The following is a 141,384-nucleotide window of genomic DNA, read 5'->3' as shown; positions in this document are numbered from 1 at the left end:
AGGATATCATATTATATAGGCAGGAAGGATTCATATGCGACGGCTTCGGTCATGATTAGGGACGCTTCAAAAGGGAGCCGGGCCGAAACATCGGTCCAAGGACCGGTCGGTCAGTGGCGGAAGATCCCGTCTTTTGACACCAATCAAGGCGAGAGAGCAGAAGAGACCATGGAGATCTATCAATCTATTTCATCCATCTAATCCAAAGTCCGGGCAGGAAAAGGAGTTAGGCTACTGTGTAGCTAATCATCCCTCCCTGCCCCTGGGCACGGCTTCGTGAGCTGTTACTGCGTCTATTTCCCAGGTCAAAGGGAGAGCTCGGATAAAAGAGAAAGTGAAAGCTGATGGAGCCCATCATTCTAACAACCAAGCCCCTCCCCTGCCCGACAGGATCAGCTGTCCCCTTGGCCCTTGCCACTGCTCATACTTGGGCCTCGAACCATGAATCAGCTGCCACGTGGTTGTGGGACCGAACATGGATGTGCTGGCAAGCTTACACGATGGATGAAAACAATTTATTATAATTTAAGCCAGCACGGCCATGTTTGTTCAACTCCTTATTTGTCTAACTGAAAAATCCAGCAAATAAAAACGTTTGATCCGAATTTTGCTAAGTGGAAAATCCATTTGATCGATCATCCATCGTATAATACATATTTTTTTTGTATAGATAAAAGTAAAGTACGTAAGTTGTGGCAATCCCTTATGAATATGTACGGTGCTACAGCATATTATTGAGCCCTTTTGCTGTTAAATATTCATGAGGAACCGTATATCAATACCATGTGGATCCGTAACTTACAAGCGTATGATTATACTTAACATAAATATAATGGGAGCCCATGAACCCACTTTAACCTTTTATAATATCATAACTGCTGTTTTTTAAAAGACGATCTGAACTGCTAGATTGATGCACTGTATTCTGTGTTATGGGTGGAGCAGCTGATCCACACAAGGAGATCGTCGTCAAAAAGTTTGTCCCGACAGCGCCCAGAGCCGGGCCTAGAGATTGGAGTCCTGCGTTCGATGTGAGAGAGTGTGCGTGATAGCGAGAGCGATCGGTTTTGGCGACCACCGCTTTTCGAAAGATGCCCCCCCCTCTCTCTCTCTCTCTCTCTCTCTCTCTCTCTCTCTCTCTGCCTATAAAATCCAACCCTAGCGAACAACGAGCGAGCGTCGTCCCCGAAAAAGAGAAAATTAAAACGAGGAAAAAAATAGATACCAAAATAATAGCCATTCAAAAAAATTATCCCATCCATCTCCCTGTCCCTCCTTGATAACTGAGTTCTCTTGACCGGGGTACAACGCTTTAAAGTGACCGCCACACACCCAAACACCCCATGCACCAATCACAGAATGCCACGTCATCATACGACATGATCCACATCAGTGTTGCTTACGTGGAGATTTCGGGTTGGTGGAAGCCTGCATGTGTTGGTGTGCGGCCCGGGCGTGCGTTCTAAGATTTGTTCCACCTTGGACGGCTGCTACGTGCCACGTCACCACGACACAGGATCTCATCGGTGTTTGTGGTCGTGGCCCAGGGCAGTGTGTTCGTTAGCTTTACGTGTAGCGGACTGTCGGACGGTGTGGATGCGACCCATCTGATGTGGTCCCTCTCCTGCGTCCCCCACACCCGAACGCTTTTCCCTTGTATCGGTGACCATCAACGGCTTTTTAAAATCGGTCCTCCCATCGACGAAATCGAGATTGACCGGATTCTCGGCCTTTGGGGAAGATTTCGGTGATGTCTCCATGAAAAAGCTACCAACTTAATATTTGTCAATGCATTAGCTCTATCATTTCCCGGGGAAACAACTCCTGTCGACGATGTCCTGGGTTTGCAAAATACGGATCACTTTATATTCACCAAGCAACCCAGGACTGCATATATATATATATATATATATATATATATATATATATATGGCGAAAGATTCATGCACAAATTTTGTTGCCCAGTGATAAATAATATGCATTGATGAATCGACAATTTTAAAAGCAACAAAAATACACGGGCGCAATATTTGATGCATCCAATTAGTGAAGTTTCAGTTGCATCTATGGTGCCAAAAAATGTTTGATCTTCTTCTATGACGTTAAGAGTTAGATTGCATTTTGCATAAATTTTAAAGGATTCCAAACTATTTCATTCATTCACCTGCACATATTCAAAAGTGAGTTGCACGATGTAACATTGGATTCATACAAAAAAAAGGTGAATCATTGTTTCGCGCGAAAGATGCAACCCTTGACCCAATTAGTGATGGTTTCAAAGCATTCCTAAACGATGCCTCATTATGGAATACCATATAGGCTTGAGAGTGTCATACAAGGCCCCCACATGCAGCACCTCGCTTTCTCTTCTGAGATGAGAAGTGGGTATCCAACAATTAGGGTCTTGTCTTACTCTTGCTATAAGAAAAGCAACATTTGAGCTATCATGATAATTACTCGAAGATGTTATTTTTGCAGTTCCAAGGTTTCTGAATGGAAATGAATTGGGGTGATTGGAGGTTTTGGGTTTTAATTTTTGGATGATGGATCCCAGGTAGTTGGACTTGGGGTAGGGTTTTTGAACTGGACATGGACATCTAACGACAAATATGTTCATTCTGGTCCAAATTGTTCCTACTATTCAATTATGCTAGATGGCAGTGATATCAAGATGTGCTATTGTATGCCAATTACAACTCATAAGGTGACAATGCTGTAGGAGTAGTGGCTAAATTATCTTACTCCTCAAATGCGTTTGGATTTTGAATTTACATAAATTTAGCTTTCAAATTGTTATCCCTATTGTCGTTGTTGCTCTAGTATTGCAACTATTGTTACAATTGTTGTTGTTGCTGTTGTTATTCCTGTTGTAAAGAAAGCTCGGAAGTTTTCTTTAAACCAACTAGTTTGAGTTGCCCAACCTGTTTTATACCAACAACCATTTAAGCATCTACAAAACTAACAGCTTAAATGATCTATAATCAATGGGCTATAAAACATACATTTTTGTAGCACTTAACACGGGACCAAGGTTCAAAGGTATACATTTTTTACCTTATTAGTCCAAGTGTTTACATAATATATCTATGAAAATCATATCCCAAGAATATCGTAGCATGACATACCAACATGTTCTGTTGGGTAGCAACTTATGAGACTTTAAAGGGCAAAGGAGGGTACCAATTGGTTGAGTTGGTGCATCTTCTAACCATTTGATTAAAAAAAAGAAAGAAAATATTTTCATGGCTTGTGGAGAATATGATGATTGTAACCCTATGCTAATCATTTAAGTATCAACATTGTTCTCCAAGAGAGTAGATCAGTAGTAGAAGTAATCTGCCTCTGATGTCTAAAAACATTTCCATGAAATGTGTATGCTTGTCATTTTCATTTTTGAAAGCAAGATTCTGCAAATGCTATATGCGATTGGATAAAATTTTATAGTTATACATAGGGTCCAGTCAACCAAAAATCACTTCAGATATTAGTCTTAAACTAAACCCCTGGCCGGATCATTAAAAACTGAGTCAAGTGCAACTTAAGTTGGATCAGAGGGTATACCTGACCATCCAGAGTACCAATGTCATGATGATTCTGAGTGCGAATTAGGCTTTTAGCTTTTAGACTAACCCATTAGCAGGGATGTGAATGCGCCAGTTCTAGACAGAGAACATCCAAAATTTTGGAGAAATTGACTCACACCCAATCCAAAACAGAGCCTGTGGGTCACTCTGTTAACAAAAGCAAAAAAGTACAGCCATCAGGAATAATGCAGGTCCAAGTAAAATTGGATTAGTTTTACTTAAGCATATTATTAAGGAACTATTATTTGTTAGACTTGGGTTTATGCATCAAATCGTGCACCAAAAATTACACCGCAACCAGAGACCTCCGAGATGGAATGTGAAGAGACCTCAAAACCAACAGGACCAAAGTCCAGCAATATCACCATTAGAAAAGGCAACCTGAAGCAACCCAGGAAGAATATCTGCTATTAGCACAAGGAGAAAAGGAAACAAACTATCACCCTGCCTTCACCCTCCTCTAACTTCAATCCATCTGCCAGGCTTACCATTTAGAGCATAGCTCTCTTAGACTGATACAAAAGTTCCCTGAACCGACCAATTCGTTTCTGGGCAACTCCGCTAGCCTCCAAAACACTAGACAAAAAATCCCAATTCATGTAATCATAAGATTTTTTTAAATCCAACTTCAACAAAACACCTTCCACACTGCAATGGAACACCAATAAACTAGTTTTAAAGCCGCACAAATCATCCAAAATATTTCTTCCATCCACAAAAGCAGGTTGAGAAGAATCAATCAAATTATCCAATAACAACTTGTAACCTATTGGCCAAGATCATGGATACAATTTTATACACAGTTGATGTGACCAATTGATCGAAAATGTTTAATTTCAGAAGTCAACTCAACTTCAGAAACCAAAGTAATCAAAAAATAATCAATAGGACCTGAGTTAACAACACCTTTATGAAAATCATCTATAAGCAATTTTAAATGATCCTTCACAAAACGCCAAGCCTTTTGAAAGACAAAATTAGAAACCATCAGGCCCAGAAGCGTTGCCATTTCCTAGACCCAAAGACAACCTCCTGAATTTTATCCATACTGAAATCCTTGGACTGAGAACCACGGAGAGAATTGCAACCAATAGAACAACTAACTTCCTTTGTACCACCAAATATGCCATTCTTATGTTTGTTCTCTTATTTGTGGGAGGTTTCTCTCCATTCTGGGAGTTTGAACATCCTCTCTTTTCTTCCCTAATAAATTCAAGTGGATTCCCCCCCGCCCCATTTGATCTTTTAAAATTCATCAAGGGAGCAATTTGACATGAAGGAGCACACCCATTGCCATATGTCATCTTTGCAAAGCCATGCTTACTTATAAATTCAAAAAAATATGACTCGATTAAAGCAAGTAGATGATTATTGGTGGTGCGCCTACATGTCATTATAGCTTCTGTTCTTTTGAGGGATCTTGACTTCAAGGCCCTACAAAGTTAGAGAATGGATAAGCTGGAAAAAAGAAACTAAATGATCATAACGATGAGCTAGAAGCTTTAGTGATGTGCCAAATGCCATCTTGAGCAACATTTTCAAAGGCTGATATCTCATTCATCTTGGTCAGGACGGAAGGCTAGAGAATTCAAAAAAATGTAAGATATTGCAACTTATGTACATGGACCGAAATATTGATATATTGAGTGATATTAGAAACAGGAATAATCAATTACGTTGTCTTAGGTCTTGATTTTAGTGTTCAGCAATTAGCATACCCACACAGGGTAGTAATGAAATGCGACTAAGAAAATCATGGCTAATTAGCTGCTATTTTAGGCCTTGATTTTAATAATAATAACTAAAAAAAGACCTATTTAAAATTTGGAAGAAAATCAGAAAATCTCATCTAATATATCAATATAGTGCATTCCAATATTTTGAGAAATATCAGTTTGCATAACATGTGTCATGCAAACACAAACAATACTTGTACAGCTAACATCCATCAAAATAAAAACCAAATTTGTACGGGGCATGGCACTACAAATTATAATGCTGAAACTCCATAATTTACATTTGAAGTTTCAGATGATATCTTATTATTACCAATAACAAGTCCTAATACTGCCCACAAAAAAATAAGGCAGTATAATTCCACTTTGTCTACTTGTTAGAAGTAGAATGCATCATAATAGCCTTTTTGTAGTGCCATAACCATGCAATAAAACTCTACATCAGAGTGACAACAACAGCAGCAGCAGCAGTAGTACATTTCCATACTTGAAGTGGTAGATCTTGGTTTCAACAAGAAGACTTGAATCTTTGGACAAAGAAAGCAATCAGTATATGTCACAAATTTCATAACCTTCAAGTGCACCATGTTCTACAAATTTTTTTACTGGAGAAGGAATTTAACTATTCTAATAATTATTTGACTTTCTTTATTAAACTCCTTTCAAACTAGCGAGCAGCCTAATTTATGTCCGATCCATTGCTTTTTAGACTTTTGAGATTTTTTGCTTTTTCTTCAAAAAAAAAATCAAGTGCCTAAATCATTAAGCAGTCCACCTAAGCAGTCACAGATCATACTGGCTAGAACGACCTGGCCGCCTTGATAACCTATGGTCCATCTTTGAGCTCATACCTTTCCCAAAAGTCTACAGGTTTAAATAAAATGCAGGTTTGCTCCAGGTCTAAGTGAGTCCTAATAGAGAGGAAAAGAACCTCTAATAATTCAATATTTACTCAAAATTGAATTTACATAGCCTCTACTTCTCCTTATAAAGTTAAAGACACCATATGACATTACTAGATATGACACCTCAGTCCTCAATTGACTACGACACTTGCTGACTCCTTCCCTGTACTGTATAGTGAAAAACACCAGAAGACTTTCCTAAAATAGCAAAATTCTAACTCTAGGGAACCTCACTTAACAAGCGACCAGGCTATTTTCAAATTGCAATCCTGATGAATTTAGAACTTTCCTAATCCAACCTAGACCCAAGTTTGAACCCTAAATTATATACGAAGATCACAAGAAAGTAGAAATCCAGACCTTCCTAAAAAAGATTCATATTACCATACATGGTATGTAATATACAGTACATACTCATGCTTTGTTTTATATATGCTTAAGCCTATATTAAACACAGTTATGCCTGTTTTTATCACTTGTGCCTATCACACACTGTACCTTTCCTCTTCACATAGTCAAGGGATTAAAACATAAATTGGCATCAAACAAGGGACCAGAAAGTAAATATTTCGTCCACAGGTTGATCACTAAGTGACGGTTGAAACAAGGGATATAAAGCAATTTCTGGATGCTAAACATGACATCAAATTAACTGAAAAAAAAGAACCTAAGCCTACCTTGAAAACCAAATTACATCAAATCAAGGATTCAAGTGTCGTCAATGGTATGCTGATTAGTGGCTGGCAAAGTGTGTTGTGTCATGCATGCCAAAAGAGCAAATATAATATAATATAATATAACAAAGAAATTGACACTGTACTGAGTGGTATAAAGACATACAGACCTGTCCTCAAAAGGTATCATGGCACATGTGTGCTTGGTGTCAGGAACATGTTGACACGGCACGGCATGACACGATTGGCACTTGAATGATTGAATCCTTGCATCAAATATCTTCTAGATATCCACAACATTAACTACATTTTATTACAATTCTCATGTAAGTTTTTTTAAAACAAAGAAAAAAAAAAGATGTGTAAAGTATAATTACCTGAAGATAAATCTATTAGAGTATTTCGCATTATAGCTCAACACCGCATTATTGATTGTAGTTAAAAACAAACACCACATTATTAGTTGTAGTTAAAAGCAAGACAATCTACTCCATAGTTCATAGAACTATTATTGATCCAACTCAAATTCACAAAGTCCTAATGAAAAGGCAACTCCTCTAATGACAACAATGATATAAATAGCCTTAAGTACTCAATGATGCATTAACCTTATTTCAGCAAACATTCATTGATTCTCCTCACAGAACTTGACTAAATAAACATATACATTTGGGCCTAATTGGCTGCGGTACCTAACTCATTAAGGTCTTCAGGTTATTTACAGGTTGAGACAGAGCTGGGTCAAAAGGTGAAAGATCCAAGTTTGATCCCAAATATTAGTGGAGTCTAAATCGAGACCTGGCCCAACCAATGATTTTATATGGGCGGTTTGGATTGGCTCTTGCTAGATTGTAATCTAACTAGGATTTTGCGGAGACTCAATCCATTTGTAGCCTAGAAAAAAAAAGGAGACAGTTAGCTCAAAAGTGAAGCATGTACTGTGCTCATTTGGTCCATCAAAGAATGAAATCCAAATGGACACTAAGTAAATTCCATCTATATCTCATAACTATATTCCTGGAATTTCTTAAATATGAGTTGCCATTAATCTAGTGGATTAAAAAATAGAAAAAATGGATATAAGAAAATGTCCTTTTTTAAGGCTTATAGCATCAATGAATGAAATCCAAGTGGACCCTAAGCAAATTCCATCCATATCTCTTAACAGTAGTCTAATAGGTAAAAAAAGAATTTAAGAAGTTACATTTCTTTGGTTTATAGAATTCAAGAATTCTTTCATGTGAGGTTGAATTTTCTTATATGAAGAATCAAGGATAATCCTGCAGGTATCGTTTCTATATTGTTGTCTATATGCATCAGATACCTGTATCCAAGGCGAATAATCTTAGAGACACAGGATATAGTTAGTAGTTGGCTGCACATATATAAAATCAAAAAATGTAGGCATAATATTGAAAAATGCAGATAGAATACTAAATTTAGTGATATCACAATTGGATATTGTAAACTAAAGCTAGAAAGTTCTTTTACAAAGCAATCTTGCAGAGATTGTTGATGCAAACTGATAGAGCTAACTGCCTCCCAGACTCTTATTTCTGGACAACATTCCAATAATTATGATTAAAGTGAAAAAAGTTCACTATAATAGATATACAGGCAACATCAATATTACCCCTCTTACAGCATTTGCTGCTTCAATATGGTGCTTTATCATTTTACTAGCAACTAACAAGAATACTGTTCAGAATTCAATTGTTTTAGTGGCGGTTGGTCAAGTTCATACTGTTAAGTTCAGATAAAGAATAATTAAAAACTACAAAGCATATAGTATTGATAAAATATCATTACTATAATTGACAAGCAAAAACCAAAATAGATCTACATTTTGCAGACAGTATTTGCAAATCTAACCAATGATCAGGGATCTTGAAATGCATACCGTAGATTTATGGTGCAGCAACCATGGTATTTCTTTATCCCTTGTATACCCTCATAATCATGCATCACGTAATGCTCCAACCCCCTCCATCCCTTTTTAACTTCTTGGAGTACCATCCTTGCTATTTGACCAACAAGATTCAGCCAAAGTTTTTAAAAAATGCCCATGGGGTGCAAGAAGCAAGGGTAGTGAATATGCAGTATGAAACAGCATATATGGGTGCATATGCAGTTAGGATTTTAGAAAATATTGTAAAAATAAATTACTTTGATAACAATATTATAAGATTATTCCATAATTATTCTAGCATGACTTGTTAACCTAAAAACTGACAACAGCCCCCTATGCAATATGCTCAAATTTCTTTTCTTTTTTTTTTGATGTAAAACAATATGCTCAACTTTCGAGTATGCTAATGCTGCAACTTACAATCCACTATGTGGCCTAGCCAGATATACATTGGTCCGAGGTGGTGCAGTCACTAGAGCACAGCCACATAGTGGGTGTGCATGGCCATGTGAACTGTATTATAAAACATAACCGTAACCACAGCAGCTTCTTTTTAATTGCAGGAAAATATGAAGATTTTGAAGTTGCTCTATGCTCAGATAGGAGCATCACCCTTAATCAAATTTTGTGCCATCAGAGAATCTTGACTGCTTTAAATTCATTGCTGTCTTGTTACATCCAGCTTTAATAGCTCCACATTGATATGAACTCCCATCAAGCTTATCAGTTAACTATATTGTTCCAGTAATTTCAGATGCAGAAGTAATCTGGAACAGATATCTATCCTTTCATAAATCAATTTGCAACTCTAATCCTATGGTATGGAAAGAGAAAATCAGTCTCAAATTGGATGATAAAAGTCTGCACTGCTTGAGTCAAGGCATTATTGACGGTCAATTGTTTTGCTTGGGCACCAGGATGAGGAAGGTTCTAGACAGAAGCAAAATAATCATATTGAATGATTTATTGATTGTACATATGTATGTATGTGTTTTTCTTGTGCCTGCATGCGCGAGGTTATTGAAACATGATAACTCAGAACATTCACATATAATCTCTATTTCAAATTTTTATCACTAACATATCTCACATTTCAGTTTAAAATCATTTTATGCTAATTTAGTGAGTTTCCACTCATATGGGACGGGGGTTGGGGGAAGCTAATGATCTTTTGAGGGTTTTTACTAGCAAAAACACAAGATTTCATGCACAACTTGAATGGTGCAAAGAAACTGTAATTGGAACTGCACTTGTAGTAGGCAAACAGAAGACCTAACATACTTAAGAATACTTGGATCTATGGATGTGTGACCTTAAATTGATATGCATATTTTGTTTCCAAACCAACTTTAAAAGAAAGAAAATGGAATACATAGTCTGCAGAATGCCTCTCATTCCAGCTCATTCTGTTGTAAAACTTATTTTCAGTGATTAGTTATTGTAAACTATCATTTTCTGTAGCAAGTCTCCAAAACCACTTGGTGAGAATTTATCTAACAGTGAACCCCTCAAAATATGACTCCTAAAATGAAAAGCTTCTTGTAAATGATAAGATAGACCAGTGATTGATTGTTCCGAAGGGATTTACTTTATAAAGCTTTAGTTATATGAAACAAAATTATAAGAATTTTGAATACATTGAGGTTATACCAGGTAGGTATATAAGAAATCAACATAAAAAGGGTTTAAAAGCGATCCATCCACCGAATCTGCCCATTTTATCACAAAGGCCTGAGCCTGCAAATGCGCAACAACAGTAACTAAAAATATGACTATTCTCCAATTACATATTACTTAATTTTGCGGTCCAAGACATTCCTAGAAATCAAGGTAATGCATACCGTATGAACTTTCAATGATAATGCTAATAAATAAATTTTCCGAAGTACTGACAATAAATGCAAAACACGTACACTAGTGCTAACATGTAAACATATTTACAGGCATCCTTATGAAGTTTATAACATGGATTTTGAGCTTGCTTAAATCATAATTATGTCATGTTAGTTTACAATAATCAATACAGATATTCAGGATGGATTGTGTTCAAACTTCTAATAAACAGCTGAAAATAATGTCTGTTTTTATGAAAATTATATATGTATATAAAGCAGTTAATCGTCCATGTCAGGAAATACAAAGTAGCATTTTTGAGCATGGCAGAAATGGATACCTTACTCTCTACAACTTCAAAGGTCAATGAGGCAGTTCCCTGTATCACTAGAATCTACAAATAGGAAATCCAATTTAAAATTATCATAAACTCTTTAAAGCCAAATTTCTAATCCATACAAGCTGCTACACCTTGTGCACTCATCTTTGCATTGGTTTGATTTTTCTGTCATGCAACCTCCATCTGGTTCACCACCTAAAGCACGGCTACACTTATCATCCAAACAACAAATCATGATTCCTTCCACTTTTCGAGATCATTCAAACTAATCATCATATTCACAAGAAATATAATGGGACCTAATGAAAACAAGAGAAAACAACGAACTCAAATTAGCAAATAGCCAAACAATCTATTTTCTAAATAAGCAGAAAAATCAAGGTTTGTTCTTTGTGAACTATAATTTTCTAGAGATATAATAACTATCAACATATAGGCTGAAGCAAAAATATATGCAAAAATTTTAAAAATAGAAAATTAGAAAATCATCCTGCCAAACTACACATCAATAAGGTTTTATCCACATGATGTCAGTGTTTGATCTATAATCCACTTTTACCAGCAACAGGAAGCCTCTGGGGCAAAAAACCAAAGACACTTTTAGCATCAGTACTAGATGACAAGCATTGAGATAAACAAAATGAGGAGACTGATCTAGTGTTTTATAACTTGCTCTTCTCCAAATAAACTATCTGATTAATCATTAAGAAATGCATTATTTTTGACATAGTGATGCAGATTCACATTCCCCCTTTTTTTGCTTCCCCGAATATCATGGTAAACTCAACTCACTAAATATTCGAAGAGGAAGTCCTATTTGATATTACCACAAGCTCTTTCCCAGTCAAGGTTCAATTCATAAAAAAATGTTATGGATTTTACACCAATATCTGATCAAATTAATACAAGCTAGGTATGAGTACCGATACTCTCATTCAGCCAGGAATCAACAAAGACCTTATGATACAAATTCATTCTTTTGAATTGACTATGACTACAGTATTCAAAGCACAACTGCAGTCCCTTGGGTATTCAAGCAACACCCTCCACCTTTATCAACATCAATCTCTTTAAGATATTGCAAGTCGACCAACATTATAAAGATACACAAGTACCAATTTTATTGGATGGCATGTGCAGGATCTAGTAGTGTCTTAAGATAGTCAACGAAGAAAAAACCAATGGCATTCAAACAAAGGCCTCAAGGAAAACCTTGAGACGAACGGAAGAAAGCCATTTTGCAAAATTGACAACACGGTAGGCGTTCAGTTCGCTTTGTAAATAATGACAGGATTCTTGCTGCCCCAGAAAGTTCTTTCTTCAGGTAATCTGATGGTCAATTTCAGCAAATTATCTTAGAACATTAGCTCCTAGCAAAACAATCAGACAAACTCAAGAAAATGCAACAGAAAGATTTATTTAAGAATATATTAAAACAGCATCTTGTGAAGAAAAGAAACTTATCACATGTTAATAAAAGGAACCGACATTTACTATATCCAAGTTTTAAGCATTGTACCTCAAAGACAAAATATTATGTAAAAAGAACTCCAGCATGTATAATATTGAAGGGAAAAATGCATAAAAATCTTCAACTGGAACAGAGATAATTAAAGCAAACATCATAAAATAAATATTAGATTTCGTACAAAATTAGATGGCACTGAAATTATTACTGAAGCCTTAAACATGAGCATGTTGAAATGAAAGTTCATTAGAGAAGAACAAGAAAAGGTGGAAAAAGCAGTATGCGGAAGCAGGAAGCGAGTCATAATGTCAATACTCAGTTCCAATGGCATTTTACCTTAGCACACATGAGGGCACTATGCCTGAAAGCTTTCACACTATTAAAGTACAAGAATAGCAATCCGATAATCCAATAATTTAAAGTGCTTTTACAGATACACTAAGACAGCCAATCTTATGAGTCCCATAATTAAATAGCAGATGGAATAATAGATGAACAAAACCTAAGAGAAGAATAGCCCAATCATGTCCCTTACCAGACCAAACCCCCCCCCCCCCCCCCCCCCCCCCCAATCAGCCTAATTTTCGATGCAGCCACCATTATTTCTGAGGCTGTAAAGAAGGAATTCCATCAACTAAGTGCACAGGGTATCTATCGATGCAGTCCTCCCATGGACTGTTGGGAGAAGGTTTCACGTTGCGAAGAGCCTGCCACACTGCACTGTTGCACTTGAAGCCGCTCCCGAACGCGATCTGCCATACCCGGTGGCCCCTCCGAATCCGCCCCTTGGCCTCGGTGTAGGCGAGTTCATACCAAATGGAGCTGGAGGATGTGTTGCCAAACCGGTGCAGGGTCATCCGAGAGGGTTCCACATGGACAGGCAGGAGCTGCAGGTTCTTCTCGAGCTCATCGATCACAGCGCGGCCCCCGGCGTGGATGCAGAAGTGGTCGAACGCGAGCTTGAAATCCGGGATGTAGGGCTTGATCTTGGCATTGAAGAGCTTCTTGGCGACGAGGGTTGCAAAGAAGAGGAGCTGCTCGCTGATGGGGAGCACCAGGGGGCCGAGCGTGGTGATGTTGGTCTTGAGCGCCCCTCCAGCAATGGCCATGAGATCCTTGGAGAGCGAGACGCCGACCTTGCCGTCGTCATCCTGCTCTTGGTAGACGCACTGGAAGGCCTTGTCGTCGGCGCCGCGGTGGGTGCGCACGACGTGGACGAGCCTGTACTTGGAGCGGCGGCGGTCGGTGGAGCGGTTGGAGAGGAGCACCGCGGCGCCGCCGACACGGAATAGGCAGTTGGGGATGAGCATGGACTTGCGGTTGCCGCAATACCAGTTCTGGGTGATGTTCTCGGCGCTGACGACGACGGCGTAGGTGTTGCGGCGGACCTGGAGGAGGTCGCGGGCGAGGTCGACAGCGATGACGCCGGCGCTGCAGCCCATGCCGCCGAGGTTGAAGCTCTTGATGTTGCTGCGGAGCTTGTAGTGGTTGACGATCATGGCGGAGAGGGAAGGGGTGGGGTTGAAGAGGCTGCAGTTGACGACGAGGATGCTGATGTCCCTGGGCTTGATGCCGGTGTTGCGGAAGAGGGCATCGAGGGAGCTGAACATGATCTGCTGGGCCTCCTCGCGGGCGTAGGCCATGGAGGGGCAGGGCGGCAAGAAGTGCAGGGCCTCGGGGAGATGAGTCTCCTCGCCGAGGCCGGAGCGCTCGAGGACCTTGCGCTGGAACTCGAGGGCGTCGTCGTTGAATCCGCCGCAGAGGCGGGAGCGCTCCATGAACCTGCGGTAGGGGACCTGGAGGCGGTCCGGCGGGCGGTAGCAGGCGTAGTCGACGAGGTACACCGGGCGGGGCCGCGTCATGATGTAGAGGGTGCTACCGAAGACGAGGAAGGTGGAGCACACCACGACGCTCACCAGGTTGTACTGGAGGTGGACCCACAGCTGCCGGATATCGGCGCGCCCCGCCTCCACAAGGATCATCGCCATCAATGGAATCAAAAGCAAGGTCAGCAGGTGGGTGATCAGATAATGATACCCTAATTTCACATACTTCAGATTTACGCTCTGGAGGAAGTCCGGCAGCCGCCGGCTCGGGCTTTGCCCGTCGGCCGGATGCTGGATCGGGGCGCTACCCGCTCCTCCGTCGCCCATCCTGGACCCCTCCTGGAAGTTGAATCTATAAGAGACTCCGGAAAGGGGATGATGAACAGATAGATAGATTGATCGAAAGGGGGCAGGATCCCGTTTGCTATCTATCTGCGTCTACGGTTTGTCTATTTTTGATGCTTCCAGGCTGGTCTTTTGCACGTATCTTCACCCTCGACCCCCTGTTTCGGTGGCTGGTTGGCTTCTGTTTATATAGGCATAAGAAATAAAAGAATATCCGCAAAAAAAAAGTCCGACCCGTGCAGGCGACCAGAATAATATATGGTTGGGAGAAATCGAGTAGGAGACGGATTGGACTGGCGAGTGGAATAATACCACGCGATGCAGGCGCTGGTGTTGCTATCGACGGTTTTAAGAAGCGACGGAACAGAGAGATCCTCAGAGAGGAGGCGAGTGATGGCGGCACGAGCAAACGACGGCGTCCGCGCTGTCCCCCTCGCGCGCGGATGAAAAAGTCTCCCCCGCTGGGCCCGCCGACGCTGTGGTGGGTGAGGGATGCCGTCGAGAAGAGAGAGAGCGTGTGTGCGAGAAAAAAATCGAAAGCGAGATGGGGAAAGACCAAACACTAATAAACAAGGCTTAAATATTTTAAAAATTTTAAATTTTAAAAAAATTTATTTTTATCCAAAACTTTGTTTCGTTGCAATCAGACCCTCGAACTTTCAAATTGTTGCAATTTCTGTCCTTCCGTCTGATGGCTGTGATGGAAGTTGACCCGTGCGATCATTGATACATAGAGGAAGCTGATATTGCAAGAAAACCACATAGTTGTTGATGTAGACTGAAGTACATCCTGCTTTCCTTTCTTTCCTTCCATTTCCTTTCTAATTTCTCTCCTACGTGATGTGGCAATATGCAAATACAAATGCATATGGCATTTAAACTTGGTATAAGATCATCTGTAATACATGGCATGACCTCTTGAATGCTATGAATGGCAAATGGTTTTGTGAAGCTTCGCTATATAGGTTTTCTGTGAGCTGCATGCCAGTTGTGGAACTCTGTTGCATTAGCATTACCATATAGGTTTTATGAATTAAATGGACCATGAATTCAAAGCTGAAGCTGAAGAGAGTTCAGATCTATGAAACTGAGCTTTTAAAACAGGACTGAAGAGAGTTTCACAGCTGTGAAACTGAGGTCGGAAACATAGAATGAAGAGAGTTTTAGAGCTGTGAAGCTAAGCTCTAAAACATGGACTGAAGAGAGTTTAAGAGCCATGAAGCTAAGCTCTGAGGCATGGACTGAAGACATTTTAAAGGTAAGTGAAATTGATAAGTTTCACTCCTTAAGTTGGAGCTCCGAGACATTCTAACTGAGCTTAACTTCAGAGCTCGGAAACTTTAAGACTAAGCTCAATTTCAGAGCTCTGAAACTTTGATAGCTTATTTTTTAGGAGCACTAAACCTTCGAAACTGAGATTTTGACCAAAATGTAAGTGAAAAGTTTTAGCTGAAACTTTGCGTCTGAGCTCAATTTCAGAGTTCTCCTGTATATCATTAGTTTCATCCTATTGCAGTCACCTGTATATCATTCAAGTTATAAAACATTCTTATAAAACAAATTGAACTTAAAACATTTTTAAGTACGGCCAACTGTATAGCATAGCTATGAGACATTGAACTTATTGGGTCTAACATTAGGATTGGAATATGGAATTGGATTGAATCGGAGTCACTCATGACCCAGTCTGATCCGACCCTTTTGCAGCCCTAACCGACAGCCCAATAATTCTAAGATTGTTTCAAAATTTAGTCCTCCTGGAACCATCCAACATACTGACCCTACAGGTTAGTCCCCCTAACACTACTTTCTTGAGCGCCTGGCTGAGAAGAAGTAGACTGACTAGATCCACTAATGATAATGTCCCTTCTAGCATCTAAATGTGCTATGAGTGATCCCCTTACAGAAAGGTCGGGATAAAAATGAAAACCCCCAAAAAAGTTTGAGAGTTTTAAAGTAATTAAACCAATAAATAAAAGGTGCGCGAGCTCCAAATGGGCCAGAATACCTGGGACGCCCACGATTGCTAGCATAATTAATCCGTCCAATTTTAGGGGAAAAATACTAAAAAATAACATCCCAACAAAATACCTGTCATCTAATATTGTGGTGGACTTTGACCGGATCAAACCTCTTGATTTTGTACTTCGTGATGGATGGACCCGTATGCGACACTGAATCTGATTTTCAGTGAAAACAAAAGCGACAGCCCTTGGATGGAGTCAAAGTCCCCGACACCTGGAGAGAGTCAGATCACAGCGGGGCTCCAAATTCTCCCACCCACCGCTTTGAACCGATTTTTTTTTTTCTTACAAGCTAGTACATATAATTTTTTTAAAAAAATTAAAATACAATATACCTCGAAGCGCATTAGATAACTCTCTTTTTCTAATCTAAACATGTCTCTAAAATGGTTGGAATACTTTTCAACAGCGTGAAGAAGAAAGAGAAGCAGATTAACATCATCCCTTTAACAACTGGACATATAAAACGAGTTACAAAGTTTAAACAATAGATTTTAGGTGTGATGGCCAGTCAAAGTACAGTGGCTTAGAGCAGGAGAATCTTATCCGGCTTCGCCAGAATCACTCTTTAATTGCACAGGACATTGACTTCTCCCGTTGCTAACACAACTGCTGACGAATAACTTGTGCCGCACGATCAAAAGTCACTTCAATCAAGAAAAAAAAAATCCTTCAGCGCAGCCGGCAAGGTCTAGTTCAAAAGGCTAATTAAAATGTTTGCCAGAAAGACTTCAGGCATTATCTCTTCAATGAAATAAGAACATCGAATACCTGCTATACGTTTTCTACTTGGTGATATTCTAAAAATCACAGCTATACTTACCAAATTGGATTGACAAATTCATTCCCATATTTTTCTCGTGGCTACTTTTCTATTCCTTTTTTTTCTCGTGGGGTGAAAGGTTAAACATGGAAGAAAGGCATGACCAACTTAGTTTTCTTTTTTTTCAACTCGTGTCTCTGTAATCACTGAATGGCCCTCGAATCTCATGCATACTTGTACAAGAGGGCAAACTAGTATATGAATGTGTGGCATAGGACCCAATGCCAAATTTAATAATGCTACGTTATCGCTTTAGCTTGTTAGTTTCGGCTTAGCCTCGCACACGCTTTGTCTGAGTTCAGGAACATAGTTGCATACAATTCAACTGATGTAGTTTCTCTACCTTATGTTGCGTAATCATGTTGCTTTGTATCTTTGTAATTAACTTGTATACTTCAAGAAAAGCTGGGGGAAGCACTTCGCCTCCTCCATTTACCCTCAAAAGAGTTTGGTGGAGGTAGCATTGACATCATTCCTTGACCTTACATATGAAAGCCATTTTAAACCAAAGCATCCAATAGCCTAAGGTCACCTAAGTTGTATGATATATATGTCACCTGAATTCAGATAGACAAGTCTAAGGGAGCATTGTTAACCAGATTTTGATCACCAAACTGCAAATCTCTCTCAATAAAATGAGTAACCGTGACCAACAAGGCTGATCGAAGCCACACGGAATCCACCTCTGAAGTTCCTCTGTTCCTTATCAGAAAATAGATCCGCTATCAACACATGTTTTTTAATTCAGAGAGAAAATCTTATGCCTCAACTGGTTGTCATAATTGATGTTAACCCTCCACCAATCAGCCTGATAGACCGATTGAAGATTGACTTCGTCAGCACCCACCAGATCCGGGTCTATGCTCCAAGATATGCCTTCTCCTAACAGCCAATTAAATGTCCAAAAACACATACTCTACTTCCTCTGTTTTCCTTCTTCTTCTTCTTCTTTTTCCTTTTGTTGTTATCAACATATGAAAATATATTTTCAAACCAACATAGTGGGATTTTGCATGCCCAGCTAACTTATTCATAGGATGTCCTGTTCACCAGGGGAAAGCTGATTTCAAGTTTACAGTACAGTTTAGATGGGACAGACTGAAGAAAAATGCTGGAGGTATTGTTGGGTAATTCAGTTTGATTTCAATTACATGTACCATAAATTCTTAGGTACCACATAAAATAAATTGTTATGTAACCTTTTAAAAATTAGCTACTGTTTTCTATAGCAATAAAAAACATGCCTCATTTTGTGGAACCGTACTTTGGATTCAACATGGAAACTTATGCCCCTAATGCAAAACACACGGAAACTTGGGCTATAAGAAATCAACATGATTGTGGCGGTAAACTTTGACTACTCTAAACAATGGATAGAGTGGATAAGGCTTCAAAATTTACATAGCCATTACTTGTTTGACTGATGAAACATTAATATCTCACCGTAGTTACTGATAGGGTTGTTTGGCTCCGAAATTAGTACTGGAACTGTTTCTGCCCTATCGAGAAGTGAGGGTGATGCGCTGATCGAGCAGAGGTAATCTGTGGTGAAGTTATGTTCACTACTTCAGTTTGAGATACATGTATAGCTTGTTTGACTTCAGTTCAGGATTGTAGTCCAGGCTTCTCAAGTGAAGGCAAGGGGCTTAATAGAGGTAGGTTGACATCAATCTTTAGATTGAAGATTTCTAGTACCAAATTTTGTTCCAGCTGATCTAAGGTTCTTGAAATAAGAGGAAAGATGATATGCTTGGATAAGGTGATGATAATGATAGCGGTGCATGTAAGAGATTCCGATAAAAATTCCAATTCTAAATTTTCAGTCATGCTGCACCTATTCACTTCAATTGGCAACTCTCTGCATGATACTGCGAGTTCTTTAACCTGCACCTTGCCTGTGAAAGCCATTCTAAATCAAGACATCAAGTAGCTTTAGCTTATCTATGTTGGTTCAAGATATCATACCAGAAGCAAATAAGAGAAGGCTAAAAGAACATTGTTAAGCAGAAATCAGGCACCTAATCATACATCCGTCTCAATAAAATAAATAAACATAACTAGCAAGCCAACCAAGCTACATTGTATCGAGCTCAAAAATTTTTCTCCATCTCTTCTCATAAGAAACAAGGGTCCACTAGCAGCATAAATTTTTTCTTCAGATTCAGTTCATATTTTAAGCATCTTATGTTACGACAGCTTGCCACCTTGATGTCGGCCCTCCACCTAAATCCAACTTGACATCCTCATTGAAAGAGTGACTACATCAAGATACTTCATATATGGGTCTGTGGACAAGGAAATGTTCCCTGCAATTGGACTAGGAAGGTTATATGGTCTTAGCATGCCGACCAAACTTATACTCCCTTTTATTTTTTATTTTTTTTAAAAAATTGTGAACCAAACTGGTGCCCAGCTACCCTATTTTATGATTTGTCTTCATGGTGGAACACATAATTTGAATGTTCAAGTTTATGATTCAGTTGACAAGAGGAGGGCTGAAGTTGGAGGGCTTGTAGGGTCCACTGGACTTACAATTCAAGGTCTGAGATCCCAAAAATCACCAGTTAAATGAAGTAGGGGTGTTCTCATAAATGGATGCAGCTAAAGTCTCCAAAACTAACTCAATAACTATATAGATATCCTCTCCAGGATACCATTTAGAGGATATATCTCATCCAAATCTGGGATACACAAATATCCTCTGAATCCTTTGCAGGATACAGTCCAATGCTATGTTACCATTGATGCAGCAAAAAAGTAGCAGCTATCATTCATTCTGCTCCATAATTTTGCTCAATCAGACAGTAGTTCATTCTGCCTCAATTTTGTAACTTGTGCCAATGACTCTCATGAAAGAACAAAAGCAAAGAACTCCCTAATTGCAGCATGAGCAGAAGTGCCGAGTCTATATACTTGCATATACAAAGTAAGTTTAGTGTTAATCAATACTAATAACTGAAGACAAGCTGAAGTTTACGATGAGAAATGGTAATTTGATGAAATCTAGTGAAGAGAACGATGTGAATATGGGAACAACACCCATTTGGCTCTGATATTGGCATCCATGCTGACTTTAGGTAATAATGAAGCAAGGTAATAAATTGCAAGTTCCAATTCATAAATTTTGCTTGCAAGAGCAGCATTATGGATTTACTAATTCAAGGACATGAAAAATTAAAGAAAAAACAAAAATGGTCATATGTTAGATGATTGATACTGTTATACTGACATCACATAAGCAATGTAGCAAAAGAAATTTTGCCTTATCTGATAGTATTCACATCAGAGTTATTTTATGTACGCATGTGCATAAACACATACATATGCATGTATTTATGACATGGCTCATACTGATTTTAATAACTACTTAAGTAATAAAGATTATATATACATTCTTTGAACCATTATTAAATAATAGCATTAACTTATCAGAGTAATCTAAGCTATGATCCTACTATTCATGAGTTCAAGCCTAAGCAAGTAGAGAAGCAGCAAGAAATAATCTCATTATCATTGAATGGCAAGGCAATATGCTTAAACTCCTAAATTATTCTAAAAACGTTCGATCATAAAGATAACAGAGATGGAACCCAACCAAAAATGAACTGACAAAAAGGCAACAACAACATCTATCCTGCCCTTTAGGAAAGTATTCCAGGAAAACTTTAGTATGAATTGAATATAAATTGCTGAGTCCATATGCTAAACCACAAAATTAAAGAAAGTTATGTAGTGGTATATCTATAACAGAGACAGGTAAAGAAAGGAAGTCCTCAACTTTAAGTTATAAGTTAAATCCAAAAAGAAATCTTCACAAACTTTATCAAGCTTCACTCTATCAAAGACACTTATCAGTGGTGGGTTAATTACATGTACCCACAGATTCTTGGGTTTATGATGTAATCAATTAAAAAACCTTAGTTATTGATTTTTTGTAGCATTATTGCTCTGATGGTTCATCATCCAGCATGGTAATATAAGAAAAGAAGGAATTTTTGTGATCTGAAAGCAGACTATATGGGCCTGTTTCTTGACAATTCTATGTGTAATATTAAGTGCGCGTCCTGTGTACTCGAGCCACAAACCAATTTGCATCCGAATATCATTCTTGGCTAAAATTTTAAATCATATTGCTTTTGTTGCTCCAATTTAGCAAACATTGCCTAGTGCAAGCAACAGCAAGCACCATTCAGACAGAAAAATCTTCCATTGTTTGCACCAAGATTCATGGAGCAATCCTGCACAATCACAAGTTGAGTCAAGTCTGAGGGAAATCTAATATGAGAAAGAATATATTAGGAGATACTCCCTTGCTTAATTATATATAGTAAGGTCAAATGGCAGAAGTTTTATTCATACTTATATATAGTTTAAGATATATTTCCTTGCCCACTGGACTTCAAAAACACTAAGAATAAACTTCTCCCAATTCATTCAGCATTCTCTCCAATCCCTTCCACATGGGCAATGAAGAGAGGAAGGAAAGAGATTAATTTCCAAGTAAAATCAATGGTTTCCATGAGTTATTTAAAATCAAGCAGAAAATTCACTCTTAATCTTAAAAAAAAAAATTGACCACGATTTTACACCTCCAAATGCTACAAAATTTTCTACATTCCACCTACTGATAAAATCCTAACTGAATTCGGCTCCGAGGGTATCTAAGAGAGCATCAAATTGTTAATCTCGAAGGGAAGTTAAAAAAAAAGAAGAAGAAGAAATACAAGCGAATGCCCTATATCATGATGGAAATTTAAGAAAACTTTTAGACGAAGAATAGATTTACCTGCGTTCATCACCGAATAACGATTGATTTAACGAAATATTTCAACTAGATCTTCGATCCGTAACACATCACAGAGAACGTTCACCCAGAACACAAGTAGAAAAAGGCCTTGCACCGATTTGGGCCGGAACGGGCGGGTCGTTTCTTCCTATCAATGAGAATGAGGACGAACCCGAGCCCGCAAACGAGTAAATTTTGGGCTCGGATGACCTCCTTCGCAACAATTAAACAACCCTATGGCCATTGCCGGTGTCACGGGCGTAACAAAAAATTGGAGTCCTAATCTATTGGCATGGCATCTTTTTGCGATACATTATCTGTTCCAATGGGTCTTTATCTGCTGCAATTTCGATCTTGATCTTTCACTATTGTTCACAGTGCCAGATTATGAAGGCCTCTTTCATTATGTTTTGTGAGACATTCATGGCACCACCAGATGGGTTGGGTCGGGTCGGGTCGGGTTGCCTTGCCTGATGGGTTCTTGATTTTCACATGGTGCAACTTGGGTCCGGTCAACCAAAACCTGGTTCGGATTCAACCCGTTGTTCGTGTCGGGAGTGTCAGGTTAGGCTTATAAGTGGAATTGGATTTGGATTGGTGAATATGGTTTAAAAGTCAGGGTAGATTTTGATTGAAGGCTCGAGCAATGTTATCAAAACTAAACCCGAATTCCACCATACTCTACACTCCATTCACATTTTAAATATGCCAGATTATTATACTTCTTTTGTATTATTATAATTCAGTATTCTTGTTTATGTAATTTTTAATTTTGTTGGAATATTCCACGTCTTACAATTTTCTCTCCTTCACATACAATCTATACCGAGTCCATGTCGATTGAGAAATTCACAAGGTGTAACTTTCATTGAATTCTTATACTTCCCACACTAACTTCCGATTTTTTTTTTTTTCCTTTCCCTTGGATTTCTTTTTTTCTTAATTTTGTTAATCTACTTCCTGGCAATCTAAAGTTGGGTTATGACAGATAACTACGAGATGGGTTAGGACGTGTGGTTCAGGTTGAGTTAAAGCAAGATGGATTGGGTTGGCAAGTTAAAATGGGCCACGTCATGCCAAGTTAAGAGAAAATGGAGCAGGATGGATGGGTGAGGTCAGCCTGGTGGAGTTGAGTCCTCAAAGCGCCTGCATACGAGAGTTATAAAGGTTTCAGTAATGCCGTTGCTTCATTGCAGCGGATCCCATCCAACAGCCGTTATTTGCTCCATCTCCATGTGATTTAGTTATAATAGCATTACAATCAACGAAAAAAACAAGAAAAATACAAATGAGAAATTAGGGTTATAACATGCATTATAATCATTTGTAATTATACACTTTTATACCTGTTATAATGATCATTGTCTTTTTCTCATTATTATATATACCACGTAGCAAAGAGAGTCCATGAATGTTAGGATGATGGTTATAATGTTATACCAATGGTTGTTATGTTATACCTTGCGAGAGCACAATAAAGTTAGTTCAATTGCATGGTTGTTATTGTGAGGATTCCGTGTCAGCATATGTTTAGTCCCACATCATTTATTCGCCGGAGAAATTTTGAATACTTATACATGACTAAAAAACTCAAAAAATACCTTTCAGTTAGTCTTATTAGGTGAGGTTCTGAGTTGTTATAAATAGTATCAGAGCAGACCCATCTTATGACCTATGTGGACTAAGAAACACTGCAGCATAGATCGTGGTGTTTGCAATTAAATTTAAATGAACTTAGACCCTCATTTCGATGAAGATGTCAGAACTTAAATGGGAAGAGCATGTGAGGACCCATGGAGACGTTTATTTAGTCCCACATCGATTATTCATTGGAAAAATTATAGGTACTTATATAGGACTAAGGAGCAATGTGCGTCAAAAGACTTGAAGAGTTATTAGAGGTATTCCCATATTAAGATTGTCGGTGAGTGAATTTGACAAATTATATCAAATCTTTAATGACATAGTTATCTTAGCCTCAAGAGATCGATATCTTCAGTTTGTAGAATCATTAAAATCTATCAATTGTTATTTTGTGAACATTGTTTTAGTCTAAACTTTTTTTTTCATATATCAGAAACCATTGAATCAAGAACTCTGCTTCAACCAGTTGCAGCTATAAAACAAATTGCCGCAGACTAGACTTCAAAACAGAGCATACGTAAGCACGTCCAAGTTCATGGACCTATACGGCTGTTGTTGGACTCACATAGCTGCCATGGACCCATGGTTGTCGAAACAGAGCTGACTTGTAACTTCAATCTTCTTTTAAGGCTTGCCTCAATCAAAGCTGCAGCAAGATTGAAAGTGTTGTACAATGATTTGATATCAAAGAGATATAGATGATCACAGAGTTCTCACACTCTCTCTCCATTTAAACCCTGACGAATAATAAATCCATCCTGTAATGTCTTCTAATCCATATAAGCTATGAACAAAATCCGCTCTGATATTATTTATAACAATCCAGTTCTCATCTAAAAATGCTAGCTAAAAGGAATTTTTTGAATTTCTTAATTCTGTATAAATATCCAAGATCTTTCCGATGAATACTGATGTAGGACTAAATATATGCCTGCATGAATTCTCACATAATATTATTATTAATTATATACAAAAAATCGACTTATTTTTTATATTTTATAAAAAAAATAATTACTACACTCCTTTTACATAGCTCTATCCCATGTTAAAAGAAACCATAACCATACAGCAGCCTACAAAATGTAGAAAAGCAATTGATTTTAGGCTTTTATGTAGAGAATTGAACTTTACATAAAAATTGATATTAAATATATCTCTATAGCTTTCTAAGAGAACAAATGCTTATTATAGCAATATTTAATAAAAATTTAAAATGTGAATCAACGAGGTGAGAAATTTGTCCCTTGGCTATCAAAGTATAAAGATTATCTCTCTTTTTTTTTAAGAAAAAAAAATGTTTTGCACCTCTTCCACTTTCCCGCTTCTCTTGTTTAGTTACATAATATGGACTTATGGAGTGGTGAATCAACTGCAAATTCATTTTTCGTTTTTTTCACAGCAATCGATACTAGTAGTTGGATCGGCCAGATGCTCCCAAGAGAAGAAATGGTAAATATGTATGTGATCCTTCTGTTATAAGTGAGTAGATCCATTGAATATAATCATACAGAAGAAGAACGCTAATATATAGAGGAAGAAAACCTTCTGAATGCCATAAGGTTCCAAACTTAAAAAAGGACACAATTACATAGGCAAGCCAAACACTTCAATTTGTGGCCTGTACACAAGCAGTCTGCATGCAGGTGATTCGGATCACTTCTCTTCCAGCTTTTTTTTTTTTTTTTGACTTTTTTGATTAAAAGGAGACTAATGGGCAAGGAGCCACATTAGCCACCAAAATTTATAGAGAGAGCTACGTACAGACCTCAAAGGCTACAGCCAGATGGGAAGAGAATACAGAGAATATACAAAATAGGAGTAGATTAAAACAAATTGTGCCATCGAGCAAATTATTAAGCAAGCGTAACACACGTTCACAAGCAATGGCTGATGGATCGATAGAAGTGAAGATTACATGGGACCTACGTGACATGGGATAGCCAAAATGCATGCACCTGAATTCACGTGCAGGCAGTGCTCCAAGCAATACGAACGATAAATATTTCAGCAGGCGAAGGAAAAGACCCCACTCTATGAAGGGTCACCCGAGATCTAAGGCCTTTTTCTGCTATTCTGGCAGCCCGTGATTGCTAGAGACCGCAGGCCGCTGAAAAAAATGAGAACAGAGTGGGGACAGCCCCTTTGGCCCCCAGAATTCCGAGACACCTTGGAGCAAAGCCTTGGACATCACCAAAGGCTGAAGAGTTTCCAACTGAAGGATCACATGACCAGCAGCAGCCACAGACAATGATAAAATAGTGCAAGCTCCCAATAGGGCAGAGACAAGACACCCTGTTTCCTGGTGAAACATGTGTATATGTTATTCCTAGGAGGTTTTTCTAGAATGATCCGTGACTCTTCTGCTATTATTTTTTTTTTTTATGTTTTCTGGCATGAGACAGTAAATTAAGTTGGATTCATCTTTTTTTTACTCCTAACTAGTAGCAATGTTAAGGGAAGAGAATAGGTTAATTTAGTAGAATAAGGGGACCAGTCTGCTCATTAACTACTACTTACTTTTGGACAATGTCTTGTGGAGGTGCTTTAAAACTCCACGTGTGTTGACATAGTAATTTTCGCATTAAGTTTCGTGATCATTAGTTAATTGTAATGTCAACTTCTGATACATATTTTTCTGTATGAAATGGTAAGTAGCGCAGCTCCACTTTTCATTATTTGCAAACCACCCTGCTTAAAGAATGATGATTTAATGCTTTTTTTTTCCTGTTTCCATTGACCTGTGATTCTACATAGACCCCAATGAATTTTCTTTTCTTTCTTTTTGTTTGGTTTGATTTATTGCAACCCATTGGACCACAGCCATCCATATCGCCTGCCATGCGCATCGCATTTGTCCAACTCTAATGCTGAATATTTGTTGCATGCACAATATTCAAATTTAAGACATCCTCTAAGCAGCATAACACATTTACCATTCATAAGGTCTCAACCAAATTTTCGTATAATTCAGTTCTATCTCACATTTTACTAAGTGCAATATATACCTGATTGGGCAGGAACTCATTCGAAGAAACATGGATAACAAATCCAGAAAGATGCAAAGAATTTTAATTCAAGAACATATTCGATTGGAATTTTGTCCCAGTCGATACCTACAATATTGATCTCTTAGGAAAAGTCCAAGTAGATAGTAAAATATAATGTGGACTTGGTTCGCCAACTTGAATATTTCACATAAATCTGAAACCATAAACCAACTACAGGATCCACCTGGACACACACACACACACAAGGGGAGGAGGAAAATTTATGATAACCAACATTATAACTAAAGGTCCTCAAAAATATTGAAATTTGATATAGAAGTTGGTGGCCTTACGTGCCAGGCATGTCACTTTCTTTTTTGATGAGAAAAAAAAAGGGTAAAGTTATAGATATGTCACAGTTAAGCCAATTATTTTCTAGAAAGCCTAAGGCAGCAGGCAACCACTGCTACTCTCCTCATGCTAGACTTTTGTTCTCTCTTTGTTTCACCTAGAAAAGAAGTTTGAAAAATATGCCAAAGAAAATGATAAAGTATCAAAACAATTTCGTAACCAAGAATTTAATTTGAGATTGTATTCGTATATAAAAATGTAATTAGGAAACTTGTTTAGGTTATTGGTAGATAAATAACATGCTTCTGCAGTGCTTAAGTATGATTTGTTGAGTAGGCAGCAGCCAAGTATGTCTCACCATGAGTAATCCAAGAAATATGCAAATGTCCTAGCTACCTTTAGAAGTTCTGATCTCTTCAATGATGGATTCACAAGGACATCCCATTTAAAATATTCAACTAGAGCAAAAACCACCTAAATATTCGGTTGCCTAAAAGCAGGTCCTTAACTTATCTCTTGTTATATCACCTAATCCAAGATCAAACTCCACTCTTTCCCTCGCTCTGTTTTCATCTCGCAGCAAGGAAAAGAAGCGTCTTGAACGGAGAGTAGGCATTATATTTAGATGCAACAAATCTTAATTATTTTCATGCATGGAGTTCACGAGGGCCGCAGGGTTCACGAGCTCTGCAGCACTAAAAGACGGCTCCGAGGCCTTTCTTTTAAAACGTTCAATATCATGTGCATTGATGGAGGTCAGCACCTACCAAAAATCCCACGACCTCCATTTAAGGATTATGGGATCGTGGTATCGTGCAAGGAACCAGAGATTTCCTTGCTTGCATATAAAATTTTCATGGTTAATGTATCCATTGGAGAAACCCCTCCATCTTTGTTTGATATATTGATGATTTTTAATAAACAAGTAGAAGAATGATCGATTTTTTAGAGCTTGCATATGATTCTCATACTTATAATGTTTCTTTTGAGAATGATCATGTAGTGGGGAACTTCTGTAGGCGAACATATAAAAAGTGAAAAACTTATAATGCAGTTGAAGCTCTAATAATATTTGATGAATTTCGTTGTAGAACAGTGCACTCTGGTATCACGTCGGTTTGAGTTTCTGGCATCCATTTTAATGGTTTCAAGAAGAACATATGATACGGTCATGCACTTGGATGTTTGCCTTTTTTTTTTTTTTTTGTAAGTTAAAGCTTTTGGGGAATATTCTTCGTTTGGCTTAAATGTCTCTAATCCTTGTCATTCTCCTCCATCCATCTAATGCCGGCTTGTCACGACTAGTACAAGTCACACTCACAATGATTTTAGCTAGATTATGCATATTAATATATAGATATAGTGAAACTATATATATAAAAAAACGGTCATGCGTTCATTTCCAGCTATGATCCAAAACTTGTAATTAACCTGGATATGTGTGATGGAGCAGAGCTTTGTTTTTTTAGCCATTCTTCCATTTAGAGTTGTGAGAGCATATCGGCTATTTTCAAATATAAACATACGCAGCATGGATGATTGCGAACCAAATTACTTGAACAAGAATTACCAGTGATCTAAGCTCAGTATAGCGACCGATCCCATTTGGATCACGACATGCCATCTAAACTCATGCGCCAGAGCCGTTGGAGCCCACATAATATATTATTAATAAAAATCAATTTTACGAGGCCATAAGCAAATGTTAGAGTAATTATAATCAAAAAAATATTAGATTAAATTTTTAAACTAAAAAGGTAATGAATTAGAACAAATGATGAAATACAATATTCTTCAAGTTTAGAGTTTGAGGGGAAAAAAAACAAAACCGCTTCCCGCTTAATCTATGGGTGTCCAAAACCAGGCCGGGTTGGGTCCAACCCCACCCGCCCACATCCCACTTGTGCCTGCAAACCAGGAATCTGGCGTGATGCGGCAAAGCAGAGGACGTAAACATGATACGGCTAATGCCAAGGGCTTGGGCGTAAATTTGAGATCATATGCACATGGTCTTATCATGATCGGAATGGATGGCTGCCTTAATAATTGAGATAGGCTCGAAGCTTTTTATTCCTTTTTCTCCCCAAATTGGGCCCCACCTGGGGATCCAGTTGGTACGGTGGATTTAGTTGACGTGAGATCGGATCCGATATTATTAGAATTAACTTTTGCAAATTGGCTATAATTTTGGCTTTGATGACGTATCCAGGCACAATGCATGACATCAGCCGCACGGTCCGTCGGCAGCTCGATCGTGGTATCTCTACATGCCCGCACACGCATATGCATGTATTAGTATTTTCTCTTTTTTTCAAAAAAAATCATATTATCATGATGCATGTATGGTTAGAGGTATTTAAGGGCAAATTTAATTATACCTGTTGTGGGAATAAAGAATCCAAACTTAATTCCACGTCGATTAGATTACGGAGAGGTCTGTTCCTTAAATAGAGGAGAGTTACCCCTTTCTCTTCATAGGTGCCTTTTGCGGGACAAAACCGTGCATTGGGAAGAGACTATGAAATCCCAATAATACCTCTGAGGAAAATTTGAGCCCGGTGGGGACTGAGCTCTGGAGTTCGGGGGATACCCTCCGACCTCATCAATACCTATACCCAAACCTCTAGAATATATTTATTTTATTCAAATTCAAACATAAATTTGATTAGAATCTTGAATTCAAATTCAAACATAAATTTGATTAGAATTTTGAATTAGTGCCTACTATCTCCTCCTCCCCCCCCCCCCCCCCCCCCCCCAAAAAAAAAAAAGAAAAAAAAACCTAGTAGATTAGATTTCGGGTAGAAATTAGGTGCCTAACAGGTTGTTTTGCTATGCTTTTGCCTTTTTGTTTTTCCTTATTATTGCTACATCCAAAATATTACCTCATAAATTATGAAACATGGAAAAATCGGTATAAAAAATATAAGAAAATTATCTGAAAAGGGACATCTATTGAACTATCATTTTGTTATCGATATATATCTATGGAATCGAAAGACATGAAGAGTAAAAAAAAATATTATAATAATATACCTCAATATATATTTAAAAAATACAATAAATGATGTGGATAAAATTTATGGAGAAACATTATTATAGTTTCACTACTCCCTGCTTGTTTTTTTCTATGAATAAAAAAAAGATAGACACATAGACATATATGTATGCATTTATATACCTATGGGTGTAAGTATTAAATATATATATATTTCGTATATACGCATATAATCGGTTTGGGTTTTAGGTTTTGGAGTATGGATCTAGTTAAGCCAAATTGACCCAATAAGACTTCAGATTTAATTTTGGAACCCAAATCCAATAATCTAAATGGAAAAAAGGAACACATTTTCTCAATTCACTTAATTTGAATTTCTTAAGACAATAAGAAAAATAAAAAAATCGAAAAAAAGTTCTAGACCCCTTTTTTCATTAATTGAAGAATAAAACTAATTACAATTCCTTTATTTATACTAGTAAGTGAGTCTTTATAAAATTTAAGTTGAATTCCTTTTCTAATTGAAATATGTTAGCACTTTTTTAAAATAGTTGCGGCTAATGAAAATAATCACGAAAAGATTAAAATCCTCCTGAAATCAAATCTTGACTTCTATCAACTTTTTTTAGTCGCTTCACAATTTTTTCTAGAATTTGAGTTTTGCTTAATCAAATTCCTTTTCAAAAGAAAGACTTTAGTATGATCAATCCACTTGGAGTCCCAAACATTTCATACGGTCCCAATTGCTGCATGCTTCAAAACACTTTATCAGTAGACTGTAGTATTGCATATCTCAAAAAGTTATGCAATTTTAAAAAAGGAGATATTCAATCGGTTATACGTAAAAATTATGGTCTCTAAAAATTATAGTCTTGCTCCCAAATCCAGTCCAAACTTATCCGAAGTATTTAAAGATGGCTTATAGCAGTTCAAACCTATGGGTTTATTTTTCATGCTCAAACCTTATTTTTTGGGTTGGTTTTGGGTTGAATTAGTGGGTTATCGACCTCCATTGATACACCTATTTTCATACTGTAGTTGTATGTTCTACATATTTGATATATTTGCCATGTTTATATTTAATACTAGGCATATTTTGTCATGCATATATTGCACTGCAAATGCATCACACGTATCAATAATGCAAGCTCTTAGAGTTTGGCTGTTACGTAACATAAAAAAATGACACTAAATGATTGGAGACGAGGCGAGACTGATAATGTTGCACGAACAATGATCTAGCTATCTAATGGAGACCAAGCATAAGTATTTCAAATAATTAAGTACTAATACAAAATTGGGCAGCTGAGAACAAAATTATAGACAGGTAAAAAAAGTTGAGCATGCTCAATAGACCTCATAAGAATGCTATTTGATTTTCTTTGTGATGGTCATAAAAGAAGGAAGATTTGTAATAATTCATGCGGAGGTTGTGTAACTACATTAGAATTTGACAGAAATTGCTCGATGATATACTAATGATCAGTATAGGACAACATCAAAATGACTTCTAAATACAAATGGAAATGTCAGAAGATTTGTTGGTTATCATGAAAAATCTTTTTTTTTTCTTTCCTAAAACGGGCATTTCATACATCACAGATACGAATACACTCAATGGAATCAGAAAACAAAAGATTTCGAAGTGCTTCAAGCATCTCACCCTCCCCAGTCCATAGGGTACTTTCTGAGTGGCTCGCAACATATGCCGCCACCCAGTCGGCCGCCCTATTAGCTTCACGATATACATGCATAGCCTGAACTATAACACCCTCTCACACCATCGTCCAACTATTACAGAGCAGGAGATGAACTCCTCCATCACTACTTGGGCCTTGTCGGACCCATCTGATCATCGTAGCCGAGTCACCCTCTAGCAGTACTGAAGTCGCTTGAAGCACTTGTTGTGCGTAACACATGTCTGTACTTTTTTATTAGTACAACATTTTTTGCTTCATACTTTTCCAGAAGATTTTTTTCTTTCATTTCTTCTTCATTTGATTACGCTCCGCCCTTACATAGATACCATCTCTTAGACTCCGATTTATCTATACTTGACCTTAGCGAAAAGGCGAAGAAAGTGATCATTTTTGATACTTCCTACCAAAGCCTTTAATCCAACCCCTCACCTCTCTTTCACTAGTGATGGAGGATAAATCAAGATCCAACTTCAATTAATTTAACCCCTTCTCAGCACTCTAAATGGAATAAAAGTTAGCTTGACACTACTGAGAGCCTTCTCATTCCCCTTCACCAATATGTTTTTTTGTCTTATTTATTGAAGAATTGGTTTCTGAGCTTTAGCTGTACGGTGGTTAGCGGAATGAAGACAAGAGTACAGTTGGGCCCCTTTTCCCGGCCGCTTTACGTTTCTCCGCCCCTCCTTTTGGCGGTTGCCGGGGAGAAGACAGAGTACAGTGCTCGCGCCCGTGACCGTTGCATGTGATCAGGAGATGTTACCATCAGCGCCCTCTAAGAACACCCATGGCCCCTAGACCCACTCACATGTGCCCCTTTGGCTTTCCCAACAAAAAAACTATAAGAAAAAAGAAATGTTAAAAAAAAAAATTGGCATTGTGTAGAGAAGTGTATGCAAATTAATCTAATAATTTTACACTAGGAAATAAATGAATAGCACTATGACATCAATTGCCCAACAAATGCCTACAACTTAAACACCTAACTTCATGCCAAATGATTATAATAATTAGAGTAAGAATGTAAAAGTATGTCGGATACGACCATCTACAAATTGGCCTCGTGTCAGCTCTAATGGATGCGAGTACTTATTGAATTTTTAAGAAGAGATTAGTAGTTAACAACTACACTTGTCGCAGACATGTGTCGGCTGCTGAAGCGGACATATGGATAGTTGGCAGTAATTCATGGAGAAACAATAAGGTGTTACCTAGTTGCATCTCTTAGCCTCATTGTAAGAGTATGTGTAATATTCCACCAAGGTTGAAGCAACATTTTCTTTTTTCTTGGTGCATTTTATGGTTCCATGCTATTTTGTATACTATTTTTTTTTTTTTTTGGTACAACAGCTGATCATCTGGCTCTAGGATAGGTAAAAATTGGATTATTTTGAGTTATTGCTTTGAGTAGGTGATATTATCTTAGAGGATGTAGAACTCCTGCACAAGTGAGGTAGCAAAGGAAATAAGGAATGGGACATTTGAATTCGTTGGCAATTGTATCTTTTCATGAAAAAATTGGCAATTGCCTTTCCTTTTTATTTATTGATGAAAAATTCGTTGGTCTCATTGTTGCTCGTGGGCTGTGGGTCAAGAGATGCTGAGGCCGTGGTTATTTAAACCTACCCTTCCCTCCTTTCTCTTCTCACCACCCACTCCGTCGCCTCTCTGTTTCTTCTCTCTCTCTCTCTCTCTCTCTCTCTCTCTCTCTCTCTCTCTCAAACACACACACACACACAAAAAAAAAAAACATAGGTATAAACGTAAAGATGAGCGGCATTAGTCTAAAAGGCATTGGAGTGCTCCTTCTTCTTGTCCTTCTTGTTTTGTACTCCACTTTCGATGTCTGTGATGGGAGGAGAGGCAGGCATTGGAGGCAAAAGAAGGCTCCATATTCCTCCTTGGCAAAAAAGAAAGGAAAGGGAAAGACAAGTGGAAGTTACCACCATGGTGGCAGAGGCCAGTCAAGCCCGAAACCGAGCCCGAAGAACAGCCCGAGCAAAGGATATCCGACAGCCCCCAAAGCAGCGACGTTTGATGTGCTTGATTTTGGAGCGAAGGGTGATGGTGTCACCGATGACACTAAGGTGGCTGACATTAACCTCTCTGAGTTTTTCTTTGGAATTAATTGAAATCTTAGGACATTCCTGGTTTTTGCAGCGACCAGTAGCAGGGGATAAGGCCATAACAATGCCAATAACCAACCACATTGTTCTGTTTGCCCGGCAATTTAAAAAAATTCTAGTCAGCTTTTCTTTGGCTTTATAGTTCTCTTAGAATACAGTCAATGGGTGAAAAATATAGAAATAAGGATAGAATTCTGTCTCTTCGGGTAGCGGCCATGGGCATTTGCAGCTCCTGATGTTTAAGGTTTGGTGTTTTCTTTTTTCTCCTTTTCGCTACTGTGTGTGTGTTTAATAGGTAAGAACGAAAAAGGTATTTGCTAAATGAGCAGGGCTTTATATAGATGAACATTTTCATAATATATTAATGTTTCTTATTTTTTTTAAAAAAAATACAAATATCTCCTCGTTGCAACTGCAACCCTGTGGCTAAAAATAATGTGGAAAAATATATAGATTCTGCAGCTGTTGTAGATTAAGAAGAATAAAAGGTTGATGTTTATTCTTGATGGGATGGGACTTTTTGCTTCTTTGTCTGTTTGCAAAAAGAAGGCAGTGGTCGCATTATTTCATATCCCCTGATCTACTCCTACCGCTTGTTGATAACCTAAATTGTGAAATAAAGGGTTGATATTTAATTTTGATGGGGTTAAGTCTTGTTTGCATGTTTACTGAGAAATGGGTCTTTGACAAGGATGTGCTCTTTGCCCTATTATTTTCTATTGTAAAGCAGAATTGAAATGGCTTAGAAGCATTTGTATATCATGAAATGGATATCTTAATCTGCCCTATACAAGGAATACTGGATTCTGGTCATGCATCACAAATCTGATCTCATGGAATGCAGGCATTCGAGGCTGCTTGGGCTGCTGCTTGTAAAGTGGAGGCTTCAACCATGGTTGTTCCAGCAAAATTCCAATTCGTCGTTAGGCCAATCTCATTCTCAGGACCTTACTGTCAACCCAATATTGTATTTCAGGTACCAAAATGCTGCTATAAATCAGTTGTAAAAATTAGTGTGCCTTTAAAGAACATTCGGTTGCCAGGGTCCCTCGTCTGCGACGCATTGTGCTCACAGGGGTGAGATTGAGTGGGATCCTGGTCTAACATCTGGACCCAGGTCTGGATTATATTCCAGATCTCGGACAAAAAGATTGGTCTGGGTCCAAGTGACCCACTTAAATTCGGTTTTTGGCTGACACCGAGTCAGTTTCTACTCCCTATGGAGTTGTTGCCCGGTATTTCAGGCGACAAATATATCAGAAAAAGCTTAATGACTAAGCCCAACATATGAAATTTTTAATAATAGAGTTAGAATATGGGATGGAGTTTAAACTCAGGACCTTTGCTCTCATACCATGTTAAAATCGTTTGCCCTAAAAGCTTAAGCTGATATGATGAGGTAAATTTATTTATATATTTTATATTTTTTAATATTGTCTATAAACGAGTATAATGCAAAAGAAGACACAAAAAACCAATAACGACAAGGTGGTCTCTCTTGCAGTTGGACGGAAGGATCGTTGCCCCAACAAGCTCCAAAGCTTGGGGTTCAGGCCTGCTGCAGTGGCTCCAGTTCACCAAGCTCAAAGGCATAACCATCAGAGGCAGTGGCATTATAGAAGGCCAAGGAAGCGTCTGGTGGACAAACTCCGAATCCGATGTTGACCCGGTAAGCATCGCGTTCCGTCTCTCAAGACAATTTGGCTGCAGGGTCTCAATATATTCATGTATTGCTCCATAGTGTCAGAACCCCACAGAACACCCAGGTTGACTTATACAATGACTGTCGTTCGCCATGTTGACAAAAACTGATGGATGATAAAAGGCAAAGTAACCGTCACATGACCAAATCACTGTTGACCATGGCTGGTCCCTTGATACTCGGCAAAATGCAGCACCATAAAAGTTCAAATATAATTAAATTCAGAAAGAAAATAATATGGTTCAAAATTCAGTCTTAAAAAGTATGTACGGTAGAATTTCAGTTATATACATATTTGGATGTATCGGATATGGTTTTAAATTCGACGGTCAAAAATTCACAACACACACTTGCGTACGTATATACATATATAATTCAAAAATGTGCGCATATGTGTACATACTGATCATAATAATATTTAATACTATAAAGATATAAAAAATATATTTAATTTTTATTTTATTAGTAATTCATGATTTGAAGTCACTCCCCCAATGTCCATCCCACTTTATAAGTGAAGAAACATATAAATATTTTATCCATGTATTTTACCAAGTAATACATAGGGGGTGGTATACAAAACAATTTTTTTCTGAATATTCGGCTGATTCAAAAATAATACATGCATAATTCATGTATCGACATACTGTTGACTGAATTAAAAAAAAAGGACTGCTAATTAAATAAAAAATTAATTTTTCAACTGTCACAAAAAGTTGAATTTAAATATTTTTCTATTGAGTAAACAAAGCAAATGGCGAATAACGGCCACTATTCTCACCACATCAGTTATAATGGAACAACTGTCAAATAACAGCCGAAATTCTGATACTGGTTGTTGATATTTATAATTAAGCATCCTTTCTCAAAAACCATTGCAATGATCATTATAACAGCCATTAAATTACCCCATCTCCCATTTTAAGCAACCATATCTGCTAGCAGACTACTGTGTTAAATTATATCAGAATAGGCTTCCCCAGTTCCAATTTCACTTGATGTCCCAGACTCATTTCTCAGTCTGATAACTGTGATGTAAAGAATCATACTTTGCTCATGATGGAATCTAACATGAAAATACTTACCTGCATCTATTTGTAACAGATTAATGCTAAGCTCAGTGCAAAAATGCCAGAGATCAAACCAACAGTAAGGATTCTTGCGTGGCTTTCTAAACAATAAGCAATGCTTCCATTCAGACTGAATAACATTGTAATCTGTTTTTTTTTTTTCTCCTTTTTATTGCAGGCTCTGAGGTTTTATGGGAGTTACGATGTGACAGTCACAGGCATAACTATACAGAATAGCCCACAATGCCACCTTAAATTTGACAACTGCGAAGCAGTTCAGGTCTTCAACATGACCATTTCTTCCCCTGGTAACAGCCTCAACACGGACGGAATTCATCTCCAGAACTCCAAAGATGTATCCATCCATCACAATGATTTGGGCTGTGGTAATTCCATTACCCTGGTAGAAAATTCTCACTATTTCAGAGTTCTAAAGATCATGCAGGCAATTGTTAGCCACCATTATACAATACTGGGAGCAAACCCTTATCGCTCACTTGTAACAAGAAAATAGATGAATAGGAGCCTACAGTAGACTGAACAGGTCCCTTAGTGCTCAAGCGAGGGAGGGGTGAAATAGAAAAAGAAAAAAAACCAAGAGCTACCCATTCCACATCTGTCTTGTAAGGTCCAGTTTTGCAATCTTCATCCCTCCCTGCTTTCCTTATAAAATAGGGGTTCTGAAGATCCTTTAAGCTGTCCTGCATCATCTCATTTGGTAGCTGTGCTTCATGCACTGATAAACAAGACTTGAGAGGTTTCCTTACCAAGCAGAGATGGGATCTTCAAAACTCCCTTGAAATTGGAATGGGGCATAAGACTTCATGAACAGACTGTTTCTGTTCTTCATCTACAGCAAGAAAAGGAAACAATAAGAGGGGGAAAAATCAAGACTCAGACATTTAACACAAGGCAACAGAATTACCTTTCCTCGTATATTTCTGATGTATAACAGAGCACATACTGAAGTGGTCAACAAGTCTAGAATCCCATATGTTTGCTGACACTGGATTTTTGGCTTGTGTTATGCAGGCGATGACTGCATCTCCATCCAAACAGGATGCTCAAATGTAAACATACACAATGTGAACTGTGGACCAGGCCATGGGATTAGCATAGGCGGACTTGGGAAGGACAACACCAAAGCATGTGTCTCAAATATAACAGTAAGGGATGTGAACATACACAGCACAATGACTGGTGTCAGAGTCAAGACCTGGCAGGTGAAAAACCTCTCACCTCCATCTCAGATTTCATCCAATTAATGACCTTAACAATTCCCTCTATAGACTATACGGTACTCGTGCAACAAGACTAATTCCCTCCTGCCAAGATTTTGTAATGACATAGCATCAAGAATGCCATTAAGAATTTTCCGTTCTACCAGAGATCTGTAAAACATAGATATCCTTCAATTCTTTAAGCTACTTGGATATGTTAAAGACTAAACTGCTTTCACAACATTCTAAATGCAGGGTGGCGCAGGCTCTGTTCAAAGCATAAGATTCTCAAATATAAAAGTCTCGGAGGTCCAAACACCTATTGTCATCGACCAATTTTACTGTGACAGAAGGTCTTGCAAGAACCAGACATCAGCAGTAGTACTGTCAAGCATTGCATATGAGAACATTAAAGGAACATTCACAGTGCAACCAGTGCATTTTGCATGTAGTGACAGTATGCCTTGTTCAGGCATCAGCCTAACAGAGGTAGAGCTCAAACCACTGCAGGAACATTACCACATGTATGAACCTTTCTGCTGGCAGGCCTATGGGGAACTGTACACCCCAACTGTTCCTCCAATTGTTTGTCTGCAAGCTGGAAAACCAACAAGCAACCGGATCCAGTTCGATCACGATTCATGCTGAGTTTGCTGACAATGCCCCAGTCAAGCAATATTGGTGGATACATGCATGCGGTCGTGATTCTTCCGACCCCTTTGCACCACTGATCAGAGTATACATAAATAAATAAATAAATCTATATATATATATATATGTATGTATGTATGTATGTATAAGTTATAAAATTAGCGGCATTACAGTTATTACGACAAGTTCACATTAATTTCCCATTCAAGGTGTACACTACTATTGCTGAGCCTTAGGATCACATAATAATGCATGGTCATAAAGCCTGCTATGGTGGATACCACTTTCCCATATCCGGGGAATATAGACATCACTTATGCCAGATTTGTAATGGCTCAATATTTGGGAAGTAAAAGAGCAGCTATGCTGATTCTCCGCTTGTACAAAAATAAACTACATGAGCATCATGGCTATCTGAAAGCATTGGATACACTCACATCTTGATTCTTCAGAAATAGCTTTCTAACAGTAAAACTTTTCACGCAAAAGAAGAGACGACAATCTCAAACAGAAGCAGAAGTTGTCCAAAAGACTAACTCAAGGCCTTAAAAAAAGCTGTTGCTTCAGTAAAAAGATATGTGATATAGCAAATGACTGCTGACAGAAATTAACTGAATAAATGGGATGCCTCAATTGCCATAATTCAGGAAGTTAAGCTCACCTCTCATGCAGATGTGATGTTAAATAAAAGCTTCAATGTTAAAGGATCAAAAAATTAAAATATCACTGTTATAATATTAATAATTTTTGCAAATAGATAAGATATACCAAAGTATGAATGAGCTGCCTTGTTAGCAAACAAATGAACCATAACCAAGCCTTATGACATAGAAGACTAATAGCCAAAGTCTGCAATCTAGGTACCGGGTACCGTATCGGTACCTTATCGTTTCAGTACGGTACGGTATACCTCTGTGCCGAAATAGCTCTCTAAATATTTTTTCAATTTTTATCTTAGTACACCTCGGTACGAATCGGTACGCACCTTGGTACATGTTGTATACCTCGAAATAGGGCGGTACACCTCGGTACATATGGTATAGGGTTTGTACCGACTTAAAGGTGTGTTTCATATCAATTTTCTGCTGGTACGATACACCCCATACCGGACGGTATGAGGCGGTATGGAAGACCATGCTGATGGCTTTGCTAAGTTAGAGCCTTAGGTTTGTAACTTTAGATATGTAACTAGATATTGAAAGGGCTTTTTAAAAAAAAAAGGGTAAATCATGGTTTCTAGCAGTTCGCTTATCACACACTATCAGGTTTTCTTTAAAAAAACCTAAAAAACCTAAAAAACCTAAAGCTCTAAATTTTTTTATGGGGGGTTTGGAATATGAACATATTCTGTATGAGTTAAGGAATCTACAACTATTTTTCCTATCAGGTTTTGTGTTTTGGAAAAGAAAAGCATCACTTAGTAAAGAGGTTGCGCGATTCACAGATCTAACAAATAAATCAAAAATGTGAAATTTGCTATCTGCTCCAGACTAGTTCATGGATTATCAAATTTTTGGATAACAGTTCTTCCGAGTAAAAAATAATCATCACCAAATTTTCAAAATTTACCATGCCTGGTGTATGATCCATTTTAGGAGGCTTTGTTTATTCTCAGCATGATCTGCTGAACCGGCCCGAACCGGCCGGTTCAACACGTACTATACCAGTACCGGCCCCAAACCGGTATGGTTCACCTGTGAAAAACGGTTTCGGCCCTATAGGGACCGGAATTGGCCAATTTTCGCTGTGTACCGGTGCGAACCAGGCTGGATCGCATCGGCCCAAGCGCGGCTTCCCCGCGCGCGGGGAAGAACACCAGTGTGGGCGCAAGGCTACGTGCCCGCGCGGTTCCCCGCACAGGGAACGGCGCCCGCGCGCTGCCCCACACGAGATATTTAATGCCATAGAGTGGCATTTGTGGCATTTAACGTGGCGGTGCACGCGTTCGCACGCGTTTAGCGAAAAAAGGTACTGGTACAGTACCAGTTTAAGCCGGTACGAACCGAAACCGTACCCGTACCGGTGCCCACCGATACGGTCGGTACGACGGATTTTGATTCTTAGTTTATATTTTCTTTTTCTCAAAATGCACCCTGCATAGGGCTTTAGCCATCTTTGACTCTATAACCTAAGTAGTATTATGTGGTTGCATAAGATATCTAATCCACTTCACAGCTCTCCTTCATTCCTACATCATCAAGAATCACAGTATTTGAATTAATAAAATTGTCAATAGCCTCAGACTGTCTGCATTCCAGCATCATATCTAGAAATACACAATATGTAAAATTGAAAAAATTCACTCGTATTTATAAAGTTCAGAAAAGTTGAAAGTTCCATCTTTTTGTCCAGATTTTTTTTTTAAGAAAAGAAACTTTTCTCTGATTGCAATTATGAACAATGTAAATGCAAGGCTTCAAAAAATGGTAGGATGCTCAAACACAGAATGTCATCATATGCGTTCTTGACAAAATTATGCTCTGCAGGGGCAACATACTAGAGCAAGCAAGAACCTTGTGAATTTAGAGTCATTGGCTCTTGGCACATGTAGTCATCATGATATGACCTATTCCGCTAGGTGAACTCCAACATAACTTCTGCTAAACATGTTTAGCATCCTGTAGGTGCAAAAATTAGAGCAAATTAATATTACAGAAGTCAGTACAGGTGGACATGACTAGATAATTAAATATGCGATATCTGAGTCAGCAGAAAGCACCTGCAGGTAAATCATGTTCTAGCAAAACCAGCAACCTCCTTTCTTCTTTCATATTGATCAATGCTTTCGGGGCTTGGCAGTCCAGTTCTGCTTTCATACTTCATTTCTAGAGCCTATAGTCAATGCAATGAAGTTTATAAACTGAAAGAAACCAACCAGCCAAAAAAAGAGCATGATTATCAATGTAAGCCAACAATTCACAGTTGAAACTACAAATATTGTTTCTATGTATCAGCGTGCTGCATACATTCTACATGCAAATATAGTTTGTTTTTTTTTTTTGCACATAAATCCCTCATAATACAGCTTCCAGTTTGCATAGACACCTTTAGATGTACAAAAACCGCACCTGTTGTCAGGTTCTGTCCTTATCTGGGTGACCTGATAACCTGACTTAGGAATAGATATCCAAAGTCCAAATCTTTCTAATTCACTCTTCAGGAGCCCTGATCCATTCTACAGACTCCACCCATTGTTTGAGCTCAATCTCTCAAAAACCCAAAATATCTTTCAACATAATTTCTTGGAATCAAACACCAGAATATTTCCAATTCATTCATATGTTGCACAATCGGAGTTCAATCATAATAAAATGCTTTCTAGGATTCAGACTCAAATTAAGAAAAACAATGAGCAAATATAGATCATGCATGGCCCATAGGTCAATATCAGCCAAAATTATAAAACCATCATTGGTGTTGCCGTGTTGGACTAGTTGAAACATTTTGATTTTGGTTTCAATGCTATAAAAACAACACTGCCTTTGGATTAGTTCTGGCCTAAATTGAAACCTTTTGGTTTCAGTTTCACCATACAGAAACTTAAAACCATATCAACAATTGCCTCTTTGATTGAGGCAAGTTTCGTGCAGTTATCCTCCATCCGATCAAGTTCTCTGTTGCAAATGTTTGGCATTTGTCTTGAAGAGGCAAAACCTGCACCTGAAGATCTCAAACTATGTATGTGGCACCTTTAAGAAAAAACCAAGTCTCACTCTTCTACTCAATGTATATCAGACATGTTCTTTCTCCTAAAAAAGGTGTTCATAGTCTCCAACTCATCAACTCTTGTTCCAAATAGCTTCTTTTTTTTTGCTGTAAATTTCTTTATGTCATATTTCTTAAAAATGTGAACTCCACTAGTCTGCATAAGAGGGCATCCTTTAAGTGCCTGGAAGCTTTCGTTAAATGCGATATCCCAAATCCAATGATCATGCTGGAAGAAAATTTGGTCCTTGCGGCTATTTTGGGATGAAACCTTTTTTGCCATCATCTGTACACCTCATGCACCAGTAATATAATTAAAATGGGAAAATCATTATGTCGTACAGCTAAAATTATTCTTCCCCTTACATTCTGTTCTCTATCACACTGCAGGTCCAGCCACCCATCTCTCATCTTCAACTCCCCATAACCATTTAGACTAAAGACCCAACTTTCTTTTATGGGCATCCCAAATATAGTATTCTAGGTCTTTGTTGATGCATATCTTTTCTCAAATAGCAAAGTGAAATTTTTCTATCCATAGAGGTATCTTCTGAGAAATGCCTTGCTGTAGAATCCCGAACTACATGACTCTGAAGTTTAAAGTATGTAGATAAGATGGTCTTTTCTTCCCACCGACTAATCTTAAGGTTCCAGGGCAACATCTTTCTTGCGCAAATTTGTCAATGACAGGAATTGACACTGATTCATAGAGATGTTATCAGATTGAGGGTTAATTGTAAAAGTTCTCAAAATCTAATGGATCATAATTGATTCACAGAATTCCATGCACAAATTAAGAATATCTACTTGTGAAACTATGAAAATTCATTATCATAAAACCAGAATATATTTCGGATACGTAAAAGTCAGCTGGTTAACTGCTCTTCGTTATGCATGCTTAAATTAATGTTAAAATAAACAGGAAAATAATTCTTAAGTTTGCCCACATGGTTATACACATTAAAATTATCTAGCATGGTGGACCTCTAAAAAAGAACTTATTGATTATCCAAACAACCACCTTGGTGAAGCAGCAAGTCAATAAGAGGAAATTCATGGTATTGCATGGCAAGATTTCCCACAGTGCCATACAAAATCTCGATGAGATCCACAATATTTCAATTACTGCCATTGTAATTTTCAAAGCTATGCTTTTTCTAAGACCAACTTTGAGATATAAGATTGCCCCAAAATGCCAAAGAATGGGAGAGGACACAGGATTTAATTGACATCCACTCAAAAAGAAAAGAAAATTAACAACAACAGCTCACATGCAGCTATAACAGTCATTATTCTTCTAACCTTCAGATCTGAACGAATGCTTTCAAGAACATCTTCAGTCATCCGATCAAAAAACAGAGTTCCCTGCAAATCACAACCTAGCTATCAATCTTTGTAACCAGTTGCTGGGCAAAGTGCGAAATAAAGAGATATTTGAATACACGATAGTGACAAGGTCTCCAGAGTGGAAAGAATATTAAACATTAGGAAAACTTATACAGCTTCAAGAAGATAGAAATCATCTTCCTATATATGATTAGAAATGGTATGACGGTGATGAGATTAAAAAAATAAAGGTGATGCTGTTATACTTAAATGCCCCATGAATGCTGCATGAAGACACTCAAGTAAGAAAATTAGTAACATATGCCAATAACTAGATGCTGTTGGTTCAAACATACCACCAAATCTAAGAAACTTTGCATGCTTAGATATGGCAATGTTGACAACCTCAATTTGAGTAATGATATTTGGTTTCTATTGTATTTTGCTATTATTCTCAGCAAAGAAGGTTTCAATCAGAGTTAGTTTTAATGCCAGACCAATGAAACCTAGCTTTGTTGGGAAGGAAACAGAAAAGAAAAAAGAGCGAATAAGTGGGAGAAGGTACTGAAGTTGTTAAAGGATTAAAGTTTTGTGAAGGAAAGGTATAACGTAATGAGGTGGTTGGTGCACTACGGTTTTGACGGAAATAGATGATTTAGAGGAATGCCGTAGGTTGCTTAAGCAAATTTTGAGTAACTAACTGTAGAAAAGATAGAATTTGGATCGATGTTCTAAAAAGCAGTTCTTTATGCAGGCTGCTGTAGCACTTTGGCAAAAGATGGGAAGCAACACAATTTTCCATTAAAAGAACTGCGTTCAACCAAAATTCATGACATAGAATGCTATGGAAAGTAGAAATATATCAGAAAATTAAAGATAAAGAAAATAAAAGGACAGAAATGGGAAAAAAGTAGTTCCTTCATACACTGGTCAACCCAGCTTACACACCTTTTGAGTTAAAGTGGAACTCTTTGAGAAAAGAGGTAAAAAATTGAAATCTCAGCATGAACTTGTAAATCCAATTTTTAGAACTCCTGTCATATGGCCGGAAACCTTCTGTTTTTCAGAACATGAAATATCTATATATATTTAAGAAAAGAAGGAACGCTATATGGCTGGTTCCTCCCAACTTTTTCGTAGTTTATTATATATTATCATCATGTCCTTTTAATACCAAAGATTATATATTCTCTTAAAAAAGCTTAGGGAAAACTTAATGTTGATGGGGCTTTATGAGCTTTGCGAAGCCAACCAGATCCAAATAGCTGGAGAAAGCCCTAAGCTTGAACTTCATGGTTTTGGACTATGTGAAATGTTCAAGTTATCTCATTATTCTGAGATTTTTCTATTCATTCACCGGATTGCATTAGAGTCGTTCAATTCAGATGCTAGAATATGATTCTTACTACTATAATTGACAAATCATATACTTTGATTCCTTGAGATATTTTGTAAGATAATATACCAAAATGACTGAAAAAGACTCTCTTTAAATACATTATAGTCTTTGACCAAGTTTTGTTAGCTTAAAGAATAACTAAATTTTTTATTTCGGAACTAACAAGTAAATGCATTCTCAGGCAATGATTGAAGCCGTGCTATAAATAAGACATCAGTTAGGTCCTTTTTTTATATTTATTTTCCTCCCTGCTCCATATTTACATGATCCAACCAAAAGTAAAGAGAGAATGTGACAGCATAGAATAGACGAAAACCTGCAAATGATCAAATTCATGCTGGAAAACTCGTGCAGGAAGACCAGACAAGTTTACTTTAAACCTCCCACCCGTTATATCTCGAGCACCAACCTTGACAGATGCAGGTCTCTGCAGGGAAAGAACAAAAAATATATTAGAAGATCAAGTTATTTTAACAGGCAGTATCCATACCTAAGTGTGTAATGCCAAACTTTTATTTTGGTCACACATCGTAAACCTCTCAAATCAAAAATTCAAGATGCTAGTTACCCAATAGTAGTATTAACTGCTGATGCATTAGTGTTGTATAAACAAACAAATAGTTTACACAATTGGATTGGTTTGGATAAAGAAGGGGTATGCTGGTACAATTGAGGGTCCACATTCAACCAGTGTTTTGAACCCAGTGACTTGGTGTAAACCGTTCTGGGGTTAAGGTCATAACTCATAAGCCACCAATTTGAATGCTGATCAACCATACAACCTAGTCCTTCCATAATCCCCATCCCATTAGCGATTCAAGCCATCCACCTCCCTCTCTCTAAACCTATGATCCCACATTCTCATACAATTGCCCCCTTATCTCAACCCCGTCTAGCCTAACCACATCCTTTGGTTCCTACTCCTTAATGTTTCTTTGACTTTACTGCCACACCACCATTCCAAAATTAATGTTTGACCATTTATTTGCTTCATAATCAAAATCCTAGAGGCATGAACTCTTTTCAATTGATTCCTATGTGTCATAATAAGAAAAGGGGTGGGGGTAGAGTCAGAGTTGCAAAGGAGGCATGATTTCCATCTTTAACATGACTGCACCTTAATGGTGAGATTTTAAGGTACCACCAACGGGCAAAAGATAAGGGTGGTCAGAGAGTGGGCACCTCTCGTGGCCATCAAAACTATCTCCAATGGCAGTTTGATCCTTTTCTCACGTTGATGGCATGCTCCTCTCTCAAAACTATCTTCAATGGCAGTTTGATCTTTTTCTCACATCGATGGCATGCTCCTCTCTTCCAATAGCAACATCCTCTTCTCTGGTAACATATTCCTATTCTACCTCGATGGTGGAACCATCCTCACCCAACGATCATGATAAAGATCAAGGGGGAAGCGGAAGTAGTGGCACCTATGATAGAAAAGAAAAGGAAGAGGACTAAAGTATGTTAGTGGAGACGTGCATTTTGTTGCCTCTATCATTCTAGTCTTTAAAACTAATTTAACCAAATCAATTGAATTGTCCGACCCATGAAGTTCAAGCAATTTAAACCACTTAGGTCAACAATCCAAACCATACCGACCAGTAGATGTACCATACCATTATAGTAGCAAAACATACCTGATACACCACCTTATACCCAGTGCCAAATACCAAGGGATATACAATACCGAGTACCGACACTTGACATGGGGTGTACCAATTGGGTATTAATACAAATACTGAACCGATACTTAGAACCTTGGCGGGTTTTATTGTGACTCAACTAATAAGTGTTTGTGTGTGACAAGTCAACCTGATCAACCTGCTTGGATTTTAAAACATTGTTCCCAACTTATAAATCTATTTTACAAGACAAGATGGAAAAGGAGATGTCAACATTAATGATATCCCTACCCAACTCCTTAAGGATTATAGAGGAGAACAAGTAGGAAAACACTTCTCAAGCACTTTTCAAGATTAGAAGCTGAGGTCTCTAGAATCTATCAAGAGAGGTTGATTAAGCAATCATAAAACAAGTTTAAGGTCTTTAGGCTGAATAAAAACCATGTGGTATTTTTCAAGTCCTTTAAAAATTAGGGCTTGACAAATTGTTTGTTGACAAAGAGCATAAAAGCACTCAATACAATGGTAGAAATCCATCACAGATTGGAGGATCTCTTATTGAATTCTCCAAAGTTTCCATTGGGATGACCAGTTCTTTAAAATCAATAATCATTAATGCATTATTTATTTGTGGCATTTAGCCAGATATATGCATCAAAAAAGGACCAGCACCTTATAGTATGGAGCCCATGAAAGGTGCATGTACAAAATTATAGAACCACTCTATATAAGATACACTTAAATATAGGATCAGAGTAATCAACATGGGCAGAACATTGACATGTACATATTATAATGTACATACAAAATTGTCAGCAATTACAAGAACTCTGATAAAATTTAGATATGCTCTCTAAGGAATTGACCACCTCATATGTTGTATCAATAAAGCCACAACTAAAGCCTATGCAAGTGTCTAACTAATCATTTACTTCCACTAAGTTTTTGGAGTAGATAAAGTTATAGTTGTAGCACTTAAATGAGATCCTTTATTATTACTGTTGTTGTTGTTGTTGTCATTATTATTTGGATAAGATCCTTATTAGTTAAATTTAATATAAGTAATTCAAAAACTAAAGCATTCCAAGATATAATCCATTTGGGCAGCATTTAGTTTGGGCACAAAACAGGCATAAAGATTGGAATAAGCTTTATGCCTACCAAACAGCTTTTAGCAAAATTGGTATAAGCAAGAAACAATTATGCTGGTCAAACTTGTTTATGCCAAGCATAACTATTTCAAGGAAAGATTGTCATAAGCTATCCCTGGCATAAAGCCATAATTTATGCCTGCCTCCACATTTTAATGGATAAAAACATGCTCAACCAAAAATTATTCCAGAAATTCTAGCTAAACAAGAATAGGAAAACTTGTGGCACAACTATTCCAATAGGCATAACTATTCTTGTTCCATCTCTTTAGCCATAGGGATTGCAATAAAACTACTCATGATTCAATATTTGAACAGCTATGTAAAGTTGCAATTGATGCACAATACAAGCAGGAAAGCCAATAGGTCAACTCTCACCTCTACATCTGCATAGATTTCTGGAAACGATAAGCAACCCTCATTGTAAAGTATAGTCCTTTTTGAGGTTTTGTAAACTACCGGGTTCACAAGAACGATTTGCTCTCCTTCACCACGTTCACCAGCAGGATTAAATACCATGAGTTGAACACTAATTCCAACTTGGGGTGCTGAGAGTCCAATGCCATCAGTTCTGTGGAGAAAGAAGAGATATTTCTCAAAAGTAATTTATTATCAAACAATCATAATAGGCATACTCAGAACAAAACTAATCTGGCAAAATTATCCAGTTCTGTAAAAACATATTCCCAATAAACATATTTACAAAATACTTTTAGGATTTTTTTTTTTCAATTATCAAGGAGAACTCATAACATAAATCACAGGAGTGCCTACAAAGGACATGATTAAGACATTTCGTATATCAAATTAAACAGAAAACAAAATTCACAGCATGGATATCAAGGGTGCACATTTTCCCTACAGCCAATAATCTAGTTTTTAAAAATAAACAAACAAAAAAATGCTGAGTAAAACTGGTTTAATATGCATAGATTTGGCAGTGCTTATAGTGCAACTTTATAAAACTTGCTTATCTAATATTGTTTTTGTTGACGAAGAAATTTAAAATACGGTCACCAAACTGACAAAACTACTAAACTTTGCTTGTTGTTGAAGTTTGTAGTCAGATGTAACTAACAAAAACTTCAAACAGTTTATATGGTAGTCCTAATCATATGCTCTACATGCATTCGAACTGGAATGGGAGATGTGTATATTGTCAACACAACATATATAAATCCCAACAAGGCATGTTTTTTCGAAGCATAAGATGCCTTGAAAGCTTTAAAGAAATATCACACCAATCTTATAAAGAAACTTTGCTCATCTGGAAACATGGTATATTTCTTTAGCAACAATGTCTATCACTATTCAACATAAAAGAAAGAGAGATAAAAAGAGAAAAAAAAGAAAAGAAAAGTAACAGAAGTAAACCCAAGTCGAAATCAAGAGCATATACCACAAGTTGATGATTTTCCTAATACTGATGTGTTAGGCTTCAGAAGGTTCACATTCACTCCTATATGCCTAATTGTGCTACATGCAAGTGCATGATAATCCCATTGTGGTGCACCTTGAATGCGAATTTGACGCACCAACCAGTTAAATACAGATAAACACAAAGGGACATACGCAAACAAAAAGGTTTTTCCAACTTCTTGGTCAACGTTTTGGATCCTGCTTTGCCATTGGCTGCTATCCAAGGCCAAGGCTTCTAAACTGGAAAGTGTTTTTAAATTCCTCTCACCATTTTCATCAAGGCCTTGCAGGTCTTGACTCTCTCCTCCTTTTGTTCTAATTTCTATCCAAGACTTGAAACTAAATGGCCGCCCTCTCAGAGTTGTTTTTGACCAGAATTGCATATCCAGACCATCTCAAACTATTTTTTCACAAAGCGTGTTACATTAGCAAGCTTCTTATGTCATCATTGCGACCCTTATGAGTCCAGAAAATGTTTCAGTGAGAAATAACCCAAAATGAGGGCAAGTATGAAATGTTCAGGCGCATATACCAATTCTCTCTATATGCCTCTTTACACTGATTTTAAAAATACAGGATTTTGCATCATAGTCAAAGCATTGCTTCGGGCATTTAAAAGTGGTTGTGTCTTCGAAATTAGGGGAACATCAAAGCAATGCAACTATGTTTAACTACTCATTGTCGGGTTCAACATCACAATTGTCACTAGAGTTTCCCAACAAGCAACATATTGACATATCCAATGTTTCATACTTGATGCTTCAAGCTAGGCCCTAGTTTGCGTATACTTAGCTGCTTATTTTGGTCGGTTGTCTCAGTAATGATTGTCATCTAAACATGCAGCAAGGGTGCCAAGTCTTAAGGTGTATTGAGGTGCCTAGCGCTTCTATCTCTAAAATGCCGATCAAGAGAACACTTCATGCAAAGACATACACACACATACACAAATTTTTCACACATGCACACACCCCGACCAGCAAAAATGCTGACCATACGATGGACAGCATTAAAAAATGTATTTTTTTCACCAAGTGTATTTTTAGGGGAATGATTCTAAACAATTCCACCTGTGCATCCTTAATAACAACACTCCCAAAACTTTGTGCGAACCTTGAGAGACTTTGACAGTCGATACTTTAAGTTGATGTGAGTAGGACACCCCATTTTTGAACTGCCAAGGCTGTTGCATTGTGTCATGTCCAAGTATCCAAATGTGTTAAGAGTCTGAAATTTCTTGAACTGAGGTTTCCGAGTAACAAAAATATCAAGACTACAATGAGCCCAATAACGATGATAGCTAGTTGAGAGAACTTGTGCTGGTAAAAGTTATCTGAGGCTCTAAGTTACAAGCTGGATCTGAAACCCAAATCCTAGTGTCCCTTTTAGCTTATTGTGAAATTCGCTTGCCAAGTTCCTTTCAAAGTTTTAATGATTTAGGAGCGACCCCATATGGGCAGAATTTCCATCTGACAGAACAAATTAGCCCAGTTGTATGCTTCCGGATTGATCTTAACTCTTAAGTCACTCTTAACATCTTATCCAGGGCCAGTTTGGATAAACTGTTTTACCAGTCTATCTGAATGAATTCCAACCCTGATAGAAAGCTTCCTCCATTCTTCCTACATATGCATGAAGGCCTTCACAAATTCCCTTCGACAAGCATTGAGCTCATCTTTGCCCGTTCGTTGTTTACAAATATACTGCTTCAAACAACTCCTCGATGCTTCTTCTCTTACTATGTTTCAGCAGGAATAAAACCAGAAATATAAAATCTGAACTTCCTATGTTTCACAACCACTTCCAACTTTCCGTTTCGCTCTAAAGTCTGAACAACATCCACTGCTGCCAGCAATTAGCCAATGCAAGACATGGAAAACAACACCAACATGCTCAGCATCTACCTAAGTTCTAGTCTTACATATTAACCAAAGATTTTACAAAATTACTTGGGCTTGTAAAGCATGAGTCTAACAAACATAAAAAACAAGAAGAAAATAGCTCACTTGTACATAAGATCAAACATCTCTTCGACCAGCTTCTTCAAGTTCTCATCAAATGTATTGATGCGCTTATTCGTCGCTCTCAGGATGGGGTCAGGATACTCCACGATCTTTAACGGCGACTCAAAGCACAGATCAGCAGCTGGAATCCAAAAATCGTACACAATTATGAAATACAGCATCAGACCAACATAAAAAAATTGACGCACCAGAAAGGGGGACGATTTCAATCAGAAATCCAGAAGGAAAAAATCTTGATGGCCCAAGGAAGAATCAGATATCAATAGTTCTTTGGCATATGATCCATATAGTCATATTTAGCCCCAGAAAAAAGGGGATACAGCTTACTGGATGCGAAGTCGTCTTCTTGGAAGGAGAAACCGCGCCGAGCCTGGGCCGACACCTCCACGAGCGGAGAACTCCGAGCTACGGGTCTAGAGGAGAAGCGGCGGAAGCTAAGCGATTTCCCGGCGGTGGTGGGAAAGCTCGAGCGGCCGTGGAGGAGGGGGAGGACGGCGGAGAGAGAGATAGCGGGCAAGGCCCGGAGCCGCGCCGCCATTCGTTATTTGTTATTCTTTGTTTGTGTGCCCTGGTTTCTCTTCATTTTCCCTTCACCCGCGGCTTGCGAAAGAGGGAGAAAGAACGGTGGCACCAGGGCGGTTCATCCCGGGTCCTGAGGCGCACGCGAACCATCAGGTCTAATTGGGTGGTGTTTCTATTTTTTTCCTTTTTTCTCTAATAAACAAGTGATCTAGCCATTTAGGCAGTTTAATCCATCTAAAAAAACTTTGAGTGGTGGGGAATCCTAATGCATTACGTTGCTGAATGTCTTATGGAATCCTATTAGGAGAGAGATGTTGACTTCATTCAAAAAGATCTCTACTCAAATCTTATTAGTTTTAAATCAAATATAAATTCCTACGGTGATAATTTGAGTTGTTGGGCATGATCTTCTATTTCTAAATTATTTACAAACAAAAAAAATCATGTGATTTGTAAACCTCTAGCTTAAACATCAAGTAGTCAAAAAGTAAGCATTATCTATTTTTTTTTGACCAGTTGATGCATAAACTAAGAGTCTCCAAAATATATAATTTTTAGTTATAAATAATTTAAAGATAATGGATCGCATCTAATTATTTAGATTGTTAGAACCTCTATTATTTAATCTAAACCCAATCATATTTGAATGGAGATGGCCAAGACAAGTACTCTCTCTTTCTCTGTATCTTTTTCTCTTTTTTTTATATGGAGGATATAGTTTAACATCAATTTATTGGTTTGCTTCTTGTATTAAACTATATCTTGACATACACTATCGATGCAAAATTGAACATGCACCTTCTTGAATCTCATAAATATAAGATGTGACTTTCAAATTAAATTACAATAAATACATGCTCCGTATCTAGCTAATAAATAGAATCTTTTTGACTTTAAAATAGAGAAAGAGCTTTCTCTAGTGTGCATTGCACATTTAGCATTTAAGTTTGTATTTATATATTGATTAAATGCTTTCAATTGTTAAATCGCAACTATATGGTAGGTTATTGGATTGAAGCCTTGATCTGACCTACTTAATGATTAACAAAATGCTCATGCTGATTCTTCCTACCATAAGTCTCATCATTTTGCCCCTTCCTCCTCCCTCAAAGCTGCTAGTTACTTGTAGGAATTGTTGCTAGGGCCACTCATCACAAAAGTAGTGCCTTCAACCATATGAACCTGTCCCGTGGTGGATGGATCAAATTGGCAAGAAACAAACTACTTGTGAAGAGAAAAAAAAAAAAAAAAAGATGGTTATACAACTTAAGGTGCAACAACTGCTAGGAAGCTGTTAATAAAGGAGGAGAGGAGGGAGAGATGTTGAAAAGAAAAAAATCCTCTTTTATTACATTAGGAGACAACCATAGCCCATCCTTTATAAGAGGAAGGTAGCTATCGTATACAACTTATGTACAGTTACAACGGCTACCGTGTCAGGACATATACAATCATGTCACTAGCTAAGTTAATATTGCATTTATATTTTAGAGGACTGCAAGAGAAAAATATATCTTTGTGGAGGGCTTAAGGGAATATATTTTGAGGGGATGAAGAAGAGGGTGGAGGGTTCTAGGGAGGCAATGGGATGGTGATTAAAAGCGTGCAAGCTACGGATGCCCACTTGCCGAGACACATCGTACAGCCACCACTATCAAATGATTTGGGGCCGGAAGCAATCAAAATAACGGAGTTCCAAGAGCCTCTCCGTAGCCGGTAGCCCCAGTTTTTTACCCTCAAGTGGGACCCTCGGAATTTTCCGAGCCCGTGATTCTATCTTCCCGTAGCCTTATCCAAAAGGCACAGCTGACTCTATAGAACTGCCATGGCCTCTCCATCCTTCCGTCCAGCCAAAGCACCAGATTTAGCCCAGCTCTCCGGAGCTCCTCTCATGGCGGACACCCCAGGGAAGGTGTTCAAAACTCTAGAGAGAAGAATAGCAACCCTCACCAGCCAGCTCAGCCCTCCCCCTTCCTGCCCCCCTCTGATAAGTCCCTCTATAGCTTCAGCGGATGATAGCTACCATCGCATCCATGGGGAAGTCCCAATGAAGGAGGCCTCCTGGGGAGCAGTGTGCGATGAAACAGGGAAGGAATTTACCGACATTATCTACGAGAAAGCCGTCGGAGAGGGGATCGCCAAGGTAACATAGTGGATTGATACTAATTGGTGGCTTCTATGATTCGGGTTTTGACCATTTCGTGTAGAAATATATCTGGACTCACCTTAGTGTTGTGGTTTCAGTTAATTATTGGTAAAAAAAATCCCTTCTTTAGCTAAAGTTGCTGTTTTTAATACATGTTTGTAGTTTTGATAATCTCACGTAACAATGCATCTGAATCACGTTAATGTTGTGGTTTTCAGACAACAATTGGTTAAAAAAACGCTATCTTTAACTAAAGTTGCAATTTTCAATTTATTAATGTTGTTTTGCCCCATTCTGTCTTACCTTTCCATCATAGTCTAGTAATTCTGAGGTGAACTTTTGACCTGCCGGACAAGGATGACTCCATGAGGTAGTTCAAGAGATGTACTGTTGGTGATGTTAATTTTATGTAATAATCCCATTCTAGCCTGTTGTGTAGGTTGAGAGTTGGCAGTTGTTCCTGGAAGTGTCATGGCGAAGAGCTTAACATCACCATTATGCAGTGAGGATGCTTTGCATTCTATGCAGAAGATGCATGACATTGTATTTGGTCTCTGTTAGCATTAAGAACTTGGAAGATAAACAATAAAATGGGAAGTTAATTAGCATAAGTTAGAGGATTCGAGAGAGTTTTTACGAAGAGTTTAAGTTATAGAGTCTTGAAGGATTAAGATAACCCTGTTTCTCAATTGAACGTTTGTCGGAAGAAGTTGCTCAAAAATCAAATAAGGTGCTATTTACTGATTCCTAAAATAATTTTTATTCAGAGTCGCAAGCAATTTAAACCCATTGGATGCTGATGTAAGAATGTCTGCATGGTACACATGTACAATATTTATGAACAAAATGCATCTTTGCACTCAAATTGAGAATTAAATAATGCATGTAATAAACTACATGTTGAACACGTATGAATTCAACTACCCTTTTATTTTTTTTAAACACCAGATATTTCCTACAATTTGCTTGCCCAATTAGATAATATGTACTTGTATATATACATAAATTTTTATGTTACATATACACAGTCACGTATATGAATTCATGCATTGGCAGTTTTGTGATATTTTTGTCCAAGATCACAGACCTGAATGTTCGATTTAGTTAATTCTCTTTTACTTCTGCAGATCACAATTAATCGTCCAGAGAGAAGGAATGCTTTTAGGCCGCATACTATTAAAGAGCTTATTCGTGCATTCAATGATGCTAGGGATGATAGCGCTGTGGGAGTCATCATTTTAACAGGGAAGGTATATCGCACTGTATTTTTATGAGCGTATATATTTTTAATCCAGACATTGCTTCATTATAGCAGTATTCTTTATCTTGATTGCTTGCTATTTGTCACATAAAAATTTCCAGTGGTTATAAAATCCTCGTGATAGTATCTATAACCTTCAGTATTTACATATACCTTTATTAAATAAAGATAATTGACTAAGCTGTTAATTTTCCAAACAAGGATGAGAAACCTCAAAGTAGTTAGTGAGCTGTTGATACTTGTTTCTCCTAGTGATTCTTCACTGTCTATCTTTCTGTATGAAGACTTATGAATGAGAATACCACAACAGTTATGGCTCTTGACAAATTTAGAATATTATGTGCAAACATGGTTCCCTATTGTACTATTTCAATGTAAATATTTTAAAATTTAAACGGTTTGCTTTTAATAGGGAACCAAGGCCTTTTGTAGTGGTGGTGACCAGGCACTAAGAAGCTCTGATGGATATGCTGATTTTGAAAGTTTTGGTCGTCTTAATGTTTTGGATCTCCAGGTACATCTTCATAACTTTAATTTCCCATGCTTTACCGTAATTATGGTGAAACTCAAAATATGGTGCCAGGCACATGTATATAAAGACATAGGAGTGATTTGAACTTTCAATGTGCAAAAATCATGATCATTACTTCATGCATGAACACATAATGTATGTCACATTGTGCTATTGTACTTTCTTTGCGGACCTCATGAAGTTATGACATGGTCATTGTCCTAGAGTTGAATTGTAGTCAAAATTGTTACTCACCGAGCATGTAATATGACAAATTCTTGTATAGGGCTTATACATACTTATTTTGTGTAAAAGTGAACTTACGGTATGGTTGAATAAGAAGGTGGCATGGTTTGCCATACCAACCTATAATGTCTTGTACCAGGGATATCATATCATACTGATAAGGTACTGATATAGTATCTAGGTACAATACAGCACAAGTGCTGAATTGGCCTATATTGGGTGGAAACAACCGGTTCTGCTTGGTTTCCTATTGTACCAACCCATACTGCCTGGTTTCAGGTGGTATCATGGTTGTGCATGAACTAAGGGTCTCTTAACCCAATGCCGATATGGGGACTAGCATGGTAGCTGATACAAATACAGCGAACCTTGGAAAGCGGTGATTGATTATGCACTGTGGATCCTGGATATCTTGTAGGTAGCACGAGACTAATCTTTAATAATTTTGTATACTAGCTATCATGAGATTGCCACATAACTTAACGAATATATTTTCCATAAGAATAGTGCAAATTCAAGTTTTCATAATGGCAATCAAGTTTCAAGCATCATCAGTATATTTTGATTTTTTTTTTCTTTTTTATTTTAAGCTTATCTGTCATTTTCTTGTCCAGGTCCAAATTCGTCGTCTCCCTAAACCAGTTATTGCTATGGTATACTTTCTACTTGCTGTTTGCTTGTTCACTGTTTAATTCATTTTGTTTGGACATTAACCTGCTTTCCTATTTTAAATTAGGTAGCGGGTTATGCTGTTGGTGGTGGACATGTATTACACATGGTTTGTGATCTAACAATTGCAGCTGATAATGCAGTTTTTGGACAGACTGGTGCAAAGGTGCTTATTTTATTGACAGGACAACCAGCTGGCTCTCATTATTCTTTTGTTCAGTTTGTAAGGTTTACTGTGAATTTCTTTCTCCTAGTTTTCTCACTCATCAATTTCTCTGTTGATGAGTGACATACAAAAATACACTTTAGGCATTCTGGGTTAGTGATTTTACTTCAGCTGCCAAAGTCATCATAGCTTTACAATTTTCTTCTTTCCCTGCCATGAGTGTTGCAGGTGGGAAGTTTCGATGCAGGCTATGGGTCTTCCATCATGTCCCGCTTGGTAAGCTAACCATGCGAGGTAGGTATTTGTCATAATGTATACCCCCTTAGGAGAACTTAGAGCTCGTTTAGTTCACGGAAAAAGAAGGAAGGAAAGTGTGGTCAACGAAAAAGTAAAGAGATGCCTTTTATTTGGCTGGAGTTTTCAAAGGAAAAAGACTGAAAAGTTGTATTTCCGTGAAAATATGATTTCCACGTTTCATGGAAAAGTTACTTTTCCGTGAGCCGGAAATCGAAATATTTTTATTTTTTTTCAAAAAAGCCCTTCAAAGATCCTTATTTGATCCAAAGCATTAAAGACCTAATTTTTATTAAGGGTATAATAGGAATTATATATAACTTTCCTAGAAAAGTGGATGGTCAACCAAACATAAGCACTCTGAAAATCTGTCACTTTTCCATAGTCAACCAAATATGCCAAAAGTACTTTTTCAGGCATCCTCTTCCCAGGAATCTGCTTCCGAGGAATCATATTCCTATGAGGCAAAATGCTTTCCGCGAACCAAACGAGCTATTTTAGAGAATACCTTCTCCTGGTTTTTTGCCAGTTCCTTAAAGGAGCATTTATTTTACATCATTGAACACATATTTTCAATGTTAGTTTTGCTTATTATAAATGTGTTTAGAATGATAATAGTATCCTTTGAAGGGTAACTGTATCTAATCTGATTGCCTGCATTTTCTACTGCATTATTTCATGGCTAAACAGGTTGGGCCCAAGAAAGCACGTGAGATGTGGTTCCTTTCACGATTCTACAATGCTTATGAAGCAGAGAAAATGGGACTTGTGAATGTTGTGGTTCCAGTAAGTTTGACATATGACAAATTTGATAATAAATTGTTAGTTTTCTGTCGCCATTTTTAAAAAACTGGAAAACATGAAGTTCCTGAGAGCTAAACGCATGCAGCTGACTAACCTCCCCACTTATCTGTTTTCTCTTAAATTTGTTCTATAATATTCACAAGCCTTATTAATTTGGACTTAGTTTTGTTAATTCATCACCAGTGTTTCTCTTTAATTTGTTCTAGAATATGGTTTGTAATTATAATTGTCAAGCCTTATTAAGGACTTAGTTTTGTTAATTCTTCACCAGTGGCTCCTCACCAGGGAGATAAAACTGTTGTCACTTCAAAATTGTCAAATCCTCTTGCAACTTTAATCCATGATCTCTTATGTTTTCCTCTTTCCTGATTATTCCTCATGATTCTAAGCCAACCCTTAGATGGTCCAGTTTAGCCTCTGTCAAACATGCTCACTGCATTAGTTCATTTTCCATGTCTGTCCTGTGGGGGCATGACTTCTAGGCTTCCCCTGATGGTATGCATCTGGAGTATTTTCCTTCTTATATTTACCACAAATTCACTTCAGCATCTTAATTTTGCTAACATTTATCTTGTGATTTTAATAACTTCACATAAATTCAGTACTCCTGAAATACATGGTCTGTTTCTCGTTTTTTCTCTACAGCTGATAGACTGAAAAGATTTAATAAGCAAACTGCTATCACATGGTAAACTATATTAAGAGAAGTAATCCAGTGTTCCACAGAAGTATGTGGATTAAAATTGATGAAAAACAGCTTTAAGGGCTGATTTGCTATCATATCATCCACTATCTTCTAAATAATAAACTAGTATACCCACACCACGAAGTATCTGATTCCAAATTGAGACAAAGTGGCTGTCAAACAAAAATTCATTGATTTTATCAGTTGGAAGTGGGTATCTCATGTCATAAACAAGAATCGAGGCATGGAAACGGCCTTTTAACCTGGCAAACATGGTTTGGTATTTTCAGAAGTGCAGAGGTACCATGTAAATCATGTATCATTCTTCATATTGGCTAAAGGGAGCTTTTTTTTTGCATGTGTTTTGATGGTAGGCTAAAGGGAGCTAAATTGTGTTGAGGGAAGTTCAACTTAACAAATTCATGTTTTATCTACAGCTTGAGAAATTAGAAATGGAAACCCTGAACTGGTGCCGGGAAATCTTAAGGAACAGCCCAACAGCAATTCGGGTGCTGAAATCCGCTCTTAATGCAGTAGATGATGGCCATGCTGGTCTCCAGGTATCGTATGTTACCTACAGACACAATGCTCAACTGTGGATGCAACAAAATTTTAAAAATTTCATTTATGATGTGTTTTCTTGATGCATTCCACCAGCCACCTCTGAGAAAATGAAATGATCTACATTTTTTAACTCCTAGCAATCTGAGGACATGGCTCTTGTTCTTGCTCGAGTGATCATATTTGAAAATTTTACTTGTTTCTCTGTCCATGCAGTTTTAACTATCAGAAAATAATGGCCACGCCCAACCGAATAACTTGTCATTTTGCAGGACTTCTCGGCAAATGTTAAAATTTCGAATCAAATGGACAGTTTCATGTGTCTGATTTATGTGAAACATTAGATGCATCTTTGATAGTAATGTTAAATTCTTCAACAGTTGATTAGCATCATTCTTGTGCAGGAGCTGGGTGGCAGCGCAACACTCATTTTTTATGGCACGGAAGAGGCAAATGAAGGAAAGACAGCTTACATGCAGCGACGGCGCCCAGACTTCTCAAAGTTTCCTAGGAGACCTTAATGCAACTCCATATCATGCATTATTTTTCGATGTATCAATATTGTCTTCCATTGTCAATAATAATATGCTTCTGAAAATTGTAATTGATGTTGAATTGACTATAATTCGATCACTTTGAGCTCTTCATGATCATCCATTGTAAAATAAATCTCATCTCTCACAAGAGCAACAATGAAGAGTATTGCTGTCTCAGAGCCTATATGAACAATTCATACATAGAGTCTGCCCAATTTTGTGAAAGTGGAAAAATATATTTTCATTTTGAGATGCTACTGGACATGTGTGCTGCATGTACACAACTATTATCAAAGCTGTGTGGGTTGATGCATAAGAGATGTATTGCTTCTCTACTGATTAAAAATTACATAAGCACACTTCTTTTTTTTAATGTGAACCAGTTTTTTAATTAGTCTTTAATATAGGCACTTTTTGGTTGTGGAGGAAAAGAAAAGATAAATTAGTAAAAAAGAAAGAGGAAAGATCAATGGATCAAAGTAACAAAATTATGAAGGAAATTATTAAAAATAATTAAGTTAAGCTTAAGTTATTTTGAACCGCTTGGATTTTTGTATTTTCTCTTAAAATCATAATTTACTAGAGAAAACTTTGATCCTTTGCTTTATCTTTGATTTTCATTAATATTTTTAATAATATTTTTTTTTGTTTTGTTGAGGATAAATTTTTCTTTAATCAAATCAAAATCCAAAAGAAATTGCGCATGCCAAGGAGAAGCATCCACGTGGTACAGCATTATTTTATATTTACAAATCCGCTAATGATAGAAATTAGTTCTCCTCGATTAAAAGAGATCAAAACAGTTCAAAAAAAGGATTTTTTACATGAATACCCTCCTAAATATCGAATTTTGTGTGAATACCCTTCCAAAATTGATATTTACATGTATACTATTGTAAAACACTTGTTTTGCCATTCTACCCTTTTTTATTTTTATTTTTGCATATGCACATATGCTATTTAACAACGTTAAAAAATTAATAGTTTCAAATTAAAATGATTAAAATACTTTTAAATAGATATGCAAATAGATCGCGATCCTGATAGTAGGAGAAGAGGACAGGAACAAATGAACAATAGCGTAATTTTAAAATTTTATTTTATTTTTAATTAATATAAATATAATTTTTTTTAATATAGTTAGAATAACTGTTATATTATGAATATTTATAAAATATATGAAAATATTCATGTAAATATTACTTTTGGAAGCAAATATTTACAAATCCAGTGATGGTGGAAATTAATTCTCCTTGGTTACGAAGAGATCAAAACCGTGCAAGAAAATTAACCTTCACACTTCCCAACGAACCGCCTCAATCGTCTCAGAATCAGATCAGCTGAAAGGCATAAAATCGCCGTAAGCGAAACCGCCGTTGACACGTCATCAATGAACAAGAAACTCTAACAAAAGACATCAAATTTAGTTACGTGTTCGTTGACAATTCCCCAACTGTAGATCCTGTGTTACATTCCACCCAGCGGATCACTCACAGATCCCTTGGCACCGCCTTTAATTCCCCTTCGCTTATTTCGTTCGGTACTTCCACTCTGTCTTGATTCCAGCCTTTATTATATTCTTCTCGCTCTCTCCAATAGTTTCGGAAAGAAGAAAACGAGGGAGATTAGGAAAGAGGAAGGGAATCGCTATGCTTAGGGTCGGAGCGAAGAGGTTGCTAGGGTTAGGGCATCGGGGCCCGGCCCCTCCGGCAGCCGCTGGCGGCGCCGCGGCGCGGTGGTACCACGAGAGGGTGGTGGACCACTACAACAACCCCCGGAACGTCGGGTCCTTCGACAAGAACGACCCGACGGTGGGGACGGGGCTGGTGGGCGCGCCAGCCTGCGGCGACGTGATGAAGCTCCAGATCAAGGTGGACAAGGAGACCGGCAAGATCGCGGACGCCTGCTTTAAGACCTTCGGCTGCGGCTCCGCCATCGCCTCCTCCTCCGTTGGTCGGTTCCTTGTTGTTCAGAATTATTTTTTGATTGGTTGATCGTTTCCTGGTGCGAGGGCTTTAATTTTTTCTCTGATTAATGGACTTTCTTTTCCTGCAAAGTTGTTTTTTCCCTAATCAATCCTAAAGTAGAATTTGATTGACTGGAAGTTTTGTGTGATCTTGCCATTGCTATTGATACATATTTAGGCAGAGCAAGCAGAGCAAGGGATGCCTCAAGACGGGTAAACCAATTCTATGGCCAAAGATCTGTATGGAAACCTTGTTTTGAGATTCCCCGTAAGAACCTGAGAAGTAAGAAACTAGCGGTTAGAGAGCCACGTTCCTCTCTCGGAGTTGAGTTACTCCATTCCTCTCTGTATTTGAGCGCATCTCCTTTTTTGAGTTACTCCATTCCTCTCTGTATTTGAGCGATTTATCAGGCCTAAGGAGAGCCTGATAAATCGGGTTCCCAATGGCAAATACACGAACCTTGTCACTGCCCTTTAACTTAACACCGAACCTACCCATCTCGGGACGCGTTTTCATAGAATCCCACCACACTTGTTGTGCGGGAATGACGAAACTATTAATTAGCCACCCAAGACCGATACCCCTTTCTGGTTTAGGAAGAATAGGATCGTCGTATTTATGCTGTTCAGCAGTAGTACTATTGAAATTACTGTTTATTTATGACTGTATCCTGTTGTATTTCAATAGTGTAGGTTTTGATATCAGAAAATAAGTTTGAATTTGATCCTTTTCTGATTACTGATATGCGAACAATCTAAGAAATGATCTGCTGAGTTTCAGATATCTGTTGAAGAAGAACAATAAAAGTCATAATAAACAGAATTTTTAGGATTTATAGTGCGTATTTCCAACATTGTAGTTTTGCAAGCTAAAACAACAGCAAAATAACTTGCCTAGCTAGATATTCTAATCAAACTATTACAGTACTTACAAGTTCCTATTCACTAATGCTGCCTTCTGCTTGATTGTGGATTATGATGTTATGTTGTCAGACTAGGTTTGATGCAATGTAATTAGCAATCTGTATGGAATCTTGGTCCTCTTTAAGCCTTTCAGCATATTGTTTGTGCTGGCTGCACCGGTCATTTGGTCATTTGCATTATGTTAAATTATTCTGTAAGATCACACGTGGCATTATTTATTATTAGTTTAAAACCTCACTGAAACATTTCTTTTTGGAAATCCTTGCAACATTATGTTATGTAGAGTTTTATTTCTGATGTAGGAAGCTTACGTTTAACCATGTTACTTCTGGTAATCTTCATTAGATAAATTAGTGTTACTGTATCTGATTTTACTTTGTTGCAGCTACTGAATGGGTGAAAGGGAAACAAATGGAGGAAGTTCTATCCATCAAGAACACGTAAGTAATTGTTTTCATTCTATGTTGTTTTCTTATGTTGTATATTTTTTTTCACTTGCTTTTCATTCCCTGTTCTTTTATGCACTATATGCTTTTGTTGATTTTATGGTGTGGGTTTCCTGTTGCATTGTGTGGCTTGAATCTTTTTTTATTTTTGTTTATGCTTGGAATGGATTCCTGTGCTCGTGGAAGTTTAAATCTTAACTATAGAGATGCTAGCTAGTATAGTGGGTTGGAGCAGTAAATATTTACCTTTTCAGTTAGAAAACTTGTTGTGATGATCAAATTTTTATCCTAATGGAATGTTGGATATCATTCATATATAAAGACATAGAACTTACAGCACCTATCTTGGTCTGTTTCTGTGTTGGTAGAGTATTCAGATGGGTCAAGATGGACAGGAATAGGTTGAAGTGACCACTAAGAACAAGAATGTACAGGAAAAACAAAAAAATTGTGTCCCAAGATGCCAGGCCATCAGAAGTGTCGGTATGCAACCATCTTGTCCATCCTGAGTTGCTAACTAGGATTGTCGGGATGTCTTGGTCTATAAGAGAATTGATATTTTGGGGGTGTTTTGGATATTGTTCTCTTTTCGGAATCGTATGGTACTAATGGGACGGGTTGGTGCCATCAAGACATAAGTACATGCCTAGAATTCAAACTCATCAGGATTCACTCATTATACAATAGCGCATCTCACAAAGTTACGCATGATCAAAATTTGAATTTGTTGTTATAGGAGCACTTTGTTGGTGCTTATTGCTAGTAATTTATTGCATACATTTTCTTGTGGAGGGGAGAGAGTATGACAAGGGGTGTCTTTCCTCCCACTGCTACAACATATATAATTAGATTGCAGACAGCTATTCTCTACATAAATTGTGCATATTTATTCACTCCACCACCTTCCCCTCCCCCCTGCACGCCCCATATCTCATCTTGTTGTTGCAATAGCAATACTGTTTCAGTGAGAAACTTATTGGGACTGTTGATCCTATATGACAAGCTGCTAAAGTGCTAATGAAATGAAGAACTGCATATACTTAGTATTTTGAAATGCTCATGACCATGGTCTCGACACTTTACGAGTCCTTATTTGTATCATTACATGTTATCTTGATGGACAACATCACATGGTGTTAGGTTTTATACTTCAGCCATTACTTTTGCCTCCACTGTTGGAGCAAAAATTTAAAACAATCGGTATCTTATTTCACAATGCTGTAGAACATCTTAGAATGTTGGAGTTGGAGCATGAGATAGACGCCACTGTTTTGTTGCAGTATAAATTAAAGAAGAAATATTTGTTTTCCCGACGAACACAACTAATTTCTTTTTGAGGAAAAAGCTGGACCAAAAAAAAAAGCGAAGTTTCATAAGCCTTATTTACTGCTATGTCTAGATCCTTATTAGTCACCTTAAATGATTGCTTATGTTTTTATGGTACAAGATCATTGGAAAGGAAGAAATGTTATTTGTGAGCAAGTCTTAAATGTCTTTTGGACCTTAGTACTATGCCTTTTTGTTATTGTGAAGATGGTCTTTCACATGATATGTAGTGGCCGTTCATGTCATTTTTTGACCAATGTTTTATCTCATAAGCTTCCTGGGAAGCAAGGTAGCATCAATCCTAGGATATCATGTTAGATGCTATAATAGCTGAATTAAGGCACAAGATTTGCTTAATAATTTCTTTATGTATTCTTTTCCAATTCTGTATCTGCTTGTGTTAAATAATTAGAACTTTATACCTTGTTCATCTGAAGCCTCTTGATTGGAATCATGATATCAATAACTACTTATTTTTGAAGATATTTTGAGACATGGAAGTAGGAGCACATACAACACCTAAGAGACTACTAAGGCATATAGTATTTGGAATCTTCTATTTTTGTGTGCAGAAGTACATTATAAATCAGTATGAGGAACTCTGTTGGACATGATTGTTTGATGCAAAATTAGTAAGTAGTATTTTTTTTGTATCAGCTGTTCTCAATTTGTCAAACCATGTAATAGTTAATGAAAGATGATAAGAGAGAAAGCAGAGACAGAGGACAAGAATGGAAGAGTAGCTTTGAATTTGGACAAGAGTCATTTTGGGGGGCTTTGTTATTAGATCATGTGTGGAAGGTTTAATTGTTCGCCTTGTGTATAAAACACAACTCTTGAAGGCTGACTGACTTGAAAATTCCTCATTGATTACCCTTCTTATTTCATTGAACATTTTTATAGTCTCCCATGTCAATGCTGACCACCCTTAGTCCACCCACTTCTTCTTGTCAGTAAGCATCTTGTGGGGTTAGGCAACATGAACTCCATACTCTAGTCAGTGGAGATGACTTGGTTGACAGGAGATTAGAATCAAGAAAGCACTGGTATCATACATGAGAAGCTTGATTTGTCCAAGTTCAAGATCTGTAGTGGATCTGGAGTCATTTTTGGATCCTACCTCCAGCTCTGAATTTGAAATTGAGATCAATGTTCACCTTTGGGTTTTGGATCCAGTGTAATTTGTGATGGTCTTTGCACGTTCATGAAATAAGTATGGTGCATAGCTTATTTGCCAGTGACTTGGGTGATTGATAGCCTCATCCTCTGGCATACATCCTGCGTGTGGGAGAGCTGGTAGAGCCTGATTGCTCGTAGGACGGGGTGGAGGAGCACTAGGATAGTTGTGGTTAATTGGTTATCTTCAGTCTTGATGAGAGAGGATGAGGTTGAAAGAGTGAGTGAGCAGGGAGAATGGAAGAGACTATAGGTGGTTTTGGTTTGATGGGGACCAGATATCTGTCAAGGCCAGCATCAAAGAGGAGGGAGAGAATAGGGAGGCTTGGTGAGCTTAAGGGCTCGTTTGGTTCGCAGGAAAAGGAGGGGGGAAAGTGTAGTCAACGGGAAAGTAATGAAATGCCTCTTGTTTGGTTGGAGTTTTCAAAGGAGAGAGATGGGAAAGTTACTTTCCCATGGGAATATGATTCCCACATTTCATGGGAAAGTCTTTCCCATGAGAAACATGGGAAAGTTACTTTCCCATGAGGTGGGAATTACTCCTTTTTTATTTTTTTCCAAAAAGACCCTTCAGCATTAAAGAAGCATTAAAGAGGCATTAAAGATCTAATTTTTATTAAGGGCATAATAGGAATTATACATAACTTTCCCAGGAAAGTGGATGGTCAACCAAACATAAGCACTTTGGAAATTTGTCACTTTTCCATGGTTAACCAAACATGCCAAAAGTACTTTCCTAGGTATCCTCTTCCTAGGAATCTAATTCCCAGGAATCATATTCCTAGAAGGGAAAATACTTCCCGCGAACCAAACGAGCCCTAAGAGTGAGGCCTCTGAATGGGAAGAGAATGGAAGGTGAAAGAATGAGAATGGATGAATTTCCATGGGAGCTTCTTGGATTAGTTGGTGTACATGTGGGAATCAATAAAGCAGTCTCTGTGTATATATTTTTTTCCATTTTAATACATTGTGCTGCATTGGTCTTTTGTGCTGAACCTCTTACCTTGGCTAGGAAGTGGGAGGGGTCATGTACTCACGCATTGGCCCATGTCAAGCTCCACGAAGTCACAAATATGAGGAGGTGGGGCACGTTGCATTGCTGAGAGATTTTAGTGGGAGCACCAGGTCAGTTAACAAGTAGCGGTCAAAAGGGATTTCTCAGAGTCAGCAGGAGCACGTACCCCCACTGGCCCCCACTTTGCGCCGCTGGTGCATGTTCCTGACTTTAGCAATTAGGGGCATCAATAGACACATATACTGACACCCAATGGATATAATTGGATCCATTACGTGGTACATGTACATGGAATCACCGGAGGATTGTATTATCACATAGTTTAAAATATGTTGTACTATGGTCTTCAAGGAAAATTCTTCTCTAAACAATGCATTTAGGACTCTGGGAGTTTAGATCACTTAGCTGCTAGGGTATCTGGACTGGCTAAATTTGCAGTTTAGATGCTTTTTTTGACTCACTCCTCCAAACAAATTACCTCAATGGGCAACTAGGGTCACTTGAGCTGGTGATCTGCTATTCACATTCCCAAAACAATGTAAAGCACCAAAGGAGGGGAGAAAATCACTACTGTGATGTTGTATCCTCCATCCTCTTTCAACATTTCATCTGCTGCTCTAATTTTGGAAATCTACAGTCCATCATAAAGAACGATAAAATTAAACCAGCTGTTTCCCACTAGAAGCTTAAGCTAAGATGCAACTATCATATACTTATAGCAAATTGAAATCATATTATTGTCTAGTTGTTTGGTATAAAGCTAGGAATGAATTACTTTGAGACTGAGTGTTGTGGCTTGTATTTTTAAAGTGCCCATCTGTCAAATGACTATGGCGTATGTATTGTGGGCTGGTGTCAAACATTATGGTAGGTGGCAAGGCATTCAATAATTTCAGCTTATTTAGAAGAAGATTTTGTTTGAGATGATGTGGACCATTACGAAGCAGAAAGTTCTTTTTTCTTGGCTAACGTTTGCACCTTCTCTTACATATACCTCTCTCTTGTATTGCAGTGAAATTGCGAAACATCTTTCGCTTCCCCCAGTGAAGCTCCACTGCAGTATGCTTGCTGAAGATGCTATCAAGGCTGCCATAAAGGATTATGAAGCAAAGAAAGGCAAGATAGTGCAACAAAATGCTGAGCCTGTACCAGTCGAAAAGGCAGCTGATGTTTAAAGTGAGTATGATGTTTATGATTCTGCTGTATTAGTCATCTTAACAGCTGGTCCTTCCGGCTGTGTTATAGTAAGAATGACCGCTGATGGTCTTGGATTCTGCATGTGCATCTGTACTGTTATCACAACGACTATTAAGAATGTGAAATAACTATTTGGCTAATTACGGTGTCATTTCGGGTTACATCTTTTTGATGGCGATGATTTTGAGTTTCAGCAGGTTTGGGCAAATGTCTATGGTTTGCTGGGGAACTATTGTGTTATTTTGGGATTTCACTGGACCTGTTTGGAATAGAGATGGAGGATTGTGCCAGCTAAGCTTGTATATGTTGTCCAACTAGTCAGCATCTGGGATTGCCCATATGCCTTCATTACAATATGTGACTCCTGCTTTCATTTCGTGTGGCGCAGATTTATGAGGGGGGCGGAAAACCTGAGCTCTTGTTTTAAGGGTAAGGTCCTGTTCCATCACGCGCACAAACCATGTACTCTTCTCTATTGCTGGCCCTGCATCTGATACATGTGGAGACAAAAAGTTTCCTGTATAAATCTAGACTCTACTTGTGCGCACGCAAGCTTAAGCAAAGATTTTTCTATGGAAGATTGAAACCCGGGTCCTAGTGATCCGAAACGATGCTGTCCAAAGCTTCAGAAGAAATGCCAGCCAAACGACGTTTCAGGCGAGACAGCTACTCCGCCTCGTTTTGCCCGTGGCATTCGTTCTTTAGCGCTGGCTGGAGGACAAGGGCAGTAATCTCGTCGCACCCGTGTGCTGTGAATGGTGGTGAGATTTCGATCTTCGAGCGTCCATACTCTTGGGCTGGGTCCCAAAGTAAAGCAGACCAAACAAGGAGCGTGTGGTCCGACGTCGACCACATTTTGGCCCACCAATAGTTGGAGCATTTTTGCTTTGATGGGAAGGCATCACGATCTTTCGTAGGGGAATTTTAGATTTTTTTTTTTTGATTTTTTCAATACCTACTACTCTTTCGAGCTGGGCCATGGTGCATCTTTCATATTATTCAGAATGTGCTCACGTACGTGGTGTGGTGCTCAGTTAGACGATCGATCAACATGCAAACATGCAATTACAAAACTCGTTAGGATAAAGGCTTGAACAATTTGATTCTATTGAAGGACCAAGGAAAAGAACTTATGGTGGGCCATCTGCGGTTCTGACCGTGCAATAATTGTGGGGTTGCCATTTATCTCACCGCTTGATGTTTCCACGATTTGGAGTATGACTTAGCATCAGAAATTCTACTTTTATTATATTTTTTCTGTTCCCTCCGCCCCGCTTTCCTTCTCATAATGCATTGCATGCCAGGCTCATGCTCACGATCTAAATGCGCAAACGTCCTTGTTGACAATTTGAGCTATAAGGAGGACTCTGAGGCAATCGGAGATTGTATATTTCTCCATCCCATCATTCATCTCATAATTATAAGTTCTTTTATTCTTTTCCATCTTGATCAAAATTAATGCCTTTATTGAAGTTGGATGTCACTGGCTATTGATTAGAGAGAGAAAACAGAATTTGTATTCTCCTACTAGTAGAGATATCTAACTTATATTCTGGTAGTAAACAAATATCTGATTCAAGTTCAACACATCTTTGGCAAAGGGAACTAATTTGCAGATTGGCTATATCTCTCTATCTATCTATCTATTTATTTGTTCATGATCGGTCAATCTATATCTATTCAAAAAAAAGGTTAATTTAACTTTTGTATATCAATCACCTCTAATTATATTGAAATAGGAACTATCGTATGTCCTAATTCAGAGTTAAGTAGTATAATTAATTTCCTTGGAGGATAGAATTGGATTCTAACTGAAAATAAAATATATATCTAGGAATGAGTAGGGGTGGCAATCAGGTCGGGTCAGGCATAAACAGGTCGGGTCAAATACAGGTCGGGTCAGAAAACTATAAATCTGAACCCGACCTGTTTATTAAACGGGTCAGGAATTGCAAACCTGAACCTGACCTGTTTATTAAACAGGTAACCCGACCCGACCCGTTTAACCTGTTTAATAAACAGGTAACCTGTTTACCCAACCCGACCCGACCTGTTTAACCTGTTTGCCCAACCTGACCCGTTTAACCTGTTTAGACCTGTTTAATCTGTCCAACCCAACCTGTTTAACCTGCCCAACCCGACCTGTTTAGACCTGTTTAGACCCGTTTAACCTGTTTAGACCTGTTTAACCCGTTTAACCCGTTTAACCTGTTTAACCCGTTTAACCTGTTTAGACCTGTTTAACCTGTCCAATAGTTAAACGGGTTAAACGGTTTAAACGGGTCAGACATCTAAAACCCGTATCCGACCCAATTAATAAACAGGTTAAACGGGTCGACCTGTTTACGATCCGAATCTGTTTAGGCCAAACCCAAACCTGTTTATGGCGGGTCGAACACGGGTCGGATTGGCGGGTCGGGTCATATTTTGCCACCCCTAGGAATGAGGTCATTGTCCTTTCTAGCCTGCTTATGTTAACACTGAAACGAAAAGATGCACTATGAATCTTGTAAGGGAAATGCCTTGTAATAATTACATAAAAACAATTGAAAAAACATAGACTAGTTGATTAGATGATGATGAGGATGATGATAGTTATTTGAAATTTCCTTCTCAATTTATATTTTTGCAAACATCTCTAAAACTATTGCCAGATTTTCTTTTTCTTCTTTTTCCCTTGACTAAGCATAAACGTATATTGCATGTGAAAAGGCCTTTAGACCTTGGTTTGGTCAACCCAGAGGGCCAACAACCGGAAGCCATGACCGTATAAAATATCACGTGAGATTTTTATGGGCCAGAGTGCTTCTCAACCTCTAACATCTTTTGTTTTTCTTTCTTATATGATTTGCATAGATTTCTAGTTTTTTTTAATGAAGCTTAATCCCAATAAAAAATCAAGCTTACCCATACTTATCACGTTTTGCATTCGTAACAACTTAGAATCTCATCTAAAAAAAAAAAATAGCTAGACATTATTATTTAAATTTCTTAGCTCTATATAAGTTTTCAAGATCCTCCAAGTATATAGATGATATTAGGCTAAACACACATTCGCACGGATCCTTATATTTTTTTCAATTTAAATCTTGATATCATCGTCATGCTAGGAGTTCAAATCCATTTGAATATAATTACAAATATTACGATTGACCTATGATTAGCCCCAATAGACTTGTGTCGCAGCGTCCCCTAATCCACATAGGTCATAAGCCGAAATACTTCGATACTATTTGTAACAATGCAGAACCTCCCCTAAAAGCTAGCCAGAAGGTATTATTTGAATTTCTTTGTCCTATATGGGTATCCATAATCTTTCCAGTGCATAGTTGATATGGAAACAAACATATGCCCGTATGAATGCTCACAACATGTTTTACACAAACAACTCTATTTAGAATTCATGCATTTGCTTTATTCCAGACCTTTATTTCACACTTCGACAAGGTTAATTGATTGATGCTTTCTTCTAAAATCCAGATTCATTGCTTTGCATAAAGAAAAGTTTTACGGAATATATACTTTCACCAAATTCATATTTTTCAATAATATGAATAACAATCCATCAGTCATCCATGGAGGTCATGCAATCTCCAATAATCACTCCAATTACTACATAGAGGCAGAGCAAATTAAATTGATAAAAATGAGTCTCTTGCTACCGGTGGATTTTTTATAAAAAAAAAGAGAGTTAATTTTTTATCATTTTCTTCATGCAAATTTGTCAAATCTAAGGGATCACTAGAGGTGGTCTCCTATCTAATTAAAAATATGTATATTTCACTATAAAATAATGAAACAATCACACGCATAGCCACTTTTATGCTAGATGATTACATATATTTACTTGGTAAAAGCTAGCTTGCCATGATGCTAATATAGCAGAAAGAAACAAGCTCGAGGAGGCTGAGACAGAAAAAGAATTAACACCGTGACATTTTCCCGGGCCAAGGTGTACGTTGAACCTCTATAACCCTCTCCAGATTTTAGCGAAGACCGCTAAACTTTCTTCCAAATCCTCGGTTGGCCCTCCCCTTTATTACTTTCTCCTAGGAAAATGACTCCCACTTAACCCCCCTAGAACATTAACTAAATTCTAAAACCCCTACCCATCCTAAACCACGCCGCCCTAACAAATCCTTGCCGTCCATTCCTTCGACAACGCCTTATCATCGGCCGGTGGCACCTCCTCCATTCGTTTTTACCGAGCCCCCGCCACAATCTCACCCTTATCAAATCAATATGACCAGAAGACAAAATAGCAGCAAAGGACTCGGGAACCTTCATTTGGATTTCATTTCGCATCATTTCATTCCATCTCACCGCCATTAGAGGTCTATTTAAGGAGCCATGCGCAGGTCCGAACCTTAAGAACCCAGCAGCTAGCACCTTGTAAACTTGGTTCCATGGCCCCCGGTGTCCCTCCTGTCGATGTGCAGACGACGTTAGGAAGGAAGCCAGGGGGCTACTTGGGCTCGAGGAGGGCCTATGTGACGTTCCTGGCCGGCGACGGCGACTATGTGAAGGGGGTTGTGGGGCTGGCCAAGGGACTGAGGAAGGTGAGAAGCGTGTACCCACTCCTCGTGGTGGTGCTGCCCGACGTTCCTGAGGCTCACCGCCGGCTGCTTCAGGATCAGGGCTGCGTCGTCCGGGAGATCGAGCCCGTGTACCCACCCGAGAACCAGACCCAGTTCGCCATGGCCTACTATGTCATCAACTACTCCAAGCTGCGCATCTGGAACGTGAGTGCTAGCTGTTCTATTTTTGGGGTATATATATTTGCATGGATCTCCCTTAAGCCATGCACGTACTATTAGGTGCTACTTTAGATATTGGGAATTTGGGCCAGTCTTGTTTCTTATTGGCCTTGTGGATGGCTGAGCTGGCCGAGTTAACTCGTTGGTAAATGCAAAGATACTTGGAAGTAAATAAGGAAGAACATGCATGGTCGAGAATCCAAGAACTAGCGTTAACAAAATTAATGGCTTGAAGCAAAGATTCTTGTATCTGTTTCACCCAAAATCTCAGACGCGTTGGATCATCAAGCTGGTGATCCAAACAAGAATTTGATTTATCTAGAAAAAGTCGGTAAATACTAGTATTAAATGGCTTAGCTTTTACTTGCTCTATTTTAGATGTCACATATAGAGGTTTTATTTTAGAGGTAGCTAGTTTATAAAAAAAACTAAAAAAGAGTGATTCCTTTCATTTTATGACTACATTTCATTTGAAGTTGCATACTTTTCAGAGATACTTACCACAGTCATCTATTGACTAGAGTCCAAATTATCATGAGTAAAATAGATTGATTGCCCCAGTGGAATCATCCAATGGGCTTGTGCATAGTGTCGTATTACTGTTAATTATCAGAGAGGAAAATAAGGCACCACATCAGCAGTGACAGCACGCATAGAAAAAATATCTGCAGATCATTCAGACCTGATCAGTTATTATAGAAGGACACTAATCGGTGCTTATAACAGATTCGTTTCTAGATTCATCAAACATATGCACATATTTGATACTTGGTATATTTTAAAAACTGACAATAGAATTTATTGGGTTAAATTGTTGCATGTAGTTTGAGGAGTACAGCAAGATGATCTATCTTGACGCGGATATCCAAGTGTTTGATAACATAGACCACCTCTTTGACATGCCTGATGGCTACTTCTATGCTGTAATGGACTGCTTCTGTGAGAAGACATGGAGCCACTCTCGCCAGTACTCCATTGGCTATTGCCAGCAGTGCCCGGACAAGGTGGCATGGCCTGCTGAGATGGGATCTCCTCCTCCACTCTACTTCAATGCTGGCATGTTCGTGTTTGAGCCCAACCCTCTAACCTATGAAAGCCTTCTGGATACCCTTAAGATCACACCACCAACCCCCTTTGCGGAGCAGGTGAGCCTTTTGCTATCATCTTCTAAAAGCTATTTGTTCTAAGACTCTTATTCTCAAAAATAACAAATTCAGTGTCAATATATATATATATATATATTCTAAACCGCACAATTAGTAGGTTTTTGACCATAATTTGATGAAAGAATCAGTATGTTGGTGACAAAAATGATGCTGAAGATGGAAATGGTCGAAGTCAACTAATCAAAACAAAATTAAAAGAACTATGTGAAAATAGAATAAGGCATATTTATGTGCAGATACTATGTATAGCTCCACATGAGGATGTATCTAATCCTTTTGTTCATTATAGTCATCCATAAGTTAATATCACGATTTTTGAATTAAGTGTTGTAGATGAAAGAAACTTTTATCAAATTCTTTTTAATTTTTAAACTATCAAGCGATCTTTTTAAAGTTATATATAATATTTTCATATTTGTAAAGATTTAATGGCGATAAAAAGATAATCAACTGTTTGTATCTTTATTAAAAGTAGACTAAACAAAAGCGAGATAATCCCCTCTTGGCTGCAATTAATCAGTTCCAACTGGAAGTAGAGTCCCAAATGCTAGTGGTTCTTCTTGGAGCCCTAGCTCCATATTCTTTGTCCACCTATCTCTGGATAGAGATATTGCCTACTTGCAAGCTCTCGCATGCAAGTCCTTTGGAATTGTGAACAATCCAAGAATCCTGAGATCACCTACCCGGACAAACCTAAGGTGGTCCTCTACATTGGCAGTATATTATTTTTTGATAAAAATCGACCATATATATTATTTGTAAGGTGTAGCTTATTTCTCTTTTTTATGATGAAATAGTCCTTGGAGATTCAGGGTTATAAGAAGGACCATGACAAAGATGGTAGTGACTGTGATTCTACATCCATATTTGTGATAGATAATAAAGATACAATGAAAAGGAAGTAGCATAAGACTTAAAAAAAGGATACAAGCTCCTCCATATGTTTCTCACGTCTTTATCATCTCATCTTTTTGTAGGATTTCTTGAACATGTTCTTTGAGAAGACCTACAGGCCAATCCCTCTTGTTTACAATCTGGTCCTAGCCATGCTATGGCGCCACCCAGAAAACGTTGAGCTCGACAAGGTTAAGGTGGTCCACTACTGCGCTGCAGTGAGTCCCTTTGCCATCAGTCGCTTCTCTCATGTATCAAAATGTTACAAAGAATTGCATCAATCATTCATGCCTACTACCACCATTCATTATAAATTCTTGTTCTCTTAGGGTTCGAAGCCATGGAGGTACACTGGGAAAGAAGCTAACATGGATAGGGAGGATATCAAAATGCTAGTGGCAAAATGGTGGGATATCTACAGCGACGAGTCGCTCGATTTCAAGGCAGAGGACCTGGTCACAGAGGGAGGGGCCTTCTCGTGGCCTTCACCAATCATGGCAGGCATGCCAGAGCCCACAATTAACTATATCCCTGCACCCACTGCAGCCTAAGACCCACTGCAGCCTAAGTGACGCTGGGAAAGATGAAGAGTGAGTGAATGGAGGGATTTTGAAAGCATGTAGTGAATGTAATGAATAACTAATCAGCTGTCCAATTCTAGCTCTCCGCCTCTGATCGTCTACCTGTTTTCTGGGACAATTCCACTTGGGTAAATAGAAAAAAAAATCATCTGTAATCTTGAGAAAAATCCTGAGATAATATAGATTTTGAGTTGTGCTTCATGAACTCTCTCTCTCTCTCCCTCTCTCCCATGGGCCAGGATTAAGAATTTCGATCTTTGACATTTGAAACCAGGTTTTTATCAATGGTAATGTCCAAATGACCTATGAAGTTGCATTGTATATATTCACGACTCTGTAAATACTGACAACAACTATAAGTTGTCTAAATTAAAAATTACGTAATCTAATCCATCATATCGAAATTCATTATAAAGAGGGAAAAAATGATGCACCATCTTTATTAGGAAAAGAAATTCAGAATCTTTGTAACACAAATATACAACGACATAACATGCTCCATGAAGTCCAACAATTCCAATCAGAAGAATCCCTCTTGGTATCATTTTTTCATGGAGCAACTTTGAAAGTGTAAGTGACAATTCCCCACTCACTTGCGCTACTGTTGGATGCATGCAATGCACGTAAGAAAAGTATGAATAGCTTAGTGTGGACAGTAGACCCAAGCTTTAAATACAGAAGACATCTTTTCCCAAGAAGCCTCTTTGAAGTGTCAAGAAGAAGCAGTGCCCACAATCGTCCTTGCTATATCGGATGCATGCAGTGTCCGAAGGAAGAAATCTTTGTGCCATAGAATTCTCCATTTCTAAAATCTTGATTTGAAATTGAGAAAAATATTTTATGACGCATGTTGTGGGATGGGGTTCCCAGTTTAGTCCCACATCGGGTAATCAGCGGAAAGGTCTGTGCCTTAAATGGGGGGTGCAAACACCTCTTCTCACCGAGGGCCCTTTTGCGGGACAAAACCGTGAGGGTAGGGGACAACCTCCGCGGACCCCCGCGCCGTCAGGGCTCGGGACTGTCATTGGGCCACGGCCCTGGGCGACCTCCCGCAGACCCGAAGCGGCAATCCCAGAGCGGACAATACCTCGGGGAGGACGCGGATGCTTTTCCTGCTCGCCCGGTGTGCGGGCTGGTGTCGGAGTTCCGACCCCACATCAGATGGCGCTAGAGGAAGGGCCCCAGCCACACACAGATCTTCCCGCTGGGGGGGCTGTGTTGTGGGATGGGGTTCCCAGTTTAGTCCCACATCGGGTAATCAGCGGAAAGGTCTGTGCCTTAAATGGGGGGTGCAAACACCTCTTCTCACCGAAGGCCCACGGTTCCCAAAGCGGACAATACCACATTCGCTCTGAGCTGAGCTGCTCCAGCACTCTCTCATTCGCGAGGGCCCTTTTGCGGGACAAAACCGTGAGGGTAGGGGGCAACCTCCGCGGACCCCCGCGCCGTCAGGGCTCGGGACTGTCATTGGGCCACGGCCCTGGGCGACCTCCCGCAGACCCGAAGCGGCAATCCCAGAGCGGACAATACCTCGGGGAGGATGCGGATGCTTTCCCTGCTCGCCCGGTGTGCGGGCTGGTGTCGGGGTTCCGACCCCACATCAACACAAATTCAATATTTTCACATAATCAAGATAAAAAATTTGTCTCTACCAAATCGCGTATAATAGACCATGAGTTTATAACCTATATCATCTAGATAGTGTTAGCTTGGACAAGCTACGACTGTTTAACATGCGTAAGTCTTCCACTATATTGCTGTTGGCGTGCTCCCAACTTTATTTATCGAGAAAAAATATTATAAGAGGGTTTGGTAGATTTTGTCAACACTTATTGGATCGAAAAACTTCGACATCCTTGGGCTTTGTGCTACAATAGTAAGTTGATTTATATACCTCATCAGTATCTGGCATTGTTTTACTCAAAAAATAAATCTAATGATTTATTACTTACGCCTTTCTGTTAATATCCTTTTATGCTCATTCCAGTGTGCATTCATTTTTATTTTATATCTTTTTGTGTTTATCTCATTCCAACGCATTTCTTCATGTGGCAGGCTTTTCTTTCAGGAGAGCTGCAACTTATGCTTTTTTTTTTTTTTTTCAAGTGGCTAAGATGATTTGCAAGGTAGAGCTAATCATGTATCGGACTTGGACATAGAAAAGATCAGCTCGGCCGGCCCAAAATCTGATTAAAATAAATAGAGTTTAGGCCGAGATCCGGTCTATGATAAGTTCTATCAGGGCCGGCCCGAGCCTTAGGCGACTGAGGCGGTCGCCTAAGGCCCCAGGCCAATGGAAGGCCCCGGGAGGCTGACCAATTTGGAAGTTGGGGACAGTAGTTTTGTTTTGGGTTTGGGGGGGGGGGTGCACGAGAGAGAGGAGGGATTTGGTTGGCTTGATAAACGCCTGAAGCCACTCTTACCTTTCATCCCTTCTCTTTTTTGGTTTTGGTCTTGGTTTTCCTTCCCTCACATTACTCTTGATCCAGCTGGGCCATCCGGAAGAAAGATAGGGGGATTGGAGATGGAGGTCTTGGAGGGTGGAGATTCTTTTAGTTTTCTCCTCTCGGTTTCTTCTCCCCTCTTGGGTGGTAGAGAGAGAAAAGGAGGGAGGGGGTTGAATGGCTGCTGTGCCGTGATGTTGCAGTTGCTGCTTGGGTACTCACTTGAAGGGGAGATGGTGGGATGGGACTTTTATTAATTTGATGGAGTGAATTTTCCATAATGACCCTACTTTCTCATATTGAGAGGTTTTTTATGGACAAATTTTTTTCTTGCCATGGGATGACCTTTTCCTATCCGGCGCTTGCTTGACATGGTAAACAGTATTGCCAAGTATTATCTCAGTTATTTAATCAATTTCATGACCCTTCATTTAGAATAATTACTTTTATATGTTTCCATTCAAGAATTATATTAAATTGAAAAGGCTTCTTGTCTATCTTTGTGAGATTCGTGGTTGAAATAGTGTACTTGATAGCTATCTATTTTCATATATTTTTTTAAGTATTTTATATTTATTAAAAAAATTATTATTAAAAAAAAGCCTCATTTATTGAATTCGCCTTAGGCCCCAGAATGTATTGAGCCGCCCCTGAGTTCTATTTGCAAGTTTTGCAAACATGAGAGTAATAGATTAATGTACCATAAGAACATCATTAGCCCGGACCTCTACAATTGCTGCTTTGTTACGTATGTGAGACATACTTGATCAGAAAAACTAGAGCATGGCCATCTTTTTAATAAAGAAAAAGGACAAACTTATTAGATAAAGTAACACTGTGATTTGTGAACCAAAGAAACAAAAGCTTCACATGTATAATTACATCCTGAGTAACGCAAGGAAAGTGAAATCAACATAGGATTGATGTCATGATCTCTTGTAGCAACTTTCATAAAATGTCACCCAAAGCAATCAGGAATCTTCTTCTTATGTCAGAATTCTTTTTACAAGAAAATCTACATAAGAAATTGGTTGCTTATAAATTTTAAACTCCATTCGCATAAGAAATCTCGTTGCTGCTGCAGGCGTGAGGCTAGCAAGTGAAAGAAGAATAAAATGACAAATTTTGAATCATATGTCAGCAGAGTTGCTTTCTCTAATTTTGAAAAAAAAAGAAGCTAGTTTTAGAGATAAAAGAACCTATGATTTTTTTTTTCTCTAATAGAAAGTCCTAATTCTCATTAGCCATCTCATATATTTGTTTCCTTTCCTTTTTTTTTTCCATTTGTTTTTTGAGAAATCGATACCTATTCTAAGTTAGAGTTCAAAATGCCACGAGAATGAAGAATTTCCAACTTCCAACGGCGCCGAACTTGTTTTTTTCACTTCCTGTTCCATCACCCATTTGTGCCGGACTAACACAAACTAAAATATAAGCATATTTACATATGACTCGTTATAGGACATACCTATTCATATAAGCATATTTACATATAACTCGTTATAGGTGTGAGATACGGGGCTGAAGTCAGCAGCCCTAGCCGACTTCAGCCCCGATTCGATTTGGGAGGAACCGGAACGGAGAATCGCGATTGCGATTCTCTCCGGCTCCTCCAGGGAAAAACGGGGCAAGGGCGCTGCGAGTATCCTGCGGTGCCCCCCCGGTCAATTCGCGGCCGCGGATCTCGCTCGACCGCCGCGATTTTTGTGGCGGAGGGCCGTTACGATGGGGCGATAAAACCCCCCATCTTTCCTTACCCTAGGGCAACCTCCGATCTCCTCCTCCTCCTCCTCTTCCTCTCCCTTCTTCTTCTCCTCCCTCTCCTCTTACTTCTCAAGTGGCCGGCGTGCCGCCCGATCAATCGCCATCACCCATACGCCTTCCCCTATTTTGGAGATTCGCATCACCTCGGTTCCGAGCGCCGCCGCCGCCGCTTGATCACCGGATCGAGCAACTGTAGCCGAAATCTCCCTTCCGCCGCCTCTGCCACTGCCGGTTAGCCCTCTTTTGCTCTTTATTCCATGCCAAATAGCTTGAATCCTCCCTTTGTTTTGGCCCCAAACCGAGACTACTCTCGGTCTCTTCCTCCCCGTCAGTCACCGCCGCAAGCGCCGGCCGCCGCAGCGGCCGGCTGGCCGTCGACTGAGGGATGGCCTCTGGCCACCCATGCCGGCCGCCCAACCAGCCCTCTTCCCTCTCCCCTCTCCCTTCTTTCGGTTTCCATCTCCCCTGTTTATGGGGAGTTTGGGAAAGATGAAGGCCCATCGTGGGCCGAATTGGGCCAACTTAGGCCCGGTTCACTGTGGGCTCAACTTGGGCCCAGATCCGAATCCAAAATCTGAAACCCGAACCCAAAACCAGTTCAGACCTGAAACCCGAAATCCAGAACCCGGAACCCGAAACCCGGAGTTGTTTGGCCAATAAATGGAATTTTGCATTTAAGCCCTTGATAGTATGTTATTTCACAAAAAGGGTCTTCTGCAATTTATGTTTGATTCCTAAAGAAATATTTATTACATAAAGCTCCTCAAATATAATTATTTGGTCTTCTTACCCAAGTTTTATTACGGAACGGTGCTATGTAATTAGACATTGGTCCCTGAAACGAATTTTTATTGCATAAATGAACAAATTAGAGGCCAACCTTGGGAGGGCCCTATTGGGCCGAGTCTATGCGGGCCTATTGGGCCGTGTCCGATGTGGGCCCTATCAAGCCATGTTCATTATGGACCAACTCTGGGCCCTGTTGGGCCATGCCCAGTAGTATTATTTCTGAATTTTGATTAACTATGAAATTAACAAGGAATTAATTAAATTTAAATAGGTGAACCTGATCCGCCTATCTGAAGTAAGTATTAAACGAGAAGAGGTAAGTAACTTAATACTTCAAGTGTGATTTCCAAATTATTTGATAAATTGATTAAATTTTGACATATGTTTTGTATTTAGTAAAATGGATCAGACATGTTAAATTTTATTTGAAAATTATATTGTATGCTCTGAAATCCGTAAAATATGACTGGATAATTTATGAAATCTATTTTTCTATATATATGCATTCTCAGCATGGCTATCATCTATTCTGTTCTGGCCCCGCCAATGGGGATTATACGTTGGACCTCTCGACTTGTAATTTGTGAGGAACCGGTTTCGACACCGCGCCACCGGTGATTAGAATAGTGGTTTCTGGACATCGTTGACACCGGTGACTAACAATAGTGGTTTCTGGCACTCTGTGCAACCCATGCCACTGGGTTACGTGGCCGTAGCCTATCATGTTGAGATTCTGGTATCAGAGTTTTTTTTGTAAAAATGATAATAAGTTTTGAGAAGAGAAAAAACAATGTTGCTTATGATTTATTCAAGTCATTATTTTGTATTTTGATCTGATATGCTTTAACCCCACTATGGGATATTTTGTTGCTTATTGGGCTAGTGTAGCTCATTATCCTGTTTTCTCTATTTTTCAGATCCAGAGACTTGATCGCACGGGATTGGGGAGTGCGTTAGATTTTTCCGTTGATTCCTTTGCTTATTGGCATTTTAGTTAGATTAGCTTGGACATTTGAATTATGTTAGCAAATTTTATTTTGAAATTTTGTAAGAATGCTTTTGAATGACCTTAAATATTTACGTCATTTTAAGCATTTGTATTTGCTTTGATATGATCTGCTGCCTTGCACGCCTGTGCGGTCCGCCGTGTGGGCATGCGGCATCTGCCGCGCTCCGAGCTTGGGGCGTGACAATAGGACATATGTATTAAATGTAAGTACAGATATCATGAGAATGCTTACATATAATTATGGATATATTGAGTATTGACTAATTTCATTCTGTTGCCGGGCCTCGTACAAACTAAACATGAGCACATTTGCATAAGCCCCCCCCACCCACCCCTTATCTCATACGGGTCTACTTTCGCGAAGTACCAAGAACTGTAACAGAGGAGAGAATAATAGGAAAATCAGCTTTCCTACACCTGGAACAAGGTTTCTCGCCTATTGATTTTTCTTGTAGTTAGAATGAAAATGGCTTTCAATTAGAAGATAAAATGTGCAATAATGATTCTAATGTTCCTGGAGAATCAGTACTCTTGTAATCACATTTGTCCAAAGTTCCATTTCATATCACGTAATTGTATGAATAGTGGTATTAGGTATGCCATCGTTGCCTGCTATGCATGTTTGTGCCAACACCAAAGAACACCAAACAGAAGAAATTCATGAGAAGTTCGAGCACTTTTAAACGAGAAAAGAGAGAAGGCTGCAGAAATTGGTGGAACCGCTAATGGTGACTTGTTGAGTTTGATGATGGGAACCAATTCAAACTAGTTTATACCATACTAATATATACTATAGTATAATATACTACACTAAAATATATTATAGGGTATTTTTGTGTACATGTCCTTCTAAATATTAAAATTTGCATGAATACCCTCATAAAATTAATATTTGCATGTATACAAAAAAAAAAATCTTATACTATACTAGCATATATCATACCGGAGTATGCTATACCGGAATATACTATACCAGAGTATGCTATACCGGAGTATGCTATACCGGAATATACTATACCAGAATATACTATATTGATATATACTATACTATACCGGTATATATATCGATACTATACTATACTATACCGGTAGATACTATTTATATACCATACTATACTAACATATGCTATACTATACCGCTATATGTATATATCGGTATATACAATACTATACCGGTATAGTATGTACCGGTACGTACTATACTATACCGGTATGTACTATACTGGTACGTACTATACCAGTATATACTATATTATACCAGTATATACTATACTATACCAGTATATACTATCTTCGAAAATATGATGTATCTTCGGAACAATCACATCTTTTTGGTGTTCCGGATAGAGTCTATATATAGACTCCTTCGGAATTAATTTTAAAAAGCAATTCGATCTCTCTCTCTCTCATTAGTACTTTATCTTCCGAGATAACCTTTAATTTTCTACTTTTATTTTTTTTTTTATTTTCTAGGCATCTTAGTCTGGATTATTGTCCCTTCAGGATGAGATCGTCGTGAACCGACACGCAAGGGGCGAATCACATTTTTAGGACAATGTATATCGTATGCCTCGATTCAATCAAAATCTTTTCACTTTTGTCATTTTATTATAATAAATTATTTTTTATAATATTTTATAAAAATAATATATATAATAGTTTTTTAGATAAAATATTTTTAATTAGAAAGTCCAAGAAAAATTAAAGAAACATTAAAGAGGTATTAAAGACCTAATTTTTATTAAGGATATAATAGAAATTATATATAACTTTTCCAGAAAAGTGCATGTTCAACCAAACATAAATACTTTGCAAATCTGTCACTTTCTTATGGTCAACCAAACATGCCAAAAATACTTTTCTACGCATCCTCTTTCTAGGAATCATATTTCTAAAAGGAAAAATGCTTCCCGCGATCCAAACGAGCCCTTCTGCGCGGGGTGGGCTTATCGCTTCCTCTCCTCTTCCCCTTTTGTCAAAGCAAAAAAAAAGAAAAAGAAAAAAAAAACGTGGAAAAAGAAAAAATAAAGAAAGCAAATGCCATCGCCGCCCTTGCCTTCCGCGCTCTGGCCTGGAGGGCTGGCCTCCCCGCTCGCTCCCCCCGCCCCCTTCGCCGTAGGGAGACCGCATCAAAGGCGCGGTCCGCGAAGGATGGGAGGCCGGCGAAGATCCGGTCACGGAGCTCGACGAGACGGCGTTCGCTAGGGATGAGCGAGCCGAGCGTGCACTGAACCGACGGATCCCTCCAGGGCGTGCCCTGAACCTCCTCGACGGTCCGGGGGCAGAGCCCGAGCCAAGCGACGCTCTCCTCGACGAAATTTCGACGGGAGAGGGCGCAGAACATCGGCGCACTCCCGGCCGAAGCCGGCGGCGCCATTCGCCGTGCAATCTCGGGGAGGTCGAAGGGCCTGTCGAGAAGGGGGGAAGGTCGGTCGCCTCCTCTTCGCAGACGCCGACACCGACGACGACCCAACGCTCGCCTCCTCTCTGCCGCCTCTCATCTCTCACCCTAATCCCCCGCCTCTCGCCTCATCCCCATCCCCCGAGCCCCCATCACCCCTTCCTCCTCCTCCGCCCACCCCCATCCCGCCCTCTTAGCCGCGGCAACGCTCGCCCCGCCGTCGCATCCAAGCCCAAGGCCCCATCCTCCTCCTCCTCCTCCTCCCGCCGGCGGGCTGCGACGACCCGGACATGCGTTTAGTCCCATTCTTTTGTGCACGGAGTAGATCCCTGGGTACTCATACATGGCCAAGAATCCAAATAATATCTTTGTTTTGGGATAACGTTCTAGATTGTCGCAGGAATCACCACCCCTGCATCCCTCCTCTAAATCTCACCTCCCTCCTCTCCCTTCTCCAAACCCTAACTTGCTGAGTCGACGAGACCCCTCCCCATCCCATCCTGTCCGCAATGTCAGCCCCGCCTACGTACCGACCCTGGATCAATGAGCTCGGGACGATTAATGCAGGGAATATGAAATAATAATGCTTTCCATATTTCGTCGATGATATTAGGATATGGATTAATGTTTGGATCATATTACAACAAAAAATAAATAAATTTTAAAATTTAATTTTAATTTTTAAAATTTAAAATTTAAATTATTTTTCATCCAAATTTTAAGGATATTCTTATAACTTTATCTATCATATTCTCAAAAGCTTATACAATTAATTGACACTCGCACGTTTCGAACTTGTGAAGACCGCATGCCCCACGTCCAAATAGCTCTGTGTGAATATGCTTTCCTTCTATCAGTATTGAGGTGGTGCTGAGATGATGTACTCACACGTGGATGACCAAGTAAAATTTTCCATAGGTTGGGAAGGACATGCGGAAACTTGCAACCCGCATCGAATATTTTCTAGTAAAAGGAGGGACAGTAGAGACTGCTACATGGGTGGACTTCTGCCCCTCCCCCTCCCCTCTTATTTTTTCAGCACAAAAAAAAAAAAGTTTATGCATTACACATTCCTCGGCAAACAAGATGGGATCTCCGGCACTATTATTGTATGTTGATGTCAGTACAATTTATGAGTGGTTATTTATAATGATTAGTTTAGAGCATAATTTAGAAAACTTAAATTAGGATCATAAGATAATTAAGAGCAAGAAAAAAAAAAGCCTCTGAAAACTCTAGAAACCAAAAAAAAGGTTGTCTAAGAGCCATTGGTCCACTTCAATTTTTGTCTTAAACCCACTTTTATTTTCATCTTTTAATATTTCCATTACAACCAAAAGATTACATAGATTCATGCCTCTTGTCACGCGCATGACAGTGAAGTGCCCTGTGATATGTGGCATCTTGGGACCCACGCTCTAAGACCATACAGGAGAAACTGCCACCATTTGTTCTTCCTTCCCTCTCAATCCCCCTTTTTTTTAATTTATTTATAACTACGTGCATAGCTCACAGAACACTCGCGAGTAATAGTAAATGTAAGTGTAACTGCCGTATGTCCCATGGCTTTATCTTGAAAGGGCGTGCAGGAGCAGCAAATCTCCCTGCCATACTGGCTTTCTATGGCCAAATTACTAGTTAATTACTAATGAGTAAGCAAATAATATTTAATTGCTAATTTAAAGTTAAAGTAGTTCTGAAAATATCATCAAAATCATTAAAAAAAACCCTCCTGTAACAATAAGGGTTGCGCAATTATCATATTTGTTCTCCATATCTCTTATGGTCTGCAGTTAGGCTCGTACCCTTTTTTTTTTTCTTTGCTATTATTTTTTTCAACAATGGCAAAAATGATGATAATTAAATTTTTGATTGTAAAAGTAGTGCTAAATCTAAATGGATGCATTGGTGAAGGACACTGCATGTGCTATGTATCACAAATTTTGGAGTTGTGTGAGTGTTACCTAACTTTTTGTGTGGAATTAATAACTTAACAATGACCAAGCTATGCGATACACAACACATGTAATCATCCTCCATTTGCACACAAATACAGATTGAATGCGAATCATACATAATATAAAGACCACAAAGTCCATGCTTGAAGTCAACATTCCTCCTGCATTGGAAGAAGAATCCGATCAAATGCATTTCATTGCAGAGCATCCAAGGGGAACGAAATATTCATGGGAGCAGCACAAGAGAAACTGTATGAACAGGACAATGTCACTCCTTTTTTAGAGGTTTGCAATGAAAGGCATGTACCAAACTCCTTGCATAAAGACTCGTGACTTAATATCTAACATGTGTTTGGACTCATCTCTCTTATAGAGCACGACATTGCACTAACTGGCATTAGTCATTTTTCGCTGTCATGCAAGAATCATGTTTGTTTTGGATTATCCGATGAGCCATCGATCATAAAAAAGATAGAAGACCCTTCAATGAAATAAGCCCGTAATTCATGAATAGACTTGTTCCTAACTTGTTCCATGTTTCCACATAGATATTGTGGTATGGAGTTGGTTTTTTCCATTACTCAACTAGCAATATAGGAGGTTCTTTTACTATGTGAAGTAAGAAAAGCTTGTAGCTGCACATGTATGCATGTGGATGCCGAGTTGGTTGGTTAGGTCTTAAAATGTGACTCGTTATGTAAGATGTGGCTTCTGTTTGAGATTATGTTTCTTAAAATGTAGGAATCGTACAACAACTTGTGCTTTCCTTGAAATGATTGTTGGGAATCCTGAACTTTATTAAGGAGAACATAACCAAAGCTAAAGTTAGATGCAAAAGAAATAAAATACTAACCGATCGATAAAGGTCTCTTTATTCTATGGAGAAAAAGATTAGTATTAAGATCAAATATTTTCAAATTTTCCATAGTTTCAACTCCAAATTTTTCTAATGAGAAGATAAAACGAGAATGGAGATTAGTTGTTGGATAAAATAAAGGTTGTTTTGTATATGCAAAGAATACCATCGGGTTGATGGGAAGAACTATTTGATGATTGTTGTAATTACATCAATTAGTGAAATGCTTGAGATTAGTTTTCCGCAAGATATTTCTATTATTTATGTGTCTGAATGAAAATGCTCCATCTTATGCAGGTATATTATTTTTTATTTCTTTTTGTCTCTAAAACTTCATTTGAGGGGAGACAATCAAGCGGGCTGGCGTATTACTAAGGGGAAAAGCACACTCACAAAAATTCACAAATAATAGTTTGACTCAACCATGACTCTTGCTGATGCATACTCTTTACTCTCTTGTTACGGATTTGAAGCGCATATTATCAATTTATGATGATTTTGGAAATATTTCCAGTTGTTCTCTGCTTGTCTTGGTTGTTAATCATTTTCGAGATAATTTTATGAATTTATACATACATACATACAGACGGACAGATAAACTCAAGCCATTTAGCTAGATATAGTTAAAATGTGTGAAGGGGTAATAAAAGTGGCACGATAGTATTAGTTTCTCATCTCCAAGGGGAGAATTAACGCACTCATGCATGATGATAATCATCTATATAAAGATCCATATATTCAGTGACATACACTCTATTTCCGAACTCCTAAATTGTTCCTCCAAAAAATATGTGATAGATGTAGCACGAAAAAGAAAGCTCACTTCGTTACTATCAATTATTGATTACATATTAAGCAAGAATGGCAATTTACATGAAAGTCGGTGGCCCTAGCACCGAATGAAGTAACACAGGCATGTACTAATGGATAAGATCATTAATGCCATACGATTTTTTTGCTGTTTAGGCGATAGATGAGACGATATATACACTAGTACGCATGCCAACCGTGAAAGAGGCATAATAAATGGACTGAAATGGGAGAACCGAATCATGTGGCCTTTACTTTGCAATCTCTCTCTCTCTCTCTCTCTCTCTCGTGTGCGTACGCGGATGAAAAAGGAGAAAACTTTTCAGACCAATCGTAATCGTTTAATTTTACACAACTCCATTGTTAGGTATTGAACATATAACATGCATGGAGTCCTCAACTTATTTACCACTCACCTCATAATAAATCTTATCAATAGCTACTATCGAATGCATTCAAAAAGAATTGATGACTGCTTCTTCTTACGGGCATCAACATTTTCTGTCCTGATTATCAGAAATTTGGTTTGGAGCCATTTAGTTTCTTTTTCTCGCATATATTCCTCTCTTCTCTTGACAATGTAACTCATCTCTGTCCCTCATCTCTGTTGTAAATACGATTAATCTTCAATATCAACAGGTGGCTCCTTTTGCCTCTCTTTACATAAAAGAGAAGAAGAATATATTGATGAGTTTCTTAGTTTTGAATAAGAACAAAAACATACTCCCCTTAGGTGTGTGGTCGGGTCAAACGGCGTCTCGGCAAAATTTTGCGGCCTAGGTCTTCAAACATTGTCGTCAACGGAGAAGAACGCGCTCAATACCCATACTTTCAACTTGAGCCTCGCCGTGACTTGTTTTGGCTTCAAGATCCTGTTCCCAGGCATAGTAAATATGAAGTCCTCCTCTTTTATAATTTCTTCCGTTCTAGAGAGAGAAAAGGAGGGTGGGGCGTGTAACTATAGTGCATTTATCTGAAGATTCTGAACACTAAGAACAACATCTCTCTTAGTTTCTTCAGCTGTACTTTCCACTTTGTACTTCTTCTAATCTTTCTAATAAATTTGGGTGGCTTACACCTCCCTTTAATCAAAAAAAAGAAAAGAAGAAAAGAAAAAAAAGAACAACATCTCACTAGGAAAACTAGGTTCTGAAAGCCATTTGTATTATATGCTCTCTTCCTCTGTTTGCTATCCTGAAAACTAGGTTCTCAAACCATTGACCCAGTAAAGAGACCAGCATGCTTCATATCTACTTCAAACTGCGTTGCATCCTTGCTGGCCACATATCATTGTCATTTATTTAGCATATTGTGTCCACCAAAACTTTGAGCAAGCTTTAATGTAATTCTAGCTCTCCACTCATCACATCCGAAATGACCGCATAAGACGACAAGGTTTCTCCGTCAACTTGCTCCTGTTCTCATGTCAACAACCGCCATCTTGTACAGATATTGAGAACGATTCGCCATGTTTGCAACGCAATTCCGAATTAAGAGATTGAATTGACGTCCACATGCAAGCTAATGATGATATCGACGAGTGCAAGTGTGCCACGTACCTTGCTCGAGTTCTGCTAATACTTCCACCCGCAAAGCCGAGTGCAGAGCAGTCATTTAGAAAAGTGCGAGAAAACCTCCCAGCCACCCATTTACAAATAAACTTGAAATTTCCAGGTGAATGCTTTATTTACTTCTCGTTCCGGTTACCAATCTTATTCACTCATTTAAGGCATCACTCTTGGATGTATTGTCACTTTTATGTGAGTGATACCATGCATGGGCCAGAAGAGAGATCGAGTAGTCATCTCAGACCATAAACACTGCCTTTAAAACACACAGATAAAAATTTATATGTAGACTCCAAATTGGTGTCTAAAGCCACTCAAAAGGATCGACTTGGTTCCATCGGTTGGCACCACTTTTCTGAGCGTACGTAGAGAGGTCCCAAGTTTGAATCGTAGCTAGGACGCACCTAATCCGACTGTATTCTCAAAGCAAATGTGTAAACCTGTCGACCTGTGCACGGTGCCACGTCGAAGAATAAGGGATGACGGATGGATCGAATGCATTAATTTGAAGGACGAATCATATGCCATGCCTAGAAGCTGGGTAAACTTTTCCATTTCCACTCCCAAAAATTGCATGGTAGTTCACAAGAGAACATAGGGTGGTTGGCATATTTGCATGGAATTAGCTATGGGCACGAATGTAAGATTCATGAACGTTTATTGAACAGTGACACAAACCGTTCAATACGACGGTAGCTGTCAACCACTGATCAAAATTTCAAGCGCCACGATCTTCTAGAACAACTACGTACTTAGCTTCTCAGAAGAGAACGGTATATACCACAGCCAGTCTTATCGTCTGTAGTCTACGTCTTTAGTGGGTTTTTTTGTAACTCTGTACCTAACTTGGTTAAATGGTTAAAACTTTAGCTCAAGCGGCAGTACCAAACTGAGTTATAATAACATTTAAAGATGGCCTTGTTCCTTAATAGCAGTTTGGCAGAACATTGGAAATGGGTATATATTATAAACTCATGGAAGCACTTGTATTGCCACATGAAGAGTGACGAAGCATTGCTTGAATGTAGAAAACCATTACAACTTTACATTGAAAAAAAAGGAGGAAGAAATACACCTTTTACTTGGACCAAGAAAAAATGAATCTACTCTTCTCATAGGAAGCTAAACCTTTCATTACTTCGTCTATAAGCCTACAGCAAGCTCTTACCTTCTTAACCATCCACACATTCCAAACTCCTATTTATGTCACACTCTTTCTGTCTCCCCGGCCCCTCCTCTCCTCTCTTCTCTCCCATGGTGGAAGAAGCGAATAGCATGGATAAGAGGATAAACAGCAGCCAAGAGGCTGAGGTGCGGAAAGGCCCGTGGACCATGGAGGAAGACCTTATCCTCATAAACTACATAGCAAACCATGGTGAGGGTGTTTGGAACAACATCGCTCGGTCTGCAGGTATCTTGTCTTCTCTCACCTCCGCTTTGTCTTCGCCTCTCACGATCTTAACAGCTCCTTTCTATCATCTTTCTTTTTCTCTCCTTTGTTATTAACTTCTTGTGAAGGTTTGAATCGCACGGGGAAGAGCTGCCGGCTTCGGTGGCTGAACTACCTGAGGCCTGACGTCCGGCGGGGAAACATCACACCGGAGGAGCAGTTGCTGATCATGGAACTCCACGCTAGATGGGGAAATAGGTGAGCTCAAGTTCAAAAGGAGAGTGGAAGTCTTTGGTTTCGATAGAATTGATGGTTTTATAAGGAACTAGAACAATGGCCATGGCAATATATGTGGGGACGGGATGCTAGGACTATTAATCACTCGTCTGTATTATACTGTTAACCCATAATAAGCACATAATTAAGAAACTAGAACCATGGCCATGGCTACATACGTATGGACAAAATGCTATGCTTACTAATCACTTGCTTGTATTATAATGTTTTGTATCATAATGCTACTCAAAGATTTATGCGTGATCTCTCTCTCTCTCTCTCTCTCCCCCTCCGTCTGCTTTCCTTAGAAAGTACACATGTATGGAATTATGGGCACAAAGAAACTGGCAAGAGCCACTTCTCCCTCACAGCACGAATTCACTATTTTTATCACAATGGAAAATATATATCTATCCTTTGGAACTTGGATGTGGCCGTGGCATTTTTGTGTCATTCAAAATAACTTCTAAGAGAGAAGCTTAACAATACTGAATCACTTTTCTTTATTGGAGAACCATGATCATTTTTCAGAAAAATTAAACGTACTTTAGAAAATTAACCCTTATTCCTTGTCTTTCTAAAATTCACAAAATCTTTTCCTCATGATATAGTTTCTTTATATCACTCAGAAGATAACAATATTGAAAAAATTGCATAAATCAAGGTGCATCTGAATTCATGACAGAGTATCAATATATTATTTATGCAAGTCCTAGAAATGATATTTTACAATTAAAACAAAAGAAAAGAAAAAAAATCATTAAAGCATCAAAATTTGCAGACTTCACATTTAAATTTGTACATCTAAAATCTTTTCTATGTAAAGGTCACCTTCAAATAAATAATATTGCTAAAACTTAAAACATTGAAACCGCCTTCATACATTAGCGATAAATCACAAAAAGTAATTGGATGTTGAAATCTATGAACTAAAGAGAACGAGAACTAAATGTGTTTCACCCATTAAGAATGGCATTAAAAAGAGTATACAAACAATTATCAATAAGATAATGAAGAACGACTATGAACTATTATATATTGCTCAATGCGTCACATGTTAAATAGGAGAAGATATTATGTAGCATGCACCAGCTCTTAAAATCATCCATCCTTTCAATCCACTTTGACAATATTTCCATAAATGCATGCCTGCACCATACTGTTTCTTTCACATCACCATGTATCCATGCATTTAAGGTAATTATACTCGTTTTTGATAATTTCTATCCTCTTTTTTGCAATGAGGTGGTCCAAAATTGCGAGGCAGCTGCCTGGGAGGACCGACAACGAAATAAAGAACTACTGGAGGACAAGAATCCAAAAGAAGGTTAAGCATGGCGAGTCCTTCGACTACCAGCATGTGATGCTTACTGATGAAGCTAGTACCAGTACCAGCCAAACAAACAGTGTTGAAGATGGTGGATCTCAGCCGAGTTACACTGAACAGCACGAGACCAATCCTGATGCTCTTGCACCTCAATTCTCCACTGAGTCCAGCGATAACTTCTGGTCTGTCGAGGACTTCTGGTCGATGCAGTCTCTCAATGGTGATTAAATTAAGTGTGATCATGCTCATGGACAGTGCTGATGATGGTAACCACCCTTTGGTATTAAACTATGTTGCATTAAGTACGTGGTTACTGTACAAAAATACCTATGTGGTTAAGCTTAATAATGTAAGGACTGTGAGATATAATGGTTATGCTTGGTTTTTACTAGTTATAAGTTCGTGTCCAACAATGAAGGGCTAAAAGATCAATAGTTTGTATAAGTGATTAGATTTAATTATGATTACAATATGTGATGGTTAATTTCTAGTGACAGAATTTATCTTTATCCATACATATTTGAAGAACTAGTGGGCATAATAAGAACAGCCTTTTTTTTCTGATGTTTGGAGCAAATTGCCAGTTCTTGCAGCTGCTAAGATTCATCTTATACCATCAATAGTATATATATTACTTAGGATGGCCTAACTGCAGAGTTTATTTGCTGTTAACTTCTTAAAAGCAAACACTGAATCTGCTCTCTGCCAAACGCCCCGGTACCTAGCTAGCAAAGTCGATATTTTTTATTGTTGGCCCGCCTCAAAATTAAGCACACTTGGAAACTGAAGGGCTTGCTCTTTATTGGCTGCTAAGAACTTGCCCGCAAATCTGAATCTTCTCAACACTTGCATCACATTAAATTTTAAAAATTTTAGTTCTTATAATAATCACTATCATTCTTATGCATATATGCTTATCGTATTCGTTAGTATTATATTGCTTATGAAGAAAATGATGATACGTAGCAACCTGAAAGAAGAGAATATAAAGGCGATCAACGAAAACAATAGACAGTAAAGTAGGAATAGATGCAACGAAATCATGTAATTATCTTAGTTTAAAGCTATCGCTGCAGGTAAAAACTTAATTACCATGAAGATATTTTTCTACGTGTGGCAAGCTGAGGCATGAGTAGGAGCACACCTGCACGCGCATGCACATGCATGCGCTCACGCATGTCCCCTTTCTCAAACATTTTCCACCACTCAGTTCTATCCTCTGCCAACCTAGCCATTGGAGGCACACCCGATTCCGCCTTTAGGCGTCGGCCATTTTTGTGCCGGGCCAAGGGAAGTTAGATACGGGACAGGAGCCTAACTATTAGTTGTTTACCATGGCGACCGATCTCATCGAGGACGTCCTGCGGAACACCATGAGCCATGAGCTTGTCCTACAACGTACGACTCTTCCTTGGTCTCTGCGAGATATTTGATATATGTACCATCTATCTACGTCACAAACGTGCGGTAATTGAGATCTGTGGAGGGGCCATGAGCCCCAAGTTGTGGATGGGGTGGTGGGCAAAGGTGTGAGGGGTGCACATGCTCTATTTGGGCGGATAAGGTAAGGGTTTGGCATCTCTTTCCTTTCAGAAGGTAGGGACTTCCACAAAGGTGGCCATGGGGTGTTACTGTTTCGGCTGGATGTGTTGCTGAAAGCGTCCCGGAGGATGGGCCTCATGTCCTTTCGAGTCACGTTTTGTTGGAGGGGTAAAAGGTCTCCGTCACCGCATGCGTGAATGAGAGGATTTGTGTGAGTTGGAATGACATGACAATTGATAAGGATGAGGAAAGTTGATAGGAATATGACTCGAGGCATAAAAATAAAGTGAGAGAGATGAGGAAATTAAATACTGTCTCCAACCTAGACCAGACTCCGCGATTGGTCTGGCCAAACGAATTGATGAATAAAAAGTAGCTCTTAAAAGCAAGTCAGGCTGAACCGGATGCATAGTTAGACACAAGCCACCCCATCCTAATTAATGAAGGAGGTGGATTGGATAAGAGCTAAGATCATGGAAATGGAAAGTTTACTCTAGTTGCTGTTTTTGATACTTTCAGCAATCTATCGGGCCAATGTGTTTGGCGAAAGTCTCATCGTGCAAAATTCTTTGTTTTATTTTGTTACTTTGGTTCGAAGAAAATGGATATGGTATCTTTTAGATTGGGAGTATCAATAACAAACTTTCTAGCATGACCATCGCATCAATCCATTTCAAAAACAACATAAAAATATTCTTTGGTCCAAAGTCTTTTTGCATGAACTAATATTAGTCACTCGTATCAAAAAGCATTCTGACAATAAAGGTCGCTGGGAAAGCAGCCACCAGTTTTTATTAAAAAGCAAAAGTAATAACAGACGAAGAAAAGAAAAAGTTACTACAACATCGATCTATCAGAGATTAAATTAGAATGAGGCAATGTGACAGAAACAAAAGCAGTCGCAAAAATAGAAAAGTAGAGAAAAATCAAAAGAAATAAATAATACAACTCTAGCTCAACAAAGAAACAAACTTTTCTTACTTTCAAGCATGTACATAGGTTTAAGGCATTGCAGCACATGTAAGTCAAAAATCTAAGACTAGGATCTCTCCTCTCTCTCGCTCTCGCTCTCTCGTGCTTGGATGCAAAGAGAGCTCAAACCTAACACTACGGCTTTGTAGGTCAAACAAGCAATGCACGTGAGTTTGATAGACAATTGAAACGTACTCTTGATGATACATTTATAACTTGATATTGACCTGACCTTCTAGGTTCACATTTCCCTATTTATTATTTAGCATTTGGAGTCGCATATATATGGTTGGACCATCTGCATCACATGGATTAGGCTCTGCAATCAATGAATTTGGGTTTGTTTCTGTATCCATACAAATTAAAATTTGCTGATAGACGTCATGTTTCTACAACTGGACTTCTACGTACGCTAAGCCTCGGTTAGTATTTTTTGGTGGGAGATCGTTGAAGTTGTAACGAGGCTGTTCACTAGTATTACTGCATTTTTTTCAGATTTTTTTTTCAAATATTATGTAGTAAGATGGAGTTTTATCTTTTGGTGAGTCGAGGGTAGCGGTATTACAAAAGAAAAACAGATCAGAATACCAGGTCTTGTGGGTTTCCAAGTACTAGGCAAATATCTAAAATAAGAAATACTACGATGATCGAGATATAGTGGAACATCTAAAATGTCCAAAACTTAGGAGTAAATGTTTATGAAGCATCTTTAACAATATAAATAGTTGCCGTATGATGGAAAAATTGACTTTATTTTTTTTTTGATAAATCGGATTTATTAAACCATTCTAGAGTAAATATATCCGTGAGAATCAAAAAATAAAATATCTAATAGTTTAGAAGGAATATCTATCACAGGCATTCACACTACAACATTGTTAGCTTCTCTAAAAACAATTCTGAAGTTGACCGGACTTTGGTTTCCAAGTTATTTTAATGCACTAAATACACTACCAGAAAACAAGCGTATAGTGACGGAAAACTAGTGACGGCCCGTTATCAGTCACTATTTGTGACGGATTAGTGACAGACAGAAATTTGGTCACCGTGGTGTGAACTTAGTGACAGATTAGTGACAGACTGGTCACAAAATACGCGGATAGCATGAGCGCTAAAACTTAGTGACCACCGGAGTGACGGGATATCTGTCACAAAACTGGTAACCGAAATTGCAACGAGATAGTGACAAATTCAGCTGTCACAAAAATCGTAACCTAAGTGTTTATAAATTTTTAAAAGATTATTTTTGGCAGTAACGGATTATTGACAGAAATTTCCATCACCAAATTTTATTTGTAATTCCAAAAATATAAAAAATATTATTTTTGAGTAGTTATAATTAAAAAAAAAAAAGTAAAAAGAGGGAAACCTAAAATGAAACTAAGTGTCAGCCCCCCGCCCAAATCACCCTCCCCTGCCCAAATAACCCTCCTCTCCCCCCCTAAACCCTAAACCCTGCAGTCGGCCCCCCACCCCCCATCCCCCATCCCTAACCGCTGCGGCCGCCAACCACCCCCCCCGGCGATCCCTAACCCCTCCTCCTCCTCCCTAACCCAAATCCAACAAATTCCTAACCGGAAGACCGTCCACGCGCCGCTCTACCTTCCGACCTTCTCTCTCTCTCGCTGGGAGCCATGGCGACATTCTCGTGGGCATCCTTCCGGTTCCGCACCGGCTGATGAAACTCCTTTATAAGAGCCCGAAGGTTAAGGTTGTGGCGATGGATTGGATTCTGAGGCACCATGGTGTTGGGCTTGGATCGATTCTATTGCTTCTCTTCTCTAAATGCTCTTCGTGGTTAGTTTTTTTTCGAAGCTTTCTATCTATATATCTTCTATCGAAATTCATTCAAGAAACTTCAATTTTCAGATAGAAGGAAAGGATTAGCAAAAAGAGTTGATCTTGTTCTGAAAATATTGTTATATTTTTTATAACATAAATAAATGTCCTTTTAATATTTTGCATTATTCTCTTATCGACTTTGATTGCTGGCTATCATCAGAAAAAAAGAAAAAAAAACATTGATTAATGATTGCTGGCTCTACCAGTTGCTTGCACTGTCTGAATTTTGCTATAGCAGTTCTCATTTGATGTAATTGTAATATTTTGTGCCATTTTAATATCTAGATTCCCTTTCTACTTAAAATCTCTTTTGATATTTTGATGTAATATTTTGTGCCAGTTCTTATTCTGTTCATTCTTTTGATACTATATGTGAAATTTGGCGATTGCCTTCTTTTGTGGCACGCTGGTCCAGAATCAATAGCTCACCAAATTTGTTAAAGGTATGAGATGGTCTGTTATGGCATAAATAATAAAATAGTAAACTAGACTAGAATTTTCCATGTTCTTCTTGAAGTTCTTTTTTTCCTGATGTTCTTCTAGGAGTTTGATGAGAATTTCTTTCACAACCTCTTTTTACGTTGTGGAGGCATATATGATTTTGGTTATTTTGGACAGAGATTCTGTTTCTACATATGTAGGCTGTGTTAAGATGATCTTTCTCATCAAGTTTCTTTAGATGAATTGGTCCTTTTTGTTTTCTTTCATTTGCCGTTTAATTGAGTGAATTTCTGCGCTTCTCTACCTGTGGTACCACTCTATGATTGTTTATTATTTGAGTCTGCATGTATATAACTTTTGGAATTCTAGCTCCTTGTATTGACCTTCATGTTGTTATGATTGACTGATTTCCATCTAATGCATACAGGAACAGCTGGAGATTTAATGTAGTTTCTTCTCCAAGAACTGGTGCAAATAATGTTGGCTCTAAATATCAGGATTACTTGAAATTATTTGAGGTTCCTTTCACTCTGGAGGGTTCTAGTCGTTCTTTTTGTGGTTTCTAGTTTGAACATCAAGATTATGGGGGCCATCTGTTGTGTGGCTGCTCCAAGGAAGAAACCTTTGTTTTCCTGTTACAAGATGAGCGACAGTCATCTGCTTATAAGAATGCTGGATGCTCCTCTAGATGGAGCTTTCTACATGGCAACCGAACTCATACAATGGATGTTTTCGACAACCATTCTGAGTTTTCTCATCACAACAGTGGGAATATTGACTCAAAATTTAAGCATCGCATAGAAACAGATCATGAAGGTCTTCTAGCTGGGAAGACACCGGTAGCAGCTTCTCAGGCACTCAGACAACTGAAGTCTCCTGATTAATTGAGCATTGGTTGTAGCTCCAAAGTGGCTGCTGAAGGTAAAATATTTGGATTGTGTTCTATATTTAGGGAAAACATTCTTGTGCTGAGAAGCTTTTAGCTATAGAATTTTCTAATAGTTACATAATGTTTTACAATATGAAGAAATGCTGTTATAAATAAAATTTTTACTCCAATTTAACAAAATAACAGAGCGGCCCTTACCTTTAACTCATGAAAGAATTTACAAATCAGTAGATTCCAGAACTTAGAAGTGATTTTCACTGACGCAAGCTGTGGCATATAGTATGGATTTCTTCTAATCCATACAGCTCATGTCTAGAAAGAGACTGCACGAGTTCCACTTATAAATGTCAAATTATTTCCAATCAGTTGTTCAGGCTCGTCAAACTATGACATGATCCTCTTTTTATGGTAAATACTATCATAATCTATCGTACCTAGGAAATTTTGAAGAGTGTAGCTGGATAACTAATCATGTTCAATACTCTTCTTAACTTGTTTCTGTAGAATAATAAAGTTTCTGCTGCAATTTTAGTGGATAAATGTTTCATGTTAATGCAATCAATGCTGCATAGAGGGTATAATTTTCATGCATTCTTTGCATAATTCCTCATCTAATATTCTTATTCTTGTAACAGATGGATCCATCAGAAGAAATTTACCCTTCAATGTGAGCTGGAATAAAATGGAGACATTTATTAGATATTCCTATTCATTCTTTGCTGTTAATTTTCATGATTGATGCTCAATTAAGTTTGCTTTGATTTTAACATTGCATTCTTTTAACCTAGCATAGGAAAGAGACTCCAGTAGATCACAAGTAATTGCACCATGTATTGAGCCATCAATTTCTCCATCTACATCGGCTTCTAAAGCAGGCCCATCATCTTTGAAGACAAGCCAAACATCAAGTATGATATCAAGACTACTCTCTGATAACAGAGTTCCACCTGTTAAATCTTTAAATGAGGACAGCTCTCTTGAAGGAAGGCAGTCTTTTGTTCTTCCAGGCACTGACTTATCCAATGATGGATCCCAGATTCCCAGGTTGGGTCTTTTGATGTTTGGCCTTCAGTTGATATCTCTAAATTGATGTCCTCTTTCCAAGGAGAGACATGGTCATTTGGAAGCGGACACTCAAGTTACTGCACCAACAAACTTGCAAATTCAAGCACTCAGCTTTCATCAACTTCCCTTTATTCTGATTCACAAATGTGCAGAGTATGCTCAAAGGTATTGAATGATAGATCCTTGTGGAGTAGCCAGAAACTGGTTCTGAACAAAGAGATATCTGTAGTGGCTATTCTGGTCTGTGGGCATGTCTTCCATGCAAACTGTTTGGAAATTATGATGCATGCGACTGAAGTTTGACCCATCTTGTCCAGTCTGCATGAATGGTGAGAAATTTGTATTGAAACTAGTGGAGAGAACCAATTGGAAGGTAAGAAGCAGGATCTCGAGGAGCCAAGTTGCCAGCATTGATGTTGATTGTGATTCTAGTTCTGCTGATTATGCTTCATTATGATTGTTTTTGTTTTAGATGATAGGTCTTTGTATTTCTAGGAGGAATGAAATCTCTGTTGATCTCTATGACATACTTTTGGATTTTGATTTTGATGGATTTAGAACATGTTGATGTCTATTTTGAATGACATGTTAAATGACTTTTGCGTAATGTTGAATGCCTTTGCTATTAATGATATTATTATTATGAGCCAATCAATGTACCAAATGTACCAGGTTATTGGAATGTAATCAGTGACCAAATTTGGTTACTGAATTGTTTATCAAGTATTGTGACGAGCAGCCAGAAACTTAGTGACAAGATTTTGGTTACTAAAAATTGATTTTGCTCAGTGAGTTGACAAATTGGTGACGGTAACTTTGTCACTAGGTCAGTGACGGGATTAATGACAAATTTAGTAACAAAAGTTGTGACCATGTTTGTGACGACTAAATTTGTCACTGAAGGTTGTGACAGATCAGTGACCAAATTTGTAACCGAATTCTGTAACAAAATCAGTGACCAAGTTACCTCGTCACTACCTTAGTGACTGGTTAGTGACGGGAAATACATAATTTTTTAAATTTTTAATGTTTGGATTTGTAACAGCTTAGTGACGGCGATTCTGTTACGGAGTTTAGTGATGGGAATCACCGCCGTCACTAAAAATTTAGTGACGCGTGTTTTTGTAACCAATTCAGTGACGGAAGCTCCGGTCACAAATCCCGTATTAGTAACCGGAAACACGATATAGTGACGGGATTGCCCGTCACTATACGCGTGTTTTCTGGTAGTGATAGTGGCATTATGTGTCTTATTGTATCACGATTGATAATTGGAATTATCATTTTATATAGCCTACCATATATTTTGATGCCTTGATTCTTATGATAAGATATAAGATGGCCTTATAAGTACAACTGCAGTTTTAACTGTGTATACAAATTTCTTTACAAGGAGCATAGCACTTAGCTCTGGTCTGTTCAACTAGGAAGTTTTACTCGATCTTCTCAGAAGTACCATATTCAAAATGAATCCTCCTGATGTTCTTACCCAATCTACTAAATTATCCTTCCTTCAACAGAATTGAGACTTCAAGTTTGGAAGTTTTAGGAGGATCTCCATTCTGATGATGAATGCAAAAGGTTATCTGTGCTGAGCTGCATGAGTTGATAGCTTCCTCGAGCTAGTGAGAGATAGCCTGTTGGGTTTAGGCAGCTTTCTGTTCTCCACCCACCTCAGTGAAGCTCTCTACTAGATGATCTAATCCATTCTCCGATACTGTGATCAAGCTTTCCTCCTTGGTAATTCTCCTTCGTTGCCTGAGATAAATTGCTGTACTCTTTTTTATTCATGCAACTTTAAAACAACTGGTTCCTGACATGCTCTGTGGGAAGTCATCTTCTGCTGATGTTGCTACTGTTTCAACTTTGATGGTTGCATGGTAGCACAAGTAGCACCATTGATGTCTTCACAAGTTGATGTGGGATGCTCCTGGCAGCAGGATATAACAGCTCTCCAAGGTACAGTGCATGATGAAGGTGATGGAACACGTAGGACCCAGCAAAGATGAGCTGGTTATGATGGCAGAGATGTCTGGCTTTCCATTGCCACAACAGAAAATTAATGCAGTTGCTCTTGGTCTAACTCCCAATGTTGACTAAAAACAGCATTCACATTTTACATCAATATGACGCTAAGAAAGGTTGCAATGAGAGCTTCATATGAACAAAATGATGCAATCCTTTAGCTAAAAACACTTTGGTTACATATTATAAAGTTTTGAATATCTAGAATAAACAAAACCGAGTAAGAAAACCTTAATTTCAAAATTAATTGTAGAGTTTTCAGCCTTGATGAAAATATAGGCAAAAGGGAGTCCTTGTAGCCTCATCAAAGAAACAATCCTTTTTACCCAGAAAAAAAAAGTGCTATGTACTATCACCTTTTTGATATGTATGATAGTTATCTGCTTTTTGGTCGGTCCGTTTGGTTTTATTTTTTGACCGGGCAAAGCTCATGAAACTCTCTCAAACTAGTGTCCTCTCTGTAACTTCGTTCTTCTCTTCTCTTCAAATTAATAAAAGCCGGGTGGCTGCGCCTTGCAGCCTCCTTTATCATCATCCATGAAAAAAAAAAAAACAAAGAAAGGAAGATATGAATGATGGTTGACCGTCAGAGAATGCATCTTCAGGGAATACAATTGAACTGATTTTGAGTATTACAGTGCAATAGATATAGAGAAAAAGGACAAAAATTCTTCAGAACCATGATCATTTTATTTAAGCATTTATTCATCAAAGATACAACATTGGCTGTAATTATAAGCATGTCATAAACTGAATAATTAACTCATATGTACTTTGGGATTCAATAAATAGTGGCACCCCATGATAGCCAGCAGTTACAGCGGCTTCAACTTCAGGGTCCCCTCATTCATCTTGTTGATCCAAAAGAGTTTAATGTACTGCCACAGCGCTGCAACTTCACTGTTGCTTTGTGCTTCTCTAATGCCATCTCTCTTTAGTATTGTCAATACTGTATGCCATAACCAGCTCCCCTTAGCCTAGCAGCCTCTGTTAAAAGGTCAGTTATCAGCATCTCGGTGGTTCCTGTGGTGATCCCCTCAAATACCACGAGATTGATGGCAAGGGAACAAGTGCTGGCCCTGGTGCATAAATCATTGTTCACCCATGTTTTTGGCTTGGAAGGAAGCAAAATTTGTTCCTCAACAAACAGTGGCTCTACTTTCCAACAGCCCTCAATTTTTTTCATAAATCCTGATCTCCCTTGCTTGAATCTCACCTGTTCTCAGAAAACTATGGAGCATAAGTCGCATGACATATATGTACTTATCTTTTAAAATTTACTTGCAGAAGGACAAGACTTCCATTGGAAATAAAAGATGGGAACGGTGTTGGCAGCACCACATGCATGACCATATATGTACCCCCTCCAATCCAAGTTTTAATACATGAATAGAACAATCTAAATTCTGTAACAATAACTATCAGCATCGCACATTTCAAATAATTTCTTTAAATTTCTGCTTTTCAGGTTCTGCAGAATTGGGTCCTGAAACTGTAGTTGAGGTCTGCTACTTAAACCAAGATGTGGCAATAAAGAAATCAGTTCTAAGCCCAATTGTAAGTGCAGAGACAAAAGAGGGGAAGTAAAGACGAGCTTAACACTGCTTTTCTTATGCTCTGACACTCCCTGCAAGCAACTGCTATGAATCAAAACAATCATGTTCAGTATGGACAAGCAATTCTGCAAATGAGATGAATTTATAGAAAATAATGTAGGATTACAAATAAAATCCAATCTGGCTCTAAAATATGGACACAGTGGTAACTAAGCATTTAGATAGCAAAACTGGCCCATCTCACATTCTCACTACTTCCCTAGCAAGGAATTAAGAACTCACTGGTATGCATAAGAGACTGGGTAAAACAAATTCCTCCATAAGCCACATCTCTAGGCTCATCATAAACAGAGGACTACTTTTTTGGAGGCTAAACCATTAATTCAAGAAAAAAAAAAGAAGTGTTTGTGTCTGCGCGCTTGTGCTGTGTGCGTTAATAGAGCTCTTTGCCAGTTTTCACTTTTTCAAATGTCATCTGCTGAATAGCATAACACTGATGAGACAAGACACGGATCGACACAGATTTTGATCATAGAACCATCAAGATTAACTGAAGGACTGGACAATCATCTTTTTTACCTCGACCTACTGATTTCGAATGAAGTACCCAAAGCCAACGCTTCAACACAAAAATTAGTATGATATCAGAAATGGACTCATAAGAAGAAATTCTGATATATTGGAAGGATCCCACAATTAAACAAGCAGATGCACCCCACACACATACTTGAGTCCATTTAATATAGACTACAATCTTTATTAGAGAAAGAGATCACTGATAAGATCTTAATGGTACAATTTTTGAGCCTGTGAAAATTCATGAACTATGGCCTTTGAAATGTGTTAGAAATTACCAAGTGATATCCTTTTTAAGCATCTTGATAAAAAGAACAATCAGCTTGAATTTTCTTTGAAAGGCACTGAAGTGACTACTTCCCCAAAAAATATTTACATGAAATAAATATGCTAAAAAGACCAAGAAACTGCATGTATGATCAAATTTTACATTTTCATTACTATCCCTACTAATTTAGTGTTTTGCTGCACTGCACAGATTCCTAAATTGGAGGAGAAAGCCAAGGTATAACCATCATTATGTAGAACAGAGATCATAAAAACTCAAGTTACTCTATTTAAAGAAGATTGGCAACAAATTCACCATATTTGCAGAATATGCTATCAACACAAATGCCTTTTTTTTTTTTGGCAGAATTTTTTCCTAGAGACTACCAGTAATCAAATAAAAAATTTAGGTGGTGCACATCAAATCCAAACAAAAGATTGTTTCACATGGTTAACCAACCAACCGTCTCCAAAAAAAACGGGACCATGCACTTGGAGAGTCCACAATGACCAAAATGAATCAAGATAACAAACTTATTGATTAAAATAGATCAAGATAGTAACTAGATAAATTAAATAAAATAATTAGCATGGAGGAGATTCAAACGTATTACATCCAATGATCCAACAAATCTAGACTCTGATATTATGTTCACTAGCCAATTAAGATCAAAAACTTAAGTTGGTAGGAAAAGGGTTAACAAGATATTTCGTGCTTCCTGCACAAATATCCTCCATTTTTAAAAGATTTTTCAACAAAAAAATGCCTTTAAAGTAGAATCAAAGTGCGAAAAAGTTTATCCTTCCTCTAGCTGGAAAGATAAAGCTCCTTTTGGGAATAGAGAAGAGTATAGTAAGTTTCATTTCCTCTGATACCCTTTTTTGTGAATTTAATATTTCAAATTGTATTACATAGGCTTTCTCATAGGGAGTTTATTTAAAGAGTATTTCTGAATTATAGACCACCCTCCAGTGACTGAATAAAAAGATATAGGAGATTCTTGTGCTACCTATGTCTCCACCTTACATGAAAATGAAATCACTCCATCACCACGAGCATTGCTCTTTTCTTCTGATACATTTCCATTATGTGAAGAAGCTCCATATATCCGCATCTCTGCCCACCCACATGCTCCACATAGTCAGTTCAACCTTCCTCAAGTGGTGGTAACTTTCTACCTCACGTTGCCACAACTATTTAGCAAGCAACACCACTCTTACCTCTAGTGTTTCATAATACAAATTCACATTGTGAGGCCCAATAGTTCCACATCGAAAAGACTCATTCCAAAGCCTGGGTATATGAGGCGGGTATCTCCAAATTCTGCATACACATTTTAGATGGAAAACAAAACCCGGGAGTGGTTCAGGACACTTGCGTGAAGCTCCAGAACCGAACAATATCTGGCAGGGGAGCCCCGTGTTCCCCCCTCATGTGGCCCCTACGTGGGCACTTGGTGCCTCACGTGCCTCGCGCAGGCGGGGGCGTGACATTTGGTATTAGAGCCAAGGACGGCTCTTGTCCGATGATCGGAAGAGTGTGAGGCCCAATAATCCCACATCGAAAAGACTCGTTCTAGAGCCTGGGCATATAAGGCGGGTGTCTTCAAATCCTGCAGACGCGTTTTGGGTGAAAAACAAAACCGGAAAGGGATGAAAGACGCTTGCGTGAAGCTCCAGAACCGGATAATATCTGGCAGGGGAGCTCTGTGTTCCCCCCTCATGTGGTCCCCACGTGGGCACTGGGTGCTTCACGTGCCTCGCGCAGGTGGGGGCGTGACACACATTATCCTAATTTCAGAGACAAAATTCCAATCCACTAAGCTATGCTTGCTTATATGGTTGATCCTTGGTTGCTAGAATCGACAGCGGAAACAAGTGCAGGCGGCTGGAAAAGGATATTGCAAAGTACTTTTAAGTAAGGAAGCACTTAGGAGGCAGACGTGCATTCAAGATCCCAAGAAGTTTCTGAAGCAGTTGCCTTACCCTAGGTAGGGGATTCTTGCTGCTAAAATTGACCCTTGACCACTCCCAAAGGCAGCCGCTCTATATCTTAGCAAAGTGATCCTTGCTTCTATAGTTGATTATCAAGAGACAATCCCAACAATTCCAAAGAGCACCATGGGTTCCAATGGAAATATGAAATTGAAGGACCATCAGGGCAAAACTAAGGAGTAGACAGAAACAATATGTTTCCTGTTCTATTACATAATGATGCATCGGATGGTTAGGAGACTCATGACAGCCGGTGGGTTGAGGCAGAAGAACAATACAATGCAACAGAGATGTCGATCCCGACTGTCTCGATCAAATATGGGATAATGGAAGGAATAAACAAAGTATGATTGATTCAAAGGATGCCTTTCAGGTGCTCATGAGATGACAAACCAGCTGACATCCAAAAACATCAATGCAGCTGAGAGGTATGAACCTCTTATGCTGCAAAAGCCACATAATGTAACAGGATAGGAGGACTAAATTACCGATACTGTTGAAAAGGTTCAATGACCAAGAGGACTTGCACAAAGTTACAACTTACAAACCTATATGACAAAAAGAACGAACAGAAACGAGCTAATAAAATCCTTCTGAATTGGAAAGAGATTGATGGGATTATTCAGCAGGCTCGGTGCTCTTATTTGGAGGGACGGTAAAATCAACACTTTTTGTTAAGATCATCTATTATTGAGGTAATAAATGCTTATTCCTCTGAAAATTCCAGCCTTTTGCTTTGACTGCAACCAAAACAACTAGATGGTCATATTTGTAATGAACTCAAACTACATATTAGCAAGAAACTTCAAGAGGGCAAACCTTCTTACATGTGGAAAGGGCAACATCCAACTATAAAGGGATAACGTAGCAGGAGCATTGTAATATGAATATATTTTAACATGACAAGCGCATGGAAAAGCAAAGCCAAAACCACATAAAAATTTAAAGGTAAGTAAGCAATTTGTTATACCTTCAACTTTGGCTTAAAGAACCCCCCTCCTCCAAGTAATAACAACCATAAGTACGCAACATTCTTACAGCACGACATTGGATGTAAACTACAAAATAATTCAAAGAAAAAAATTGGATGTAAACTACGAAATCTGGATTGCCATCGACTATATAAAAAAATAAATCAAAATTCAGGAGTCAGTAGCAGAATGAGGAGCCAAATGCCAATCTATACTACTTTATGATTCGTGCCACCGGATGCATCTTCTTCCAGATAAACCACCAGTTTATCTACCACTCAGCTCCCAATCCCCCGCTCGCCATTATATCCGTCATTACTTGCCGTTGCCTTATCTTATCCTCCTCCCTCTCCTTCTCACCGGTTTTCTTCCGAAACCGAAAAGAAAGAAAGAGGTGAAGGCGAGAGGAAAGGAAAAGAAAAAAAGAATGGCGGCGACGCTCTCCACTGCCCTCTCTCTCCTCTCCCCTTGCTCCGCCCCCTCCTCCGCCTCCCCCCTCTCCGCCCCGTCCCAAACCCTAAAATTTCCCTTCCAACCCCTCGCCACCGCCCCCTCCCGCCGCGCCGCCTTCCTCCCCACCGCCGCCGCCGCCGCCGCCGTCTCCCCCAAGATCGAGGAGCTTGGCGCCCAGATCGAGAAGCTCACCCTCGAGGAGGCCCGCGGCCTCGTCGATTTCCTACAGGAGCGCCTCGGCGTCTCCGCCGCCGCCTTCGCCCCCGCCGCCGTCGCCGTCGCAGCCCCCGGAGCTCCCGCCGACGCTGCTGCGGGGGCCCCCGCAGCCGTCGAGGAGAAGACCGAGTTCGACGTGGTGATCGAGGACGTTCCCAGCAACGCCCGGATTGCGACGATTAAAGTTATTCGAGGTCTGACGAACCTGGCGCTCAAGGAGGCCAAAGATTTGATCGAGGGCTTGCCGAAGAAGTGCAGGGAGGCGGTGACGAAGGAGGACGCCGAGGAGGCTAAGAAGCAGCTCGAGGAGGTCGGAGCGAAGGTCTCCATCGTTTAAATTCCCTTTGGGTTGGTGAGAGATGGAGGGAGAATTACAAGAATCCAACGTCTAGGTTCGCAAGATCTGATCTTTTTATCTGTTTAAATTTATTGTTTGTAAAATTGAGGGGATATGCCGTGCACTGCGTTGTAGTTTTACTTATTTGTATTTATTTAATAGCTTCAACAGGCATGTTGATTTGTTTCTACTCGAGTCATTGCTTTCTCATGCTCTTGAAATGCATATGTTTAGAATAGCATCATTGGATTTGACAGGGATTGCTCCATGCTATTATTTGATGTTTACTAATTTAATCCTTCTGAATTGTTTATGTAACTAATTTGGCTGTGAAAAATCATCAGAATGTCTATGTGGGGTTTCATGGTCTGTGACCAGTCTAGTTTATTCATGATTCTTGATGCTGTTGTCATTATTGTTTTGCTTCTTTTTAGCTGATGAGAAATAAACTGGCTCGTCTTTGGACTTGTAGGAAGAACTGGAGGTAGTGGATGATTGTAATCTCTTTCTGTTAATATATTTTGACGTTCTTATTGTTAGTTCTATTTGATATGGTTGCGTGGTATTCTTCTGTGGGTACTTCCATTTGATAGTTGCTGCTAATTTCTTAAAAATTCCCATCCCTTTTATGGGCTAATACTGTTGCTGATATATAGGGCTGCTTTATATGTAACATATAATGAGGATAGATCGAGAACTAAGGTGATATTAAGTCATAGTAATAGTAACAGATAGATAGAGGATTGAGTTTTAATTAAGTCATAACGGTCATAACATGGTAATATCTAGCTGCATTTAAGAGAACAATAACAATTTAGTTGGGGATGAATTTGATTAGGAAATAGATTTACAGGATATGATCGGAAAATAGAAATGCCTTAGTTAATAGTGTAATTTTGACAATATTGAGTCTGCTCATGAATGTATCACTGCTCAGCTCAACAATATTGAAGCTACGTGTCCTTGTGCACTAAGTGGACTTAGAAAAAGCCTATTATAATGTAAATGATTAGGATGTTATGTTTAATTGGTCATTGGATTGGTTGGATGAATGTCTTTTTCAATGGTTTGCCTAGGTATTTCTTTTAAATCAATAAGTTGTTAGAGGGAAGGGGTTCCTGATTGTTCATTTGGAAGGGTTGGTCTACTAAGGGGCTTTAAGGTTTGTTTTGATATCTTCACTTTAAATTTGACGCCCTTCTCTTGCAAGGGTAGCCTTGAGAAGTTTCTCATTATCATTTCTTCCTCCCTTGATTTTATTGGGCAGTGGTTTCGAGAGTTGACTACTTTAGTAGGGTGCATTTGTCGAAATTGTATGGATGAAAGCTTGGTAGGCAATTGGCATTAAGTTGATTGGTTCCAAGGTGGCTAAACATTGTGTTTTGAAATAGTTAGCTAATTCTGATGTGAGATGAGTCTAGATATGGTACGCCGTACCATACCATATTGGTTTAGTACCGGTTCGGAGGTATACCGACACTTGGTACATTGAACCGGCTCTCTTACCGGACATATCGACATTATGATAGGGTGGCACCAGTATAGAGTCTAGTATCGAGACAGCATACCTTGCTGAATATCATACTCAATCATCACCATTAAGTGTTCTTATAAGAGTAATTGGTTCGAAGTGCAAAATATTTTCACCGGGTAAGAGTTACTTTAGCATAAATTGGGTCAATTTTATTGTCTAATATATTATCTTTATGTCCGAAAGGTTTTCTCTTTTTTTTTTCTTTTTTTCTTTTTTTTTTTTTGGCTCGAGTGTACTCTATAGTTGTTATAAGATAGAGGAAATGCCTCCCTAGGTGGGATACTATGTGTTTGTCCTAGGAGTGAAGGGCCTAGGATTAACACTATGTTTAGACAGCAGTGTAAGAAAGAACTGGCGTGGGACCTTCTTTTTGTTTGATGATGCAGAAAGAAAATTCCAGGAAAGCCAGTAGAAAATTAAGGGCAAGCTTTTCTTGAAGATGTCAAAACTATTTGGTTTTTTTTAAGTTAAAGAAAGGGTTAATGAACTAACCCCATGCCAAGGCCACTTTGTTTACACCTTATTCTACAGCATTATTTCTTTCTTTCATCTTGGTGACAACCAAACAGAGCCTGAATCTGGAAAATATGAGTAAGGCTGGACCAGTAAAATAATTATGGAAACTCGACAATAACTAGAACGAATTCTGTTAAAATGGCTTTTAGGATCTGTTATTTGTGAAGGAGAGTAAAATATGGAGTATATGAAATTTAATTTAGGAATTGGAGGATTTTGTGTCGGCAAGGGATTATACTGCAGCAGGTTTCTTTATAGTAAATAGGGAAACATAGATATATTCGGTTTTTATGTAATGGTAGTTTATCTTTGTATTCATGTTTCTTGAGCTTCTCTTTATATATGTAGTGATTCTAATTCATCTGTCCTTGCTCTCAGTAATTGCAACTGATTCGGTGGGGTTCATCCTCTTAATATGTTTAGTTGTCATGAAATTTTTGGGTGCATGCAGATGGGCTGGGTCTTTCAATGGGTCTGGCCTGAAGTCCTGGGCCAAAATGACTAAAAGTTGGTCCGGGGACTGGCCCATTTTTATTACCATGACTCTTTATCCTGAGGCTGCCCCTTTTTTTTTGTTTCCCTTTTTTAGGCCATTAACATTCAAAAGCAATTCACCACAGAAGAATTCTAAAGCAATGGAGCTTCCCTTCTCCTCATAGGAATGTGCTGTATTAGCTCTGAAGGATGATAGAATTTTATTTGTAGTTTGATCAAACTTCGTTTCTCTCAATCAAATTTGTGCTGCATGTTTTCCGTTGCCTTTATAATGTCAGGGGCGATGGTATTCTGCTGCGGGACACAGGAGAGAATGAATGGTGGATCGTCCCCCCAACCCCTTGTGAAGCAAAGATTATAAAGGCATCTCGTTCGTTGAATGTCTGAACTCGGTTGGTCATTCTCTCTCCCCCTTCTCCCTCTTGCTGATCTCAGCCGGCAACCGCACCTTTCCCAGATGCTGCCGTTGCTCTCGGCCAATCGGGAGCCCTCCACTTCACCATTCCCCACCAATACATGAAAAAATTGTACCCTACACTGCATGCGAGATGAGTTGAACTAACACATAATAAACAGTCATATAATTATAAATACCGTGACTAGAATATTTATAGTATAATTGTCAGGAAGGAACTTATGGTCCATTTTTATGCAGATAAAATAAAGTCGGCAATCTGCCGGCTTCTTTGTAAAACTTGTAACAATATATCATGTTATATAATTATATAAAAATAAAAAACGAAGGGAGAGGAAGGAATCAGAAGCCTTCCTACTGCAGGGTTGGATGTCGCAACAAAGGCAAGATAAACAAGGTTTGTGTGTTGGCTCCTCAGGGCCATGACCAAACAGTAGACGACACCATGTTTGCTTATGGAAGAGACGCAAATCTGATAGTGTTCTCTGTACGGTTCTCTGGTCAGCTGTGCAAATAACGCTTCCTTTGCATTTATTGCATTTATTTATTGACGCGGATGGTTCTCATTTCTCCTCCTCTTCTAGCTGCTCTTCTTCTCTTCTTCTTCTTCTTCTTTTGGGTACAACGGTGGTTCACACCCATCGAATATAAATGCGGCCAATAAAATCAGAAGTAGCTACAGAAAGGCTTCTGAGCAGAAACGTGGTCCATCCAAATAAAACCCTCCTAAGTGATGTGCAGCAAAGAAGGCAATCCAGTCCATGACACAGTTTATCTCCCTATAAATATAAGTGGCCAGGTAGGAGTCACACTCCTCCAGATTTCTGGCATATGTCATGGAACAGCGGCCTCTCCTCCAAAAGGATGCAATATGTGCCCAGAACGCGTTTCGCATAGGTAACGGCCTCCCATACTACTTTGAGCTCGGCACACGCAACGAATGTGTCGAAGATCCGCTGCCCTCCTGCTGCCACCAGTCTGACATCATGATCTCGGATGACAAATCCTATACCTCCGCATCTCTCTCCTTTGGCCACACTATCATCGAAAGGGCTCGTTCATGCTACTTTTGCCTTGAAGACAAAAGTGGGCTCAGATTACTGATTGGATTACTACTCGCACTGTTCAAGCTATGGGTACCCATCCTTTGTTTAGGGCTAAAAATGGGCTCAAGCCAACTAAAGCCCATCAAGTCGAGCTTCAAATTAGCCCCAAAAAATTCAATTCGGGTTTGGGCTTAAATGTAGAGTTCATTTGTTTTTCAAGCTGGGCTCGGATATATCATAGATTGAGAATAATTTATCATCTATCATTTATTTGTGTTATAGAAGCCCGAATTCAGTTCGAATCATTTTGTTTTTGCATGTTGTTATTTAGAGAGAATAATGAGAAAGTAAAGAATATTAAAATGGGTTTAGCTATCATTTACTTATGTTATAGAAGAGAAATTACTTGTAAAAAATATTATAAAATATTAAACTTCAATCAGGTTCGTATCAGACTTATTTTTTGTCCAAACGGATAATTTGGGCAGGTCCATTAGATTCAGGCCTGGCTCGAGCCGGAGCTCGGGTCGAGCTCGGGCTTGGATTATCCAAAAAAAATTTGAGCCTAAACCCAACCCAAAAGCTAAAAAAAATCGAGCAACTTGGGTAGGGGCGTGGCCTGACGCACTTCCAGCTGATATATGGAAGATTATTGGTGCATCCTTTTTTTATAAGCGAATGGTGCATCCTTTCACAAAAAAGGAGATGGATGCACCTTTCTCCGCCCAAGAGACCAAGACACCAAGGAAGTGAGAGAAACTCTGGGGAAGTTAACGGCTAGTTACGCCGTACCTCAGTGGTGCTTAACGGCTAGTTACGCCGGCGTTTTTCCTCCGGTGGTCGTCACCGGTCCAGTCCGACAACCTGGAGGGGGGAGGGGGAGGCTATCGTCCTCGTTCGACCTTGCAGGTGGATCCCGCGGGCCTTCGCCCTCAGCCCTCCTCGCAGGCGGATCCCGGCTCTCGCCTCTGCGATTCTTTTCCAGCTAACTTCTTTCTCGCAGGTGGATTTCGTAGGACGCCCGTCATGGATCGGAAGGGGAAGGGGAAGGCGCCGGCGGGGACGGAAGCGGGAGGTACGGCGAGAGGCTCAGGTAAGCCCAAAACACCCGGCGGAGTATCCGATGGCGGTCGTGGGGAGCACTCCGGTGCCTGGTCGCGGCCGGGGCCGTGGGTGACTCAGTGGCCCATGGCCGCGGAGATTGAGCGGCTGTGCCGCCGCTTCCCGGAGGTCGTGACGCTCCGGGAGGAACCCATTGCGGCGGCCCGCCTGGAGTGGGACGGGAGGGCTGTCGTGGTACGCAGCCTGGGACGCCGAGTTCCGGCCGAGTGGGTAGCCAAGGACGTGGCTACCCGGGCCAAGCTCCAGGATGTGGTGGCCGTCCCTCTTGCGGACGGCTACCTGGCTCTTCGATTCCGATCATCGGCGGACCGAGAGCGTGCCCTTAATCTGGGACCCTGGGTAGTGGGGGGGCAACTCCTTGCTATGACTCCCTGGGTCCCTGATTTTGAGCCAGGGGAGGAGACGGTGTCGCCGGTGGAGGTGTGGCTTCGTCTTCCTCGCTTGCCACCGGAATACTGGACACCGTCGACTATCCTTGATATAGCAAGTAGGGCTGGCCGTCCGATCGCCGTGGACACTGTCACCGAGCAGCGACGGGCGATGGCGTTCGCCCGGGTGAAGGTTGCAGTCGATGCATCCGAGCCCCTTAAACCTGGAATCCAGATCCACGGGAAGACGAAGGTGCGGTGGCAGCCCTTCATCTTCGAAAAATATTCCTCTCCTCTGCCCCCGGTGCGGGCGGATGGGCCATCTGGAGGCGGCCTGCCGGTTCCCGATGGCTCCTGGGTGGGTGGTGGATCCGCCACCAGTGGCGGTGGACCCTGGTGGCGGGTCGGCTTCGGCGCCCCCTGGTGTTGGGGAGGAGAACACAGGGGTGGTGTTTGGCCCCTGGATGGTGGCGACGCGGCGGAGGCCTCCGCCGTGGGAGTCTCGACCACCACAGCCGAAGGAGACTCCACCAGTGCCTGGATCGGGCCCGTCCCGGCCGCCTTCTCCGGTAGCTGGACGGCAGATGTCGGTGTCTGACCCGCGGCCCGAGTCGCCCGCCGCCCGACCGCCATCGCCAGTTGCCTTACCGGAGTCCCCTGTGGACACCAAAGGCTGGCAAAAGTCGACGAAAGTCGCCAGGCGACGATCGCCGGCGGGTGGGGGGGGAGGGCTCGCACCGGGACCCCTCGATCCCGCTCTGGGTCGACTCGGTCGACGACCTCGACGAGGTCGACCGAGTGGCTGACTCGGCCCTGGTTGCCTCTGGGCCCAGTGAGCCGAGTCGGGGCTGCGCTAAGCGGGCCAGGGCCCCGGCGGGCCCTGGTCCGCCAAGGGGCCCAGGCAAGCAGGCCCAATCGATTAGGCTGGGCCGCCGAGCCCGGGCCTTCAGAGCCCGGCGCGGGGCCTACGGCGCGCCCCGCGCCGATGGCGCGCCCTGCGCCGATGGCGCGCCCCGCGTGGGTAGCAGGCCGCGCCCGTTGGCTTCGCGACGGGCGGGGGCAGTGCGGGCCCAGCTGGGCGCACGGGCGGTGACGGGCCACACTCCTCTCTCGCGGGCTCTCCGTGGGCTACGCGAGATATGCCGGCCTGGATCACGGCCCTTGCTGCAGGGATGGGGCCCGCTAGCTCTATTAGGGGGGATCCTAGTGGACCATCAGCGGGGGGCCTACAAGCCCAGTCAGGGGCTGCGCAGGACTCTCAGGATTTGCAGGTCCAGGATGATCCGACCTTGGATCCCGGGGAGCCAGCTGGTCCTTTCCAGTATAGATCTCCCGGTCGGGGACCTGTCCCAGTGCAGGGGACCCACCCGCTTGTTGGTCAGACCCCTCCTGGGCGGGACCCCTGGGATTCACTTGAGGGCCCTGGGAGAGGGCCTGATGGTGTCTACCGGTTTGGTACCCTGACCCAAGCTCTGGGCGAGCAGCACATGGCTAGCCCAGGGATGCCACGGGAGGTAGGTCGGGTAGAGCCTCTGATGCCACGTGATGAGGCGTCAGGGGTGCCGCTCGGAGAGGCGCCACATGAGGGTCTCCCGGAGGTAGATGCCAGCGGTGACTGCTCCATGGGTTTAGCTGCGGCAGAGGGGGACCACCCAGCTGTCGTGCGACTCATCAGGGCGGCAGTCATGTGCGAGGTATCTGGTGAGGTTGAGCAGCTGGGGGATTTAGGCCGCCAGCCTGAGCTAGCTCCCGAGGCCCTGGGGGAGGATGTACTTGAGGCCGACCGAGCAGTTGTTGATCTATGAGGATTCTAGCCTGGAACTGCAGGGGGGCGGCCAAGCCGGCCTTCATGTCCTCCTTTAAACGGCTAGTACAGCTCCACTGTCCTGAGATTTGTTTTCTCTGCGAGACACGTTTGTCCGGTGATGGGCTTGGTCGACTGAGGCGACGCCTGGGGAGGGACTGGGAGACCTATGCAGTCGAGTCCCAGGGGCTGTCTGGTGGCCTTTTGATCCTGTGGAGGCGGGGGGTGGCTAGGATTGATGTCTTCCACAACTGTTCTCAACAGGTAGTGATGGTTGTATCGGAACCTGAGGCGGACCCTTGGGTGCTGTGCGGTGTATATGCGAGCACGGATTACAGGGTCAGGAGAATCCTCTGGCAAGAGATTACCAACTTGCTTGCCCAGGGTATCCCAACGGTGGCAGTTGGTGATTTTAACTGTATCCAAAGTGCGGATGAAAAGAGGGGAGGTGCGCCCTTCACTGATAGGATTGATAGGAGGGAGTTCCGCGACTTTGTGCAGCTAAATGGCTTGGTGGACTTAGGCTTTTCGGGGCCACGGTTCACCTGGTGCAACAATCAACCTGGCGGTGCTAGGGTGTGGGAGCGGCTAGATAGGGCCTTTGCTTCCCCAGACTGGATCCTTCGCTTCCCTACCTGCCGAGTCAGCCACTTGCCCCGGATTGCATCAGATCATTGCCTCTTGTTGATTTCGACCTCGTCGGTATTGGGTCACCAGAGTCCTTTTCGTTTCGAGAAGATTTGGCTTTCGTACCCCCAGTCCTGGGACATCGTTCGCGATGCGTGGCGTGTTCCGGTGCGGGGGGACGCGATGCGGCAAGTCTCACGCAAACTCGAGTTGACCAAACGGCGGCTTCGCCGTTGGAATCGCGAGGTAGTGGGCGATATTTTTCGGAGATTGGAGGGGGTGGAGGAGGAGATCACGGCACTACAGAGGAGAGAAGACCTACGGGGTGCACTCCCGGAGGATGACATGACCCATCTTCGGGGGCTTCTTGCGACGCACCACTCACTGCTACGGCAGCATGAGATTTTCTGGCGACAGAAATCTCGGGTCCAATGGGTTAACGAGGGTGATCGCAACACCAGGTTCTTTCACCGGACGACTGTTATTCGGCGTCAGCGGAGTATGATCCACTCACTGCGTGATGGGTCTGGCCGCCGAGTGGAGGGTGAGCCTGCCGTTGGACAGGTTCTACTTGACTTTTTCCGCGCCAGATGGACTGAGGATGAAGGCCCTGGTGCTGATGACCACTTTCCGCGGGTTGATGCAGGTATTGCTGATGATGAGAATACGACCCTGATACGGCCGGTGTCGGCGGAGGAGGTGTAGGAGGCTGTCTGGGCGCTGGCAGCGGACAAAGCTCCAGGACCAGATGGTTTTCCCCCTTTCTTCTTCCGTAGATATTGGGGTATCATTCGGGGAGCTGTGATCGAGGCTGTTCAGTGTTTCTTCACTCAGGCAGCCATGCCTGAGGATTGGAAGGCCACCTTCATTACGCTCATCCCGAAGCGCCAAGAGGCAGTAGAGCCGGGGCACTTTAGGCCCATCAGTCTGTGCACAACCTTGTACAAGGTAGTGGCGAGGATTATGGTGGGCAGGATAAAGCCCCTACTGCCGGGCATCATCAGCCAAGAGCAGGGGGCATTCATTGCGGGAAGGAACATTTCCCACAATGTCATGCTGGCTCAGGAGATGATGTGGGATCTCCAGCGAGCATCGAAGCGGGGCAGTTTGATGGCTGTCAAGCTGGATATGGAGAGGGCTTATGACAGGATCAGATGGAGCTTTCTCCGGAGGGCACTGGAGGCTTATGGCTTCCACAGGCGATGGATTGGATGGGTCCTAGGGTGTGTCCAGGGGCCGAGGTTCTCTATTTTGGTCAACGGCACTCCTTCGGTGTTTTTTGAGTCTACTATGGGGTTGCGGCAGGGATGTCCCTTATCCCCTTACTTATTTATCATTTGTTCTGACATATTGTCCCGTGCCCTCCAGAGGGCGTGTGTAAGCCGGGAGCTGGAGTCCTATGTTCCAGCACCGGGGGCGGGACCTGTCTCTCACCTACTTTTTGCTGATGATTGTCTTCTTTTGTCCAGGGCGCGGGTTTCGGAGGCACGTGTACTTCGCAGAGTGTTGGCAGATTACTGTGCGGCATCCGGACAGAGAATTAACTTCACGAAGTCAGCTATCCAGTTCAGCCCTAGCACAGAGAGCAGAGTCAGACAGGAGATCAGGAGTATTTTGCAGATGCCCGAGCAGGAGGGGACTCTGGTTTACCTGGGAGTTCCCATCATAGGCCGGAGGCTACGAGTGGCGGAGTGCTCGGGGTTGGTGCAGCGGGTCGAGAGTAGGCTGGAGGGATGGAGGGCATCATCTCTATCCATGATGGGGAGGCTGACACTTGTCAGATCGGTGCTTGGGTCCATGCCGGTATATCTCATGGCCAACACTGTGGTCCCTAAGACGACTCTGTTGAAGATTGAACGTCTTCTCCGGAGCTTCCTCTGGGGGTCCCATGGTGGGGGTCGTGGGGTACATTTGGTGGCCTGGGAGCGGGTATGCCGGCCTACCAGTGAGGGTGGTCTGGGAGTTCAGTCCCTTCTGGAGCGGCGTGAGACACTCATTGCACGGCATGCAGCTCGTTTTTTGTTGGAGCCACATGGGCTTTGGAGTCGGGTGATGGCAGCTAGATATGGCCGAGGGAGCCCCGAGGTGGCACGGCGTGGTCGCCGCATCTCTTTCATGTGGCGTGAGATTGGGAGGTACCTGCCGACTGTGTTAGCTCATACCAGGTGGCTGATGGGCGATGGCCGGACTATTGTTGTGACTGATGACCCGTGGGTGGATACCATCCCCTTGAGATATTGGCCGACGACGGTGGATTTCGAGGCAGCAGTGGGGCTCCGGGTGTGCGACCTCTTAGCACCAGGGAGGGCAGCGTGGGACGTGGACAGACTCCATTAGTTGTTCGGGGAACATCTAGCCGAGAGGATCCTTTCTCTGCCAGTACCAGGATGCGAGGGCCCAGATGTCAGAGTTTGGAGTACTTCATGCAGGGCCAGTGTTAGGCTGGGTGATCTGGCCCGGGTGATTCAGGGCGAGCATGAGAGTGGATGGGACGGTGCCTGGATTTGGAGGTCTAGGCTCCATCCGAGAGCAGCACTCTTTCTATGGAAGGTGATGTGGGACCGCCTTCCGACGAGAGCTGTGCTGAACCGACGTGGTCTGGGGATCCCTGCGGAGTGTGGGGCCTGCGGTGCGGATGAGTCAGTTGATCATGTACTATTTGGATGTTTTTGGGCGAGGCGGACATGGCAGTGGACGGGTATCCCAGAGGAGGTTTGGCGGGAGAGGAGACTGTTCCTACAGATGATACGTCAGTGGCTGGCTAGTCCCCGGACATGTCAGGAGGCCATCCGAGCGACTTGCACTGCCCACCAGATCTGGTTGGCAAGGAACGCTCGCACCTTTGGCGAGCGTAGGGTGTCGCCGAGGTTTGTTGCGGAGTCCGCTCGAGTACTGGCGATGGAGTCCATACCTACCAGCCCTTCAGATACGACCTTGATAGCTCGGGACACCTGGGGTTCTTGCTCTGCTCAGGCAGTTCTCCGATCGGTGTTTTTCACCTGGGAGCCCCCACCCCCGAGTTTCCTCAAGGTCAATTTTGATGGTTCAGTACTAGACAGTGGTACACGAGGCGGTGCCGGCTTCGTCATACGAGACCCTCACTCTAGGGTAGTGGCAGCGGGCGGTTGCCGGCTATTCGACACATCAGTGCCTGCGGCGGAGTTGCGAGCTGCCTGGGCCGACCTCTACCATGCGCGGCGGGTATTACGGGCTAGCTCGATCATCTTGGAGGGCGACTCATCCACTGTCATTAGGTGGATTCGGCGGGAGAGCACTGACCATCCTCTGATCCGGGATATTAGGATGATGGTGAGGGATGCTGTGGCCTTTGAGGCTAAGCATGTATTCAGGGAGGCTAATGGGGCGGCTGACTGGGTAGCTGCATATGCAGCACACCATTCAGGATACGCCCTGTGGGCAGGAGAGCGGGAGTTGCCATCGGCACTACGCGAGATTTTGTATTTGGATGTTCTTGGGTGCATTCGGACACGTGTTGTTTGAAGCACCCGTTTTAAGCAAAAAAAAAAAAAAAGAAAAAAAAAATGTTGCATCCTTTCTAAAGTTAAGCCAATCTGGCGCAATGATTCGGCATTCTATTGCACCTACCCATACGGCGTTTTGTGATATTTTGTTCGCTGATTTTTTTTTAATCCACTCTTGCACGTGCAATTCTGCAGTAAACAAATAAAAAATTAAAAAAAATGCTTCCACTGCGCAGGAAGCAATTCCCGCAGAATAATCTACCGCGGTTGTACGCAATTACTGAAGTACCCTTATTCTTGATCAAATGGCTCAACCGTATCTTATAAGAGACCAGGGGATTCGGTGCTCCTGGTTCCTAAAGCTGCCTCTCCAAAACCCTAAGCTCCGTCGTTACTAGCCTTCGCCACCGAGAGCACGAGAGAGAAGAGAGAGAGGGAGAGCCACCTTTAGACCAAGATGGGGTAAGTCTTGCTGGAGACCCTAATTCTGAGTTCTATATATTTTCTCTAATTGCTTCCTGCTGCTTTCTTTAATTGCCCATTGTCCAGTTTTCGAGTCATGATTAATTCTTCTTGAATCCTGATTAATGGTTATCCATTTGAAGTTGAGGAGTTCTTGATTTAATTAGTGCTGAGGAGTTCTTGATTTAATTAGAGCTGCTTTATTCCTTTTACTGTGCCTGGTTCTGGATTTTAGAGGTTTTGGGGCGGAAGGTCTCGATGCATAGATGAAAACCGGATGTTTGCTTTGTTCTTGTAGAAAGGTTTGATTTTGTGTCACATTGTCAAGCGGAGGATCTAGACTTATAGTTGGAAACCCTGCTTACGTATTGTTTTTGCAGAATATGCACGATTCTTCATGTTTGTGCTTTGCGATTTTTCTTTGCGTTTAAGATTGCCCTTAAAGCAAGAAGAGAACATAAATGAATTAAAAGAAGAAGAGAGAGGGGGGAGGGAGACATTAACTTGAAACTCAACATTGAGAATATGCATTCATCTGAAATAGAAGAGATCATAGCAAATTGGCTGCTGCATCACCTTGGCAAGGCAGAGGTGGATGGGGTGCTATGGGAGATAGGCTGGATGTCATGAAGGTGGTGGAGGGAGGCAACTAGGTAGTCCCCTCCTCCTCCCCCCTCTCTTTGGTGGTGGAGTGGAGAGGGTTGAGGATTTTACAATGATATGTAATGGTGAAAGCTTGAGTGTGGGAAATGCGGGGTGCAGGATGTACATCATTGAAGGAGACAAGTGGGACAGTCGTGTGGGCTGCAATATAGTTGAGGCAGTCATCATAGGCATACTGGTGGAAGCGTTGATGGTGGGTGAGGATGTGCAGCTTGGCAAGATTGGTTTGTCAATTGTGGGTTGTGGCCTGTGGGGATTGAGGAAGGAGGGGGGTATGGATGGGAAGCTATCATTTGGAGAGCCTTCAGAAAGGAAAAGCAAGGGGACCTTTTTTCCTCCTCTGCAGCTAGTTCTTTCCCTCCTCCCCCCCACCCCCAACACCCAAACACACACACACACACACACAAACCCAAAAACAACCTTCCAGGAAAAATGTGGTGAGATTCCCTGTAATTTTACAGTTGTTAGGTTTATAATTCGCTAACAGCAAGATAATTCTGAAGTCATCTCATGTATATCTTAACTTAACTTTAGTTGATTCCTCCAAGAATTAGGTTTGTCTTGTCACTCGTAATGTTATTATATTTTTTCTCCATCTAGCCCTAGACATGTCTCTAATTTTTTCACTGATTAAAGTATGTTATGTTTCACCATGCGCTTCTATGCAACAGAAAGACTCGTGGTATGGGAGCTGCGCGCAAGCTCAAAACACATAGGAGGAAACAGAGGTGGGCGGACAAAGCATACAAGAAAAGCCATCTTGGAAATGAATGGAAGAAACCGTTCGCTGGTTCTTCCCATGCCAAGGGAATTGTCCTTGAGAAGATGTAGGGCTTTGCGGCACTCATATATTTATATCTATCTCTGTTGCATTTGCTTTTTCTTGTTTCAATCTTATACCTGCATAAACTTAATCATTAGACCTTTTCTCTCCCCAGAGGCATCGAAGCCAAGCAGCCGAACTCTGCCATCCGAAAGTGTGCTAGGGTTCAGCTGATTAAGAATGGGAAGAAGATTGCTGCCTTTGTTCCAAATGATGGTTGCTTAAACTTCATCGAGGAAAATGTGAGTTTCTTTTGCAACTTGTCTTAATTCCATTTAGCCAACAGTCTCTGTTATTGCATGAACAAATGCACAAATTTACATAGCTGCTCTTGACTAGGGTTTCTGAAGATGATGAGGACAAAGTACGACAGTCTTGTTTTTAGATATTCAGTATTGTCTTTTTTTACCCTTCAGGATTGCTATTGACGTGCTATATATTTTACAGGATGAAGTGTTGATTGCTGGATTTGGACGAAAGGGGCATGCCGTAGGAGATATTCCAGGAGTAAGGTTCAAGGTTGTCAAGGTTTCTGGTGTCTCTCTTCTGGCACTGTTCAAGGAAAAGAAAGAGAAGCCTCGATCTTAAATTTTGATTTTTCATAGTAAATTCAGTATGCAAGGAAATTGTCTTTTTGAGTCAAAATTGTTGTCGTTCTGTTTTTATTAATTTTTTCCTAGGACATGCATTTGAGAACCTTTATAGGGTCATATGCAGATTTCTTATTAATATAGTTTTTATTGTTTCTTTTTGTGCATTTGCAAACTGTATGGACCATTGCATTTATTTGGTACTCAAAACTCATTCGTCTTTTTTTTGTGTTTTGTATGTTTTTGTGTGCGTCATGGATATGATCCTTTATTGTCCACATCCATGGCAAAGCTACTCAAAGGCAGTAGAACAGCCATAGCGTCACATTTTGTATCAATGTCTTGTCCACATTTTTGTGAGGAGATTGGTGCTTTAAAACGAAATGATTGCTTCCCTTGTGGGTTGTATTTATGGAGCATATTTTTGCTTGCATTTGGATGACATTTGATGTGTGAATATTTATTTGAGCAACCATCAGGTTGATCTATTTGAATATAAATAATACCGTCACACCTGTGGATTTAGTATGCAGTTTATAGATTGATTCTTGCTTGCAATCTTGGTTTGAGGGTATTGGTTATCTGATCCCTGTTTGGCAGATAAGAAGCTCATTTTTTGATATTTTTATCCAACATCGGTATGGGTTGAAAAATAATTTTTGTTGATAACTTTCTCCAATACTTTGTTGCTTGGACTTAAAAAGAGGCTGGTGATGATGGTGTCTTCGTGCCAATTATCTTCTAAATTTGATTTGTTTTCTAAAATGATTTGAAATCTAAAATCTTGAAAAAGTTTATATTAAATCATGGAATTTATCTGAACGCGAATGGTTGTACTATTTATGACGGTTATGGTTGTTTCCAGGTTTTATCAGACTGATCTGTCCACCTAAATTACTTTTACGAGGGTTATCAGCCTACATCGTCATGGTTCTTGTGCCCTAATCAGTTTGAGCAAGTATTCTTCCATGGGGAAAAAGAAAATTCAAAATCCAGCACTAGTTAGCATTGTATGGTTGTTTGCGTCAGGTAAAAATTTCAATTTGTAGCCAATTTTAAACTATAAGATCGAGCGTTAGCCTGCCATCCATCAACATATAAGCCAGCAAAGCTCGTAATTTTCTTTGCTTTTAATTTGTTACAAATTAGCAAACTTCAAATTGACCTGCTATAAACTGGTAAAGAAACTTTGAACCACATGGAGTTGCCACCATAAACCTCGGAGAAACCAAAGGTCCGAGTAATTTTCTTCATGTATCTGTTGGAGGATCTTAGATGAATCCATGGATTCAAATTCCGGATATTTAAAATACTATTTTTTATTAAAGAAATAAAAAGGTAATGCTGCAATTCGTTCTTCGAAAAAGGATTCAGGGCATGAAGCCCCCCATAAAGCTCTAGAGTTGATGCATTAAAATGAGTCAACATTGGGTGCAATACCCTCTCTCATAGGATGAGCCAGCCGAAGTGCAGGTTGGCCAGCCTCGCCGCTGAAACTGTGGAGCTCCGCCCCGGGACTTTCCTTGCTTTCTTGACCCAGGATTAGATATTCAAATTGCTTGACGTTGTGAGATACCTACCCTGCTCCAAAGTCTCAAAGTTATTACTTTCTCTAGCTTCAAATCAATCCAAATCTCCCATCTTCACGCCAAAGGGCAGGAAGGAATCCCTACGCTTTAAGCAAGAAAGCCCCCTCCCATCCCCTTTTTAGATCATAAATAAAAATCTCCTATAGCCGGTGATGCCATACGTGACTTGCCTTGAGCTACATTCAAAGCGCAGCCAGGCCAAACCCGTTCCCAAAAGAAGCTCATGTTATTTTTTCCCCCATCCGCGAACGCCAAAACCGGAGGAAAGAGAAGAACCATGACATCCCTCGCACAGCCTAACATGGTGTACCCGCGGGCCATCACAGCCCAAAATGCTGGCAATTCCAAGGGCTCGTTCGTGCCGGTCATTGTCGCGCTGGCCGTGATCGCCGTTCTTTCGGCAATCGCTTGCATCGTCGGACAAGTCTGTGCCCGCCGTTACCTGCGGCCTAAGCCTCGAAGAGACCATGCCTTCCCCTCCGAAGGAGATGTGGAGAGCCAGTTCGCGACAAGCCTTCCGACGGCAAAGCCAGCTACGAGCGTTGGCGGAAAACATCATGAGACTGGCGGAAACAAAGGAGAAGCCAATCCTGGCGCCTAGTGATGGAACCATGGCTTCTCCAGGAATTTAAACCGGCCAAAAGCTCAGTTTATTCTCGTCACCTCCATTTCAGCAATTGAATCGTGCTTCTTTTATTTTTGTTTCCAGACTGTTCTCATGCTTGCTGTCTGATATTTCAAAAACATAGAAATCGAGACAAAAATAGTATTTGGTAATCCAGTTTTCATTTTCATCTTTTAAGAATAAGAAGGACTAATCCCCATTCTTTCTACCTTATATCCACCTTACCTCTCGAGAGCTGCAGACCCGTCCCCTTCTTAGTTTCTAAAAATTATGGAAACTAAAAAAATCTTATTTTCAAAAATTAGCAATGAATGCCTCGGGTTTGTCAAATGACACAATATACTAAGTGCAAAACCTAAAAAAGAGTTGAATATCTTTTTAAAAAGAATGCGCTATATAGAATGGAAAAGAAATTACTGCAATAGCAATAAAAGTACAGTAAAAATTCACCGATCATAAACAATAAAAGAAGATAGGTAGAGCATAGTGGATTAGTGGGCTCAGGTAATTGATGATCACCTCGAGGAAGGGCTTTTGAAAGAGCCCTTCTCATATGAGAGGTGTACAAAAGAGCAATACTCATCAAAGACCTCCACATTGCTGATGTGGAAGGCATTGCCATTATAGCTTATTCCATACATGTCTCTGTTAACCATATACCATTTTGTCATTCTGATTAACAATAAGATATTTTCTTAATGCAAAACGGAGTAACAATGCAATACAGCTCAGTGCTCTCCTTGAGTAGAGATTGCTGGGAGTGGTAATGGCATTTGGGGTAGGAAGTTTTCTTCACAACCTAAAATAGAATAGAACCAGTTGAAGCCATGTTCATTGGTTTTGGTATCTGAACCAATATTCTGGATTATATTCTTATGTCTGTTGATTATATTTCTTGATGATGCAATTTTGGTTGATGGTAACATAATTTCATGCTAAGGAACCCTCCCCCACCAAAATCCTTCTTTCCAGTACATGCATGTTGTGGCGGCAAGGTTGCACGTCAGTAAACAATGAAAAAGAAAAAGATCCCCATGCATGTCTTCAATATTTCATCGACATAATTAACTTAATTCATTAAAGGTAAATGTTAATGGATGATGAGTGACATGCATGATCCAAGGTCAATATGCTCCTGGATGCCAAAACTGAAACATCCAGAATTACTAGAGCTCCTCTAGCAGTGACATAGCATGCAATATTTTCATTGTGCCTGGTCCCAGAAGATCGAACAATATATCTGGTTGAAAAGAGAATGTTGTAAGAACTGCAACAACATTATAACAAAACCTTACATGCGCTGAAGTGCAGCCAATAATTTATCATCCATGGAGAACATAGGAGTGTCTTTCCACTGGAACATTCCTGGACCTATAAACAATATGAAGATGTCAGAAAATGAAAGGTAGAAAGCATGCAAGGTAGGGAGAAAAAGCAAAAAGAAATAGATTCTATCCCTAGTCAGAAATGAAGAAGCAAACAATGTCTACCTACACATAGTTAATGGAGGAAATTTTCTTCCTCGAGTTACCCCCCTTATCATGGCAGGCAATTTTGTTGGTACCATGTGAGGTGACATACAGTGTATCTCTGCTATATAAAAAATAGGATTTTTGAAATTTGGGAGTATTCCTTGCAAATTCCTCAAAAGTACCCTTCAACTTTTTCTAGATTACCTAAATAATCCTGCTTAGATGCAATTAGAAAATAAAATTGAAATCCTGGTTTTAGACAAATAAAGAACTTTTACCTGATTATAATCATAGCAATGAACAAACAAAAAAATCAAAAATCTTGGCTTCAAACCAAATAAAGAAAGAATAGAAATGACAATTAAAAGCACGCAAGGGAAAGGTCGCACCGAAAAAATTATGATAAAAATTAAACAAGAAAAAATTGAAAATACCAACCATAACAAATAAGGAAAAAGTAATAAAATATTTTCTTTTTGATAATACCATACCAAAAAAATTCTCTTTGTTATTCTCTCACTGCCATTTTGTGAAAATAAATAAATAAAAAGATAAATAATTTAAAATCTTGTTGCAAATAAATAGAGAAAATACCATATAAAACAACTGAGTACACAAAACATATAATAAAATTAGAATACCACGGATAAGAAAATATGTAATTATGATTTTCCTGAAGTGGATAACTATTAAATAATGTCCGAAAGTAAGAAAAAAAATCTAATTATTTTTTATTTCTTTCTGTTATATATACTAAATTTAAAGTTTCATATTATTGTTTCTCGAACATGTATTGCATGTGCTTAGGTGCTAGCGTGTGTTTGTATTTATGTAACACGTTGATCTAAAAAGCACAAATAGTAAATATGTAACTAATTACACACATTTCTAACAGCTAAACTCTGAATCTGACAGCATGAAAAGATAATTGTACTTTTGGGATAATCTAAAAAAAGGCTAATTCAAGCAATTATGAGAAAGCCTGAAAGGTTCCACGTACTCGTGATCCATTGCAAAATGGTCCTTGAGGAAACTCGGCGCATGTCCATAAAGAATAATAAAGGCATATTTTCTTGTATTTTCATTTAATGCCAACCCATTGCCTAAAAGCTCGAACATGCTCAAGCCTCTTACTCTGAGCATCTGTTCTTGTACTTGATGCTTTTAGACTCCTGTACAGATTTTTGTGGAGCTTCAGAAACTCTCTTTTATACTTCCACTTATCTATATACATATTCTGCTTTATCATACAATTAATTATCTCCAATACTCTCTCAAAATATCCCCCTTTAAGAAAATTCCAGAGCAAAAGCTCAAATAAGTCTCTGTCCACAACTAAAACTCCATCCTCCAGACGCCTCCTAATTTCTCCCCACAATATCGTAATTTCGCGATACATCTTTAACAAAGAATAACCATATACTAGATGACTGAACGTCTGCACTGTGGGTTGGATGTTTCTTTGCTTCATCCTTTTGAATGTCTTCAGAGCATCTTCTATCATTTTGGCCTTGCAAAAGAATTGAATTGAACTGTTAAATTCATAAATCAAGTGACATTTTGAGTATTCCTCCCTGAGTTCCCTGTCTAAATACTCAACCAAATGTGATTTCCCAACAGAAGATGCAGTTATTTTATCACAAGGATTGGCAGCACCATCTTCTGACACGCATTGAAATAAAGCTTGCTCGTCAGATATATTTACAAACAGACCCACTTTTCTCATCTGTTTTAGTAGCACTTTGGATTCTTCCAGCATATTTTCTCTGCAATATGATCTTAAAAGTGATATGTATGTCTTGGACCCTATCAGAATTCCAGCACCTTCCATGTTATCAAGAATGTCATGGGCAGTATCCAATAAGCCCAGCTGAATGCAAGCATCCATCACATCCAAGCACAAATTGGCTTCTTTTGAATCTACATCCTTCTGTATATTTATAAAAAAATTAGACAGCTTATCTACCTTTCTTTCTTTTACATAGCAATTTATAAGCTTTGCAAGAGCCCTCTTGCTGGGAACAAGCTTCCCATCTGTAAAGAGAACAAGCTTCGAGTAACTTTGTGCATCAACAACAAAATCATTTTGTATCTGATTGGGTTCAACCATAATTTTATATCCCATCCTTAGATTGTCTGACCCAATCTGGACCATACAATATGTTTGTGGTCCATTACTTTTCCCATATAACCCACAGGGGGACTGAAGAGATTTTGGGCGTTGATACAGGTCCAACATAAGCTCTGCAGCAGCATCAATATCATTATATTTAAAGTGCAAGCTCAAGAGACAATCATAAAACTGCCGAAAGTGGCGATTTAATATCACAGAAGAAACTCCATCGATGTGTTTTTTCAGTTTCCTTAACTCATCACGCTGTCCAATCATCTCATAAATCCGGGCCATGATAATAACGGTATTTGCATCAGCTACAACACCTACCCGTGGTATCAGTTCTATTATTTGTTGAGCCATTAAGGTAGATCCAAACTCTGCACATGAATTCAGGACAAGGTTGAAAATTGTAATATTAGGCTTTACTGCATTTGCATTTATGCTCTTAAACCTTTTTGCATCTGAAGTATGATCCAAAACAAACTCACAAATATCGATCAAGATGTCGCTTGCAAGATAGGACCCAGTTTGTGTCTTCACTAGGTGAAAAAACAAGGTGCACCATATATCTATAGGAGGAAGCTTGCCATTCCCCAACACGATCCTTAGAACTGTGGAGGCAGGAATTGGCATTTGAGCTCTTAGTAAGGTAAGAGCTAGTCTGGTTAAAGGGTCATAATGAAGAAGATTGGGCTTCTCATTTTGAACAACGAGCACCAAGTCATATGCTTTATGAAGCCAATGGCAGCTAGATGAGTAAGACAGTAAAATAATCATTTTGCTCACCAAGTGCTGCTCAGGAAAACCATACAGGCGTTCAAAGTTGCTGAATGCTTCCCATGCTTCATTTACACTATCATCCTTCAAGGCAATTTCAAGCTTCCTCAACAGGGTTGCACTAGAGGATCCTTCCCACAGGACTTCATATGGGGTTCTAGTACAAAGATGCTGAAGACTTGGATTATATTGCCTCCTGAAGCATAAAGCTGATGTGTGAAGCACGTTATACTTATTGAAGAATCCTCCAGCATGACTGACCTGAAAGTGAAGAAGATATATGACAAAATTTGTACCAAGGCATCATTCAAAAATAGTTACCATGACACCGGATGTGGGAAGAATCTTACACTCCCAACAACTTCAGCAGCAAAGCCTACCCATGAAAATCTATGGCCGAGTTGGTAAAGCTTAAAGAAGCCTCTCATCATGATAACGTCATCAGAACATTCTCATTCTAAGAAATCTTTACTCTAGGCAGCCAAGCTCCAAGAACAATCAATCCTAAAATCAGATATGTCGTGTTCCAGTTCGTACCATCCTATATCTTGCTGGCAAAGTTTTTGAGCTGAAATTTGCTGTAGGAATGTGACTGGTCAGTCAAAGAGAAGAGCATATTTCAAGTTACACTATAAATATTGGCAACTACATAAAGAAAATTGTCAGTAAGAACCAGTTAATTTTCTGCCATTATCAAACAATGGTACTGCAGAAGTTAATTCCACAACATGGCATGCACAAAGCCACAAAAAATAAATAGGTACACAGTATTGGAGTTGTTTACTCCTAAGCACAGTACAAAAAAAAAAAAGCCTTAACCCATCAATCAGATTCAATTATCTGGATCCTTCTTTACTGTTTCCCTGTCCAGGAACAATACCTCCATAAATAAGAACTGTTTCCAAATCAAGTTTCACCACCACCATCCAAATCTTGATTGGCCAGATGCTCCACTATTCTAACCCAAATTTTACATCAAAATTCTCTATTGATATCATTCTTAACATTCCTCTCAAATATTTAGTTTTAACCTACTCAATCCTATTTCTACCACACCCACCTTGACATCCACATCTCTATTAAACTTATCTTATAGTCATGAGGCATTTCTCATATTCCGACATATTGATTTTGTTTCCATGAGAAAGGAAAAGTCTTCCTTAACATCACATTAGCAAGTGGTACGACACAAGTCCGCCTTAAAATAAGTGCCTCTTTTCACCTTTTACCACCAATAGGAGAATCTTTAACACCCACATGGTTTGGGACTTTTTGCTCATTTTGGTGGGTCCAAAGCAGCAGCCTAGCAGGGATTTTGCAAGAGGGCAGAGCAACTATTATAGGGCTATATTGTTGCCCTGTCAAAGTAATTTTATTTTTTTTGTGTGGAGCAAGTATGACATATATCATCATACTTATAAAATTTCTTAGTATTGGCTGAAACCGATTTTTTCGGCTGAAATGAATTAGTTTTGGCTGCAGCTAAATCAAAACTAATGTAAGTTTCATGTTTTGATCGATTCCAGCTGAAACTGATCTGTTTCACATCAATTTCGGTGGTTTTGGCCAGTTTTGACAAAAACTGACTGCAATTAACCAAATATGATTTCCTTAACTTTTTTATTTTTATATGTACTATCATGTCGGAATCATTTATTTATTTATTTAATTACATAGGCTATATAGTATTAATTTACAATGGTTTTTCTTTCTTTTTGTTGAGTTAAAAGAGGGTATAGATGATAAATGTAATCCTTGAAGGCCAAGGACTTCAAAATAGTCCTTATTATAGTACTTTATACAGATTAATGTAAAAAGTAATATAAGACATTTCACAAGAATAAATATTTTCATAAAATAAATATGACATTTTACAACTACATGTATTTGATCAAAAAGCCACTTAAACCTCAAACTATGAGAAAGAAATGTTCGAATTCAATATATTTGTAGGTTCTACAAAAGGCTGAACAAAAAGATGCACTGAGCACTTAAAATCTTCAGAATTTGTTAAATATAATGAATTTTGAAATCAATAAGGTTTGTGACAGGTTACTTACATTGATTCACTCACAAGTTTCTAGACCCAAATGACAATTTCCCTGTACCTATCAAGAACATAGAGAATAAATTATTTATCATTCGCTCATTATTTTCCATTTATTTATCCGAGCAGAGAATGGAGAAGGGAAATATACGGAGTTCCCTGACGAATGAGAAACCGTTTCTCCCCATCCTCCATTGAATTTGGTCTATCTTTTGATTCTGGTCATTTTTTCTCCATCATACAAGACCCGTGCCACTTTCACCTGTAGTTGCAGCAGCCGTTTTGCTTTATTTTACGGAAGAAGGAGCGAAAGCCACTCGACTGTAAGGAGAGGAGCGAAAAGCCGCTTTTTCAAGCTTCCCATTTGCTGATCAAGTGAGTGAGGTCGAAAGACTTCCCAGGTCAGGGGGTTTTGAGAGGAACGACGAACTGGCGGAGCAGAATCCGCAACAGGTGCAGGCTGACTGGGAGAGGCAGACGACTGGGCGAACTGTTCTATCGCAGGAACATGTAGAATGCTCGGGTCCCCGCGGGAGTACGTCTGCAACGGAGCTGGGACATTTCCACGAGATCCTTGCCCCTTTGTCTTTGTCATCAGCGAAGGTAGCTCTCTCAGAAGTACTCATTTTTGATGCTTCAGCTTGAGAATTAGAATCGATGGGATCATTTCTTCCGGATAGGTCGGGTTCGGTACCATCTTTGCCAAGGACTTGTTCCCTAAAGAAGGAGGCGGGTGGGTTCGCCTAAGTAGTTATATCCCCCTGAAGGGGATATAACCTTAGGCTCATCCCCTTCGGTATAACACCTTCCGTGTTATACCTACGGGGCCCTCAGATTTGAAATCCTTCGGGTTTCTAATCTTCGGCTTCGGAAAATGAAACCCTCCGGGTTTCTTATCCCTCGTCCCTTATAACACTCCTACGTGAAAGTGGGAGCTCGATTCACACACGGAATGAACCTATGCGCTTTTTTGGTATAACAGGCAAAGGGCAGTTGAACCGGAGACGCGCCTTTTCCGCAATTAGCACAAAGGGAGCTCTCACATTCTGCTCTCTTCTTTTTCCACGCGGAAGTAAATATCCAATCAATATACGGAAATGGTAAGTGATCTCTCTGGCCGGATCAAAACAGAAAGAGTGTCTTTTATCACTATGAGCTTTCCGCTTTCACTAGACTGACTGGACTTGCTTGAAAGAACTAGCTCTACTTCCGGCTTTAAGGAGCTTGACTTTAAAGTAGTTTACTTAAAGACTTCAAATTTCCGAACGGTTTGAGTTACCACTTCCGCTAGCACCTGACTCGCCCGGCAATACTGACTTGAACCGGCTCCCGCTTTGATGGAGTTGTACTGGCTCTGGCACAGGTTCAGGTACTGGTGAAAGCTCTGTCTCTTTCCTCGGTTCTCGCTTGAAGGAGCGATTGACTAAAAAGCAAGAGCTAATTAATGATGCTCTTAACAGTACTAATTCACTGAAACTTAAGGACATCCCTTACTCCATTCCTCAAAGAAGGAATGGCGGGATGGTAGCTACAGTTGTTATAAGCTACAGCCGCTAAACAGCTACAGGACTTTGGGAGCGACTAGCTACTAGAGCGGATCGTTACCCCCCTTATGTCCCCCTCGGGGGATACCGTAAGAGCAGTAGAGCTTAGTTACCGTTTCGTTGTTTAAGCCTATTAGCTCGTGCATTCAAAGAGATGAACAAAATGAAGAAAGGAGATTGAGACCGCCCCGCCCACTTCTTGTGAAGCTAATGAATGCCGTCCTTCGTGACTGCAGGAAGTCGATGGTTGGATACACCAAGCAAGCCCCCAAAGCTAATGGTCTCCAACTCCGTCCTAGGCCTCCTTCTAGTCCGACTTCCCTAATGTTAGGTGGTAGCATGTCAGGCTCAGCTAAAGCCGCTCACACACAGCAACTCCAGCTGCAACCGCCAAAGCAAGAGGGTAGGGGTACGTTCAAAATTCTGCTACTCAAATGTACTCTTTAATGCTCCCGGTCTTTGTTCTTTAGCCGGCCGATCCATAGCCGTCGAAACAAGCAGCACGGGGATGGCGCAGGGCGAGTAATAAGCTCGATCTGGATCCGAAATGGACTATGGATCTCGATCTATTGGTCTATGCGGGATTCGCCCTCTTCTCCAGTTTCAGTTCTGGTTCGAACAGATCCCTTTCCGCCTTTGAATTAGCTACTACTACTACTGATGAATGCACCTTCGCTGCACTCGGCCGCTTTCAGGGGGAGTGGGGATGGCAGGGAAGGGCATATCTTTGCCGTGATCCCCACGTTCAACTGTTAATCCGTACCTATCCACCCGATGTGATAGAGCGATACTCTGTTCGATTCCCCTTTGATCCGATGCCTACTACCTAATAGAAAGGCAGCCAGCAGTCCATGGCTAGCTGATATATCACGGTTTCACCATCAGAGGGAGGAGATGGAAAGAAAGGAGTCGATCACCTAGCCGATCCCGAATAGCCCGATCTTTATTTCATTTCAACCGATCCGCCGGGTCATAACCTAAAATATATCAGCTAGTAGTCTCATTTTTTTTTAACAATGACCTATCATGTTCTTATTTTGACTATCCTATCAACCCGAAGAAGAGAGAGAAAAAAAGGAAGATCTCCTCGATGGTTTGAATACAAGAAGAGGCAGTTGTCCCGTCAGACCACCTAGCCTCATCCAGGTGCCGTTCCTATAACAGGAGGTGAAGCAGAGGGAGAGAAGCCCTCGTCCATCAATGCATGTGAGAGGTAAAGTTGAGTATTCATCAGAGGGTCAGGGAGGGCTTATTGATTCTCATTTATTTATTTATTACTTATTTTGTTTCATTTATATTTATTTATTATCTTAATTCTCTCTTTATTTATTTACTATTTATTTATGTATTTTTTTTTCTTTTCTTTTCTTTTCTCTTCTTTTTCTTTTCTTCTTTTTTTTCTTTTCTTTTCCGTCTCTCCTTCCCGAAGCTTCTCCCTGCTTCTTCTTTCTTCTCCTCCCTTCTCCTTTCTTCTCCTCTCTCCTTCACCCGTAACCCAAGGGAGGGGCGACCCCTCGTCGGAGTGCCCGGAAGGGGGCCGGCCCGAGGCCGGCAGCCGGCCGACTGCACCTGCGGCGGCCGCGGCCCGGCCTCCCTTCTTCTTCTTCTCCTTTTTCTTCTTTTCTTCTTCTTCTTCCTCTTCTTTCCTCTTTTTTTTTTTCCTAATTGATCTATCCTCCCGAGTGGATCGGGAGGAGGGAAGGCAGTAAAGAAAGGGGAATGGACGGATCTTACCTCGCTATTGAGAACAGGGGGCGCGGGTGGTAAAGTCCGGCGGAGGATACCGGAGATAGAACCCTGCATGAGCGAGGTCGGCGGCGAACATCAGGCCGCCGGAGTGCCCAGATCTGGCAACATCCCGGTCCAAGGGCAAGGAGAGAACAGGGAGGAGGGGGTTTCTGGAACGGATGAGCTATTGGGGGCTTTCATCGGCCCTGGGGAGAGACCGCAACAGCCAATGGGCCTGGCCCAACTGTGTGCGGGCCGGTCAATGGACCGGGCCCTCACAAGACGTCTCGGAGGGGAGATGAGACATCGATTGTAACCAGTTTTGATGAGACTTCCATCGATGGTGGGGAGGAGATAGAGAGGGCCAGTGGGGAGGATGATGCATGGGAGAGAGGAGGCTGAGGGAATGAGGAGAAGGGCGAGCGAGCTAGCGGAAATGGCTAGGAGGGTTGGTCGTCGTATTTTGGCATGGAGGAGCTCATCCAGGAGTTGACTGAGAGGAGGAAGACAACTGAAAGGGTATACATGGGTTCCATGGGGCAATCCTGAGGAAATCTGTACTTGTTGTTGGATGGGTTTACCCTTCTTAGATCTTGCACAGGAGACTGAATGCTTGGATTCTCGACATATTGGTTGGTGAAAATTAGCTCGATTAAAGTGATCTAATGCTGTTAAATTTCTTGAGTATTTTTTTGTTATTCTTTTATAGGGTGTGGGGGATTTATAATTTGCTCTATAGAGTATTTGGAAGGAAAAAAGATGGCCAACCAGCAGCAAATTTTGGCCTACGTTAAAATATGGCGGCCTAACAGCAGGTTCTGAGGCCTTCCTTCTACATGACTGGCATTTAGATAACGGCCGTTACGTAACAGTTGTCTGATTACATCGGTCGTTGCACAACAGAAAGAGTTGTTGTGCTATTTTACATTTCAGCTGTTCATTTCAATTAGATGGTATATAGATGTGTCTTTGTATAATATTATTTCTCGTTCTGAGAATAGACATGGACTTGCCACCGTCCTTAATTGAAATCATGGCATCTTTCCAATGCAATTATTAGAGAGAGAAGCCAAAATGGCTTAAAAAAATAGGGTTTATTAAATAAATTAATCACGTAAAACAATCTTGAAATTATGGAAGATTTTCAATTTTCTCCCTGGGGTCAAAAATTCTAAACATTTTGAGAGTTTTCAGTTCTCCCCTGAACTTCAATTTAGTACAATTAAGTTATCGAACTTCCAAAATTTTTCTATTCGGATCAGAAAAAGTGCCACGAATTTATCCTCCTCCCTTTTCTTCCCTTTTGCTGCTAGGATTCACTTTTCAACCCTATCACTTGTTCCGGCGACTAGAGACTGGCTTGCAAGGAGAGTAAGAAAGAGAGAGCAGAGTTGGAAGAGATGGCAACTAGAAAAGTTGGAGGGTCGTCGTGCAAGAGTTGGAAGACCATCTTACTTGCAGGGTTGACCATTGAAGAACACAATAGCTACTAACCCAGAGGAGAACAAAGAAGATGCTGAAGGAAAATAGGATATGGTTGTTTGTGTGTCAAGCTTAGCATGGATGGAGCCCTGTACCTGAGGCAAGTTGACCTTAAAACGTATAACTATAAGGAGCTGTCGTCAGCACTTGATGTTCAGCTGATTTACAATCTGTAACCTCTGGCTTTTTCCCCATCTCATGTTGATTTTTCCAGATGAATTTGACCTCAATGCTATTTTTTTGTTTTCTTTATCGAATATATCTATGGTTTTGATGTATGTTCCATGCTTCTCTTCAGAAACCCAATCAATTTATTCCTTTTTCAGCTTGGACTGAATAATAGATTTTGATGCATGATGGTTGAAAAAATGGTTATAAAATATGCCTAGAAGAAACTTTAGAGCACTTTTGACAATGCTGTAGCTTCTATGTTGCTTTTTCCCCTTTCTTTGAAAATATTTGTTGGTTTTATCTGAGCTAGTAGAATTGGGCTGCTTGTATAGTCTTGTTAGAATTGTCTATCTTACAGTCTTACCTTTTTTCCGGAATACATCTGCAGGAGTTTCGAAACACATCCTTCCATAATTTTTGAATACTGCAAAGCAATATTTAGGTAGAGCGCACTTATGTTACATTAGTTTTATTTACTTATTTCAGAAATGGAGATCAAGTTGGCAAACTCTGGCTTTTATTTGGAAAATTTTTCATCTCCTCATATTATTAGGAATATCTGAGAAAATATTTCGAAGAGAACATTACGTAATGACATGCTTTTGTGTTTGAAATTAGTGTAGAAGCAGTAACATGTGAAGCAAAAATATATGCAAAATTCTTATTTTTTCTCCACAATCCCCCTTTAATTGATATTTTCATAGCTTCTAATTTTGTGCTAGCATGAGGAGGAGTTTACTTGTTTTCGTGATTCGTGGCATTTCAGACCAATGGGGTTCTCATGAAATACCAAGCAGAGATGAATTATCTGAGATCCGATTGATGGATCTTCTGAATGGATATGAATATGTGCTCACTTGTGAAGACAAGGATGGAGATTGGATGGTTGTTGGTCACGTTCCATGGGAGTAAGTTCAATATCCACTAATTCTGATGTGAATGTTGTAGACGTAGTCAAGGAGGCATAGTCAAGAAGGAAAGACCACAAAGATGTATAATAGGCCTGCAACAATCAATAGATTAAAAGTAACATTTAATGCTAGATAATTTAGGCACATGTACACCAATAACCTAGTCCCTACATTCCAATCCTCTTATGTCCACTGCAGTTTGACTTCATTTTCTTCTGCAAGCTGTTTGCAAACAGACCAATAGGCAGTATCTTTGCCAAGATTAATTTTTTTCCCTTCATTTTGTTTTGGCATCATCAGATGGAACATGGATGGTAAATTTTATTATCATTCCACTTTTGGCACATTGCATGAGGACTCTTCTAGCCGCAGAGTTGAAGGTCAGTGCAATTGCAGAGTGGAGACTCATGTGATGAACTTCTAATGTTTCTAGTTGCTGTCTCTCCCTCCAACTTTTATCTCTCTTTCTGCTCGTCTCGCTGCCGTCGCTGGTTTCCGGTGGCTGGAAAGGAAGGGGGATGGAATTGAAAAGTGAAATTCTAGCAGTAAGAGGTTAAAATTTTTTTATACATATATCAGCAGGACTCAGGACTCCGGAGGAGAACGGATCGATAATTTTAGATGGCACGTGACAATCAAGACTACATGATTACAAGACAGTCATCAAATATTTATAATGGAATAAAAAATTTAAATGTGTCAGGAGTCAGGACGTACTTAATAATAATATAACTGAAACCTTTCTTTCAGCGGTCAAGAGAATCACGTGGTCCAGCACTACTCCAAACTCCCATGTCACCGTGCCAAGTCGGTGCCGCGGACAAATTAATTTCCCATCCACAGCGTGGCCGACAGGATTCCGCGAAACTTTCAACGCATACGGATTCTATGCAAGTTCAAGTCCCCACTACTCGAGCTTAGTTAAAGCAAGGAGCAGGGAACGCCAGCAACAAATTTGAGGTCCCTCTTCCTCAAATACCTTGGCACTCTTCCCCTCCATTCTTTGCCCCTTCTCCTAACAAACACCATGGACTTAGCCTCTGAAGAACTCCATATCCTCTTCTTCCCTCTCCTGGCCCCCGGCCACATGATCCCCATGGTCGACATGGCCAAACTATTCGCCGCTCGTGGCGTCAGGGCCACGGTCCTCACCACCCCGGCTAACGCCGCCGCCGTCCAGTCCACCATCAACCGCGCCGACGACTCCCTCCGCCACCGCATCACCGTCGCCCTCCTCCACTTCCCCTCCTCCGCTGCCGTTGACTGCGAAAACATGTCCTGCCTCCCGACACAGGTCGCCCGGCAGAACTTCCTCGGCTGCCTCGCTAGCCTACGCCAACCGTTCGACCAGGTTCTCGGGGAGATCCGCCCTGACTGCATCGTCGCCGATATGTTCTACCCGTGGACTCTCGGCCTCGCAAAGGAGCTCGGTATACCGCTACTCTTCTTCCATGGCATGAGCCTCCTTGCCCTCTCCGTCAACCATAGCGTGCACCGCCCAAAGACCCCTCTCGAGAGCCTGCCCGACGACCCCGAGACCGTCGTCGTCCTCGGCCTCCCGCGCCGCATCGAGTTGAAGAGGTCCCAGGTCCCAGATTTATCCAAAATCAGCTCCTTCTTGGGCGATTTCTTCCGTCAGCTGGGCGAGGCTGAGATGGGTTGCTCCGGCGTGCTGGTCAACAGTTTTTACGAGCTCGAGCCGGACTTCGCCGACCACTATAAGAAGGCCACCGGAAGGAAGACGTGGCCCGTTGGCCCGGTGTCGCTCTGCAACAAAGACTTGGACGAGAAGTCCAGCAGGGGGGACACGGCTTGCATCGACTCGGCCAACTGTTTGAGCTGGCTCGACGGCAAGCCCCCCAGCTCGGTATTGTACGTTTGCTTCGGAAGTTTGTTCCAGTTTTCTCCAGCCCAGCTTCGCGAAATGGCACTGGGTTTCGAGGACTCCAACACACCATTCATCTGGGTGGTGAGGAACAAAAGCTCGGAGTGGCTGCCGGAAGGGTATGAGGAGAGGGTGTTGGGAGGAGGGAAAGGGATGATTATAAGAGGGTGGGCGCCGCAGATACTTATATTGAACCATCCGGCGGTGGGAGGATTTTTGACGCACTGTGGCTGGAATTCTTGTCTGGAGGCGGTGACCTCCGGTCTGCCGATGGTCACTTGGCCGCTATTCGGCGACCAGTTCTTCAACGAGAGGCTAATTGTGGACGTACTGAAGGTGGGGATTGGTGTCGGAACCACCGAGTATGTGGTGGAAGAGGAGGAGGTTAGGGTGGTGAAGGGGGACGTTATAGGGTGGGTGGTGTCGAGGGTGATGGGTGGGGGGGAGGAGGCAGAGGGGATGAGAAAGAGGGCGAGGGAGCTCGGGGTGATGGCGACGAAGGCGGTGGAGCTGGGTGGATCTTCTTATGTCGCCATGGGAGAACTCATCAAGGAACTGAATGAGGCCAAAGCAGCAAGAGAGAAGAGCTAACAAGAAATCCTGGTAATCTTGGCTTCTGTCCTGCTTAATTTGGGGTCGTTTATGTTTTGCACCTCGATTAGGATTGTTTTCTAGTTCAATGATGGCACATTCTGTTTAATAATTCTTGGGGCAGTGTCGTTTATACTGCCTTCAGCTTAACGTGATATAATTTGGCTGTCTTTTGCTTCGTCCACGGGACGGTGAAAGAGAGATGTTTGGTGGTCTGTAGAACTAGGAGGGAAAATATTTTGTATGGTGTGACATTTTATTTTTGTTTGGGCCTCATGCACTGGCCGGTGAAAGGGATGCGTTTGGGACATTTCGATTTTGGGCTCAGGAGAGCTGCATGAACGGATCTTCGATATGCATGGCGAGTGCTACAGGCCAGTTCGATTATCCTAAAGGGTGACTCGGCCATGGTTATCAGTTGAATTCAGAGGATCCGAGCACAAAAAAAAGAGATGCGTTTGGTAGTTTGAAGCTTTGGAAATGGAATAACCAAAACCACACTACTCATGACATTGGAGGGTCATGGACAAGGCGACTCATCAGACTACTCTTGTGAGGTGGCTCGTCAATTGTCAACCTCAAATGTCTTCAGGCTCTAGAGCTGAACCGGATCTTGGATCTAAACTCTATTTTTTTTTTTACATGCATACCCTCTAAAATATATAGAATTATATTAATATTTTATAAAATTTCTATTTTCATACATACCCTCATAAAATATTTATTATATATATTTATATTTAATATATACACCCATACTATCTAATGTCGTTAAAAAATAAACGATTTATATTTGAAATGACTAAAATACCCTTGCAGATAGACATGCTAAAAAAAATTTATAAAGATACACGTGCGAATAGCAACTTTGCAAGGATATTCATGAATTACGCATATTTATAAGAGTATACACTACAAAAAATTCAATAAAAAATAATCAAAATTTAGTAAAGATAATTCAGTTGTCCTTAATAAAAAAAATATGGTAAAAAAGATTAATATTATCCTGTCACATGATTTCATATTAATATCAACTCTTATCAAGTGAATCATGTTGCTTTTATAAAATTTTTGCCTCAAAAACAAACAACAATTTGACATTTACAAGTCAGTAAAAAATATTTTACTAATCTAAGCATCTATGATTAATTTAAATTTGATATGCTTTAATCTTTTAAAAATAATGAAAAATATATATATCTCATAGATTCAATAATGATAATTGTATCAAAATCAAATGAAGAATAGTTTTACCAAAATGATCGCCTATAATATTCCAACTTGAATGAGTCATGATCTTAAAAAAAATTGACAATGTGACTCAAATTTTTTTTTTTGACTTGTCAATCCAACTGAATCATAAAAGATTTAGCAAGTTCCAACCGAGTTTTAATTTTTGTTAATAGATTTTTTTAAACATATACCCTCCTAAATATGAAAAATTATATGAGTATTCACATAAAGTTGCTATTTGTGTAAATATTCTTATATTTTTTTTTGCATATTTATTCATAAAGGTATTTCAGTTATTTTAGTTTTAAACTGTTTATTTTTTAACAATGGTCTTGTTCTGGGTTAAGCTAGGAGTTGAGCTGTCTTCAAGTTCAATAAAGAAGTCAGAAGAACTCAATCAAAGGGGGAAAGTCATTTAATCTAAGGTTGTACAAGGCCCCTAGTTAGTGGTAGGTGATTTCAACACTATGAAAGAGGTATGTCAAAATATGGTGGGAGAGACCTCTATGTTCCTCAGCTTAAATCATTCAATGATTGTTTACGGATACATAATATATATATATATATATATATATATATATATATATATATATATAATGATTTTATAAAAATATTTATATAATTTATATATTTAAGAAGGTATATATATATAAAAAGGTGTGTTTATATATATATATATATATATATATATATATATATATATATATATATATATATATATATATATATATATAATATTTTCAATCAAGCTTTCGGCTCAATGTTTATAAAATTTAATATTTTTTATGCTTAAAACCTGAGCATGATCAGCTTTATGTGGCCCGTGGCCCCACGATGCAGAAGGCCCGATCATGACAACTTTGTGCGGCCCGTGACTTCAGCACCAGGATAAAAGTGACAACGAACATATGCGGTATGCCCCCTAATTTATAGTACATTTGGAAAATAAGAACTGATTTTATTTTTAATGGCAAGAAAAGCTTTCCCAAAGCGATGGCAACTAACGCACCGAGTCATCTCATGAAAAACGGTAGGAGGGCCTGGAATACAACCATCTAAATCAAAGATCCATGTCCCCCATGGCCCAAAATTGCACGTAAGAAGTCACAGCAACCGTCATATATTTATACAAAAAAAATTTCATAAACATACAAGACATCTCAACATAATATATATATAAATAACAAAATAAAATTAAATAATTAATATTTAAATTTTAATTTAAATAACAAAATTAAAGCCTTACAAAGCCAATAATATTTCAAAATCTTGCATCAACTCTAAAATAAAATATAATCTAAATAAAGATATCAAAATTTTGTCTTTAATCACTCTTCTAGAATAAATTTTCGAGTCAAACTAATTCTTCGGATCTGTAAAAAAAAATAAAAAGTCGTATAATGAGCTAGATAGTCCAGAAAATAATGAATATCTTAACTAGATAATTCATATAATAACATATGATATAATAGTAAAATATAAATTACCACGAATCAGTATAAAGGCATAACTAATTCTGTTTCAAGATACAAATCTATTTAGATCCATATCTTTCAAATATTCAAATACATAATCATAATTCCGATTCAAAATAAATCATATTCAACTCAACAACCTTTAATTATGGCCACCCTTATATCCTGTAGCTAGGCCAGAAATAGAACCGCATTTATACCATACGGAGTGGGCCAAAATACCATGTAACAGGGCTAGAAGTAGAATCAATGAGCTCAATAATAATCAAAGTGCTAATAGTCAAAGTTATTTTTACAAATGATATATATATAATAATAATCTAATTAAAATATGTATATACGATATAAGATCAGTAAATAATATATCTTTTTTTTGGTAAGTTGGATACATCATACCCTTCTAGTATGAATACATGAAAGAAAATCAAAAAAAAAAGAAGGTAATGAAAAAGGGGTGGAGCAGACTCATAGCTCTTACAAATTCAACTGTCGGAGTACTCGTAACAAATGAGGCGATCCAGTCAGCTGCATTGTTCGTCTCACAATAAGCATAAGTAACTTAGAAGGCCACACAATTCCTCAAATGATTTCTAATGTCCTGTAGCAGCGGATGCTCATTCCGTACTCCCATGTGGTCCCAAATCCACCTGATCACAATAGCCGAGTTACTTTTCAAATAGATGCGCTCAATCCCAATCTGACTCATACATAAGTAATTTCTTTCTAAGCAACTCTAAGCTCAGCTCTAGAAGTAGAGATATCATAAAGTCGACTCCCCTCCGCTGTGATTGATAGTTCGAAAAATATTACTTCAAATTACATATCTATTTTTCATTCAAATCGCCATCTCGTAAAATTCAT

The 141,384-nt window shown here is 39.9% G+C and overlaps 13 protein-coding genes across 27 annotated transcripts; 10 read left to right on the top strand and 3 right to left on the bottom strand.

Moving 5' to 3' along the window:
- Nucleotides 1-13,010: 13,010 nt before the first annotated feature.
- On the bottom strand, nucleotides 13,011-15,134 carry LOC103715020 (3-ketoacyl-CoA synthase 4-like). Its single transcript, XM_008802520.4, has one exon. It carries the CDS (start codon nucleotides 14,600-14,602, stop codon nucleotides 13,049-13,051), a length of 1,554 nt encoding a protein of 517 aa, XP_008800742.2. The 5' UTR covers nucleotides 14,603-15,134; the 3' UTR covers nucleotides 13,011-13,048.
- An 18,465-nt stretch (nucleotides 15,135-33,599) lies between these two features.
- Nucleotides 33,600-39,129, top strand: LOC103714999 (polygalacturonase At1g48100-like). Its single transcript, XM_008802498.3, has 7 exons — nucleotides 33,600-34,017; nucleotides 34,901-35,032; nucleotides 35,561-35,725; nucleotides 36,863-36,907; nucleotides 37,007-37,214; nucleotides 37,861-38,051; nucleotides 38,304-39,129. The coding sequence occupies exons 1-7, from the start codon at nucleotides 33,700-33,702 to the stop codon at nucleotides 38,694-38,696; spliced, it is 1,452 nt and encodes a 483-aa protein (XP_008800720.1). The 5' UTR covers nucleotides 33,600-33,699; the 3' UTR covers nucleotides 38,697-39,129.
- LOC103715000 (peptide deformylase 1B, chloroplastic) lies at nucleotides 37,224-52,004 on the bottom strand. Of its 3 annotated transcripts, none has more exons than XR_003387153.2 (8): nucleotides 51,670-52,004; nucleotides 51,325-51,463; nucleotides 48,281-48,473; nucleotides 45,446-45,556; nucleotides 43,707-43,769; nucleotides 41,419-41,531; nucleotides 41,213-41,317; nucleotides 37,224-37,678 (listed from the first exon to the last, which is right to left on the bottom strand). XR_003387153.2 is itself a non-coding variant. In XM_008802499.3 (7 exons), exons 1-6 carry the CDS (start codon nucleotides 51,878-51,880, stop codon nucleotides 41,430-41,432), a joined length of 819 nt encoding a protein of 272 aa, XP_008800721.1. In that variant the 5' UTR covers nucleotides 51,881-52,004; the 3' UTR covers nucleotides 40,982-41,317; nucleotides 41,419-41,429. The 3 variants fall into 3 exon arrangements, 1 of the variants encoding a protein (XP_008800721.1); XR_003387152.2 differs by lacking the exon at nucleotides 37,224-37,678 and adding an exon at nucleotides 38,358-38,775; XM_008802499.3 differs by lacking the exon at nucleotides 37,224-37,678 and having other exon boundaries at nucleotides 40,982-41,317.
- A 1,569-nt stretch (nucleotides 52,005-53,573) lies between these two features.
- LOC103715001 (1,4-dihydroxy-2-naphthoyl-CoA synthase, peroxisomal-like) lies at nucleotides 53,574-59,944 on the top strand. Of its 2 annotated transcripts, XM_008802500.3 has the most exons (9): nucleotides 53,574-54,007; nucleotides 55,138-55,260; nucleotides 55,684-55,785; nucleotides 56,643-56,681; nucleotides 56,765-56,863; nucleotides 57,092-57,139; nucleotides 57,848-57,943; nucleotides 59,084-59,206; nucleotides 59,612-59,944. In XM_008802500.3, exons 1-9 carry the CDS (start codon nucleotides 53,690-53,692, stop codon nucleotides 59,726-59,728), a joined length of 1,065 nt encoding a protein of 354 aa, XP_008800722.1. In that variant the 5' UTR covers nucleotides 53,574-53,689; the 3' UTR covers nucleotides 59,729-59,944. The 2 variants fall into 2 exon arrangements, with proteins under 2 accessions (XP_008800722.1, XP_008800723.1); XM_008802501.3 differs by lacking the exon at nucleotides 57,092-57,139.
- A 1,335-nt stretch (nucleotides 59,945-61,279) lies between these two features.
- LOC120112381 (iron-sulfur cluster assembly protein 1-like) lies at nucleotides 61,280-67,944 on the top strand. The gene is made up of 3 exons (XM_039131560.1): nucleotides 61,280-61,696; nucleotides 63,019-63,073; nucleotides 67,609-67,944. Exons 1-3 carry the CDS (start codon nucleotides 61,393-61,395, stop codon nucleotides 67,769-67,771), a joined length of 522 nt encoding a protein of 173 aa, XP_038987488.1. The 5' UTR covers nucleotides 61,280-61,392; the 3' UTR covers nucleotides 67,772-67,944.
- Nucleotides 67,945-72,146: 4,202 nt separating this feature from the next.
- On the top strand, nucleotides 72,147-75,396 carry LOC103715004 (galactinol synthase 1-like). The gene is made up of 4 exons (XM_008802503.4): nucleotides 72,147-72,535; nucleotides 73,375-73,695; nucleotides 74,694-74,828; nucleotides 74,940-75,396. The coding sequence occupies exons 1-4, from the start codon at nucleotides 72,200-72,202 to the stop codon at nucleotides 75,159-75,161; spliced, it is 1,014 nt and encodes a 337-aa protein (XP_008800725.2). The 5' UTR covers nucleotides 72,147-72,199; the 3' UTR covers nucleotides 75,162-75,396.
- Nucleotides 75,397-89,780: 14,384 nt separating this feature from the next.
- On the top strand, nucleotides 89,781-92,311 carry LOC103715005 (MYB-like transcription factor EOBII). The gene is made up of 3 exons (XM_008802504.4): nucleotides 89,781-90,201; nucleotides 90,309-90,438; nucleotides 91,702-92,311. The coding sequence occupies exons 1-3, from the start codon at nucleotides 89,994-89,996 to the stop codon at nucleotides 92,009-92,011; spliced, it is 648 nt and encodes a 215-aa protein (XP_008800726.2). The 5' UTR covers nucleotides 89,781-89,993; the 3' UTR covers nucleotides 92,012-92,311.
- Nucleotides 92,312-95,772: 3,461 nt separating this feature from the next.
- LOC120112380 lies at nucleotides 95,773-99,185 on the top strand. 9 transcript variants are annotated; one of them, XR_005513879.1, is made up of 4 exons: nucleotides 95,773-96,094; nucleotides 97,008-97,501; nucleotides 98,105-98,136; nucleotides 98,263-99,185. XR_005513879.1 is itself a non-coding variant. In XM_039131559.1 (3 exons), the coding sequence occupies exons 1-3, from the start codon at nucleotides 98,056-98,058 to the stop codon at nucleotides 98,835-98,837; spliced, it is 528 nt and encodes a 175-aa protein (XP_038987487.1). In that variant the 5' UTR covers nucleotides 96,709-98,055; the 3' UTR covers nucleotides 98,838-99,185. The 9 variants fall into 9 exon arrangements, 1 of the variants encoding a protein (XP_038987487.1); XR_005513880.1 differs by having other exon boundaries at nucleotides 98,258-99,185; XR_005513883.1 differs by having other exon boundaries at nucleotides 97,008-98,136; nucleotides 98,258-98,377; nucleotides 98,506-99,185.
- A 7,031-nt stretch (nucleotides 99,186-106,216) lies between these two features.
- LOC103715007 (50S ribosomal protein L12, chloroplastic-like) lies at nucleotides 106,217-110,169 on the top strand. 2 transcript variants are annotated; one of them, XM_039131557.1, is made up of 2 exons: nucleotides 106,217-106,985; nucleotides 109,754-110,169. In XM_039131557.1, exon 1 carries the CDS (start codon nucleotides 106,352-106,354, stop codon nucleotides 106,928-106,930), a length of 579 nt encoding a protein of 192 aa, XP_038987485.1. In that variant the 5' UTR covers nucleotides 106,217-106,351; the 3' UTR covers nucleotides 106,931-106,985; nucleotides 109,754-110,169. The 2 variants fall into 2 exon arrangements, with proteins under 2 accessions (XP_038987485.1, XP_038987486.1); XM_039131558.1 differs by lacking the exon at nucleotides 109,754-110,169 and adding an exon at nucleotides 109,570-109,711.
- Nucleotides 110,170-114,227: 4,058 nt separating this feature from the next.
- LOC120112522 lies at nucleotides 114,228-115,562 on the top strand. The gene has a single exon (XM_039132086.1). The coding sequence runs from the start codon at nucleotides 114,228-114,230 to the stop codon at nucleotides 115,560-115,562; it is 1,335 nt and encodes a 444-aa protein (XP_038988014.1).
- A 3,086-nt stretch (nucleotides 115,563-118,648) lies between these two features.
- LOC103715008 (40S ribosomal protein S23-like) lies at nucleotides 118,649-121,240 on the top strand. Its single transcript, XM_008802508.4, has 4 exons — nucleotides 118,649-118,801; nucleotides 120,136-120,291; nucleotides 120,403-120,529; nucleotides 120,735-121,240. Exons 1-4 carry the CDS (start codon nucleotides 118,797-118,799, stop codon nucleotides 120,873-120,875), a joined length of 429 nt encoding a protein of 142 aa, XP_008800730.1. The 5' UTR covers nucleotides 118,649-118,796; the 3' UTR covers nucleotides 120,876-121,240.
- Nucleotides 121,241-124,132: 2,892 nt separating this feature from the next.
- On the bottom strand, nucleotides 124,133-133,399 carry LOC103715009 (pentatricopeptide repeat-containing protein At4g17616). 3 transcript variants are annotated; one of them, XM_026807662.2, is made up of 4 exons: nucleotides 132,782-133,399; nucleotides 127,807-128,024; nucleotides 125,564-127,717; nucleotides 124,142-124,462 (listed from the first exon to the last, which is right to left on the bottom strand). In XM_026807662.2, exons 2-3 carry the CDS (start codon nucleotides 127,885-127,887, stop codon nucleotides 125,645-125,647), a joined length of 2,154 nt encoding a protein of 717 aa, XP_026663463.2. In that variant the 5' UTR covers nucleotides 127,888-128,024; nucleotides 132,782-133,399; the 3' UTR covers nucleotides 124,142-124,462; nucleotides 125,564-125,644. The 3 variants fall into 3 exon arrangements, with proteins under 3 accessions (XP_026663464.2, XP_026663463.2, XP_008800731.2); XM_008802509.4 differs by having other exon boundaries at nucleotides 127,807-128,034; nucleotides 132,782-133,398; XM_026807663.2 differs by lacking the exon at nucleotides 132,782-133,399 and having other exon boundaries at nucleotides 124,133-124,462; nucleotides 125,564-127,712; nucleotides 127,807-128,034.
- A 2,853-nt stretch (nucleotides 133,400-136,252) lies between these two features.
- Nucleotides 136,253-138,125, top strand: LOC103715011 (scopoletin glucosyltransferase-like). Its single transcript, XM_008802511.4, has one exon. The coding sequence runs from the start codon at nucleotides 136,367-136,369 to the stop codon at nucleotides 137,813-137,815; it is 1,449 nt and encodes a 482-aa protein (XP_008800733.2). The 5' UTR covers nucleotides 136,253-136,366; the 3' UTR covers nucleotides 137,816-138,125.
- The last annotated feature ends 3,259 nt before the right edge of the window (nucleotides 138,126-141,384 follow it).

The sequence above is a fragment of the Phoenix dactylifera genome, chromosome 11 (assembly GCF_009389715.1).
Source record: "Phoenix dactylifera cultivar Barhee BC4 chromosome 11, palm_55x_up_171113_PBpolish2nd_filt_p, whole genome shotgun sequence".
Classification (NCBI taxonomy): domain Eukaryota; kingdom Viridiplantae; phylum Streptophyta; class Magnoliopsida; order Arecales; family Arecaceae; genus Phoenix; species Phoenix dactylifera.
Note: the sequence above shows the minus strand (reverse complement) of the source record. Positions and strands in the feature narration are given on the sequence as shown.

Bases quoted from the DNA above. Each gene is read 5' to 3' on its own strand.
- LOC103715008 (XM_008802508.4), top strand. The intron at 120,292-120,402 runs GTAGGGCTTTGC...TTCTCTCCCCAG, and splicing joins GGAATTGTCCTTGAGAAGAT to AGGCATCGAAGCCAAGCAGC. The intron at 120,530-120,734 runs GTGAGTTTCTTT...TATATTTTACAG, and splicing joins TAAACTTCATCGAGGAAAAT to GATGAAGTGTTGATTGCTGG.
- LOC103715009 (XM_026807662.2), bottom strand. From the start codon at position 127,887: ATGATGAGAGGCTTCTTTAAGCTTTACCAACTCGGCCATAGATTTTCA. The intron at 127,718-127,806 runs GTAAGATTCTTC...CTTCACTTTCAG, and splicing joins CTGCTGAAGTTGTTGGGAGT to GTCAGTCATGCTGGAGGATT.
- LOC120112381 (XM_039131560.1), top strand. From the start codon at position 61,393: ATGCTTAGGGTCGGAGCGAAGAGGTTGCTAGGGTTAGGGCATCGGGGC. The intron at 61,697-63,018 runs GTCGGTTCCTTG...ACTTTGTTGCAG, and splicing joins CATCGCCTCCTCCTCCGTTG to CTACTGAATGGGTGAAAGGG. The intron at 63,074-67,608 runs GTAAGTAATTGT...CTTGTATTGCAG, and splicing joins GTTCTATCCATCAAGAACAC to TGAAATTGCGAAACATCTTT.
- LOC103715005 (XM_008802504.4), top strand. From the start codon at position 89,994: ATGTCACACTCTTTCTGTCTCCCCGGCCCCTCCTCTCCTCTCTTCTCT. The intron at 90,202-90,308 runs GTATCTTGTCTT...CTTCTTGTGAAG, and splicing joins CAACATCGCTCGGTCTGCAG to GTTTGAATCGCACGGGGAAG. The intron at 90,439-91,701 runs GTGAGCTCAAGT...TTTTGCAATGAG, and splicing joins CACGCTAGATGGGGAAATAG to GTGGTCCAAAATTGCGAGGC.
- LOC103715004 (XM_008802503.4), top strand. From the start codon at position 72,200: ATGGCCCCCGGTGTCCCTCCTGTCGATGTGCAGACGACGTTAGGAAGG. The intron at 72,536-73,374 runs GTGAGTGCTAGC...TGTTGCATGTAG, and splicing joins CCAAGCTGCGCATCTGGAAC to TTTGAGGAGTACAGCAAGAT. The intron at 73,696-74,693 runs GTGAGCCTTTTG...ATCTTTTTGTAG, and splicing joins CAACCCCCTTTGCGGAGCAG to GATTTCTTGAACATGTTCTT.
- LOC103715000 (XM_008802499.3), bottom strand. From the start codon at position 51,880: ATGGCGGCGCGGCTCCGGGCCTTGCCCGCTATCTCTCTCTCCGCCGTC. The intron at 45,557-48,280 runs GTGAGAGTTGAC...CTTTCCCTGCAG, and splicing joins AAATCTATGCAGATGTAGAG to AGACCTGCATCTGTCAAGGT. The intron at 43,770-45,445 runs GTTTTCGTCTAT...TGTGATTTGCAG, and splicing joins ATGAATTTGATCATTTGCAG to GGAACTCTGTTTTTTGATCG.
- LOC120112380 (XM_039131559.1), top strand. From the start codon at position 98,056: ATGCATTCTTTGCATAATTCCTCATCTAATATTCTTATTCTTGTAACA. The intron at 98,137-98,262 runs GTGAGCTGGAAT...AACCTAGCATAG, and splicing joins GAAGAAATTTACCCTTCAAT to GAAAGAGACTCCAGTAGATC. The intron at 98,378-98,505 runs GTATGATATCAA...GATGGATCCCAG, and splicing joins GAAGACAAGCCAAACATCAA to ATTCCCAGGTTGGGTCTTTT.
- LOC103714999 (XM_008802498.3), top strand. From the start codon at position 33,700: ATGAGCGGCATTAGTCTAAAAGGCATTGGAGTGCTCCTTCTTCTTGTC. The intron at 35,033-35,560 runs GTACCAAAATGC...TCTCTCTTGCAG, and splicing joins AACCCAATATTGTATTTCAG to TTGGACGGAAGGATCGTTGC. The intron at 36,908-37,006 runs GTAAGGATTCTT...TTTTTATTGCAG, and splicing joins TGCCAGAGATCAAACCAACA to GCTCTGAGGTTTTATGGGAG.
- LOC103715020 (XM_008802520.4), bottom strand. From the start codon at position 14,602: ATGGGCGACGGAGGAGCGGGTAGCGCCCCGATCCAGCATCCGGCCGAC.
- LOC103715011 (XM_008802511.4), top strand. From the start codon at position 136,367: ATGGACTTAGCCTCTGAAGAACTCCATATCCTCTTCTTCCCTCTCCTG.
- LOC103715001 (XM_008802500.3), top strand. From the start codon at position 53,690: ATGGCCTCTCCATCCTTCCGTCCAGCCAAAGCACCAGATTTAGCCCAG. The intron at 55,261-55,683 runs GTATATCGCACT...TGCTTTTAATAG, and splicing joins TCATCATTTTAACAGGGAAG to GGAACCAAGGCCTTTTGTAG. The intron at 57,140-57,847 runs GTAAGCTAACCA...ATGGCTAAACAG, and splicing joins CTTCCATCATGTCCCGCTTG to GTTGGGCCCAAGAAAGCACG.
- LOC103715007 (XM_039131557.1), top strand. From the start codon at position 106,352: ATGGCGGCGACGCTCTCCACTGCCCTCTCTCTCCTCTCCCCTTGCTCC.
- LOC120112522 (XM_039132086.1), top strand. From the start codon at position 114,228: ATGAGGATTCTAGCCTGGAACTGCAGGGGGGCGGCCAAGCCGGCCTTC.